Consider the following 121,896-nt stretch of genomic DNA (forward strand, 5'->3'; position numbering starts at 1 on the left):
TACCTTCTATATTTATCGGAGCTCAAGATGCTATTTTGGTTTCGAGACTCTTGTCACTGATATCGGGAGGCTACATTATTCAGAGTGAGAGCACTGGGGGCCATCAGACAGAGCAAGAGCACTGCTGTTAACCCTATGGAGAAGGATGTGTCGCACGATGTGTGTGTTTGCGTGTTTGTTCCCTTTTGCTCATAACATAAGGTGTGGTCTGTGTTTCTCCTGTCTCCATTTTGTGACTACTTCATCTCAGATCTCTGCTTCAACCAGAGCATCGAGAGAAAGAAGACGACTGTTTCGCACGGGACGCACTAACACTGTCACCGACGAGTTACCACAGACAAAAACAAAGAGCCGCGTCCATCCTTGTGCACACGCGTGCACACAGGCAGGCACGCAGCGACAAACTCAGTAGGTATAGATCGCTGTCCTCCATATTTGGTTGTGATTTATGATTGCTCTTCAGCAGAGGCCACAGTCATCTGGGAGATGATGGCCATATTGATCTGATAAACAGTTTCATTTACTGCCAAAGCCTGCCATTTATACTCACACACACACACACACACCGAGCAAAGACACATAGGTTCACAGCAGGAATAACCCAGCTTTCTGCTTCATCAATTCCTCACCTCCTCCTCCACGTCTGCTTTTCTGTTTCTCTGCTCTTCTTCTTCTTCTCCTCCCCCCCCAGGCCACCTCGCCCTCTCCTCTGCTCTCAGCACGCTTTAACCCGTTCCACTTCGGCCCTCGCTCTTTCTATCAGCACCGACTGTCGTTCACCTGGCAGCAGATGCCACGCTCCATGGCCTCTTTGTTTCTCCTATAAATTCCACAAGGCTTCACGTTAAGCTTACGTTATGGTTTGCCGATGTTTATCAGCAAACACAAGAAGACCAGACGGTTAAGGTTGGGTTAAGTTTACCATTACACGAAACAATGCACAGAATATGATCACAAATCAAGGAATAGATTTTAAGTCTATTCTACTGCAAAAAAGAGGCAGTGTAACTGTAACCCTTTGCACAGGTCACACAAACACCATAAACCTGAAGATTTTCAAGATACTATATCCAATGCAGATGCATGTAAAGGCACCAATGTCCTTTAATTTGCCACTTTTCCGGTACAGCGTCTGCTGATGATGTCTGATTGCTCCAATTTTTGCAGCGCTGATACTAGTACAGTGTACTGACAGCTAATGAGCAGCCGTCCTGTCTCCTGCACACTCTACCCAGGCAATACCCTCACCTAAACCAAACTAAGTATTCTCGGCATTTCTCTGCATCCACAAAAGCACAACTTCACACAATGTGCTAATCTGACTTTCTGACTCTTTGGTTTGTGTGTCAAAACAATTCTAGTCGCACAGACCAGCAGTGCTATTTAATACAACATGAAATTTATCCTCTAAGTTATGGTCACCATCAGTGTCCAGATCCAGAACATCTGGAACTCAAAATACTCAAAAGCCAACACACCAAGATCAGAATCTTGAACACCAATTGTGAAATCTGTGTTGCTCTATGATGCTGAATTAATAAGATACCGATGTTGATCAACAGCTGGCTGAGGAAAGTTTTAAAGGTCTACTGGCTCAACAAGATCTGCAATTACGACCTGTGGGGAAAAAAGTGAAGCAAGTACCTGTAGAGGGAGAGATGGGAAGAAGATGATGAAGATGGACAGGAAGAAACCAACCAACAACATCACCACCAGACAAGCCCTGATGTGGAAGCTCCAAGGGAGGAGAAAAAGAGGAAGGCCAAAGAATGCAATGCATCGCAACAAGACCTTCGAAAGAATACAAGAAATTGATACACACCTGACATCAGATTAAGACTAGAACTCAAAACTGAACACCTTGGAGGATCCCTTGTTGATGGCCTACATCCCAGGAGGAATGCTGGGCATAAGTAAACTGATTGGTTTACTTATGTCAAAGTGCCGAGTACGGTACGACAAAAGTACAACTTTAGTGTGTAACATTACTCTAAAAAAATAACAAGGCACTTTGTGAAGTCTCCAAGTGGCATCCTAACTAGTTAACCTTTATACAGTAAGAAGCTCTGAGAAGAAAGCACACCACGGCCTCCCATCATTACCCACTGAAGCGAAGCGGAGACTCTGCTATGCCTCGGCGTTTTGTAGTCTCTGTTGTTGTGCTAGCTGTTACATTTGGTGCAGAATCACCTGCGTCAGATTTACCTGATTTACATGCCCACGCCTCACCAGCAGCACAGAACCAAGACTCCTTTTTATGTAGGCCTGCCACAACATCCCCAGTTATAACTCCCCGGTGTTTGAGCTGCTGTTTTATGATATTCACTTCATCTTAACCAACTTGACTCGTCTTCATGAATGCATTTCATTTTATAGTACTTTTGCATTAACATAACAGGTTTTGCTGTCTCTGTGACGACTTGCTCTTCTACCTGCTTTCTGAGTGGTGTTTGGAACTGCTATTCACACTTTTTATGCACATTAAAGTCTAAAAAGTTGGGGTTTTTTTTTAAATTGCATTTGCATTTGTATGCAGCTGTTATCAGCAACTGATGTTAAAAACTGCACATGTTCAGTCTGCGTCGCTTTGAACTGAGGCCCGCTGTGAAATGAAATAGGGACTGATCTATCTAATTTAATTTTTTTAAAACTGATGTCAGGAATTAATCCAACATTAGAAGGACTAATGTTTTCCTGAGATTCACCACCATTTAATTGGTGTGAGGGGTCAGGCTGCCTTAATTAGACCTTCTGTTATGGCTAAAATTAGTAGGAGAGTTTAAGTGTCTGATGACAGCCAAAACATTTGTGCTGAGGCTTTGACGCTCTGAAAAGAATAAAACTGTGGCATGAAACTCTGCATATATGTAAACATTATACATCATCACTGAACAGCCTTCATTAAAACTGGTAAAACTCCTTCATTTTTTTTATAAATAATGCCAAAACGAGTGGAACTGAAGAAAAAACACCACTGAGTGTACAATATATTCCCCCCACAAGCACATATACACAAGCACTAACCCATACACACACTAGAAGGCTTTCAGTTTCTAAATCAATCCCACATCCGTAGCTAATGCAGTGCTGGGCCCTCTTCAGGAAGCATTAGGCCTATTAGTCAAAGTGTGTACGCATTCCTGTGTGTGTGTGTGTGTGTGTGTGTGTGTGTGTGTGTGTGTGTGTGTGTGTGTGTGTGTGTGTGTGTGTATATACAAGCCGCACATTCAGCAGTAGCAGATCTCGGTGGATCCTGTGGGGTCAGCAGGTGCAACAGGGAATGAGGGACCATCTTGTTGTGTGTGCGTGTGCGCGTTCCCTCCCCTCGATATCCTCCGGGCTCTTTATCGCTCTAAAATTATCCTCCATTTACTGGAAGACAGTGGACGGACGGAGAGAGAGAGAGAAAGAGAGATGTGGACACTCTAGTTTGAATGTCTTCCTGCATCACTTATGGGCGCAGAATGAAGAGAATAACAGGCTAGCTGCTTTATCGAATAAACTTATTTCATAAGTGCAGATGAGTTAAGAAGCCAGACTGGAAGGGTGGTAATGCCACAGCTAACCGGGTGAGACATTTCAGCTTTACAGAATAACTCATTTGTCAGATCAGACACAGCAGGGAAGCATGAACCTACTGTAGCTACACTGAAACGTCGTAGCTGCTACAGCTAAGCATACTCCCCACGGAACAACTCTGGCTCTCTTTTCACCAACACGTTGCTAACCCCAGTGGGATTGTTACGATTGAATTGTTTTAAATACCTAAAAATGAGAGTGACAGTACACTCTGCAAAGTGACTTGTGTCGTTGTTCTTCCACTGTAACGCCACAGTGAACAGAAGGAGTGAAGTGAAAAGACTGTCAGTAACAGAGATACCACCTTGACCTGCGTAACAAAGCGTGTATATTTGCACAGAATGATGACCGTGGATTTTGTTCCCTGGTCTGTTATTGCTTTAGGGAGGGATCTCCTCACAGTCAGTATGGACAGGAGGAATGATTACAGTGACCTGAAACTGTCACTGTGTATAGGCGTGTGAGCACTGTTAGACAGGCTTGAAAAATGTGAAACCATCCTTTAAGGAAGTGAAACTAAAACTAAGAAGACTTCTAAGTAACAAATTTAAAGGACATTTATTTGATGCTCTGCAAATAATAATCCTATAAACTAATCCTTAATAGTCTCACAAGCAAAAACCACCTATGACTTTTGCTAGTAAGACTAGTAAAAACTGTCTGTAGTAAATTGATCTTTATCTTATTTCTATTTGTTGTATCACTGTATATAACAACAGAATGATCAGAATTATACACACATACACACAAAACCTAAACTGTAAACCTCAGGTCGCACATAACCTGTAGTTTTAGGAGACATGTAATAAACTATATCTATATATCTTGTTTGTAAGTCTAAATTTACACAGACTGATCGTTTAACCTCAAACTGCTGCCGTTATACCAGTGTTAACTTTGTTGCCCAATAATTTTCATCATTTATTTTTCATCATTTTTCTTCTTACAAATACAAGATGGAAGCTAAATAAAAACTATGATTAGGTGTATCGGTGCTTTCGTCATTAAATAAAAATGAGATGAAAAAATTCCTGAGAGATGAGATCCAGTCAGAACTGATTAAGTTGTGTAGAAAGGTGGATGATCCAATCAGAAGTAATCTTTTTGTGCAGTAAGGTTAGACACGCACGTTTAATTTGCCCCCCTGGCTTTTTTTGGTTTTTTGGTTGTTGGTTTTATTTTCTGAGGCGGTACGACGAGCTCCGTGTTTCTCATGAAAATGCAACGAATTGTGAAAGCTTGGGAGGAAGGGAAGAGCAGACGTACGGACACATTTCACACTTGATGTCAAAGAAAATAAGATGCACTGCAAACTGCGTGAAGCAACTCTCACCGGTAAAAACACGACGAGCCTTTACACTTTGTATTTTAACTGAACCCACTCCAGATTTAGTCTGTTATAAAAAACATATTAAACATTACATTTAAAAACAGTTTTACATTAAATTTTGCAAAACATGCCGTAGGGTTCATGAAACAAACACAAATGGAGCATAGAACATAATGCAGCATTCATGGGAGAGTGGGATGAAATTAAGATGATAAAACAAAAAATCAAAAGAATTGGGATTTTGTTTTTAAAAGAAAATATATAGATGCTAATAATCAACGTATGTGTGACGATGTTAGTGCAAAGTCTCGTTCAGATCAGCCCACCCATGAAGGAGGAGCTAGGGCACAGACAGACATATATACTGACGTATGCTGTGGTCGTTACAGTAAGATACTGGGCCTCGTCTCAAGCCCTCAGGTCATCCTGTCTGAAACCAGCTGCTTTAGCTGCGATCCACTCTACTTTAATCACCTCCATCTCTGTGCACACGCACACACACACACACATATGGCAAAAATAAAGAAAACAGTATAACAGGTGCCTTATAAACAAGCCATGGCCTGCAGTTGAGATGCCGTGCAATCTGTTGAAATAAAGGACCGACAGCCGCAGTATCTCAAAATAAAACTCATCTAAAGCGAGCTCCAGTTACGCTCGTGTGCAGCTAAATGTTGATTTATATAAGAAATAAAGCAGAAGAATAAACACATGCTTACTGCGAGGATCTTAATTAAAGTGTAACATAATCTGGTTATGTAGAAAACGTGTGTCTAGCCTGGGTGCTCTTTAGGGTTCACAGGAACTACAGCTACCTGCAGCAGGCCTCCCATTAACCCCAGTTCAGATGGTTTGGATGCTCTCGAAGGCTTCATGTTGAATTAATAGAAATTCTGAAAAAAAAAAAAAATAAAATAAAATAGTGGTCTCTCTCGTAGGGATGCACGGATATATGCGCCTATAGCCCAGCACTGAGCTGAGTACAATTTTGATTGCGGTGCCCCGACCTTTTGAAAAATTCAAGGACAACATGTCTCTGCTGGACTGTTCCTAATGGAATGGGAAGCCGTTTCTGGAGAACCACACTGTTGTTGACTTTTTTAATTTTTTTCTTTTCGCTGTGAAGTTTTTGTAATTTGATTGAGGTGCTGTGAGAAATCTGAAAACTTCAGCAGATGAGACGTGCATGAAAATCAAACAGAAATCAGTGTCATCTGCCCCTGATTTAAAAATAAACATCAAAGTCTGTCTGTAAAAACCTGTGTCACTCCACTTGGAGGAGTCACTAAGCAAAGAGTAATCATGTTAGTCTGTGTTTTAGTGGAAACTTGCAGAGCCTGGTGATATGGCTGAATGCTGCTCTGAGGCAAATCCCAAACCAAATGCCTTTTTTTCCTGAGAAATACGATTTTTTAACAACAAAAATATCTTTCAAGAGCGCTAATTAGACTCAACGTCACAATCGAACACTCAAGATCCATCCTTATGTGCTTTCATCTTACATGCAGACCTCCATTTCCCCTTGTGACCCTCCATCAAGTGTCCTTGTACACCCTCTTCCTCTCTGTATTTGTCCCTGAGGGTTCTACCATCCTGAGCTGGATCAAGTCTCAGTAAAATCAATAGTATCCATGCATGCAGCTTTTGCATGACCACTTGAACATGCACAGACACTGGCGTTGCTTCACCTTCATATACAGTGGGGCAAAAAAGTATTTAGTCAGCTACCGATTGTGCAAGTTCCCCCACCTAAAATGATGACAGAGGTCAGTAATTTGCACCAGAGGTACACTTCAACTGTGAGAGACAGAATGTGAAAAAAAAAATCCATGAATCCACATGGTAGGATTTGTAAAGAATTTATTCGTAAATCAGGGTGGAAAATAAGTATTTGGTCAATAACAAAAATACAACCCAATACTTTGTAACATAACCTTTGTTGGCAATAACAGAGGTCAAACGTTGACTATAGGTCTTTACCAGGTTTGCACACACAGTAGCTGGTATTTTGGCCCATTCCTCCATGCAGATCTTCTCGAGAGCAGTGATGTTTTGGGGCTGTCGCCGAGCAACACGGACTTTCAACTCCCGCCACAGATTTTCTATGGGGTTGAGGTCTGGAGACTGGCTAGGCCACTCCAGGACTTTCAAATGCTTCTTACGGAGCCACTCCTTTGTTGCCCGGGCGGTGTGTTTTGGATCATTGTCATGTTGGAAGACCCAGCCTCGTTTCATCTTCAAAGTTCTCACTGATGGAAGGAGGTTTTGGCTCAAAATCTCACGATACATGGCCCCATTCATTCTGTCCTTAACACGGATCAGTCGTCCTGTCCCCTTGGCAGAAAAACAGCCCCATAGCATGATGTTTCCACCCCCATGCTTCACAGTAGGTATGGTGTTCTTGGGATGCAACTCAGTATTCTTCTTCCTCCAAACACGACGAGTTGAGTTTATACCAAAAAGTTCTACTTTGGTTTCATCTGACCACATGACATTCTCCCAATCCTCTGCTGTATCATCCATGTGCTCTCTGGCAAACTTCAGACGGGCCTGGACATGCACTGGCTTCAGCAGCGGAACACGTCTGGCACTGCGGGATTTGATTCCCTGCCGTTGTAGTGTGTTACTGATGGTGACCTTTGTTACTTTGGTCCCAGCTCTCTGCAGGTCATTCACCAGGTCCCCCCGTGTGGTTCTGGGATCTTTGCTCACCGTTCTCATGATCATTTTGACCCCACGGGATGAGATCTTGCGTGAAGCCCCAGATCGAGGGAGATTATCAGTGGTCTTGTATGTCTTCCATTTTCTGATGATTGCTCCCACAGTTGATTTTTTCACACCAAGCTGCTTGCCTATTGTAGATTCACTCTTCCCAGTCTGGTGCAGGTCTACAATACTTTTCCTGGTGTCCTTCGAAAGCTCTTTGGTCTTGGCCATGGCGGAGTTTGGAGTCTGACTGTTTGAGGCTGTGGACAGGTGTCTTTTATACAGATGATGAGTTCAAACAGGTGCCATTCATACAGGTAACGAGTGGGGGACAGAAAAGCTTCTTACAGAAGACGTTACAGGTCTGTGAGAGCCAGAGATTTTCCTTGTTTGAGGTGACCAAATACTTATTTTCCACCCTGATTTACGAATAAATTCTTTACAAATCCTACCATGTGAATTCATGGATTTTTTTTTCACATTCTGTCTCTCACAGTTGAAGTGTACTTCTGGTGCAAATTACTGACCTCTGTCATCATTTTAAGTGGGGGAACTTGCACAATCGGTGGCTGACTAAATACTTTTTTGCCCCACTGTATATATAATTAGAAAAGTCTCTACATGATTATTGTCATTATCCCCAGACAAATTAAAGTTTCTTTACATTATCTCATGATGGACACAGGTGTTAATATCAGGAACATCCATAGTAACCCCTGTGGTGGCTGACGGGGCCAGCACAGAGTTTTTTGATAGTCTGAGGATAGAAATGAGGATGGAAGACGGAGAGTGTCAGTGGAAAAGTGAGCGAGAGGAGAGGAAGAAGGAAACAAGTGCAGAAAGCGAGACAGTCAGACTGGCCATTATAAATCATATCCGCTGTTGGCGCCGGCCACGTATCCTAGCAACCAGACAGACCCTCCGCCTCTCCTCCATCCCCATCTCTTTCTTCTGCTAACAGCCTGGTCACTGTTATTACCCATACTGCACTGGGCTATGGCCCATAAACTCATGGCAGAGTTTGGTTTGTGCTTACAGTTTGCAGACTGATGTAAGGAGGGCTTGTACTGAGCAAAGCTGCACACAGTGCTCTCTCACTCTAACGCACACACAACATGTGACTGAAAATATTACGGTACCTTCAATCACTGTATGCTGTATGGTTTTATTCATTCATTGATTTGCAATATAATCCACAAAAGAGCACAAAACTATGGACAGGTTTAAGAAATAGATGAGAAATGACTCGTAACAAATTACATTAAGAAAAGCATACAATGTCACACACAAGCCTGTGTGGACAATAGCTATGCTGAACGTCAACTCTTTGGCTACATTTATATAAATACAATGTTGCTAACTCTGCCGTCTGTAAAACATGGAGGAGGCTCTGTCGTGGTTTTGGGGGCTACATTTGAACCAGTGGTGAAAATCAAAATTTATGGAATTATGAACACAGGAAAGTACAATCAGATCACTGATCCACCATGCAATGCAATGTGGTCGCATCTGATCAGCAACAGCTTCATGTTTCTGCATAACAATAACCTCAAACACAAAGCCACTGCAGTAAAAGCATACCTGGAAAAACACACAACAGTCATGGATTTTTTCATACCTCAACATTTTTGAAGCGGTGTGGGATCATCCTGACATAGAACGGAGCAAAACGCACCCAACATCCAAACAAGAGCTTTGAATGTCCTTCAAGAAGCCTGGAGAACTATTCCTGAAGACGACTTAAAGAAATACGAGTAAGCTTGCTTAAAAGAGTTCAGGCTGTGTTAAAGAATAAAGGCGATCCATAACAAATACTTCAAGCTCATCAGAATTGTGCCTTAGATGTTGTATTTCCATGTATGTTTACATATATTTATATGAACTACTGAAATTTCTAAGCACTATATAAAGAAATGGTGGGTGGCTTGAGAGTTTTGCAAAGGTCTGTAATTAATAAATCAACATTTAAATTATCCTGCAATAAAAAAAAGCTGTAAAAGAGCAGAATAGTGCTCCTTTTGTATGTAACCTGGTAGTGTATCTTACTGGGACATAATTTAGCCTTTGTGCTCTTTTGTGTGAAAATTCAATAGCCTTTCTAACAGGAAACGATGCCACACATGTAAAGATGGACTTTAACCTGACACGTCATTAAGTCAACTGCAACTGAACAAAAATAATAATCAGAATTGTTCCTTTTATGTTGCTTTTAAAGATTTTTTCACACGTGTCTCAGCACTAAATATTTTACAGTAGTTAGCAACGCTTTGGTGTTTCTCCTGTTTTTGTACATTCTATTTTGGGACAATAGCGCACCTCTACAGCACAGGCTTCTTTATGCTTTAAGTACTCTGTTTTGGGGAAGTACACTTAATTGTATGCCCTTTCCAGTATAAACACATAACATACTCAAAACCTGCTTAGCATTACAATGTCGTATTGATTGGGGACTCAGCTTCAGCTTACCTGACTCCTGTGGTTACTTGACATCTAAATGCAGTGTTTTGGGATTTTTTAGCAGTATTTTTGTCAGGTAATTTAGATAATGGGTGGAAACTGGAGGAATTTTTTTGCTAAACCTTAACATACAGAATAAAACTTGACTTAAAGACGCATCTAAATATCAGTGTAAAGATCTCTGGGAAACTGTCTAAATCTGATGCATCCACTCTGATGTCACAATAAAGCCGCACACCTGCAGCGATTTTACACTGAATTGTAAAGGTTTTGCCATATTTTCTGAAATTTCCTCTTGATTGTCCCAGGACTGGTGAGACTGAACAGACTCTTTGTTTAAGTCAGTCTGGTGCCAGACCACGGGTTACTGATTTTGATCCTCAGATAAAACAAAAGGCTCGAGCTAGCATGACTAGCACTTGGCTGTGATGCTCGACGAGCAGGCCGGCTCTCTGCTGCAGCTTTATGCAGTCTCCTCACTAAAAGCTTCACCCAGTTACTGGTCTCCAGACAGTTACGGGCTTACCTCTTCTCTTTGGGCTTGGCTACTGCCTCATTGTCTACTGGCTTATGAAATTCTGAGTACTCAGCAGAGTGAACGGACAGTAACACACAGGGAGAATGAGTGTGCGCATCTATGGGAGCAAAGGAAATGAAGCACTCAGGAACCACTCAGTCAACCCATAGTCTGAGAGCAATCACAAGTGGGTGGTATGAGAGGAAAATTGTGTTTGAGGAATGAAGGACAAAGTTGCCAGAGAGTGTGTGTCTAACTGTGCATGTGTGTGTGCTCGGACGTATGTGTGTGTAAAGGAAGTACGCCACCTTGTGGACCAGGATTGACAGGAACCTCCTGCTATTGTCCATCTGTGAGAGAGAAAATCAAAGCACAGGTAGTCAAATGTTGGTTCTTCCTTATATAATGTACTGTATTTAACATGGGCAATTTGCTGGTGGGGGATCAGGGGTGGGTTTCCATTCTTTGGTCTACATATCTTTGCCTCAGGCTGCTTAAACAACAGCTAAACCTAAACTAAAATTACTTTAGCACTGCAATGCTATACTGCAAACAAGGCTAAAATAAGAATTCAGCTTGCACCGAAAATAAAGACAATACTGTCTGGGGACCAAATACACTTCGATCCATGAGAGAAAAGAAATGAAAACAATCCAGAGCAGAGGACAGCAGTCGACCAGCAAACCAAACTGTTTTCTTACTCTGACACGTAGGAAAATACTGTAACGACCAACTTATTTATTCATTTTACTGGTGATGGCATGTTGCACTGTTGCATTTTAAGATGTATGTTAAATGTTGAAGTGGTATGCGTGGACAAATGGCGCTACAGTAAATAAAGATTTGACATGTTAAAATAGCATTTAGCCCTTTTCATTGTGCTTGACTGTGTGTACGAAAAGCCAGTCACACAGGCATAGAGACCACTCCATGACCGTGTGGCAACTGCTGCCTGTGAGGGAAAAATCTCCATTTTTCAACTGGTTGGTGACTGGTTCCTGGAGGTTGCTGGCTGTTGTTAAAACTGCACTCACAGGCCTAGAGACCAGTCAGTGACCCTCCTGGCAGCCATTGTCGGTAGATGAAATCAGACACAAAGAAGGTGCTGCACCAAAAAAACCTTTTGGAATTGCTTTGGTCACTAGCAGATTGATGGAGTTACCTGTAGGTTGCATGTTTGTATGTGAACACTCACAAACTACTCTTGGAGCTGTAGTGAAACTATGAAAACGGGAAACAGAGATCGTTTGCTTTCAAAGTAAAAGTTGTGCCTTTTGAAAAGTGTTGGGTGCTGAGCTGAGGCACAACTTTTACTTGAAAGGTAAACCTTTTCAGTCTCGTTTGCACTTTTCACAGCTTGACTAAAGCTCGGAAAGTAGTTTGCAAGTTTTTGCAGAGAAGTTGGCGTCTTCCATGTAAACTACAGGTAACTGTGGTAACCTTACAGTGACCAAAGCATTTACAAGGAGGTTTTAGGTGCAGCACCCTTTTTGCAAGTGATTTCACACAGTGACACCCACCTACCTCCAGGAACCATTCACCAATGTTTTAGGGAATCTACAGTTTTTCTCTAGTGACCAGTGGCTATGTAACATCTGATATAGTGGATAACTCTTGAGCGACGTCGACATGACATTCTGCGTGAAAACTGAGATACCTGAACTATTTTCATTTTTAAAAACTGGTTTTGTATCATTCAGTATTAATGGTGCCCTCGCACATGTGCAAGTTACCCATGCCATGTGCACCAATGCTGCTTCCAAACCATCATGTTGATATCTGTTTGATCATTTTTTTAATCTCTTTTTTTTAAGGTATTCTAGTCTTAACCTTCATTTATGACTGTATTCACAAATTGTGCTTTAGAGGTGTTCCTGAGCCTTTGCAGTGATTTCACATGTAGAATAATGGTGCTACCTGAGGGGCTGAAGATAACAGTCATTCAGTATGCATTTTATGGCTTATCTTTTGCTTGCATGGACCACTCCTGAATCCTTGAATGATATAATGTACTGTAAATAATTAAATCCTTTGTCATTTTACATCCAGAAACTTTGCACTTTAAATACATGCCCACACATGCTTTCACAGAGTGTTGTCCCTCAGTTATCTTTACACGTGAAAGAGTCAGCCTGCCTAGGACACTCTTTTTAAAACCAATTATGTTACTGACTTGCTTCTAATCAAGCTAATTAGTTGAGATGGTATCACACATATATTTCAGTCTTTTTGTTGTCCCTTTAGAACTTTTTACTTACATTTTACTCAACATCGGATAACATTTTGCTGAATTCATTAGCAGACTGTTACTCGATGAGGCTTTGCAAAACACACAAATAACCTTTAAATGTGCAGCTAGAACACACTAACTGCGGGATAATTTCTTGAAGGACACTCATGAGCTTTTCAAGGCTAGCACGCCTATAAATCTATAACGCCCTCCCTTTAAGAATTAATGAGAATCACAGTAAGAGTAGAAAAGATAGTGAAGGGACTATTCCTGCAAAAACATAATCATACTTTACAGTCACATCCTTGAAGATAATGAACTTTTCATGTAATCTGCCTTATCTTAAATTATACTAAGAAAAAAGGATTAGAAAAAAGTTCGATAGGGATCCAACGTGACTGATTTTCTCTGTCCATTTTAGCCTGCATGTAAGCTTGAAAGGGGAAAGAATATCCTTGGGTTTGTCACTACAATACCTAAAAAACAGATGTATTTAAATTTTATATACAGACAAAAAAAGGCCTCTGGCTAAAAGGGGGCCTGCTGTTTGATGTAATTTAAATAAACTACTTTTTACAGGATTACTTTTGTCATAGTAGCGATAATGCAGATAATAGTTTAATATTTAAAACAGGCTTTAAACAGTTGTTTCTAGAATTTTTTTACAACCTAATATAATATTATATAATATTATAATATTATGCAAGTGGCATTAGTATAAACTTTTAAGGGAACAATACATATTTTTGGAAATGTATGTAATTAAGGTAAACAGTTCAAACACTCTCGTGCAGGCATCTCATTATTTGCAACTTATGCTAATTAGCATGCTAATTAGCATGCCAAAGCTAGCTCTAACAAAATCCGAGTGTCGCTGGCAATTCTTTAAAAACGTTTCTTCCTTGGATTAAGCGTTTTATAGCCTTCATTAGTTCGGTTGTATTAAACTATATGAGATGCTGTGCGAAAGAAGCACATTAACAATATAAGTTACACAAAGCCAAGAAGGTGACGTAGCCAACCTGAGTACAGAGGTTAAAATCATGATGTTACCTTCAATACAGTTGGAAAAAACAAATACGAAGCGCTGAAAATGCCAACTCCAAAGAATTAAATAACCCCAAGAATTAAATGAGCGGAGGGATAGCTGAACTCTAACTTATTATGAAATGTACAGCATTCTAATTAAGCAGCATGTCGTTATTATGTTAGGCAGCTATTTTTATTTTCCGTCCGAATGTACTTGAACGCAGCACCACAGACCGTAGTTTTTCAACAGGTTCGTAAGCTCGGGAGGAGACCCTCACTGCAGGCTACACAATGCGAAGGATGGCGGAGGAGCTACAACCTGCCAAGGAGCAGAGGTGAGTTGTTTTCGTTTCTTTCTTTCTTCCTTTCTTCTTCACGTTGGACATGCTAGTTGTTTTTGTCGTTTTGTTTCTTCTCAGCGTGAATGCTGTTCATTTGTGTGACAACAAACACAACTTTGTTCTCTTCGTGTGAACCCGCATTAGTGTATTCACAGGTAGATTAAAAAAATAGATCCACCCACACTAAACCTATAGGAAAACGGTGTCGTGTAAATATACAGGCCACCCGCTTGCTGGCAAACGTCCAAAGTGAAAAGTTTTCGAGCCCGAATCTTCCTGTTAATTCTGGCTGCTGTGTGAGTGACTTCCTATACAAAACTTTATTGTAGAAAAAATACTTTAAATCTTAGGGTGACCAAACGTTTTGCACTTGTTGAGTTGTAAAACCCTATATGACTTATTTTTTTATTTTTTTATTTCACCATTCATTAACCGCACAGAGAAGGCATCGTTAAATATGTCAAAGTTTTCTTTAAGCAAACAGTATTATTAAAGTTCTTCATGACTCGGCCAAGTGTCCTCTGTTTTTGAAATCAAAATATGGTCACCCTATCTTATCGGCGTCTGCCTTTGTCCTCCAAATGTTAAAATCGTGCTGATTTACAGTGCATTTGACCGTAAGTGACCCAAAATACACAGAACAAAGACATGTTTGGGCTTCTTTCTGGACATTGATTGCATGTTGTTGTCAAGTACTGCATACCAGCAGCACTGATTACAAAAATATCATATAGCCAAAGGTCAGTTTATTGTTGGGTTTGCACGTGCTTTATGTGTCTTTCATGCATGTTTTTGTGTATCCTTTCTGTCTGAGTCACAGTTCCTGGATATCAAGTTGGCTTCCCTCCTGGTGTCCCACCTCTCCTTCTCAACTAAAAGATGCCGAGGAAAAAATCCTCAAGAGTGAGTGTGTCTGATGTAGCTGTTTCCGATCTGTAGTTTATGTGTTTCATAAAGTCAGAGTTAAAACAGTTTCTCTATCCCTGCCCTATAATCTTTTCTGTCTGCCGCAGCTGTGAAGCGGCCTTTCTCCAGGCAGCATGTTCGGATATCGAGTGGCAACTACCTGTGGACCTTAGCTTTCTCCACGCAGCAGCAGCAGTCAGCAGCCCCGTGTGTCCCACAGCCCCCAACCCCGCCCACCACTCCTTTGGTTCTGCTGCACGGCTTCGGAGGTGGTGTCGCCCTCTGGGCTCTTAACCTGGATTCTCTCTCCAGCAGTGGACCGGTCTACGCTCTAGACCTGCTGGGCTTTGGCAGGAGCAGCCGTCCCCAGTTCAGCACCGACCCCAGGGAGGCCGAGGATCAGTTTGTGGCATCCCTGGAGGAGTGGAGGGAGAAGGTGGGGCTTCAGGAGATGGTGCTGCTGGGACACAACCTCGGAGGATACCTGTCTGCAGCCTACACGCTGAAATACCCACACAGGTGCTTTGTGTCTGTGTGAGAGTGTGTGTGAGAGGACACAGTTCCAGGTGGTTTTCTAGTTTAGCCATCTCTTTTTTTTTTCTTTTTTTTTTTTGCACCACTTGCCAAATAAACTACAAGCCCATATATAAAAAAAGAAGTAAATGTGTGGAGTTTTAATTGAATTTCTACATTTTAGTTTGTACATTTGATCAGGTAACTGCATGTGTGTGTATGCAGGGTAAAGCATCTGCTGCTGGTGGAGCCGTGGGGATTCCCAGCACGCCCAGAGAACCCCAACCACAACTCCATCCCAATGTGGATCAGAGCAATTGGCGCCGTCATGAGCCCCTTCAACCCTCTGGCCGGTCTCAGACTGGCTGGACCTCTAGGTTAGCACACACAAACACACATTGAACACACACTGAACAAACACATATTTGTTTCTCTTACGCATCTGTGTATTTTGAATGTTTTCAACTTCTAAGTGACAAATTATTATCAGCAGCGATGGGGGTTGGCTTAAAATGTCCCAGTTATCTAAACCATGCCATACCACTGTTCTTGCATCATTTCAAAATTAATCCCCCAGGAAAGAAAATAATTCCTATAAAAACGATACGCTTTTAAAAAAATACAGTAAGTATTTTAAATACTTCCATCCACCATGCACTTCCATCTTTATGCTTACATAAGCTCAGGTCTATTGGTAGAAGGCTACGGAGGTATTGCCAGATGTTCATTTTGCTAGCAGTGTTTTCCAATTCTCGCAGGGAATTCTGAGACGGTTCCAGGCCAGATGAGATGTATAGTCTTAACTTTCGAGTTCTGGGTCTATCCCAGTGTCTTCTGGCTGGGAACGACCCGAAAAAAAGGAATTTGCACAGGAGGCATCGTAATTTAAATACACATATACCTTCTTTTACAAGAAGCCCCACCCACCTGCTGTTATATATTGGTAAATATTCTGTCTGTGTGGGGCAGCCAATCAGAAGATAGCTGGGCTAAAGAGAGAGGATGGATGAACTCTGATCAAAATGACATAAATATAGATTACTTTGAACTGTGAATAATGCAGTAATTACTCTGGAAAAGTCAAAGAGCAAAAAGTATGAGGATAAAATTGGCAGTAACGCCACCTTAAATGCCTTTAATTAATTCTATGGCAACACCCCACCCCAGCTTCTTCTGAGTCGGGGGAGCACCAAACATCAAACGTCTGCTTGAGGTGCCATTGTTCTATTCAAAGGTCTGAACTGTAACTAAATCTCCTTCTTTTCTTGTGCGTCTCTTAGGCCCGATGCTCGTCCAGACCATCAGGTCAGACTTCAAGCAGAAATACTCCTCTGTGTTCAGTGACTACACTGTGTGTGACTACATCTATCATCTGAATGCCCAGACTCCGAGGTGACGAACATTTTAAACCATCCGTGCACAAATATGTCCATTCTCAGAAGATCTTAGGAGCTTGTGCATTTTTCTTTTCTATTTTTTCATTTCAGTGGCGAGACAGCCTTTAAGAACATGACCGTTCCCTACGGCTGGGCTAAGAGGCCCATGCTAGACAGGATCGGCCAGATCCAGGTTGAAATTCCTATTTCTTTCATTTATGGATCCCGGTCCAGTATTGACAGCCACTCTGGATATGCATTCAAGAAAACCAGGCCAGATGTGGAAATCCGAGTAGGTTCTCTATTTTACATTTTGCACCTTTAATAACTTTGTCAGTACAAGGTTCAAAATACATTTTAAGCAAGATTTTAAGCATTTTTTTTGTGCCTAAATCTGCCTGAATGTATGTCAAGTTACTTTTATTTGCCTTGTGGAACGGTGGCACCTTTATCTCAAAACTATTTCGCATCCACTGTGTGTGCGCTTGTCAGGTGATCAGAGGAGCGGGCCATTATGTTTTCGCAGACCAGCCTGAGGACTTCAACCAGACGGTGCTTCAGATTCTCGCCAGGACGGAGGAGAAAGGGGAAGGAACAGAGCAGTGAGAAAACACACAGGAGAGCCAGGGAAGTGTTATACTGTAAGACTCTTCATCAGTGCTGGATTGAGGATTCCTCATTATCTGTCTAATACTCCATGAGGCCCGGCGTCTGAAGTCAGACGGTGCCACAGGTTTATTTATCCTGCCTCAAGCACATACAACAATTTTGTAAATAATTGTGAAATGCAGCCAGTGTTGCATTTGTTGCTAAATGTTTTTGAGATTGTGGGAAGAGGAGCTGGGTCTAACATTTTTCCTAGAACTTGTTGGGAAACTCTTATCAAAAAAATGAAGAAATGTCATCTCAAGGGAATTAGTTGTTTTCTGTATGGATCTAGACAAAGTAAACAGACTGTTCCTTTTCTGACCCCTCACCCGCTCTGTGAGAGATATGAGGGAGAAGTAAGTGGGGCAAAGGGCTGGATGGGATTTTTAGGAAACCTTTTCACTTCTAAGAAGAGCCGCTGTGACTGTGTGGGAAGTGACCAGCAGGTGGCAGCACAGTAACAGCGTGCGTGCATCAGCGCCTCTCTGTTTTGCACACTCGTGCCAGCGAATCCCACACAAAGTAACCTCACATGCATATTGAGTTGAGCGACCTACTCAGGAGACCTGGACAGTGATGCTCTAAGAGCAGTACGTCGCTCGGCTTGCTGCTAAGTCACAACTGCAGTGACAGAATAGGGTCAGAGATGAGTGCTGGACTAAAAATAGGACTTCTGTTCAAAGACCCATCAGCATGAAGGAAACATGTTACTGTGAGACATTAAATTTGTGAATGTGTGAGTGTGCAAAAATACTATTATCTGTCCTTTTGTTTGCTCTTTTTCCGGTCGTATTGTACACTCCATTTAAATCCATTTTTAACCCTGTTTATTGTATAACTCAGTAAATTGGAGAAATTCAAGCTTCATCTTCTTTTGTAATTTTCTGCATCAAAATACACACTACACAATTCAAAACACACACATCAGCCGCAACATTAAAACCACTGACAGGCGCAGTGAACAGCACTGATTATTTCAGTTTGCCTGGAAACCTTAGGTCCTGGCATATATTTGGATGTTACATGCACAACCTGCCAAAACACGGCTACAGACCCAGCTATGGCAAAGAGATATTCTCCCCAGCAGGAAAATACACCCTGCTGCACCTTAAGAAGTATTCAGGAAATGCACTGAGAAACAGCACAAAGTAAAATAAAATTGCACTGAGCTAAATTGAGGGATTTTATTTATCAACTTGCTTTATATTGAAACATACAGATCCTACAGTGTAAGGAAGGGAAGAAGATTTCCATTTTAAGATGGGAGAGTGAAAGAAGAGAAGAAAAAAAGAGCACAGCGATCAGAAAAAAATACAAATTATGAGAGAGAAAAGTCATCATTTTGATAGGCAGACGATGGGATACCATATAAATGCACCGAGAGTGGAGTTCAAGTGCTTAGTGCATCATGGGAAGTCCCCAGGAAGCCTGAGTCTACAGGGAGTGCAGAATTATTAGGCAAATGAGTATTTTGTCCACATCATCCTCTTCATGCATGTTGTCCTACTCCAAGCTGTATAGGCTCGAAAGCCTACTACCAATTAAGCATATTAGGTGATGTGCATCTCTGTAATGAGAAGGGGTGTGGTCTAATGACATCAACACCCTATATCAGGTGTGCATAATTATTAGGCAACGTCCTTTCCTTTGGCAAAATGGGTCAAAAGAAGAACTTGACAGGCTCAGAAAAGTCAAAAATAGTGAGATATCTTGCAGAGGGATGCAGCAGTCTCAAAATTGCAAAGCTTCTGAAGCGTGATCATCGAACAATCAAGCGTTTCATTCAAAATAGTCAACAGGGTCGCAAGAAGCGTGTGGAAAAACCAAGGCGCAAAATAACTGCCCATGAACTGAGAAAAGTCAAGCGTGCAGCTGCCAAGATGCCACTTGCCACCAGTTTGGCCATATTTCAGAGCTGCAACATCACTGGAGTGCCCAAAAGCACAAGGTGTGCAATACTCAGAGACATGGCCAAGGTAAGAAAGGCTGAAAGATGACCACCACTGAACAAGACACACAAGCTGAAACGTCAAGACTGGGCCAAGAAATATCTCAAGACTGGTTTTTCTAAGGTTTTATGGACTGATGAAATGAGAGTGAGTCTTGATGGGCCAGATGGATGGGCCCGTGGCTGGATTGGTAAAGGGCAGAGAGCTCCAGTCCGACTCAGACGTCAGCAAGGTGGAGGTGGAGTACTGGTTTGGGCTGGTAGCATCAAAGATGAGCTTGTGGGGCCTTTTCGGGTTGAGGATGGAGTCAAGCTCAACTCCCAGTCCTACTGCCAGTTTCTGGAAGACACCTTCTTCAAGCAGTGGTACAGGAAGAAGTCTGCATCCTTCAAGAAAAACATGATTTTCATGCAGGACAATGCTCCATCACACGCGTCCAAGTACTCCACAGCGTGGCTGGCAAGAAAGGGTATAAAAGAAGAAAAACTAATGACATGGCCTCCTTGTTCACCTGATCTGAACCCCATTGAGAACCTGTGGTCCATCATCAAATGTGAGATTTACAAGGAGGGAAAACAGTACACCTCTCTGAACAGTGTCTGGGAGGCTGTGGTTGCTGCTGCACGCAATGTTGATGGTGAACAGATCAAAACACTGACAGAATCCATGGATGGCAGGCTTTTGAGTGTCCTTGCAAAGAAAGGTGGCTATATTGGTCGCTGATTTGTTTTTGTTTTGTTTTTGAATGTCAGAAATGTATATTTGTGAATGTGGAGATGTTATATTGGTTTCACTGGTAAAAATAAATAATTGAAATGGGTATATATTTGTTTTTTGTTAAGTTGCCTAATAATTATGCACAGTAATAGTCACCTGCACACACAGATATCCCCCTAAAATAGCTAAAACTAAAAACAAACTAAAAACTACTTCCAAAAACATTCAGCTTTGATATTAATGAGTTTTTTGGGTTCATTGAGAACATGGTTGTTGTTCAATAATAAAATTATTCCTCAAAAATACAACTTGCCTAATAATTCTGCACTCCCTGTATACAAGCATGATTAATCATTCAGTTTTATTTATATAGCTATAAGTCACAACAGCAGTCACCTCAGGCTGCTTTATATTGTAAGGTAAAGACCCTACAATAATACAGAGAAAGCCCTATGAGTAAGCACTTGGCAACAGTGGAAAGGAAAAACTCCCTTTTAACAGGAAGAAACCAGCAGCAGAACCAGGCTCAAGGAGGAGCAGCCACCTGCCACCACCAGTTATTTTCAATTAATATGGTTCTGTGAGATCTTTAAGATATAATGATGTCTGGTTATTCAAGACTTTTTATAGAAGGAGAAAGTCCTTGTTAGGACTCATCACTCTTCAGGGAGCTTTTTGGACGACCTGATAACAAGGAAGTACACATCGAATTTAGAAGTAAGAAATGCATTGACTAGTTTTCCGCATCACTAATTTGGGTGATATTTTATCAGATGGAAAAGGCGGCTTCATAAAGGCTTGTTTAACACTGAAATTAAAGGACAAAGAATCAAGATGTCCCCCAAACTCCACAGATCTTATTAAGCATAAGCAACGTTGTGCAAAGATGATTCACGGAGGCGCCATCTACCACCCCACAGAGGTCTGGTGTCCGTGCCCTGATGAGTCAGGGTTGTTTTGGTGACCCCGTATCTTTGATTAGAAGCTAAATATAAAGTATAGCCTGAGTTTTGTTTACAAGAAAACTTTAATGCTGTAGCGGCATGCTGAAGGTGAAAGTTTGCACTTTCACCTTCAGCATGGGAAAGGGAAGAAGATTTCCCTGCTCAGTAACTTCACTAGACTGAGCAGGAGATTATTTGAATGTTATTTCTGAGCTTTGAGCACCGTGGCCTTTACCGATGTAACCCCTCTGTTAGCTCTGCCCGTCTCCATCATTACTAAGACATCAACCCGGCCCACCCGAACTGTCTCCTGGCAACAGGGTAGCCACAGAGACGGAGTCGTTTAGATTGTGGACCTGCAGGAAGCGATGCTGTGGTTGGACGGGGTGATTATGGGTTGTTTGTTTTTCTTGAAGACGTCGGATGGCTCATCATCAAAGAAGCGAGGACCGTTCAGCAGGGGCTCCACGTGCACTGCTTTTTTTTTGAGGACACACACACACACACACACACACACACACACACACACACACACACACACACACACACACACCATGAGCACAGACCACTGTCCTCACTTGCTTAATAGACCTGGAGGCTTACTCATCGTGTCTCTGTCTCTCTCTGTCACCCACTCAGTCACATGGACATGAAATCATTTCATTACAAAAAAGGGAAACAAGTGAGAGAAGTGACAGGAGCTTTCATACTGGGTTTGGATATAATTGAAAGCCTGAGGGCCTGAAATAACTGCACATAAAAGGTGTGCGCCTACAGAAGTGCACACTGTGCCACTGCTGCCGCCAGCCATCGGCTCTCGGTGTCGCTTTAATCAGCAGAAACACACACAGGCTGGAGCTGCCAAAGCATCAGGAAAATTGGTGTTTCATTTATTTACAAGACTGCAGTAATGTTGCATATTATTCTGACTATTTCCGGGTCGCACAGCTGTAAGTTTGCTCAATGCTCGAACACTTTTCTGCATACATTTCTTTTTTTTTATGTGCAGTTAATCCATCAGACAGTTTTCCAGGAGTCCAAAACATCTGCTTAGCTAAATGCATCAATCACCACTTTGACAGACAATTAAGTTAATTTTTCATGTGGCAATCAAACAATGTAATTAGATGCATGCATCATTCACAGGCAGCTCCACTCCCCTCCGAACAATCCGAACAATAATAGTTAGCTCATCGGTGACTGATGATATTTACAGTCCGGGCGTTTATTTTTAGCCACAGAAGTAGCAGCCAGACAGACATTTGCACAACAGAAAAGATTGTGCGGAGTGAAATCAGTGTAGAATAAAAAAAGGTAATATCTTCCTTCCTTTCTTTCTATCTGGCTGTCTAGGGAGTTGAAATATCAAAGATCTGAAGAGTGCTCTGATTTTTTCCCCAGAACTCCATAATGTTCTCAGCCTTTATGCAGCGAGAGCACTTCACAGCACATCGCGGCTCTCACGTTACATGGAAAGCGCCAGAGCTTAATGATCTCAGCACTTAAATTCTGACTGAGCGCTTCAGGGAAGACTAACAGAGCCAGAGCCCCGAGTTTGCCATCTGGATGGTTGTTCTCTGCACGCGTGTGGCACAAAAGCTGGTGATGTGATGACTTCTCTTCATCTCGCAGAAGGACTGAATAGAATCCAAAGAGGCATTAAAACTTTTTATATTAAGGATCATCAGCAGTGACATCACTGGGACTGCTGCTGAAGTAGCAGTGCTACTGATTCATAAAATCCTGTAGAGGTGGTAATTTATCTCTCTTCACCGAAACTATTGATCCTGCAGAACTAAATTTGGACTCAGAGCTACTTCCTGTCACCAAGCAGATTTCCACACCCGTCCCAGCTGCTGGTTTACTTTGATTTTAAAGCACAGCTAAGCTTTCTTTACCCACCCTGATAAATAACAGCAAATCACATACTTCAGAGGGATATATACTGGTCACCGTTTGCTTTCTTGGGTACATCTTGCTACAGTTAACAGGTTGGACTCTCCTTTTAGCTCAAGAACAGATTCAACAAGGTGCTGGAAACATTTCTTAAATATTTAGGTCCATGTTGAAATGGTAGCATCAAGTCAAAGGTAATGTGTCTAAGGATTGAGATCTGGTGACTGTGGAGGCCTTTAAGTACAGTGAAGTCACTGTCATGTTCACAACTCCAAATTAGCTCCTCTTAAATACGGCGTTCCTCAAGGCTCTATTTTGGGTCCTCTTCGCACTCTATTTGCTGCCATTGGGCTCCATCTTCTCGCGGTACAGCATTTCATTTCATTGCTTTGCGGATGATCTACAGATTTATCTACCTTTAAAATCAGGATCAGATCAACCGCAGCTCTTATTACGCTGCCTTGACGACGTTAAACAGTGGTTATCATTAAATTTTTTACAGCTAAACGAAAACAAAACTGAGGTTGTCATTTTTGGCAATTTCAATCATATCGACAGCACGTTGGGTACCCTCTCCTCGTATTGTAAAACACATGTAAAAAACCTCGGAGTTTACATTGATGGTTCTTTTAAATTGAATAAGCAGGTGAGTGCAGTAGTTCAGTCCTGTTTTTTTCAGCTAAGACAGCTAGCCAGGATAAAGCCATACCTTCCGGCTGACGTCTTCGAGCGTATCATCCACCTTTTTCTTACTTGCAGATTGGACTACTGCAATTCATTGTATTATGGCCTAGATCATGCCACCATCCATCGCCTCCAGATGGTTCAAAATGCTGCTGCTCGCCTGCTAACCGGTACCAAACGGAGAGAGCATATAACCCCAATTTTAGCCTCTTTACACTGGCTCCCTGTCCCCTACAGGATCCAATTTAAACTCTTACTTTTTGTTTTTAAGTCACTCAACGCCCAAGCCCCCCCCTACTTGTCAGAGCTCCTCTCTGCCTATGCTCCAGGAAAACCCACGAGATCTAGTTCAAAACTATTGTTGTCCATTCCACGGACTAACCTCAAATCTCGTGGTGATAGATCCTTCTCTGTGGCAGGTCCCAGACTTTGGAATAGTCTCCCCTTTAATATTAGATCTGCTCAAACTCTTGAGCAATTTAAATCTTTACTAAAGACACACTTTTACGCTCTGGCTTTTAACACATTATGACCCAAGCATTTTGGATTTATCTGAATTAGTTAGTATTGTTTCAATTCTTCTATTTTATTGTTTCTATTGTTATTATTGTATTACACTGTAGTTTTTAATTTTATTGTTATTGTTAAGCACTTTGTGCAGCATTGGCTGTTGGAAATGTGCTATATAAATAAATCTGACCTTGACCTTGACCCTTGACCTTCAGTAAACCAGTGTGAGATGATCTGAGCTTTCAGACATGGTGTGTTATCCTGCTGGAAACAGCCATTAGAACATGGTCAGCCACAATACTTGGGTAGGCTGTGGTTTATAAACGATGCTTAGCTGATACTAAAGGGCCCACAGTGTGCCAATAAAATATCCCCCACACCATTACACCACCATTAACAGCCTGAACCTTTGATGTGGGGTGGGATGGCTTCATGATTTCAAGTGATTTACTTCAAATGCTGACCCTACTTTTTAAATGTGGCCGCAGAACTCGAGACTCGTCAGACCAGTCAGTGCTTTTCCAATCTTCTGTTGTCCAATTTTGGTGAACCAGTGCGAAATGTGGCCTCAGATTCCTGTTCTTAGCTGACAGGAGAGGAAGGCTGCACACCTTGAAGTTATTTGAGTTACTGCTGCTTTCCAATCAGCTTGAAGCAGTCTGTCCATTCTCCTCACCTCTGACATCCACAAGGTATTTTCACTGCTGCTCACTGGATATTTTCTGCAGTAGATCAGCAGTTATTGAAATACTCAGACCGACCCATCAGCCATCAACAACAAAACTATGTTCAAAGTCTTCTTTCTTTCCCTTTCTGATGTTCAGTTTGATGTTTAGCAATGACAATGTCAGTTTTATTTATATACATTTCATCAAACTCAATGTGTTTAACACAGAAGATAAAAACCTATGCAGGTGTACAGTGTCCTTAGGCAGTGAAAAGGGCAAAATAAAACTTTGAAAAGTAGTAAAATAGAAGTTAACATAAACACTCATAATATTGAGTGTAAGCCTGTGAAATCAAAACTGGTTTTTGGAGTCATCTTGACCATGTCTACATGTCTAAATTGCTGGCATGCTGACATTGGCTTTAGATATTAGATAACAGGTATGGCTAACACAGTGGGAAGTAAACGTATATACACTTTAAAATGCCCTTGACTTGCATAAGGGGACTGATCATGCCCAATTCCAGTTCCATATTTTTATACTTTGACTCTAGTGGAGTATTTTTTCCCGATACCTGGTTCAAACAAGCTTTCTTCTGATTGGCAGTAGGTGGGTGGGGCCTCTGGGCTCAGGTTTAATCCATGTTTATTATGAACATCGACCATTGCAACTGCAAAGCCATTTAACCTTTACATACTGTTTGGGTCAAATGTGTCCATTTATGACATTGGATTGCTGTAACAATAACAAATCTTTTTGCTGTTCCAGCTCTTCCAGGTCAAATTTCATCCATGTCAGTGTGTGATTCATTTGTCCTGGATTTTATTCACAATTACAGGTCAAAACGAGAAAAACTGTGATTTTAGTAAAACTTGAAACTGTGAAACTGCATGTGTCATGTCTGTGATATGCTCTATTGGACAGTAGTGACACAGTTCAGGGGAACTTTTGACACTGTCGTGTGAACTGCCTGTGTTCCCGCCCCATGTGCCCAGGTTCCCATGGAGACAGGCACTTGATGGTCTTTGAAGGATCATGGAGAAATCTCAAAACACAGGAAGAGTAAAACAGCACACTAGCGATCATGTATGGTGAACATGAGGAAAAGCAGTTCTGTGGAGGTCAGAAGATGCCACGGTCGAGAGGCAGATGAACTGTTTAAACCTTGACTTGTAAAAAGCTATTTGAGAGGCCACTAAGACTAAAAAACACTATATGAATGCAAATATATTTAAAAACGTAATCTATTTACGCTGAGCCAACTGAGATTAAAACACATATTTAAAGAGGAGTCGGGAAAGTCATGAGATTATAATCAGGGTGGAAAACACATGTGAAAATCCCACACATGCTAGGGTTCCTACCACTGCTCAGAAAGCAGACTATTTAAACATTGTAAATCAACCTATAGTTCAAACTTTGGCATAGATTTTGACCGGAGCTACACTGTGAAGGCATGAATAGTATAGTATGTAAGGGTTTATAGTGCACTTGTCAACTGATGCAAGAAAAGTTTCAATCTCTTTAATGCAATTTTACTTTAAATTAATGCTTTGATGAAGAAACAGTTTTGAACTCTTCTATATTTTTTTAGTTTTAGCGATCATTTCACCATCTTTCAGTCACACTGCTCTCGTTTGTCTCTTCACTGTCCACAGACACTCTGTCTTCAATAAAGATCTAAAAGCAAGTCAACAACTACAACAAATGGCAGGGTTATCATTTATCATTTAGGGCATGCCTTGGAGTTGGTAATTTTTCAATTACCAGTTGCATGCAGCGTCCTCCGGTGTTTCTCAATCAGATCAGCCTTTAAATGGCACATCCACTTGCAAAGCAGCAATGGTCAAAATGCAGAACTTGAGGCCTCAAATGAGTCCACAACAAACAGGTAACCCTGAGTGGCTACAGCCGTCACAGTCTATGAATTTGCCTCCAAACATCATACCTAAAAATAAAGTTTTATATTTTTAAAAATAGCTTGATTCTTAGCACGAGCTGCACTCTCTGGTGCACATGAGACTTTATATATCTGTTTTATGCACAGCTTAGTTCTCACCATGACTAATAAATTGGCCTGGGTTTGTAAAATGAGTGGAGTTCTACTTTAAAACTGAACAATGAGTGTTTATCATTCCCCTGCAGGTTCTTTATACCATGTGTGAAAACAGACCACAGGCTACTATTGTTAATTATGTTCAGACACAAAGGGCTTTCTTGCCAGAATTTCTGCCTTCGGGTTGAGAATTCTCTGTGGGTTTGGGTAACATCCAACAGGCCTTTGTCATAGTTAAGATCAATTAAAACAGCTTTCATAACCAACAGGATGTGGCTCTAGTGGAGGTCTGCCATCCCCACTGATGTCCTTGCAAACAGTAACATCTGCATCGTCAACCCAACTCTAAGCATCTTTGGACTGCTCTTCCAACACTTAGAGCCTTATCTCTGCTTCCAATGTAGCTTCCCCCACATAAATTTCCTGGATCCTGTTAGCGCCTCTGTTTCTTGCTCATAAAATTTGAGTTTCACAGGTTTATTTGTTGTTAAATTGCGAGAATGCCTGTGGCACCTTCTGTGTAATATCTGTGATAGGTTTTCTTTCTCAGTAGCGATTTCCTCCTGTTTCCCCTTTTCCATGCTGTCACGGCTAATGAAATTTGCCTTTAATTGATTCAGATTGAATTTTCCCCTCTCGCTCTCCCTCCTGCCTGTCCTGCCTGGCAGTCCTTGAATTTGCATGGTTGACATGAGCAAACAAAACTGCTAAACTATGAATACACTTATCAAATGAACACACACAAACACGATTGCGTGGTTAGTTTTGTGACGACATTAACTGTATAAGACTGTAAAATTATGTCATGTAAGACATTCTCTAGCCCAAACCTTTGGCTTAACTCTAACCTAAATCCCACTGCTCAGTGCTGTGGAAAACTGAAACTGGTCCCCACAAAGATAGCTGAGCAAGTATACACACACACATATACACAGACACAAACACATCACTCTCAATGTCAGATAAAAAAAGATGGCAAAACAGCGTGTGTGTACTCAGAGATTAACTGCTATGTGTGTGTGTGTGTGTGTGTGTGTGTGTGTGTGTGTGTGTGTGTGTGTGTGTGTGTGTGTGTGTGTGTGTGTGTGTGTGTGTGTGTGTGTGCTGCTGGTTGGGAATAGTCACAAAGAAATTAAGTTTCAAAATAACAGAGGAGTGCAGTGTCTCAGCAGGCTGCACTTAGCCTAAGAGGTGTCCGTCTGGCTCACAGAAATTGTGTGCTGCGTTGTGCGTCTGTGCATGTGTGTGTACTGAGGGACTTTGTTTCTTGCAGCAGTTTTATCAGCCGCTCCGCTGACAGCTCGGTGGCAGGAGTTCAGCCTCACCATTCAGCTCCTCTGACAGTCAGATTAAATGTTGCGCTGACAGATACAGCTTTCAGTCTGCAGCTTAAGCCGCACAGAGACCGTACATCGTAAAAACACACGGCCACACCCATACCGAACGACTCGTTTAGTAATCAATTGACTGCTGTGTTTTGTTGTTGCTTTGAATCAAGACTTTACACACTTAGCTCCATAATTGTTTTGTTCAAAATCACATTCAACAAAGGGCAGACTTTCAGCTTAAATTCAATGTGTTTAACAAAACATTTACATTATGATGGACATACTGTTTAGCCATTTTCATACACAGTCCTCCAGAGACACAAAATAATTTGATAAGCTAACATACGTAAGGATTTTTAAAATAATATTTAGATGAAAACCCTTTGCTGGCAATGACTCCCTGAAGTGTAGATCTAACAGACGTCACCAAATGTCTGGGTTTTACTCTTTGAGATGCTCTTCCAGGCCTTTATTCGACCCCTCTTTATTTGCTGCTTGTTTGGGGGTCTCTCTGCTTTCGGGTTTGTATTTAATAACTGAAAAGGATGTGCTGTTGGATTGAGATTGACTTGGCCATTGAAGAACATCCCAATTCTTTGCCTTGAGAATCTCTTTAGTTGTTTTTGCAGTGCAGGCTTCTTGCTGGAAGCGCCTCGATGTATTGCACCCCAGATGTGGAGGCAGTTATAACTCCCCAGCAGTTATAGACCCACATCTGATGGTTATAAATTCAATAATTACTCCCTTTTAGCTCTGTATTGTTGAGAAATATCTGTCTCTTTAGTAGCTGCATGCTCCACTAAGTTAACACTGTTCACAAGCTGGTGGCTAACTGAGTTTGACTGCTGTTTAGTGCTGGGCAGGTAAAGTACAGTTGGCGCTTAGAGTGCTTGCTGCAGCCAAGAAATGACACTGTGAGCTGTGAAAGAAATGTGCTACAAAAAAGGGGGGGGGGGGGGGGGGTGTATTCTGGCAATGCTGTTCATCATTAGGAGCAGACCCTTTCAGTCTTTTTTCCATTCTAAATGTTTAGCATTTCAGCTTCAAGGATGGGGAATACTCTCATTACAAAGAGTCACAGGTTATCACCAGATAATCTATCTGCTGCTGTTAGTGTAGATAGTTCCTCTCAGCAAGTCAGCCTGGCTGATCCCCGATATACTCTTGAAAAACTCATTCAAGTTTGGCCTCTACATCATGATTATCATATTCTAGATGTTTAGTGATTTCAGTATATTAAAACAAACTAGTGAAGGAACTAATAGAGTTTGAATATACAGAAAGATATTGAGAGAAATCAGATGGCAGTGACGTCTCTCACTGCTGAGAACGATGTGGGTGGATGATAGGAATGAATCCGGCACGTGCCTCGGTGCACACGTGACATCCTCACTCTGGCACACTCTCCTCGTCGATCCATTCACTCTTTTAAAAAAAAAACCCGTATGACATTTTTGTCACCTGCTCATTTGCGTGTACGTTGTCCTACATGGCTGCTGTGGCAGCTTGTTCGTGTGTCACTGTTGCTGTGCTTGGCATCACTGCGTGAGTGTATGAGTGTCTGTGTGTCTGAGCCTGTGGGTCGCACGGGTTCACGCATCGACCCGAAAGCTCATCTGGTCTGATCTGATTTCCTCACAGCTGGCTGATGTGGAACAGTAGCCCAGATGTTGCAGAGATTACAACTCCCTGCTGTGTTTGTGGAGGGGTTGTGGCCGTTCAGGAAAATAAACACAATGGGACAATTTTTAGCGCACACAGGCCTACTCTGATGAATCAAGCCTCTTCCACAGAGACAGAACTCCCTGTTCTTTCTGTTTCTAGACATCAGATAACAAGCACAAAACATGTCGCATCAATTGTGCACGTCCTATGGTGTGGCACTTTAGGCTATATCACCTACCTTGGAGAAATTATGTGTGAAAAGTGGAACACGTGCTAAAACTGAACGATTAAACCACAGTCGACTTGGTTTGGCAGCTTTGGAGGCAAAAGTCATAAAAATAAGTACTACGTGAAGCACAGCGCTGGCCAAACAGTGCATTCACCATTGATTTTTATCGCATCTTTTGACCTTAATTAGCAAACAACATGGCTGCATAGTAGTTATTTAATACTTACTGTATTGTAAAAGATGAGCACAAAGCCGAAATGGAAGTGTCTAAAATCTCCAAAAGTTGATTCTGTTCATCTGGACGTAGCGCTTTGTGGGAGAAACGTTTCGTCACTCATCCAAGTGACTTCTTCAGTCTCAGCTCAGGGAGGTCAGCTCCTTAATCGTAATTATTCAAATTCTCATGACCATTGATCAACAACCACTGACCAAAACCCACTGATCAAAGACGACTGATCAACGGCCACGAGTACCATTCACAGAGAGTTGGGGAATGGCTGCAATCACAGCATTGTAAGATGGCGAAAGATGTACCCTTAGGCCCCCTCCTCAATTCAGAGATGGTCTTTCCCTTTTCACGTAAATGGCCTCCTTGACTCCGCGCTCAAACCAGCGTTCCTCCCTGTCCAGGATGTGTACATCCTCATCCTTGAAAGAGTGTCCACTGGCCTGTAGGTGTAAATAGACTGCAGAGTCCTGGCCTGACGAGGTAGCTCTTCTGTGTTGTGCCATCCGCTTTGCCAGAGGTTGTTTGGTTTCCCCGATGTATAAATCCTGGCAATCCTCCTGGCACTTAACAGCGTACACTATGTTACTCTGTTTGTGTCGGGGACCCGATCCTTGGGGTGGACCAATTTTTGGCGCAGCGTGTTTTGGGGTTTAAAAGCCGCAGAGACCCGGTGTTTAGAAAAAATGCGTCTCAACTGCTCCGATACTCCTGACACATACGGGATCACTACAGGTTTTCGCTTAGGCAGCAGTTGTCCTTCTCTGCTGGATCGGCTGGAGCTTTCTTTAGGTGCCTTTCCCGCTTTGACAAAAGTCCAGCTGGGAAACCACATTTACTCAGGGCTTTCTTGATGTGATGTTCTTCTGCTTCTATGTCTGTGGGGATGGTGTTCGCTCTGTGTTGTAGCATCCTGATGACACCCAGTTTGTGCTCCAGTGGATGATGAGAGTCAAACCTTAGATACTGATGTGTATGTGTAGGTTTACGGTACATGTCAGCTTTTAGATGTCCCCCATTCCTGATGGAAATCTCACAGTCTAAGAAGGCCAACTTGCCATTTTTCATATCCTCCCTGGTGAACGTGATGTGTTGGTCCACCGAGTTAATGTGATCCGTGAAATGTGGAACGTCCTGAGACCTGATTTTCACCCAGGTGACATCCACAATGGCTTGGTGGTGTTCCAGGGTAGGATAGCAAAGCCCTCTTTTCTACTTCTTCCATGTACAAATTGGCCACAATGGGTGAAACTGGGGAGCCCATGGCACACCCATGTTTCTGCCTGTAGAACTGACCCTTGTATGTGAAGTAGGTGGAATGAAGACAATGTTATAGGTGACAGAGTTGATCAACTCTGTCACCTATAACATCTCCAAGTTTCTGGCTTCAATCCTCAACCTGCTGGTGGGCAGCTCTGAAAACCACATCCAGAACACCCTGGATTTTGTTGAGAAGGTGAGAGATGTCATTATGGAGGCAGATGTAACCATGGTCTCGTACGACGTTACATCTCTCTTCACTTGCATCCCAGTCACGGAAGCGTTGGAGGTAGTCCATAAGAGATTACAGGATGACACCAACCTCAGCAACAGGACCACTCTCAGCATCGACCAAGTGTGTTTGCTTTTGGAACTGTGTCTTCATTCCACCTACTTCACATAGGGAGTGTTCGCCCAGGGCGGCAAACAGGCTAGGACCGCCTCTGCTCCCAGCCCATTGTTCCTTCAGTGGGCTGGTTTCAGTCATTATGCAAATGTACTGTTTATAAGATTGGGGAAACCTGCAGTCAGCTGAGACTGAAGAAGTCACTTGGATGAGTGATGAAACGTTTCTCCCACAAAACGCTACGTCCAGATGAACAGAATCAACTTTTGGAGATTTACTTTCCTGGATGATTGAGAATGCATCAAGAAGTGTCTAAAATATTCATTCTTCTGATGACCAGCAGAGGTCGCCAATTCTTATAATAAAAAAAAGAAGCAACGCTGTACAGAAGCATGAACTGTATCTAAAAGATGGAGATCAGTCATTGGCTTTTTCAGTCTGCATTTTTGAAGCATCAGTCTTATCATTCTGGCTGGGGGCATGTTTATTTCTGGGACCCAGAAATGACCATATTTGGACAAAGGGTGGCCGAGATAAGTTATCACCTAGGGCTAGTGAGCTTTCCTAAAAAACAAAATATTCATAAAAAATATGCAATAATTTGACTGACTGAAACCCAGACTTCCTGGACGGGCTATACCACCTATACCACAAAGCTAGCCATGTAATTTGTCAGATAATTTCGTTTAAAATGCCCCATGGCAGAGAGATCCAAGTGAGTGACTGAAATAAAACAAATAAATAAAATGTCATATTTAATCCATGTAACTTTATGGCTCATCAGTAGCCAAGCCTTTATACCAGGCAGTAAACACAAGCTTTCAAGCTTTATTTGGTCATTTTTAACACAGGTTGTCTCCCTTTTGGAGTGAGACTCAAGTGGTCATTAGAAGAACTGCAGTTTTGCCACAACCTTGTTGGCTTCATTGTTCAGCATTGGAGGCTGATGCTTGTACAGAGGCCAAGTGGAAAATTTCCCTATTGTTCGCATGATTTATTGCACGTATACACACTTTGCTCAAGACTTTGTCAAATTTTTGTTTCAAGTCCTGCTTCACACAAGTGTTTATTTTTACTGGCCCACTGGGAGTACATTTGATAGGGATTATGCTTGAGAAAATGCAGGAGGCTATATATACAATGGATGAGTAGTATTCTTTTAATATTTAAAATTAAAGCCGGATAGTCAGCCTGAAAGAGTCTGCAGTCATTTGGAGGGCACAAGAAATCTCCGCAGAGAGCCCTGTGTTCACTGTGAGGAGAAAATGTCTGCCACATGGACCCAAGTGGATCCTCACATATATTATATGAAAAGAAACAATGTTTCACAGGACTTTATGCAGTCTGCTGAAAAACTAAGTCCGTCCTTACTAGCCAGGTGCTGCTAATCAAATTTACTTGACTAACAGATCATCGGCAAGTGTGAGCATAATCATAAAAGAGGTTTTAGCAGTTTGCATGTCTGGAGCATTCAGGTGTGTTAACACAATGTCACAGTCTTCCCACGAGTGGATGTCCCAGCAAATTCAGCCCAAGATCACACAGTGTAATGCTCAGAGTCTGCAGGCTTCAGTTAGCATGTTAAATGTTAAAGTCGATGACAATAAAATTAGAAAAAGACTGAAAATCATGGCTTGTTTGGCTGTGCATAGACAACTTATTTTAAAAACTTTACTTCAGAAACTACATTCAACCACACTTGCTGAATCAGGTTTATAGTAACTGCCATTAGGCAATAAAGACAATATCTTTTAGACCTCATTAACCAACGGGTGACATCACCATGGCTATTATATATAGAACCTGTGCTTTAAACCTCTGATACACTGATGGCAAAAGAGAAAACATTTACAACATTCGAGAAACAGACATGAGACTCCATTCACATCATTTTATTTTAATAGATCTCTATCATATACATACAGTACAATATGCTCAAGACAGATCTTATGGCACATATATTATTGTTGTACATTTTGCAGTCGCTGGTATTGCTGTGAGGTTACAGTAAAGTGACCATTTGAATCTGTTACTTAGGTAGATACAATAGGTGGCTTGACCTCAGTGGGTTAAGAGTAAGGTTGCTACAGCAAAAACACATGCACTGTCAAGTTATATATTCCGCTAGGGGTGGGTCACACATCCAGTTACACAGGCTGACACTTTAAGGGGCGGTGTTGTTGTTTTCCATTTAAACCCCTCGGTTGTTGTTGTTGTTGTCTTGGAATACGCTACAACAGTGGCTACTGTGATCCTGGACAGCTACGGGATGAACATGGTTTGGGTTTGCCCCAGTTTTAAATTTTTCTTCCTTCCACTGGACATAGAAACAGGGCCACTTCACTTTAAAAAGCTGCCATTGCACATTTAATAATTTGATTATGTGGCGGTGGAGATTTCTGATCTCTTTAAACAGCTTTAGAGCTCTGGGTTCAACCAAAACCTTGGATATCCAGTAGGAATGACGAACAATGGTGCGTTAGGATCTAGTATTCAGGTTTCTACCGCAATACAACATTACCGTTAATACTACAGGTACAGAGTACTGCTAGGTATATTCACATATGTACAAACTCTGCCGTTCACCTGCAGAGACTTGACGAGCGAGTGTGCATTTCCTTTTCTATAGAGCATGTTCGAGATAGAAAAATAAAACAGTGATAAGACTACAAAATATTGTGTGCCACCGTCATCATTTTCACCCTGTATTGGTCCTTGTTTCAGTGAAAACACTTAACTCTTTCAGTCAAAGCATTAAAATAAAAAAAAGATAAAATGTCCAAAATATAATTTAAAAATTATATTAAAAAACAGCATCAAAACACAACAAAAAGATGATATGTAACATGATACTTTAAAAAAAATCTACAGCTTTCCCTTCGGCTTACCAGAGTGCTGACGGTGTGAATGTTGTGCGCATACAGTATTTAAGAGTGTGAAAGTGTGAGCACCTTCGGTATCATCATTTAAACACACCTGCCGGTTAGGACCTCCCCCCCTTCCGTGTTTTGTTGAATCTGCTGAAAGTGCTTCACATACTTGGCATTGCACCCAGTGTCCTCCGTGGAGACTTATTGTCTCTAAATGTGCAATTTTTGGCATTTGGACCTCCCAGTTATTCACCAATGCGTGTCAAAACAAAAGGGAAGAAATAGAAATGCAAAAACAATGCGCATTCATGTGGTGACATCACTGAAATGAAAGCAGAATAATAATGGTCGCAGGAATATGAGCGGAGGAACATGGGAGGTGTGCTCTAGATGACCTGGCAGCAGCTGTGTGGGGTTGGCGTGCAGAGCAGACCCTCCTTGGGGCTCCGGTGAATGTTGACGGACAGAGTCTTGTCGCTCAGAGGCATCTGCAGCACACGGTTCTTCATGTTTCTGTGGTTTTCCCGGGCCAGGTCCAGCTCTCCCAGCCTCAATCGGCCTGAGCAGGGTCCCTCCAGCAGTGGATCTGCCAGTGCGTCTCCCAGCGGGGGCTGGTGGTACAGGTTGCCCCTGGGCGAGGGGCCACCCAGGAGCGAGACCTTATCTAAACTACCAGTGGATCCGCCCATGCACATTCTCCACATGGGACGGTCCTGGGCATCTCCACCAGCACTGCCGGCACTGCCAGCAGCAACACCTCCGCCACCTCCCCCTCCTCCCCCCGTTAAGTTGTGGAACTGAGAGCTTAGGCACAGGCTCATCAGCTTTAGGCTTTCCACCAGACCGCTGGCAGCCTTGGCTGTGCCTTTACCTTGGCCTGACCCTGATCCAGGACTGGCACAGTTGGAAGGACTGTCCTGTCCTGCCCCCGTTTTCTCTCCATCCTCTTTCCTCCCTCCTCTCTCAACCCCATGTTCATCTAGACTTGCTGTGTCAGGTTTATAGTGACTTTCTGTATCATCATCGCTAGTCTCTGAGCTAGGAGTGAACGTGGCAACTGGTGCCAGTGCACCAACAGTTTTAGGTGAGGACATGAGTGTTGAAGGTGAAGGTATCCTAGAGTTCAGATTGAGGCTGAGGCTGGGTTTGGGCGGGCCAAGTCCCTGCAACTCCCTGCTCTCTTCCTCTTCCTCCTCGTCCTCCTTATCCTCCTCGTGGATCTGGTTGAGAATTGGAGCACTCATACGAGATGTCAGCCGATTACCGGACAAAGACGACGATGAGGAGGAAGCTTTACAACGAAGCACCACTTGAGAAGGCAGTGTACAGGGGGGCAAACATTTGTCTTCTGCCCCATCTTCTTCCTCATCCTCTTCCACGCTGAAAAGGCTGGGACTCCGAGGTTTTCCAGGACCCACTGAAGAAAGAGAGCCCAACCTAAGGGGGTTGGAGTGGGGCTTTGCCAGAGGTCTGAGCCCTCTCTCCTGGTTTTGTTGTGGCGCCTGCTGCTGCTGGCTGGATGCTAGAGTGTGATTTTCCTGCCGCTGGCTGACATCTAGAAGAGCTGTTTTAGGCCTGGGGCCTTTGTGGAGGCTCTCAGCACTACGGGCAGGGGACTGCGGCCCTCCAGGGTGGGAGATAGCTGGACCCCCTAAACCATCGCTGACATCCTGGTGAACATCCACTCTGGTGGGCCAAGACTGCCTGCAAAGGGCCAAATACAATGTTGAGAATTAATAAATTACATACGATTCTTAAGTTATTTCAATGGTGGCAAAAAAATGACATTTACTTTTTTTTTTCAAGAGACAAAAAAACTGATAAATAAATAGAGTAAATACCTAGCTGTAATCAGCTAGAAAGGTTAGCATAAAAACTTATAGCAGCTAGCCTGGTTCTGTATAACATAACTAAAAAAATAAAGCTAAATAAAACACTGAAGATTCCTAATAAACCCCCTTATAGCATATATAAGATATATGAAGTACACAAATATACCGTAAGCTACCAATTTATCAAAAGTTAGCAATTTTCTATATTTATAATCTCAAACCAAAGCTATCTGCTAACTGGCTCCAGGCTCTGTGCATTAATTAAAACCTGTGCATGCATTAAAACCATATAAATGTAAAAAAGTGATACCATGTATAAAATGTTGATCTTCAGGTGTTTGTTAATGACTCTCTTCCACCTCGTGTTACTCACTATTTTACGTATTTTAACAGTTTACACCAAGCTAAGCTAACAAGCCGCTAGCTATGCTTCACTGATTTGTTCTGAGACTCAAAGAAAATTTCTCAAAATGCTGAATTATTTACTTCTCTAATGGTAACAGCCACATTATTTTCTCCATTTATCCTACATTAGAATAAGAGTGGTAAATGGCCATGCTGTTAATATTTAATTCTGTTGGAGTGGTTGAATTTAAGTTCAGTGCTATATTGCTAGGAATTTATGAGAGATGGTTGAAGGCACTTTGGGAAATATGATGCTCCTCTCCAACTCTGACTGGCCTTAAAATTGTGATGCAAGACAATAGAGCTAAATATGTCGAATCCACAAAACAAGCAGTGAGATTATTCTTTAATCTATATTACTTTTTTCTTCTAATCTCATTTACTTAATATTTTCATAGAATTATATAAAATTATCTTTATTTTAGAGGTTTAGTGTAACTTCATAGTTAAATCTTCAATGTTAGATTCAGTCTCTCAGAAGAGAAAATAAAAAGACGCTGCTTTTGTTCTGTTGCAGGATATTTCTGGTAGCACATCCCTCACAGTGTTGCTGATCTGCAGCCTCTCTTCTATTCTCAGTGTGTCCTTCAATCCCTGCTGAAAAAAAAAGGGCTCCGTCTGTCCATCCTCTGTCAGACTTGTTTTGCGTAAACTGACAGTACGCAGCACTGCAGAGGCAGCATTCTGTCTGTCTCAGGAAATGTTTGTGTATGTGCGCTGGGGTGTGTGTGTACCTGAATTGGGCCTTGCTGGGGCTGGGTGATCGTGTCTGGCTGTGTTGCTCCTTCTCTTGTCTCTCCCTCAGCATCCTCTCGGCCAGCAGGAAGTAGGTAGCTGTGATGTGATTGTACTGGTTAGACTCCAGAGCCCTGTGACGGAGGAGACAGAAATCAAATTGAGGTCCAAAATGCACAAAAGTATGCACGCGCACACACATATATGGAACACAGATCAATGCCTCACCCCACCCGTGAGTGGAAAAGGGAAGTGACGGGAGTGGAGATTTAATTTGACAGCTCAGGATTGACTGCCAGCTGCTTGTTAATGCCAATTAAACTGCTGAAGACACTCAATTACACTTCAGTGGGACGAGTGAACCATGACGAATTTTCGGAGATTACACAAGATAGAACAGCTTTGCATTGATTTTTACTTATGTGTGATTGTACGAGAGAGGGACACATACTCAGTTATGGCGTCTCTGTCTGCGATGCCCCCGAGCACCATGCGTTGGATGATGGAGCCATGCTCCTCCTCCGACAAGCTGCGATGGGACACCAGAGGAGTAGACAGCTTTGTGGCTGGGGAGGGGTCGACACCTTGAAGCCACTGATGGCTCTCAATCTGCTCTAGGGTCGCTCTCTTCTTGGGGTCTCTCTGCAGCATGTGGCCTATAAGACTGGAGGGAATCACAGTGGAGGTAAGTACTCCTGACACACCAGAGAAACAGCTGGTCGTTGATGTAGGAATGTTTAAAAGGCAGAAACTGGTGTTACGAATGAAATAAGAATGGATGGTAATAGAAAATTTTAATTTATTACAGTTGCAGGGTTTTGTCCAAACCTGGCCATGTTACCGAACAGACTTACAGATGGGACAGAACTAAGGTATCTCATTTGTCTGGTTCTTTATTCTTTTTCTAAGTACTTATTGTTTTTATATGTGTAAAATAGCTCATAGCAACAGTAGGCTATTAATCTTTATCAGCTAACCTAACAGCTAACCTCCTGGCACGAGTTCAAGCCTCCAGGCCTGTAATACAAGTAGGTGTACAGCATGCAGAGCTTCCAACAAACTGTGCATGCTGTACACCTACACACGAGTGGAACAGGGTGTTGCCTATTCAGCTGCTAGCCGCACAGCTAACAAACGAGCCAGGATTATGAAGCGATGCGTTTTCTCTTGCAAATTATCAATGCACCTAATCTAGACTGATTAGAAGTTAGCGCTTATGATATCTGACTGCACGTGTTTCTCCTCCAAACAGTAGCAGTACTGAAAGAACCCTGTTTGGGTCTGCATACAAGCTATTTATTTTTTGCACTCTGGCTTAGCAAGATATACTAAATCCACTGGCTAAATCCCCCAAACAAATAGGTAGAAGTGCTGTTTTATCAGGCCCACGTTGGCAATAGATTTGGATGAGGGTTCAAATAAACATCACAAAAACTGGGCTATGTGCCAATATTTGGGGTGCTTTGTGAAAGTCAACCTGACCCAATGAAGCCATGTTCACTAACAGTATGTGTCTGCAAAGCTTCAGCCGTTCAAAATGTATTCTGCAACTATTTCGCCCAGCTCTGCTTTGACTCATCGTTAAACCCTCACAATGTTAAAAATAGAAGTCCAATTTTAAAGGGTGCATTAGATACACTTAACGCAGCACTGCATCTCTGGTGGAGCAGCTGACTGCAGCACTGAGTGAAAGCAGGACAACGAAGGGAGACCGCACCTCTCTCTTTGCTCTCTTTTCTTCACACATCTACAAACATGAAATATGCAGCACCTGCAGAGTACTCTGTCCATCTTTGCAGCTATGTGCGTGCGCTTGTTACTTACTCTCTGCATGCATGGGAGATGTGCGACGGCACCGTGTATTTGCAGTCCATGATCATAGTGAGCGTTTCGCTGTCATTAGCCTCCTGAAAGGGGGGCTGACCACAGACCAGCATGAAGAGGATCACGCCCAGACTCCAGATATCTGCAGAGACACAGAGAGAGAATGTGGTCAGTTTATAATGAACAAGTCATTACGGTCAGAAAAAAGCTGTTGTTTTTGTAAGAAGACCAGAAAATAAAGATGACTGATCAACTAAGTGAAGCCCGCATGTTCTGTCTGCTTAGCGACCTAGATAAAGAAGAACCCCCCCCCCCCAAAAAAAAACAAAAAACAAGAGCTGTCTCTTCCCCAAGTTCAAATGAAGCATGAATCATATTCGATCAGAGCCATTTCCATGAATGTGTGCCAGCTTAGGACACATCTGTCTAACCGAGGATGAAGCTCAGTGCTGCTGCCTGCCGCCAGCGTCATGCTCACACTTACACTGGTGCACGCGCTTCCACACAAACGCGCCGTCCAGGGAAAGTGGGTTAACGTGTTCATCCCTCAAAGCTTCATACAAATGCTAATTTTATGGAACGCTTCTCTTGGTCTGATTCAAAAGAGCAACTTTATTGCTCAGGGCTTCCACTGCTGCTCGGGTCAGCAGGATGGTCCACTGACACACATTCTGCTGTCATATACAGACTGCGAGCAGAGGCTGTGACATAAAAGCAAGCAGACTCGGTCTTAGTCACGGTTTTGACCCATTTTCAGCAAATTTCATAGTAAGCTTTGTCTGCTCTTAAGATTGACTTAAGTAAAAAACACAAAATCCATGTTTAATTTAGCACCTGTATCATTTCTTAACCATAAAATGATTTAATCACACATCTATAAAATGCATTTGACCATTAAACTAGTTGTGTGCGACACTTCAAATTTTGACATTAATCCGATACCCACAAAATACAGGGCCAGTATTGCCAACACCAAAACTGATACTGATATTTTTAACTTATAAAGTCAGCTTATGTAGGTGAGACCATTGTGTCATGATTAGATGAATCATCATCAATTTGCAATTTTACTGAGGTTTTTACTTTTTACAATAATTCGTTTAAACAACAAAATACACATTTCTGCTTTTCATGCATTTTGAAACTGTGTTTTTTTGGACCTGAAATGTAAATGTGCTGTCTTTAAAGCACTTCGGGTCGACATGTGTTGTTTAAATGTGCAATCAATAGGTTGTAAGTAAAATAGATGTGACAGTCAACACAAAAAGGCATCTTCTCATTTCCAGAAAAAACAAATTTATTTGGTAAACCAAATACTGAACTTGGAGGATAGGATATCAATATGATATCAGTACAATATCGACAGTATTGATACTGTGGATATTTGGATCGATCTGCCCACATCTACATTAAACCCCACAAACATGTTCCATTTTACTTTGAAATAAGTCACATTATGAAAGCTAAAGAGATGCTAGTTAGCATCTGGTTTTCAAACTGAAATAAATTATTTTATGTCACTAGCAACTGTGGAACAAGCTGCAAGCTGTTCGCTCCTTTTAGATTACTTTTTAGACTTTCCTGAGATAAATTTGGGCCCTTGTCAGCTATGAGATACTCTTTATTCATAAGCTAGTTCATTGTGTTTGTTAGCTAGCTAGGTGCTAATTTTCACTATTAGTGTTTAGGCATTACATCAGTGTTTAGAAGAGTGGTGACCTAAGGAACTTGGAAAGAAAGCAGCTAGGCTTCTTTAAGTTTTGAAGACATTTCACTGCTCAGCCAAGAGACCTCTTCGGTTCTAAAACCAAAAGGTGGAGAGTCTCAGGTATTTAAATCCTAGCAGAGGTCGAAGATGCTATGCAATGTTTCCATTTTTGACCGAGAAGACAAATGGTTTGAAAGAGGAGTAAAGGAGGCTATTTATGACCACTGTGAACAACCATCATTCATCAGTGGGCATGGCTTACAACACCAACTGTCTCCCACCTACAATGGAGTCTTAAAATTCCTTCTCAGGTGCCTCAACCCCCACTCACATCTTGCATTAGCTGATCTAGCTGATCTGTGGTAAAGACCCACAGCTTTTTTCACACCTTGGTTAATGTGATGGCACACATGACTAATAGCGGGACAACCACCACCTAAGGGACAGCCCCCACTAGGGTTTTAATACCTGGGACTCTCCACCATTTGGTTTTAGAACTGAAGAAGCTTCTTGGACAAAACTTAAAGAAGTCCAGTCGTTTTCTTCCCAAGTTCCTTAGACTATCATGACCTGCATGACTGAGAACTTAGACAAGAGTGGTGATGATAAATGTAATAAAACCAGCTTTTGCAGTGCAGTCATTTTGTGAGTTCCTGTGTGACTATATAGCAGGTAGCTAGGTCCTAAACGAGCTTGCTAGCACTCAATCCTCGCGCCCAAATATGCCAATTTCTAGCTAAAAAAAAAAGACAAAAAAGCAAACCGTAAAAAGATAATAATTTAAAAAAATTAAAATGGGAGTGCAAAAGCAATGGGTGATGTCGCTGTAGCTATGTCCACCTTTTATATACAGTCCATGGTTTTCTCAAAGGAACAGCACATGGTACAGCATGCTACAATTACTATCTGAACAAAACCTGTGCTCTTCTAACTCGGAAGTTTGAGAAGACCCAAAAAAAGGAGGTAAACAGATTGGAAGTGGGTTTACAGTGCTCGGGACCCCTGGTGATACGTCTTCATATCACTCCAGTTTGCCAGGATACGCAGGAGAGTTCAATCTGGTGGAGTAAATGTGGCAGTTTACTGTGGGTGGTGAGGATTTATTGCTTTGAGGCAGTGAAAGAGTGCTCCATACTGCTGATGGAGGGAGCAAATGCTGCTGCAGCCCCCACTGCCACCTTACCCCCAACCAACGTATCCTAGCAACCGCGACCCTGCTCCCTCATTACTTGCGTCAGCGGTCGGCCAAACTTCCTTCCTCGATAACTTTATTTATAAACCAGATGGCTCACACATCTCTGGATAACACTGTTCGCGTCAGCGCACATCAGCATCTCTCTCGCTAACAACGCCGACTCTTTATTGGTGACAGCTGGCAGTGTAAACATCCTTTCTGCTGCCCTGAACACCGTTTTAACAATGATAACCAACAGGATAACCAGTCCTGTCTTCACCGGGTTAACCCTGAACACTGAGTGGGCCAACTCAAGCATCCTGTCCTACTCATCTTTATACAACATCTTCTTCTAAATCAATCAATCAATCAATCAATAAACATTTCCATTTATGTATGGTCATTAAGCATAGATATGCTTTGAAGTATGCATGTACCCAGAATAATCACTATTAGGTAAGTTATTTCTTTTTTAGGTGTAGGTTGTGCTTCATGAAGAGGAAGAGGAAATCTACAGTGGGGCAAAAAAGTATTTAGTCAGCCACCGATTGTGTAAGTTCCCCCACCTAAAATGATGACAGAGGTCAGTAATTTGCACCAGAGGTACACTTCAACTGTGAGAGACAGAATGTGAAAAACAAATCCATGAATCCACATGGTAGGATTTGTAAAGAATTTATTCGTAAATCAGGGTGGAAAATAAGTATTTGGTCAATAACAAAAATACAACTCAATACTTTGTAACATAACCTTTGTTGGCAATAACAGAGGTCAAACGTTTACTATAGGTCTTTACCAGGTTTGCACACACAGTAGCTGGTATTTTGGCCCACTCCTCCATGCAGATCTTCTCGAGAGCAGTGATGTTTTGGGGCTGTCGCCGAGCAACACGGACTTTCAACTCCCGCCACAGATTTTCTATGGGGTTGAGGTCTGGAGACTGGCTAGGCCACTCCAGTACTTTCAAATGCTTCTTACGGAGCCACTCCTTTGTTGCCCGGGCGGTGTGTTTTGGATCATTGTCATGTTGGAAGACCCAGCCTCGTTTCATCTTCAAAGTTCTCACTGATGGAAGGAGGTTTTGGCTCAAAATCTCACGATACATGGCCCCATTCATTCTGTCCTTAACACGGATCAGTCGTCCTGTCCCCTTGGCAGAAAAACAGCCCCATAGCATGATGTTTCCACCCCCATGCTTCACAGTAGGTATGGTGTTCTTGGGATGCAACTCAGTATTCTTCTTCCTCCAAACACGACGAGTTGAGTTTATACCAAAAAGTTCTACTTTGGTTTCATCTGACCACATGACATTCTCCCAATCCTCTGCTGTATCATCCATGTGCTCTCTGGCAAACTTCAGACGGGCCTGGACATGCACTGGCTTCAGCAGCGGAACACGTCTGGCACTGCGGGATTTGATTCCCTGCCGTTGTAGTGTGTTACTGATGGTGACCTTTGTTACTTTGGTCCCAGCTCTCTGCAGGTCATTCACCAGGTCCCCCCGTGTGGTTCTGGGATCTTTGCTCACCGTTCTCATGATCATTTTGACCCCATGGGATGAGATCTTGTGTGGAGCCCCAGATCGAGGGAGATTATCAGTGGTCTTGTATGTCTTCCATTTTCTGATGATTGCTCCCACAGTTGATTTTTTCACACCAAGCTGCTTGCCTATTGTAGATTCACTCTTCCCAGTCTGGTGCAGGTCTACAATACTTTTCCTGGTGTCCTTCGAAAGCTCTTTGGTCTTGGCCATGGCGGAGTTTGGAGTCTGACTGTTTGAGGCTGTGGACAGGTGTCTTTTATACAGATGATGAGTTCAAACAGGTGCCATTCATACAGGTAACGAGTGGGGGACAGAAAAGCTTCTTACAGAAGACGTTACAGGTCTGTGAGAGCCAGAGATTTTCCTTGTTTGAGGTGACCAAATACTTATTTTCCACCCTAATTTACGAATAAATTCTTTACAAATCCTACCATGTGAATTCATGGATTTTTTTTTCACATTCTGTCTCTCACAGTTGAAGTGTACCTCTGGTGCAAATTACTGACCTCTGTCATCATTTTAGGTGGGGGAACTTGCACAATCGGTGGCTGACTAAATACTTTTTTGCCCCACTGTATATTTAACTTTCCATTTACTGAAGACAAAAAGGAGGGAGCCCACACACCGAAGAATATTTACAGAGAGGACTCATTTGTCCAACAAAATCATTTTAAGTTTTTCATAGAAGAATATAGTTTCGCGCACATATCTGGGTCTCAATTTTCCTTTTAATTTCACTTCTAGTCTGCCATGACCCATTCATTTTTCAACTTAAGGCTGAAATCGCTACACTGAGTGACAAAAACAAGTATTTTAAATACAGAGTGATTGTTAGTTACATTTATACAGCAGTAAGGTTTGATGGGCATTTTCACTATGTTCTGATATTTCATTAAGTGACAAGCAACAATAAACAGCATACTAACCTCTAATGAAAAACTGTGAGAGCTAAGAGATGAAGAAGTTAAATTTGAAGCAATGTGACACCATTTATAAATAATTATAGTTTTTGTGTGGTTTGCTTGAAGCTTGGAGTGTTTGCCTCCTGCAAATTGGCTCCTTCTGCACAATCTGCAGGACTGACTCATGTTTAATCTCAAAATATTTTCAGCACTTCCTGAAAAAAAACAAAAACCAATGCCAAGCAGGCCCGAAGTGAGAAAGCCAGGCGAGGACAGCTTCTTATCTCTGCAACAAACTGGGGCGACCGCCACATGGCAAGTCACCGGAAAAGCTCAGTTGCCCTACAGACTGTCAGCAGGTAGCCTGGCAGCAGTGTAATCCCAGCCCAGGTTTCCTCAAAGACCTGAACGTCAGGACTGCTGGCCTCCATTTAGCCTGTTCGCCCATCAGACAGCACTGCTGATACAATCACACAATATTACATCCCGGCTGGGTGGATAATCCCTGCAATCAAAACATCATCATCTCAGCTGAATGAGCAATAGTGCACAGGCAGTATGCACGGTCCAGAGAACAAACACACACACGCCGCAAAATGTCCACTAACAAGTGCTCAGACAGGCCCCACACATTCAGCAACTCACACATCATCCATACGAAAACACACACGCGCAGTCAAATAAGACTATTATTGCTTTCAAAATATGGACGCCGCTTGGCACAAAAGAGAGTGAGAGGCAGTGAAGGCAGAGAGAAGAAAATAGCCACTGCAAATCCACTCAGTCAGAAAAACAGAAAATGCTTTTCTCCTGCTCCTGACAGAGAGGCATCTGTAGACAGAGGGACTCCTGATGCCTTTTTCTCGCTCTGTCAGTTTCCCTCTTACTTCCCTTTCTTTCTCTTGCCCTCTTTTCCCTCACTCTGCACAATTATGTTTGATTTGTTTTCCGTTACAATATAATTCAATATCTTAACTGCACCTCAGCAGCAAGAACTGGAAGCACCATTGATGGGAGAGACGATGTTGGGGTGGGGTGTTGGGGGGTGGTGGTGGTGACACTGAGGTGAGTGCGCGCTCCAATTACAGAAGAAGAGAGTGCTGAGAAACCAATTTCAGCCCGATCTGATATCAGATTTTGTTATTCACAGAGAGGCAAATGAAAGCAAACTGCAGACAGAAATAAACTGCAGGTGCAGGACTGCAGGGCTGTGGATCATCTCATTTCCAGGCTTCAAGGTATGCTATCATGCTCTGAACTTTGAACAGCTCCTCTCCTTCTATCAGCTGCCTGATAATACCGGCAGTGTGCCAAGCAGGTCTACAGGTTCCTTACAAACCATTGCAGGCCATATAGCTTGGTCAGAGCTATCACAGCTGAGACAGTGATTGAATGTGAATGTGAGCTGCTGCTTGATACAACACTGCACTAACAACTCAGATGGTGTCCTGTTTTAGTAAAGCTAAAGCTGTAGGAACTAAAATAAATCACCACAGATGTACCCCAGCAGCTACTCTCTGTCACTTCTTCAGACTTACCCACAGCAGGAGCGTCGTATTCATCCCCCAGCAGTATTTCAGGCGCTGAGTAGGCCAGTGAGCCGCAGGAGGTGTTTAGTTTTTTCCCAGGTTGAAACCGGTTGCTGAACCCGAAGTCAGTGAGCTTGACGACACCCTGCTTCTCGAAGAACACCACGTTTTCAGGCTTCAGGTCCCTGTGCACCACATGTAGCCGGTGGCAGTAGGAGATGGCATGGACGATTTGGGCAAAGTAACACTTGGCCACCTTAAAGAGGAGAGACAAATGTAAAAAAAATACAATAAAAATGCTCCAAAACCCAGAAAACAAACAGCAAACTAAAAAGAAGTTAGCAAGAGTTAGCTTGAGAAAAGTTTGGAATAGATAAAGAGTCAGGATCTGCAGAATTAGAGCGGGAAAATTTGACTCGAACTTGAATATTTAACTCCAACAGAATGCTAATGTTAGTGTGGTGTTTGCAACTTGTTCCTGTTTTTCTGAAGTGGCCAGAAAGTACATGTAGCTAGCTAGCTTAGCAAGAAGACCGGAATAGCTAATCAACGATCGCAGAAACATGGCAAATACTTTGTTTTTCCACTTTTGTTTTCTGATAAAACAGACAACATAACTATTATGCAGTTAGTGAGTTTTAGAGGTGCTTGTATGAAGAATTTTTATTTCCTTTAGGCACGACCCCATCTCTTCTTAAACACGTAAGAAAATATGAAGGGAACTTTGAACAACCAGTGTCAAACATACAGTGATTATTAACAACTATATGTTTTTATAAAAGATTTATTACAAATGTGATTATCATCTTTCTTTCACATGTCACATTGAACATATGTTGCCTGTATGCAATGTTGTGATAAACAAAATTTGCATCTGCAAAGGAATTTTGTTCAACTCGCCGCTAAATATGGAATAACGACCCCTTTTGCCCTCCTTTAGTTACAGTGTTATTGCTTTCAGCATCACTGTTGCTTACTTATGTCTAGAATTTATTAACTTCCAAGTATCTGCATATATAATGCTTCTGGCTACCATTGAACTGTTCTTCACTATATTTCCTCACATTTTTATACTAGCTAGAAATAAACCAAACCAATGCAACCAAATTCTGTTCTTTTAAAAAATGCTTCCCTTCCCATCTCCAGATAAACTAAATTAATGTGTTAAGGTTCTTTCTTCAAGTACCCAAGATCAAGTACAGAAACAAAGAAGTAACTCAAGGTTTGGTAGACTGCATGAAGGACACCTCTGCATGTTCATTAGCCCCACTAACCTCCTCGCTGAGGCCTCCTTCATGTTTCATGATGCAGTCATACATGTCTCCTCCGTCGCCCAGCTCCAAGATGAGGTAGAGCTTTGTGGCTGTATCGATGACCTCGTAGAGGCGTACCACGTTGGGGTGTTGCACCATCTTCATGCATCGCACCTCCTGAAAAAGGTGACCCCGTGCAACCGGGTCCAGCTTCGTCTTATCGATCACCTTCACCGCAACCTGAAAGACAGAAGTTAGAACTGATCAGAACAATAGCAGCGCTGGTAACGTCAGCAGCTGTTGAAGCACTTGCACAGAAACAGTGAGACTGTATTATCTTCACTTAGAGGTGCTTAGTAGAGCTAGTACAGATGTTCTGATGTCCACCAAGAACAGAATCACACTATCAGAAATATTTAGTCTCATCAGTGCTCCCAGTCACCCTTCTTTGGTATGCCTGTTTCTAAGAACAAGGGTGACGTCTTTAAAAGTATTTTTAAACTTTTTTTTCAAAGTGAAGAAATCTAGTAACTGCCAACAAATGATTGAACTTGCATATACGGACTTGGATGAGCATACCTTTTCTCCAGTGAATACATGGCGGGCCAGTTTGACCACAGCAAAGTGTCCACGACCCAACGTCTTGTCCAGGTCGTACAGCCCTGCAATCTTCCCATCATGATGGCGCTTCAGCCCCGCCATGGCGGTTGGCGGATGGGGAGGTCGGAGCTGCCTTCTGTCACCTGCCGGTCTTCGGCTGTCAGTCCTTCATCTTCTCCTGATTAGGCTGAACGTACGTGAGGTTGGTGGTGGTGGTGTTTGAGCTAATTCTGGGCTAACTGTTGATCTCCTTGTGGTAGATTTGATAGCAAGATACTCAACTGGTTGTGGCAAATATTTTGGGTTTTGAGTGCTCCACTCAGTTCAGTCCCACTTCGCTATGATCTGAGGGTGAGAACGGGGAAAACAGTAAGAGATACAAGAAACCAAAACACAGCCACTCATGATAATAGTCACTTACTCTGCTAAACAATGGATCATGAACCTGTCTGATGAACTAATATTTGCTCACCATTACTGCTCATTACTTTGGCATTAGCTGGACCAAGGCACAGTATCATAATAATAATAGCTCGAATTGCAGAGAGTGAGCCAAGAGTCTAAAGTCCAGTTGTTATGTAAGGTTATCTTTAACAGTGCTTGGAGAAAACTTGAAGAGTCGTGGTTTGTCATGCTCAGCATCTCATTGTGCAAAAAAAACAAAACAAAGCATAACTAAAACCAATATCATTAGCTTTGTAGGTATTTGTTCATAAACTAGTGTTGGATAAATTATAACTCTGAACTAAGAGTAACATCAGGGAACAGCAAGCAGAGACCATGAGTGTTCAACAGCCCATCCTATCCAAAACTCTATATTCTATTATAGACTATGGGATTGCTGTCTGCCAGAGTCAGAAAAAAAACTAACAGACTGACATATTTTAAGGTATAACTAAACAGCAAAATCAACTACATTTATAATATCAATTTTTTTTAAAGTGTCTTTATTTGCTATGAAATTTTTAAAAATGAAAACAGAAAATAGCAATAAAATATGGAGAATCCAACACAGTACATTAGGAAATATAGTGACAAGTTTATATTCAGAGAGGATATTTGGAGATTGACTTTTGATCATGTTTTGACTCACATTTGTATGTTACATTCATACATGTAGTTTTTGGCCAACAGACAAACACTACACCTACTCTGAGTTGCATTTACTGTCTCAGTGCTGTGCAGGATAAAAGGCTAGGACATATGCACTGTTATTTTAAGGGCTCAAAAAACTTGTATTATTTTTTATAATTAGGTTATTTCTTTGTTTTGTTTTTCCTTTTACATATTGTAAGAAATTGTGCCTAAAAAGCCAACAAGGAAGTGCCTTAAAGTGGCATTTAATAACCACCAGGGGGGAAACCCAGTGGTTGCAAAAAGACTTCTGGTCCTACAGCAGTCAATGGGGGAAAACTCCCTGAGCCCTGACTTGTGGAAACACTTTTCCTGATTAGTTTAGAGTCTCATTCAAATCCAAATGATCATTAAAATGATCTCATTTTGGTTTTTATCGAGCAACTCCAATGAGAGACTGGACTACAGTAAGTTCATTTTGGAAATCATGATCACAACGGAGGATTGCACATATGTTCTGGGCTGGGTTTCCCAGTCAGATCTTCCAATCCCTAAATTAAAAAACCCAACATGGTTATAGCAAAAATGCTTATTTTGAGACTTTCATTATTTTTCAAACAATATGTTAATTGAGTTTTATATTACAGAACAAGCAAAGAAGAGACTTTAAATTTTAATGGGTTACCTCACGGTAGCGGTGTCCATCTGTTATACTAACCACCAAATTTTTTTTTTTTACAATTTTACAAACTTCATTAAAGATTAAAGCATCTGCCACATCATTTTCCATCACTCTAGCAAGCCACTCAATTATTTCTCCTGATTCACATTAGCTCAGGAATGATACTGTACAGGCTACATTTTGATTTTCTATCTGTCACCTTTTGCCTGCCCAAGATGACAAACTAAACTAGTTCATCTCAAATTCTGATACGCTTATGTCAGACGCCCCTGCTCCGATTGCCACAAGCTTCTCTCGTCATGCAGTGTGTTGCTTCACGGCCCTGGGTTACGAAACAATGCCTGCAGGGGAGGCATGCCATTCCGCTTCCAAGAACCTGCATACCAGGAGCATGGCGACGACACAAAACACACAATTTGCAGGCCAAGAACATTCCTGTGTACTGATCCTTGCCTAGGTGTGTCCAACTCACCTGAATTTAAAAGACAACACATTTCCAAACAGTTGTTGTCAGGGGACACACCTATCAACTAAATACAGTAAGAAAAGCTAAATAAAAGCCGCTCTAACCTAGTAGCAGTCTGCGGTTGCTTAAATCAGACTATGAAAGCCTAAAACGCTCTTTGGGCTTTTTGGGAGAAATGTACCTGTGAGAAAAGAGTGAGTCATGTTTCTTATAATAGGAGGCTGACATCTTCATCTTTCTGATTTTTCTTTCACTCACACACACAGACGCAAAGTAATATCAACAGAGCTGAACTCTTTGCCTCTTTGACAACGACAACATGTAGGTGTTAATGCTTCAAGACACTGAAGAAAAGAAAGGAGACACACAGACACACACACAGTCCTCTCAAGAGCGCACACACTGATGCACTCGTCTGATGATAGGGCAAGTTAGGTGAGGTCAATGTGCGTTGCTGTGTGCTGATAAGCAAACCTGGGCGTTGACATTAGCCCATCTAAATCTAGACCTCATGTTTATCTCAGCAGACTGAGACCAGTCTAACGCCTGGTGATGGAAACAACAACAAGGTACAAAAATGCACTTTTGGTGAAGTTTGCTCTCTTTTTTTTATTTTGTTTGTTTTTTAACAACAAAGCCAGCCATCCCTCTAGTCTCTGCGACATGTGAACATACTGTACAACTGTATACCAGTCATGCATGCAAAGACATTGGTTGTGTAACCGGTCCAAGGTGATGGTGGAGTATTGATTTACAAGGTTTGCGTGCGCATGTGTACTTGCGTGCACAAAAGTACACATACGCAGATTATGAGGCCAAGGACCTGTTATAATTGCTGCTCCAGACTCCCAGCCTGTGAGACTTGAGATAAACTGGAAGAGGGTGTGGGGTCATCAAATCTATGGTTAATAGTAAAATCAGTTTCCTGGTACATTTGATTAAAGTATAGACTATATAGGCTAAATATAAGCACCATTGTTCACATGCAAACTCTTTGATAGTAAAGAGTTCCTGCTTCAGGGTCAAAGACACGCAATTTAACCTCCAACGCGGCTCAGATAAATCCCTGACCCTGATGCTCTACTTTATCTCCATTAATTTTCGTTTTTATGTTCCTGCTGTGCCAGTAAATGACAGTGGTTTTATAACAAACTAATACAGAAATAACAGGAACATTAGAGTGCCAGCAATCCCTCATGCATATAAGAAGTACACTACAACACCATGAGCCTCCTTCAGCTCTGTAACCCGCACTTCCATGTCTGTATGTTATTGAAGGTGTATAATAAAGTTCCATCCCTGTAAACTAGCTTCCCTATACCACGGGAAACACTTCATGCGCCCCTCACACCGGATTCATCAATCTCAGCGGTTTTCTGTGTTAAAGCTGTTAGATGACCACCCTGCCTTTTATCTCTCACATTTTTATTTTTTTCCTACACCCGCATAGGTGCTACTGCCCATATGGGACCAGCCAACTGTCAACATGCCTGCTGGCTGCATCCACAACAACATGACAGTGCGGAGAAGAGCAGCCTGCGCAAACGGCGCACATACGAGAGGCGAGCGGACACGGGCAGCATGCTAAAATGATACCCGAAAGATGCGCAGTGAGGGGAAAGTGCCCCCCAGCTCAAACCCAAAGGAGGCCCAGCTGACTTAACACACCTTTACTACACAAGACCCCCCCCCCCCCCCTCCTCAAAACACCACCAGCATGCATGCACGCAACTACAGCAGTCCTACTCACCACAGAGGAATCTGAAGCAGCGTCCATTCTGGCACATTTACACCTGCGGGAGCGCGCGGGGCTCCGGACGGTGAGCCGCAAGGTTTTAACGAGACCGCAGTTCAGTGAAAATCCCGGTACCGAAGACAGCACACCGGCCACGGATCATTCCAGCGAGTCCCCGTGTTAATGTGTCACACTGTGAACTCAGGATCTCTCTCCCTCCCCGAGCTTTCAGCTGCGTGAAGTAAACACAGAGGGCAGGCCGATCGAGGGCGTGTGGCTTTCAAAATAAAAGCGTAAAGGAACTAGTGTGGGAAATGTGCGAAAATAGATAAACAAATAATACAGAATTTAAAAAACATATTCAAAAACTGCGGGAAAATAATAATCACTCGGATACATGTATTTAAAATACATTTAATAGTTTCATTAGTTCATTCTCTGACTCTCCCCAGAGATTAATGTGTTTTTTTTAATCCCGTCTCATCTTCCCTGAGTCTGGTTCTGCCTGAGGTTTCTTCCTGTTAAACACTGTCCCTTCCCAAGTCCCCTCTGCAAGGGGGTCGTTTGATTTTAGGGGTTTCTCACTATTATTGTACCTTACAGTATAAAATACCTCGAGGTGTGTGTTGTTGTGGTTTGGCGCCATATAAGTCAATCTGATTTGAATTGAACTTTCTGGATTTGGCACAGTTTGGGGCTCGAGTGTTTGCAGGTTTTTCTCGCTATTTTTTTTTAATTTAAATTTTTTCAAAATCTTACAAAGTTTGATAATATTTTGAGGAAGAAATCTGTATCAGGGCAACTAAACTAGTATATTCACACGGACAAGTCAGCAAACGTGCTTAATCCTTTTGCATTATAGATATGTGACGTACTAAAATGCATGACAACAAAAAATATGTTTTTTTCTTTAAAATTTCACAAAGTATTAAAGAAAAAAAATACCATTAACAGAAATCTTTCTTTTTTATTGTCTCCCTTCAGATGTTGAACATTGCCTCCGATTTTTGTTGTTCTAATGGAAATAAAGAGGAAACCTGACGTAAAATGGAGCTTTACTTTGGTTTTATTTTGAAAGACATTAGAGAGCGTTTCCGGTCTTGTTACGGGTAAATGACGGCTCCATGAACACTGCGCATTGGTACCATTCATCTCTGACGTCAGAGCTACGCTCAGAGAAAAGCGTGTTTATCGGGCCCACGATAACAACACTAAATATACTTTATCTCATTTCTCATTAACTGACCTGTGCTCCTGCTCTACAGCCCGGCATTAGTCATTTAACGCTTTCAGGGTGAAATATATCCCGGGATGTTTAATGCGGCTCGGCCCCAAAACAGAACAAAGGCTCGTTATCATCGTTATTTGTGTTTTAATGATACTGTAAAAACCAGAGCAGCTGTGAATCGGACCTCCGATTGCAGGCCCCCTCCAGTCCTCGGGCGCATTATCTCCGTGTCCCTGCTCTGTGCACCCAACCAGCTGGGAGACGTTCAAGCGCGCTGTTATGTAATATTTACAAGCTCCTCTCTGAGGTTTGAAGAGGAACCTGTTTGGCTGATGACAGCATCTCCCAAAATGGTGGCTTATTTCAGCCAGGACTGGGGAGCGCTATAAAAAAGCTCTTTAAAAATAAAAGTAGGGAATCTGTTTCAAAGAATTGGTGCAAAGCTGCTCTGTGCTTTACCACATAATTACCATACTAAACATCTCACAGCTAACAGTTATTTAAACAAATGATTTACTGAGCAAAATGACGCACGTCAGCTTTGCATTTAGTGGCTCAGATTTAAACATCTGAAAAACTATCACTTGTTTTTAAGTAAATATGAAGAGACAAAGAGGCTATGCTCCACTACATCAGCCAAGATTAACCAAGACTGCCATCTAGTGGCCAAGTGACAAAATGGTTCTTGGCGCTCGGTTTTTATGTTTGTTTGGTTTTTTTTGCCTTACACTCCAACGATCACTTTAGCGACACGTTGAGGCTAAATTAGGAAGCACAGAGTAATTAAAAACGGAAGTATTTACGTTAAATGATTAGTTGACTGTCAGTTGTCATATTAAGTGTGGTTGGATAGGTTAACCTTGATCCCAGGTATAATAGATAGCCTATAAGTAAGACATATACAGATTAAAGTACACTGGGCAGAAATGACCTTTTGTACATTTATTACTCTTATAGTGATTACACCAGTGTCGCTGGAATGTTTATAGTTTGTAATACATTGACAGGGATTGTGATGGGCTCCTTATGAGTTATTACACAAACACTTCATTTCCTGCTTTCTGCTTCATTTTTATGCACCACTGTGTATTACAAGTATGTTCCTGCATCAGCTTAATGTAAAACAAACTTAGGCATTGCTCACAGGTCCATATATATTTGACTGTAACAGTTATAGTCCTGCACATCCTGCATTTTGCTCATGTTAACAGTGTTATGACTCCAGCTTGGTTACAGACACAAGCCTGGATATTATGGATCTTTGATCTTTAAAAAAAACATTTTATTTTGAATTCTTAAGTTTAAAGTTTGGTTGTTCATTTCAGTACTTTAAGCATTACTGTAAAGGAGGCCATATGCCCAGATGAAATATTTAATTTAAGGTGGTCAGCACAGATATTAGAATGACAAAAAAAATAACTTTATGAAAGCAGCCAACTCTGTGTTGTAGACATCCCGTCTCAAAGCTTCAAATAAGCTGTGATTACAAATTTTACCCAATACTTTAAGAACATTTACTCTATTACTTTGCTCTATGTTTTTACATCAGTTACTTTTCTGAGTTCACAGAAGCTTTGGAAACTTTAGGGATAATGTCCTCATATCAAAATTTGGGTTTTGGTATTTCTATGTACCAGCAGCTCAGGTTTAAAGGTCTAAAGCAGTTTCAATCTGATGATAAAAGAAGAGAAGACAACAGGAGAACAATTGAACAGGACATTTATTTTGTAGAAACTGTTCACTTCTTTGCAGCCTCCTTCTGCAGCTTCTTCACCTCATGCTTGATGATCTTGTTCCTCTGCAAAGGAAAAAACAAAACAGAATGCATTAAAAAATATTCAGTGACTGCTGGAGGATAAACACTACTGACCTGCACCCTGCTTACTGGCACAATCACTAACTAAATCACTATCCACTAACCTCAGAAGCTCTAACCATGTGTGTATATAGTGACAGTGCAGCCTCAAAGAGCATGTTTAACAGGCAGGAAATATCAGAGCTGAGGGTTCCAGTGTTTGAACCTCAGGAATAATCTGAAGCCACTCTGCTTGCTTACTTGGCTCACATATTTGAGGCATTTTGTGTTTTTGCCACACTTACCATTCTCTTGGCCTTCATCACCTTGTAGCGGTCGAAGTCAGACATCTTGGCCTTCTGCAAAGAAATCCAAGAGGCAAGGGTCAGAGAGCGCCTGGGGGTGGTTTGCTTTTTTGTGTGACTGACTAGAATCCATTCAGCTGTGGCAGACGGCCAAACAGGTGAAAGTAAAACACAAGTACCAACACTGAATCTCCATCACAACAACTTCCACCAGGCTCGAAACCTTTCCCATCACAGGCTCCGGGGTCTAAGAAAGTAAGGGCAGATACTTTCCACAACCCTTCTCAGGCTCACCGAGACATCCTTGTTCTGGATCTGAGACTTCATGAACTTTGGTTAAGGTGTGAATACTCTGCTCGCCACATTTGATTCATCGTACTGTCGATTATTTTAAGCATTTGAAGTAATTCCAATCTGCACTGAAGGTATTTGTCCTAGTAATGAACCCATTTTATATATGTCGCCATATATATATTCTTCTGCATTGCTGTGACCAACTAGACTAGAACAATCTGTTACACAGTCACGCAAAAATGAAGTGTACACAGCAATTTTGTTTAACTTTTGTTTAGTAATGACAGATCCGACCTTAACCTCTAAGGTGCACACTAAGTGAGCTACAAGGTAGGGCTGGGCTATATCATACCGTTCACGGTAATACCAGTGTAATTTTGGGCAACGATAGGAAAATGAAATATCGCGATAGAACATGGGTAAAACGCGCATGCGCAGTTCCTATGTTTACATGGCGGCGACGGAGAATAAGAAGGGCGAAAGCGGATCGTTGAATGAAACCGATGAACCAGAATTTGTTTGTAAAAATTCTGCAGCTTCAGTGGTGTGGAACTGGTTTAGCTTTCGTCCGTCAGATACACAACAAAGCACTATTTTTGGTACAGCATGCTAGCGGGCCGTCGTTATTACCGTGTTGTTTGGAAAATACGGCACACTTAAAATCAATCCTTTGATTTTTCTGAAAATCGACAGTGCCCCTTATAATCCCGTGTGCCTTATGTTTGAATTCTGGTTGTGTTTACTGACCTCGAAACGATTTCATGTCGTACACACGGCGCTCGAAAATCTGTCAAATGTTTCAGTACGACTTTGCTAAGCTACGAACCCGCACCGCTTGATGGAATGTCGGAGCATTACAGCTATATTAGGCAGGCGCCTCGCGGAGTGATACGTACTGTGCTTCAACATAATATTACCGTATTGTGTGTGTATAACCTCTTTTTAAGTTTTGTGGATATTATACATGGTTATGCTGAGGATATGTCGGCCAGTTTCCACTCGAAATGCATTTTGGTTAAACTGTCAGCAAGGAATTTGCACTGTTACGTTTTTATATAACTTTAATGCACATAAAAAACAGCTGCTTGTTTAAGTGAAAATACATTGATGGGGTTTTTTGCACTAATAAAGTTGTGGAGTTGTAAAGTATTTTGTCTGGTGTCAATTATATCGTCAGTTATATCGTTATCGCAAATTTTCAAATGTATATCGTGATAAATATTTTTGGTCATATCGCCCTGCTCTACTACAAGGTATCACAACATTGCTGTTAAACCCTCAGAGGCATTTGTGTAATCTTATGTCTTCAGACGTGAACCTTTTGGAAACAGTTCTGTAAGTACCACCCAAAATACTGTGATAGTTTTTCTTTGTGTATTGTATGTGGTATAGCTTCATTTGACTGAAAAAAAGTTTTGTATGAAACTGGTGCTGGCAGACTGGTCTATGTGAACTATGTGGTAACCAGTTCAGTATTTTCTACAGCTATTGATAAGGTGGTGAGCTTCCACCACCAACTGAAGTCATTACCACTGCAAACATCAGAACAGACAAGTACAACAAACAACTGGAATCATATTGCAAGAAAGCAGCATCTTAGACCACACTGGTCACACGTTTAATGAGATTATGTCTTCACCATCAATAAATCACAAATAATGAAATCACATCTATCAACCCAGCAGACAGACGTGAGATGTTTAATGATGGGTTTTCACATCCGCGTCCTCCTTTCCCCCCCCTCCAAAACTATTTTGGATTTGCCATTAAAACAATATTAAAGACTATTTAATTCAGTGTTTAAGTGTCCCCCTTTCTCCCATAACACTAATTTAAAAACTTTAGAAAGTGAAACACGGCCTTACCTTCTGTCTTGCTTCGATCTTCTTGGCCCAGCTGCTCTCCGTCCACTTCTCGTTGACTTGGGCCTTCTCCCAGGCTTTCCTCACAAACTTCTGGCGAGCACTGTGGACCACCACAAATGTTAAGTACTGATAACATGGGTGATCATTACTGTTTCACATTATATACACCTAAAGCAGCACCAAAACACAACCAGATTCTTGCTCCCATCGGCGCTCTACAGCCCTGTTCATAGCTGGAATATCCATTACTAAATATGATCACTATCCACACTCACCTGTGGGGAATTTTGATGACATAGTCTGTGAGGTGCATGCACTTGAAGGGCATGGACTGCCTCCTCACCCCTGTGCAGGGACCATCAACAAGAGCCTAGAAACCACAAAAGACAGTTCACATCAATAAGTCAAATGTAGGGGCCCACACTGACCTACCAGCTATAATCCAGAGCACTCACTCTGTTTTGGTCAATGACATCCACGATGGCCACCAGCTTGCCAGCATGGGGTCCGAACGAGACGTAGGCCACACGGCCGATCTCAACGAAGCGCTTGAACACCTGGAGCAGAAAAAGAGAGCAGAGCACTGCTCACCAGAGTGCCGAGAGGCTGAGGAGGAAGCTGGGCACCTTTTGTTTGGTTAGATAGGTGCTTTACAAGCTTTGTTAAATAAATTTAACGTTAAAAACAGAACATACGAAAACCTTATATATATATATATATATATATATATATATATATATATATATATATAAAAATAAGGGGCATTTAAGGAGACTGTGTGACTACCCGGCGATGCATTGTACCAATTAGCTAACGTCAGCTAGCCACTGTTTCTGCTAACTACGATAGGCACCGAACACAAGGGTGCGTTTAACAGTTTTTTTATAAGTTACCTAAAAATCACACTACGCCCAACCAGCGAGATTTATGTTACGCGATTTAAGTCTACGAACTGAGCGTGCTTCCCCTCTCAGCTCTCAGGCCCACTCAGCCTGATAGACCACGTTGTGTTGCGGGGAACTGCCGACATCTTACAAATACCTCATTAAAAACGCAAAACTGACACAGTACTGTACAAAAACCTCATAGATGTGTGTATTAGTGCCTTAAAAGTACACACGGCCCCATTTTTCCCCACAGCAATTACATATTTACATTAAAAAAAAGATATTAAATCTCTGACACTTTCATGGCGAACTCACCATGATGGCAGTCCGGGAGCAGAAAGGACGTTAGAGCTTCCGCCTGGCGCACATACGGCTTCCGGTTCATTCTGGCACATGCGCAGTGACGGAGTCACTTGGAAGTGACAGAGAAACTTTCATGCGTTTTCCGAAATGCAGACATAGACTACAATGTTATAAAAAGCGTAACAGAAGAGCATCAGATTAAGGAGCTTCATCCCTTTGAAGATTTTCGGAATTGTTACGGTGTTTGCTTTACCCGCGTATCATTCTCCTACTTAGAAAAGAATAGAACAGAATAGAATATAATAAAATAGACCTTTATTGTCATTGTACATGTACAACCAAATGTTGGGTGCTCCACACCACCTCTGCCGGATTAAAATATAAATACTAGGTGCAAGAATAAATAGCACACAGGAGAAATTTATTCAAAACAAAACAAAAAAATATACATAAATACAAAATCAATCGAAAGGCACACATTAGACAACAAGTTGTAAAGTGCTTGGAAGTAGTAGAATAGTGTTTATTGACATCTGCCTATGGACCACCATGACACACACCTGTCCTAGATATCAGAGGCGGCTCTACTGTGTTGGCATGGGGTGGCATGTGCCACCCCTAGTGCCACTCTACTTTGTTATATGACAGCTGTGTTTATTAAAATAAGCTAGCATTAACACACTGATTTTGACATTTTTTTTTGTAAATTTAAACATGTAACAATTTGATTATTTATAATAAAAGGAGTGTGAAACGTAACTGATCCCCTTCATGTTGTGTGGCATTCTCGGCCTGTAGATGGATAAAGTCCTATTTAATAAAATGTTTAGAGTTAAAAATAAAAGAAGAGCATGTTTACTTTGTGACTGACAAGACACACAAATTCTTTTAATTCATTAAACCCCCATTCTTGAAAAGCAGGGAACTGAGGCCTACTCATAATGACATGAGTAGAGAAAACAATTTTTTTGAGGCAATGAGTTTCCTTTTTTTTTTTTAAGTTCAGGGAATTAGATTTTACTTTTTTATGCTGTGACCTGCATAATTTCTCTCTACTACATTAACGTATTTGTGATGTAAAAATTATTAAGAAATTGTTTTACTCTCGCTTTTAACATATGCCTAAGAAATGCCACAATCCAGTAATGCAGCTATTTAAATGATGTAATTTACATCCAACATTTTTCTGGTCAGGTACTGAAAACCCAGCTGGGTAATCTGCAGTTACCCAGCTGGGTTTTCCTTTTCGCACTTAAAAGAGCTTGATTGTGAAAGCTTAAATTGCTTTTGTCCACTGAAGCTTTAACTTTGGCTGAAGTAATAAATTAGAAATAAATAAACCAAATTATCTGGGACTCTATTTCACATATGCATGAGCAACCATTAATGAAAATTTAAAGTTATGTTTTATCTAAATAACTATTTTTGTAATGCAGCCATTTATGCTGATATTTTTTTCATGTTGGATCAGTACAACTCTATTCCTAAATAGGCCTCTGAGGATTTGAGCACTTGGAAAACATCATGCAAACTTCCTCTTAATTGTAAAACACAGATCTGTGGATGTTGGAAGACATGTGTGGTTCTGATCAGCTTTGTGGCGTGAAGATGCTCCTTTTGTTAATATTCTTAAGTCCTGAAGAATACTCAAACACTAAAATCCTGCTATCTGGAAACTTATATGTGGACTCTTAAAAACAAAGATGTGGAGCATTGTTATTGTTATTGGAAACTTTTTTATTTCATTTACCTTTTTCAGTTACTGTTGTTGATATGTTAGCTGTAAGAACAAGTTCAGATTCTCTTAAAAATAATAATGCCAATATGTCCTGTTAACAACACCATGCCCTCCCATGTTTTAAATGCACTTTAGAACAGCGGTCCCCAACCTTTTTTGCGCCATGGACCGGTTTATGCCCGACAATATTTTCACGGACCGGCCTTTAAGGTGTCGCGGATAAATACAACAAAATAAAACTAATACCGGTACTGAAAAAAAGAAGATTTATTCATAACACACGTGAAAAGACCCAGGAAAACCGAGTTAACGATCAAAACGATAACAAAATAACGCTGAAAACCGATAAAAACCCTGAAAACCATACATTTCACACCTGAGCCTCAACTCTCGTGGCCCGGTACCAAACGACTCACGGACCAGTACTGGTCCGAGGCCCGGGGGTTGGGGACCGCTGCTTTAGAACAGCGTGCAGCAACACTGCGCTAGACGGAGGGAGTTATGGGGTCTTCACACACCCCTGTTCTCAGTTAGCTATTGGGGTGGGTCGGGCCCCTTCTGCGGGCTCTGGGGCTGGGGCTCGGTCTACTCTGGCACAGCTGACTTCCGGCAGAGCCCGCGGGCACATCACTGCACACCGCGGGCACATCACTGCAGCCCCCTCTGGCTTCTGCTCCGTGGCTGCTGGGTGACCCCTTGATTGGGGCTCTCATCAGCTCTTCCCAGGAGGGTGGCACAGATGCCCGTCTGATAGTCTGATTGTAGTGAGCAGAACTGGTGCAAAGTTTGCAATGTTGTTGAGGAGAGTTTCTTGTGGATATTTCTCTCAGATTTTTGTCAGGATGGTCTGGACTGTGTCGTTTCTGATGGAGCGGGAGAAGACGGCCTTTTCTCCATTGCTGTGAGAGTTTTGAAGACTCGATCCAAAAGGGTCTTTGTGACACTGGTGGAGAGTCTGCTCAGACTCTGAGAGGACATGTTCAAGAGGGCGTGAGGAGGAAATTCCCAGAAGCCCTGCAAGACATGTGGAACACCTTTCACCACTTCCTGTTTGGAGGTTTGTGCTTCTTGCTTCTTCTCTTTAAAGCAGGGGCAGGGAACTCCAGGCCTCGAGAGCCAGTGTAGGACACCGGCTCAGTAGAGTGAGTACTCAGTACTGGTTTTTTGAGGCAACAAGTTTCCAAACATTATTCTGATGACAGTACAAAACTTGACTTTTACCTCGAGGTTGAGGAAAATTCTAGTTGTTTCTTTCTTGCGTTGTCACATTTACAAGAATTACAGAAATCTAAAAAGTGTTCCAGTAAATATGTTGTTATACTGCAAGAGCATCACAAGCATTCAACATGAAACCTTCCCAGCTTGGGGAAAAAACACAGGTGATCCTGAGATTTAATGAAGAAACAGCAGCTTCAGATAAGACTTTCTGGTAGCTGAGATCAGCACCGTGTTAAGCACGAACACTTTGACCAGACTTTGTGCGTGTACATTTTTATCCACAAAGTTGTTGAAAGGATGCAAAACCCATCAGAGTATGGATGACATGTAACAGTAAAAGACACTGAATTAAAACAAATGTGATTGAACAGAAGATTTCCAACAAAGACATAACACAGCCACAAAAATAAAAGGGTTAAAGTATTTTAAAAAATTCAAAATTAAGATAAAAACAACTATTTGTATCAAGTTATGTCACATTTTCTCAAAAACAATAAAAGTAATAAAGTAAAATAGTTATTCAAATAAAAAAATTAAGTATAAAATATAAGAAAATGTTTGGTTTGTAGTGCCACCTTTTGTGTAGGAACACATGAGTAAAAATGTCATTGATCCAGCGTTGATGAGTCATATCAAGAAGTCAAAGCCTTTATGCCTTAGACTTTATGGACGCAGCTTTTTGTCGTTAATTTCTGAACTCTTGTGCTGCTTTTCCCTAACTCAGTAAGCCGTTGTAGAAATGACAAAATAAAGTAAATAGTGCACAGCGTGCGGTTGCTTTTTGTTACCCACTGATCACCGGTTACAAGTTGACTTCTTAAATTAATCTGTTTTTATTATTATATCAAACGTCATGTATCTGTTTTTGTCTCATCTCTCGTGCAAATTTCAGACAGGTGCTTTAAAAGCTTCACCTCAATGCCATGACCCGGATTCGAACCGGGGTTGCTGCGGCCACAACGCAGAGTACTAACCACTATACGACCGTAAATACATTTTGGTGCTCTTCTGCACATCGTGCAGGTCAGCTGTTACACGCAGATTCCAGTTTTTACGGTGAAATAAGAAAAAAAAAGCAAGATCCAGACTGTAACTGGCAGTGAAAAGCACGAAATGTTTGTAGTTCTAATGTTGATACGACCTAAAAGTGTCAAACTTAAAATGTACAGTCCTGCTTAGTGGGTTTAAAATGGACTCCTGTGGATTGGAGGTGACTGACTACATGGACTTTCAGTCTGCAGCTGACCAGCCGTGATCGTATAGTGGTTAGTACTCTGCGTTGTGGCCGCAGCAACCCCGGTTCGAATCCGGGTCATGGCATTGAGGTGAAGCTTTTAAAGCACCTGTCTGAAATTTGCACGAGAGATGAGACAAAAACAGATACATGACGTTTGATATAATAATAAAAACAGATTAATTTAAGAAGTCAACTTGTAACCGGTGATCAGTGGGTAACAAAAAGCAACCGCACGCTGTGCACTATTTACTTTATTTTGTCATTTCTACAACGGCTTACTGAGTTAGGGAAAAGCAGCACAAGAGTTCAGAAATTAACGACAAAAAGCTGCGTCCATAAAGTCTAAGGCATAAAGGCTTTGACTTCTTGATATGACTCATCAACGCTGGATCAATGACATTTTTACTCATGTGTTCCTACACAAAAGGTGGCACTACAAACCAAACATTTTCTTATATTTTATACTTAATTTTTTTATTTGAATAACTATTTTACTTTATTACTTTTATTGTTTTTGAGAAAATGTGACATAACTTGATACAAATAGTTGTTTTTATCTTAATTTTGAATTTTTTAAAATACTTTAACCCTTTTATTTTTGTGGCTGTGTTATGTCTTTGTTGGAAATCTTCTGTTCAATCACATTTGTTTTAATTCAGTGTCTTTTACTGTTACATGTCATCCATACTCTGATGGGTTTTGCATCCTTTCAACAACTTTGTGGATAAAAATGTACACGCACAAAGTCTGGTCAAAGTGTTCGTGCTTAACACGGTGCTGATCTCAGCTACCAGAAAGTCTTATCTGAAGCTGCTGTTTCTTCATTAAATCTCAGGATCACCTGTGTTTTTTCCCCAAGCTGGGAAGGTTTCATGTTGAATGCTTGTGATGCTCTTGCAGTATAACAACACATTTACTGGAACACTTTTTAGATTTCTGTAATTCTTGTAAATGTGACAACGCAAGAAAGAAACAACTAGAATTTTCCTCAACCTCGAGGTAAAAGTCAAGTTTTGTACTGTCATCAGAATAATGATTAGAGTTTCAATCATTATTCAATTACACACGTGTTTCATAAGGAGTTGGAGCAGGTGGACAATCAGTCAATCGGTGCAGCCTAAAGGCATTAAGTGACAAATAATTCAGCAAAGGAAACACATGATCACATCTTGCCACAAGAGGGCGGTAAAGGCATAAAATAAGATAAGATAAGATAAGATAAGATAAGATAGAACTTTATTAATCCCTCGGGTGGGTTCCTCTGGGAAATTCGACTTCCAAAAAAAGCACAGCAACGACCGAAGTTACAGTTACAGAATTGTTATATATATATATATATATATATATATATATACACACACACACACACATATATAAATACAGAGACAAATATAAATAAAATATACAAAGGGGATAAATAGAATAAATAGGAATAAAAAATAAAAATACAAGTGAATTGCACATTTCAAGTATTGAGTCTATTGCACTGTTGACTATTTACAACAAGTATTGCACAAAAGGTATTGTACAGTGAGGTGAAGAGGCACTACAGCTTAGTTGTTCCCCCCTCCTTTGTCCTCCTGTTTCTCCTCCCTCTCCCCTCCAGAGAGGAGTTAAACAGTTTGATGGCGTGTGGGACAAAGGAGTTTTTAAGTCTGTTAGTTCTTGTCTTGGGGAGAAGCAACCTGTCACTGAACAGACTCCTCTGGTTGTTTATGACTGTGTGCAGAGGATGCCCAGCATTGTTCATAATGTCCAGCAGTTTCTTTAATGTCCTTTTCTCTGCCACTGTCACCAGAGTGTCCAGCTTCATGCCGACCACAGCGCTGATGTTACAGTCTAAGATAAGATAGAACTTTATTAATCCCTCGGGTGGGTTCCTCTGGGAAATTCAATTTCCAAAAAGCACAGCACCGACAGAAGTTACAGTTACAGAATATTATATATATATATATATATATATATATACACATATATATATATACACACACACACACACATACACACACATATATATAAATACAGAGACAAATATAAATAAAATATACAAAGGGGGTAAATAGAATAAATAGGAATAAAAATAAAAATACAAGTGAATTGCACATTTCAAGTATTGAGTCTATTGCACTGTTGACTATTTACAAAAGTATTGCACAAGGTATTGCACAGTGAGGTGAAGAGGCACTACAGCTTAGTTGTTCCCCCCTCCTTTGTCCTCCTGTTTCCCCTCCCTCTCCCCTCCAGAGAGGAGTTAAACAGTCTGATGGCGTGTGGGACAAAGGAGTTTTTAAGTCTGTTAGTTCTTGTCTTGGGGAGAAGCAACCTGTCACTGAACAGACTCTTCTGGTTGTTAATGGCCGTGTGCAGAGGATGCCCAGCAGTTTCTTTAATGTCCTTTTCTCTGCCACTGTCACCAGAGTGTCCAGCTTCATGCCGACCACAGAGCCAGCCTTCCTGATCAGTTTCTCCAGCCTGCATGAGTCCTTCTTTGCTGTGCTGCTCCCCCAGCACACCACAGCATAGAAAAGGACTCCAGCAACCACCGACTGGTAAAACATCCTCAGGAGCTTCCTGCAGATGTTAAAAGACCTCAGCCTCCTGAGGAAGTACAGTCGGCTTTGGGCTTTTTTATACAGGTGCTCTGTGTTGCATGACCAGTCCAGTTTATTGTCCACCCACAGCCCGAGGTACTTGTACTTGTTGACCACCTCCACCTCCTCCCCCTCTACCTGAACCGGCAGTGGACCTTCTCTAGACCTCCCGAAGTCCACAACCAGTTCCTTAGTCTTTGAGGTGTTGAGTTGCAGGTGGTTTGTGTGACTCCATGCGACAAAGTTCCTCACCAGACTTCTGTACTCCTCTTCCTGATCATCCCAGATACACCCCATGATGGCCGTGTCATCTGCAAACTTCTGAATATGGCATAATTCAGAGTTGTAGCAGAAGTCAGAGGTGTACAGGGTGAAGAGAAGAGGGGACAGCACAGTTCCCTGTGGTGCTCCTGTGCTGCTGACCACAGTGTCAGACGTGATGTCCTTCAGCCTGACGTACTGTGGCCTGTCGGTGAGGTAGTCGCAGTGTTGGGAAGGTTACTTTTAAAATGTATTCCATTACAGAATACAGAATACATGCCCCAAAATGTATTCTGTAACGTATTCCGTTACGTTACTCAATGACAGTAACGTATTCTGAATACTTTGGATTACTTAATATATTATCATACTTTTTACAACAACGTGAATGTACTATTGCTGTGTGATTTATTACTATTACTGAAGGTCCGCGACTCCGAACTGTAGTAAAGGGACCTCTGACTAATACGGCGGGGTCCCTGTCGGCTGGTAGCCGAAAAATAGCTTTACTTTGTTGTGTGGGTCAACTTTTCTTGCGACAGACAGAGAGAGGCGTTGAAAGACTGCTCCAACGGAACTTATTGTTTTCGGAGGAAAACACGAACACGGTGTACAGTCGAGTCTTAATAGCTTACTTACAACTGGGCTCGTCAGGCACTCTTCTTGGCTGCAGTGGTTATTATTATATTTACATGCTTCCAGCTCCCGTTTTTCCTCGATGACAACTCGTACCTTTCCATTATCCTTTTTTCTCCCTCCTCGCGCTCACAGACCCATAATGTGTATGGCAGTCCATTCTCTCTGCAACACGGACTACACTGCCCATGATGCTACATTCTTTAGAGCTATGCTTGTAGCATTCTGCCTGTTAGCTTAGCACAACAACGAAAAGGCGCTCTCTCACCCAGGAAACACACAGTCGCAGAGAGAGAGAGAGAGAGAGCGTCGCCCTGTAACCATGGCAACCGTAACGCTGCCGCCTGGAACAACAGAACGTAGCTGTCAAACAAAACCCAAACAGTCCTGACCCGCGACAATATGAAACAGGAAAGTACCGCAGTGTAATCCATTTATTTCAACAAAGTAACTGTATTCTGAATACCACCCTTTTAAACGGTAACTGTAACGGAATACAGTTACTCATATTTTGTATTTTAAATACGTAACGGCGGTACATGTATTCCGTTACTCCCCAACACTGGGTAGTCGGATATCCAAGCCACCAGGCAGGGGTCCACCTCCATCCTGTTCAGTTTTTCCTGAAGCATACAGGGCCGGATGGTATTAAAGGCACTGGAAAAGTCAAGAAACAGGATCCTGACCGTGCCTTTTCCCCCATCCAGGTGTGAGTGGGCTCTGTGTAGGAGGTACAGGATGGCATCCTCCACTCCGACACCCGCCTTGTATGCAAACTGTAGTGGGTCCTGGGCATGTTGCACCTGTGGTCGGAGGAGGTTGAGGAAGAGCCGCTCTAGAGTCTTCATAAGATGTGACGTCAGTGCCACCGGTCGGAAGTCATTCAGCTCATTGGGCCGGTTCCTTTTGGGGACCGGGACGATGCAGGATGTCTTCCATAGGGCGGGCACTCTCCCCAGTCGCAGACTGAGATTGAAGACTCGTTGTAGAGGCTCCCCAAGTTCAGCAGCACACGCCTTTAGCATCCTAGGACACACCTCGTCTGGGCCTGCTGCCTTCCTGGGGCGAAGCTTCCTCAGTTGTCTCCTGACCTGATCCACTGTGACACTGGGAGATGTTTGGGAGGAGGGGAGGGGGGGAGATGTCTTGCTGCTGAGAGAGGGATTGGAGGAGGGGGGTGTCATGGTGTCAGGAAGGGGGGGAAGCGAGGGAGGTAGGAGAGTGGGGAGAGGACTCTGTAGTAAAGGTGAGGGTGAGGGTGGGGGGGTTGTGGGCTGGTCAAACCTGTTGAAGAAGTTGTTGAGTTCGTTTGCCTTCTCCACAGTCCCCCCCACTGTGCTTTTCTTGGTGTTGTGGCCTGTGATGGTTTTCACACCATTCCAGACCTCCCTCATATTGTTCCTCTCCAACTTCTGCTCCACCTTCCTCCTGTAGGTGTCCTTTGCTTCCCTCAGGCAGCGTTTCACCTCCCGCTGTGCTGCTTTCATCTCCTCCTTCACTTGCTCCTGAAAGCCTTCTTCTTCATATTGAGGACAGCTTTGACTTCCTGTGTTACCCACGGTTTGTCTAATCAGTTCCCAGAACTTAAAAAATGTTTGGAAACTCGTTGCCTCAAAACACCTGTACTGAGTGCTCACTCTACATCCTGACTCAGTACTCAGGACGTAGAGTGAGAAGAGAACAAAAGACAAAAAATGGAAACGCACACAAACAACTAGTCACCACTTAAAGTGTGAAGCTCCCCAAAATGAAATCATATCCACTCTGCCGTGACCCAGATTCGAACCGGGGTTGCTGCGGCCACAACGCAGAGTACTAACCACTATACGATCACGGCTGGTCAGAAAATGATCATCTGCAATCTTTATTGTGTTTTTTCCTTCATATCGATCTCAAACTCTGTGTCTACGGTGCGCACATTTACGCACGTGGCACAGTAACAGTATCTGCATTAACACAGGGACCTCGCGTGGTCTGACCGTAAATACATTTTGGTGCTCTTCTGCACATCGTGCAGGTCAGCTGTTACACGCAGATTCCAGTTTTTACGGTGAAATAAGAAAAAAAAAGCAAGATCCAGACTGTAACTGGCAGTGAAAAGCACGAAATGTTTGTAGTTCTAATGTTGATACGACCTAAGCGTGTCAAACTTAAAATGTACAGTCCTGCTTAGTGGGTTTAAAATGGACTCCTGTGGATTGGAGGTGACTGACTACATGGACTTTCAGTCTGCAGCTGACCAGCCGTGATCGTATAGTGGTTAGTACTCTGCGTTGTGGCCGCAGCAACCCCGGTTCGAATCCGGGTCACGGCATTGAGGTGAAGCTTTTAAAGCACCTGTCTGAAATTTGCACGAGAGATGAGACAAAAACAGATACATGACGTTTGATATAATAATAAAAACAGGTTAATTTAAGAAGTCAACTTGTAACCGGTGATCAGTGGGTAACAAAAAGCAACCGCACGCTGTGCACTATTTACTTTATTTTGTCATTTCTACAACGGCTTACTGAGTTAGGGAAAAGCAGCACACGAGTTCAGAAATTAACGACAAAAAGCTGCGTCCATAAAGTCTAAGGCATAAAGGCTTTGACTTCTTGATATGACTCATCAACGCTGGATCAATGACATTTTTACTCATGTGTTCCTACACAAAAGGTGGCACTACAAACCAAACATTTTCTTATATTTTATACTTAATTTTTTATTTGAATTAATGTCTATTTTACTTTATTATATTAATTTTATTTGAGAAAATGTGACATAACTTGATACAAACAGCTGTTTTTAAAGATCATTTCGATTTTTTTGTTAAATACTTTAACCCTTTTATTTTTGTGGCTGTGTTATGTCTTTGTTGGAAATCTTAAATCTAACCTAAAATTCAGTGTCTTTTACTGTTACATGTCATCCATACTCTGATGGGTTTTGCACCCTTTTAAGAACTTTGTGGATAAAAATGTACACGCACAAAAGTCTGGTCAAAGTGTTTGTCCTTAACACGGTGCTGATCTCAGCTACCAGAAAGTCTTATCTGAAGCTGCTGTTTGTTCCTTAAATCTCAGGATCACCCTGTGTTTTTTCCCCAAGCTGGCAATGTTTCACGTTAAATAAAGAATCAAAGAAATCCTGACTGTGTGTCATTTCCTCGAGCGAGTTGTTCAAAGATTCAAGATTCAGAGTGTTTATTGTCATGTATACAGAAGAAATAGCATTTCTCTGTGCAATGAAATTCTTCCTTTCCTGTCCATACGCAAATGCCAAGTTAGGGTAAGGGTTAAAGGAACAAGATAAGTATAAAAATAAGAAAAAATATGAAGATAAATAAAGATAAAAATAAGGATAAAAATAACGAAAGATAAAAACACAAGTACAAAAATAAGTGTAGACAAGTGAGGTATGCAGATGTCAATGTAGATGGATGTACAAAGGAGCTTAATGTGCAAAATGAACTTAGTGTGCAACGTCCCCTGTTGTGCAAATTGCAGTTGAGTTACGTCAGCTGTTCAGGAGTCTGATAGCAGTGGGGCTGAAGGAGTTGTTGAGTCGGGACATTCTGGATTTCACACTTCTAAACCTTCGTCTCGAGGGCAGAAGTGTGAACAGTTCGTGTTGAGGGTGTGTGGGGTCTTTGTGGGTGGAGGCAGGTCTCCTCTGGAGTCTGCGATGGTAGATGCTCTGCAGAGAGGGCAGCAGAGTCCTGATGATCTTCTCCGCAGTTGTTATCACTCTCTGCAGGCGTTTGCGATCCATAGCAGTAGTTCTGCCATACCATGCAGTGATGCGGCTGGTCAATGTGCTCTCCACAGTGCAGCTGTAGAAGCTGCTGAGGATCTTGGCCAACATACCAAATTTCCTCAGCCTCCTCAGGAAATACAGCCGCTGCTGAGCCTTCTTGACCAGCTGTGTGGTGTTCAGTGTCCAAGTGAGGTCCTCACTGATGTGAAAGCTGAGGTGCCAAAAGCTGCTCACCCTCTCCACTTCATTCTCCTGGATAAACAGCGGCTGGCGAGGCCTCTTCTTCTTGTTCATGTCCACTATCATCTCCTTTCTGTGTGCTCATACTCACATTCACAATTTGACATGTTTTTCTCAAAAACTTAAATGCTTGTGATGCTCCTGCACAATAACAATATATTTACTGAAGCACTTTTTAGGTTTCTGTAAATCTTGTGAATGTGATAACTCAAGAAAGAAGTAATTATGATTTTTCTCAACCTCAAGGTAAAAGTCAGAGGTCAAGTTTTCTGAAAATGTTCTTATGCGATAACTGAAGGACGGGGCAATGTATACCTTTTAAACTGATACCTTTATCAGTGGTTTTCTCAGTTTCTGTAATCCGATTACTTTTTTCAGGTAACGAGTAAAGTAAGGGATTACTATTGCAAAAACGGTAATTAGATTACCGTTACTTTCCCGTAGGAACGCTGCGTTACTAAAACCGTGATTTTTTGCGAGAATGTCTCATGACAGTGACGTAAGCAAGTGCGACGTTTGTGACAACAGCTGTGTGCAGAGCAACAATGGATAATATATCGAGTGCGGGAGAGAATGTGAGCGTGCAGCGTTTAAAGCGTGGAAGTACTGACCTTACTTTGAGTTTGATTCCATAAAAAGTGACAAAAACATTAGCATCCGTTGTGCGTGGGAAGAAAACTTCTTTTTACAGCGAAAAAACTCCTAAACTTCCAAGCAAGCACTGAGTGCGCTACCACGTAATGGGAAACTCACAGAGAAACTCGCGGATTCTTCCACTGACCGCTGCGGCACACCTGCACCAGGGTAAACCTCCACCTGCCCTACTCCTGCTTTACAGGTGAAAATAGAGCAACAGGACCGCTGAGTCTTTGATGTTATTTATTTTCTGCTGTGCTTTACTTGCATCTCAAAGAGTGAGTGTAAACACAAATATATATATATATATATATATATATATATATATATATATATATATATATATATATATATATATATATTTATATATATATATATATATATATATATATATTTATATATATATATATATATATATATATATATATATATATAAATAAATAAATATATATATATATATATTTATTTATTTTATGTGCTGGAATGTGCAGAAAATAGGTTTGAATATTAAACAAATTTCTTCCAGTCAGAGAATGTTGCATATAATTACATTTTTTGCTCAATGCATAAAGTTAAAAGATTAAAACTAATAAAACAAGTTTTAAAAAGAGACTTTTCCATTTGATTACATTTTGTATGATGGATTATGTAGAATAAGTAGAATTGGGCTGAAAGATCTATCACTTTATCACCTATTCAGGTTGTAAATCGTGTTTTTAAAAAGTAACTAAGTAACTAAGCAATTAATTACTTTTGAAAATAAGTAATCAGTAAAATAACGGGATTACTTTTTTGGGGAAGTAATCAGTAATTAATTACTGATTACTTTTTTCAAGTAACTTGACCAACACTGGTCACTAATAGGGATGGGTATCGAAACCCAGTTCCTGTTGAGAACCGGTTCCCACTGTTTCAATTCCTTGGAATTGTTTGCCATTTTTGCAAACGATTCCCTTATCGATTCCAGTCGCCCCGAATGACGTGGCAGGAAACACGGTGCCTAAGCGCAGGGCTGGACTGGGACAAAAAATCAGCCCGGGCATTTTGACTAGAGACCAGCCCACCAGGTATTACAGGAAAAACCATAAAGCCTTTGAATGAAAACAAACGTTGTTGTGACAGTGATGTACACTGTCTTGTTGGTACATATGTATCAATCTAATAAACTTAAACCTACACCATCCTCCCCATTCTGGTATTCTAAACAGTACTTAGCCGAAACCCAAAGACTGCTTGGTTGAGTTAACTTCCTGAACTATCTACAACATATGGTGGAAACCTGACATTAAGACAGAAAAGACTAGATGTAAGACATGACCATTACTGAATATTAAAAATAATAATTGACAGATTTAGTGCTATTTTCATAAACTATTTATTTACCATATCAATAAACAGCATGGCAGGGCAAAATATTTTTTCTAACATGGCAACCTTTAAAAAGTGAATGGAGACAGAAAGACAGGTGAGAAAGAATAAAACTTAACTGACTTTTTGATGGCATTTTACACAAAGTACTAGTACAGTATCTAGAAAATGTGGGAAAATACTGGCATCATGTACAGTACTTTCTTCTGAAGTAATTATGTTGGGACCCTGAAAAAAACTTACTATGTACAATAATGAATTTCTATAAATTTGACATCAGATGAAAACTTTGGTTGTAAGATTCGGATAATTATTTGTTAAAAGCTTGAAATTTTAAATGAGAATAAGAAAGAAAAGTATTTCTTTGTGCCCCCCTCTCCCTGTTAATGCCCTACCTGGCCCCCCTGGCAAAACTTTGCTAGACCCGCCATTGCACAGTTACCAGCTGTCAGTTTAAAGGTGCTTCTGCTGTTTAACGCGACCTCCGCTAGTTTCCTCTTTCTGGCACAAAGCGGGAGATAAACAAGCAAGAGAGACGGGACTTGCGGCAGAAACGCTGATCATTGATCAGTTTCATGATTGAAGTAGCAGCAGGAGAGGGAGGGGGGAGAATGAGAGAAGAGGCAGCTGACAGCATAAAGACAGAATAAATCCAGCTTTTTGTCTTTTTTTTTATTGTAGCTGAAGTACAGAACAAATCGCGTTTATTTTCAGCTCAATACAAAACACGTAATATTAACTCTGAATACCAGAGGTATAGGCAACTCGACTAACTAACCTTATGAATAAAATAAAGTTCACCAGTAACATCATAGCACCCGCCCAACTGTATCGAAACTCCATCATGCTAGCTAGTACGCAGTACGAGTTATTGTAACTGACTGTAAAAAGTTAGCACAACGAAAATAAACTCCACCTAAACTTGGTTTATATCTGACCCAGATAGCCTGCAGGTCATAACTTCTTACCTGAAGCTCATTTCACCTGACAGTCGGACCGGCGGCCGCCTTGGGTCTCTCCTCCTCCTCCTCCGCCTCCCCTTTCCCCCATCCACCTGCTGGCCTCCACCACTTGCTAATTTTACTGAATCTGTGAAAGCTCCACCATAGCCACTACCAAACAATTGAGTTATTTTTACACGTTTGCCAGCATCTGTCCAATCTGCCACCTTTCACTGTTTACACGGTTACGGAAAAGAAAGACAACAACAACAAAACATCGGCCCATTTAAAACGAAAAATTACCATCGGCCCACCGGGCAAATGCCCGGTATGCCCGATGGCCAGTCCAGCTATGTTTGCGCCCCTCCCGTCTCTGCTCAGCAGAAACACAAGAGTGACGTGCAGCGTGAAGCGAAAAAAAGTGAGAGAGAGGGTAAGAGAAAGAAAAAAAAAACCCACGGCTTGCATCGTTCACTTCAAAGAGTCAGCTCTAAGAGCCATTTCGTTTGCGACCGACCCATCACTACAAAAAAAGCTACACAGGAGAGAAACCACTCAGTTGCCCTGTGTGGCAAGACATTTGGCCTCTTTGGAAATTTGAAACAACTCCTGAGTATTCACACATGGTAGAAATCCTTTGGCTGCTCAGAATGTGGAAAAACATTCAGCTCTAAGTCTGACCTGAGGGTTAACATGCGAATCCACACAGAATAGAAAAGATTCATCTGTAGCCTCAACATTAATTAAACAAACTTTCACTACCTCATATAATAATCACCAGTCTCCTGATTTGATGGTGGATGGTGCTTGGTGGGTAGAGTAGCTTTAAAGAGGAAGTGATGGAGAAGATGGAATTGGCCTTCAGAGTGTGAGAACTGCTTTTCTTCTCATGTTACTCTGTGAAGCCAGAAGATCCAGAGCACAATAGTAACACCATGTGCAAGTAATTAATGGATCAATTAATGGGTTTCTTGTCGTGTTTTTTTTTTTTTTTCATCTCTAATCAGGGGCGGTTCTAGGATCAGAACTTTGGGGGTGCTGAGCACCCAGAGAGCTGCCCAGCCAGGCAAGATAAACCTGTCTCTGTCAGTCCCTGCATCCTTAAATATTGTCCCGAGTTCTCTCTGACTGTCTCCTTGGTGCACTTAAACCCCTGTTCCTCCCTGTCCTCATCGTCTGTTATCTTCGTCTCCGTTATCAGTCATCATAATTTTACCATCTCTGTGCAAGTCTGCAAATTTCTTTATTAAATCATAAGATTCTTAAATTCATCAAGTCTCTCTGTCCCTGGGTCCTCATCACAAAACATGACATCACTGTTTTGTACATTTTAACACAATTTAATCCCCACATTTGTGAAAGAAAAGCAAAACACTTTTTTGAAAAGTCTGTAACAAAACCATCAAATCTGATAAGGGTTATTTAAATGCTGCAAAAGAAGAATGGATTGGGATAGAAAAAAATACATATCCTAACCTTAATTACTGGGGGAGAATAATGAATGATGCTCATTGTGAGTAAAAAGTAAACTGAGTGCATTTTTTGGACAGATATTCACTTTTAATGTGTATGTATAATATAATACAAATACATAAAAAACACTCCCAAAACAGAATAAATTATTACAAATAAATTATTACAAAATATTAATAAAAACTATAAAAATGGAGGCAACTTTGCCTGTGGTAGAATGTATACAATGTATGAAAAAAATCTTTATTGCAGAAACTAATTTAATAATACTAATTTTGTGTTGTAAGATTTATGACTTTCATGCTTTCATAGCAGTACTTAGGAGAGCTTGACATTTTTCTCAGGTGGTACACACTGTAAAATGTTTGAGAAACACTGATAAGTTAAGTGTATGTGTGCTTTTGGAAAACATTTAAAGCTGCTGTACAGAATCTTTGAAACAAGCTTAAAACATTTTTAGAATATAAACAGAGCATCTGCTTCTCTTTAAAGCTCCTCACTCCACCAGGGCTGTTTGGCACTTTCTGATAGAGTGCAAATGTAATGTATGTACTGCGGCTGAGGTTTTAGTAGAGTTGTGGCTGAACCACATAAAAATATATCATTAATTTTAATCTCCCCAATCAATGATAATGTTATGTTGGAATGTTGTTAAAGAGGGTCAAAAATGTTTCAACCCAGTTTGTTTTGCAGATTCTGTATAGCAGCTTTAATATAGGGAGGACACAACTTCCAGATTGTGTGAGTAAAATCAGGTTTTTTCTCTTTGTCAGTTTAACAGTTTCTGTTGTGCCTGTCACTGTTCCCTGTCTGTTTTCTTACCTGGTTCTTCCTGACCTTGTACTTTCTCCTCATGTTCCCTCTTTCCTCTCTCCCTCTTTGGACTGACAATCATACACAGATTGTATTCAATTAGATGAAAAATTACATTAATATGAAAAAAATTCTAATAAGATCACTAACAAAAAGTCTTCTCTCAGTCTACTTTCAACAAAAAGGCAAATAACCACATGAACATCTAATAAAAGATATAAACATTGAAACACTGATCCAACATTATTCTTGAATGACGGATCATTTGATTTTACACTTTTACCTGAATGTGGCTCCTTTTTTTGGAAAAACTTCCTTATATCCATTATGAACCTGGCTGTCTCTCTGTACACACACACACACACACACACACACACCAGGAGTTTATAAGGTTAATGGGCATTCAGTCAGTTAGCTAGTTAGTATCCATTTCAAACAGGACAGTGGTAACCAAAAGTAGGCTGCGGACAATTTTAAGTTTTAGATTTTAAATAGGCTGTATACATTTCAATGGGAGCAACAGGACGGTCAAATGTCGCTGATTTTACTACAGAGCAGGACGGATTGTAGGGTAGCTAACATTGTCGGAAAACACGTTTTCAACACTGCAGGTTACCTGGTGTAATGCTTTTCAGCTAAAAAGAAACATGGTCTGACTCCTACCTAACTATATAAAGAGTAACTGAAGGTTAAATGCAGCTAATATGTCCTGTTTTAAGCCAGGCACTTAAACCTCCACTCCGCTGCGTCTCAGCCACCATCTCTGGCAGCAACGGCGCTAGAGCCAGAGTAGGGGAGAGCTGGAACAAACCATTTTGGGAGGGGGGGGGGGGGGGTTATCTATACTTTTGTTGTTAAAATGTTACGTCTCAAACAAGTACAGTACTGTATGCTTTTTATATTTTTAGTAATGTGTCACACAAAGAGCAAATATTGTCAAAAAAAGTAAGAAATCTTTGGGGGTGCTTTGATTCCTTTTGGGGGTGCTTAAGCACCCCTAAAAATGGGCTAAAATCGCCCCTGTCTCTAATGCTGAAAGTTATTTAAGACCCCACCCCCTACTGCAGAGAGTAAGTTTTAGTTAAGGAGGAATCAATAAACCTGATAAGAAATATATTAGTGAACAAGCCAGAGTGCAATGATAAAAACATTCTGACTGATACTATGTAATACATAATTCAGTGTAAATCTGTAAGACTGTATGTGTTCAGCTGATCAGTCTGCTCTGTGTCACCAATAAATCATAGTTTTAAATACTTGATGACACTTTGCCTTGTGTGTAAATAGGTGTGAACACTGCAACATTATTATTATGGTACATGAAATTTCTAAATGTTAGGTGTATTCTGAGTTTGTGGGACAGTTAGTCCCTTCATTCTTGGAGATTAACTTCAAAGCTGCTCTGAGTCCTGTAACATTCTTGGTTTAAGAGCAGAACTGAAGTGAAGTCCAGTCATTGAGATAAATTTCATAGCAGACGGTAGGAGTGGTCCGAGTCCAAAATAGATCTAAGTGTGCAGAGTCACTGCTGCCTTCAGTGACCATTCACCATTCACTCCCTGAGACAGCAGTGGGCCAAATCTATTATGTCAGATAATTTGAAACTCCTTCAGGGGCTGATACAACGAGTTCACTGTTACAGCCGATAGGAACTCCTGCTCAACACAAAAACTACAACCCTGGATTCTTGAAAAGGTCTAAGTAAGACTAAAAATGTTTTAGTTTAAAATAAGTTTACACACTTTTTTTCAGCAACAGAAGTGGGCTGCAGCAAGTAATGAAAATGCAGTTAATTAAACTGCTTTTCATTATGCAGTGAAGCAAAGAGCAAATAAAGATAAACACCAATAAGAAAGAAAACATACACCTAGGTACACACAGGTGTATGGTTCTGTGTAGAAAAAGACCTGTACATCTTTCTTGGAAAAAAGGAGCCTCATATAAAGCCTCTTTCTAAAATAAAGCTTTATTTAAACAGATGTTCTGTAGGCAACTGATTAATAAGGGGGTCAGAGGTCCATCAGTGACTGTGATGCAGTAACAGTGAAATGTCCATCAGTGATTGGCGCGTCAGTGTGATGTCATCCTCTAGTCATGTGACTCTTAAAGCAGGCTAAGAGGATTACTGAATCTCTCTTCAGTTATTGTCTGCTTCAGTCTTTTGTTTTCACAGAAGAAGACAAGGCATTTGTGGGTTGTCAAGATTTATTAATCACCTGATGAAATTGTAGATGAAGCTTAGTGAATTCTCTGTGTTTCTGCTGCTGGTCTGCATCTCTCTGCAGAGAGCTGACAGCCATTTACCTAACTTCAGTCCTGGAACTCCCCCTCTGCAGGTAGGACAAATGCAAGCTGGGAAGAAAACCAGTAACCCTGACACTGAGCTAATCAGCTGCAACCAAAGTCAGCTCTGATTTTGACTTAAATCAGAAGTGTATTATTCAGATTAATACCACAGGTGGCAAATTTACAGGCAATATTTACTTCAGTAGAAGTACAGATACTTGTGTTAAAATAAAGCTTCAGTAAAAGTTGAAGTACGGATTGAACTTCTTTACTGACATAAAACTGAAAAAGTACAGCTCCAGAGTAACCAGACAGGATAATGTATATTTAAATATATAACTTTCTACAGGACTGAATATAATATTTTTATGTAAAAGTCCAGAGCCTCTGAAGATTATCTGAGTACTTCTAACATTACACAAAGCAAAGGTGTCCATCACGCTTGTTCATGAAACTTGGTTTATCCATTTTCTGGAGCGAGCCAACAGTGAAGCTCTGAAGATTTCCCTCTGAGGGAGCTGTAGAGATCAATGGTGAAGATCATTGATCTATGCAATGAGCTTTAGTCTTTCTGATGTTTCTGAAATTATGCCTCTCTCAGTGGGTCAACAGAACATCTGGCACAGGACAGCTGTGATAAAAGAAAGGGAGGAAGTTTCTCCAAACCTCTGGACCCAGGAAACCCAGCTTGGTCCTGATGGTCTCCCTCATTAGGTTTACTTAACTGTGAATCTAGCTGTTGATCATAATGTGAACGATGTTATTACATGAAAAGAACAAATTACACTAGTTTTTATTTAAAGTTTATGTGTTACCAGGCTGTAGAGTGCTCAGTGAGTGTAATGGATCTAAAACTGTTTAAATCTTTAGTCTTATATCATCCTCAGTCTTATGTTAAAATCTCAAAGGACAATGTTTGATGTTTAGTAAAGACGCTGGATTTGTGATTCCTTGCAAGCTTTGTTTAATGGGTAACTGAGCAGGCATTACATGCAAGCAGCTTGACTCCAGCGTCTTCTTACTGCATGCATGCGCAGTGCACTATTCTGAACAGGTAATAATAATAATAATAATGGATTGCATTTATATAGCGCTTTTCGGGACCCTATTCAACCCCCATTATTAAACAATACCAGTCAGATGTTCTATGTCCCCTTTCTTTAGGTTAAGACTGTATAAACAACAGATTCTAATCCACAACATTATAGCCTGGACATTAACCATTCACTTCAAACCTGGAACTGTCATTGGTAAGAATATAGTAAACATTTAACATTTGACCTTGTCAACATCACGTTACATGTAGTTTCCATGGATTTCGTTTTCTTTGTGCTCTGGGGAACAGGCGGTTGATGGTTGGACCACGGTAGAGTCATCGTGGGAATCTCTGTGTTGTGGTGGTGCTTCAGGGACTGGGAGGACATGCCTGCGGTTCCGCCTATACTCTCCGCCTCCTGACTGGACAATGTATGATCTGGATTTCTTATTAGTCCCTAAGGAGTCATGTCCATGATGCGTTTGCATCCTCACAACCTCACTTAGCACGAGGGGACGGAGTGGTCTGCTGGAGTTGTCATAGCATTTCTTTTGTGCATGGCGCTTATGAACTAGGCTTGTCTTAACAGCTGTGTTGCTTTTGGGCCTGGGAACCAGCAGATGTTGCATGATAGTGCATGTTTGCCTTGACATGAGCCTTTCAGCTGGAGAACCTAGTGTGTGAGCTTGAGTGGCTCTTTTTGTTTATGTGGCCTGGTACTGTTGCACACCGGACACGCAATTGTTTCTTGCCCTATATCTTCAGTTATTGTGGGCCAAAACATGATAGCATGGGCCCTGCGTTTAGTAGCTTCTGTGTCTGGGTGCCCTCTGTGGAGGACAGTGATTTAATCCTTTTGTAAAGACTTTGGGATCACTGTCTTCAGGCCTTTCTTGACAATGTCATCTTCAAGGGGGAGTTTATTTGATATGGGTAGTATTCACGAATTTCTGTGAGCAGCTGAGTTTGTCTGCAAGGCCAGGCCTTCATTGTGACAGTGCTCAGTTTCTGTAGCTCTGGATCGGAGGCAGTGTGCTCCCACAGTTCAGTCAGCCTAAGGAAGAGATGTGTTGGATCAACATGATCTTGTTGTTGGGTTCGGGAGCAAACAAAAGCATTCTAGCTTTTTAAATGGCAATGTGTAGCTTTTTAAATAGGTTTAATGTATGTGTTGTAGGTTGCTAACATTATTCCCTCCTGTTTGACATTTTAAAAGCTTGTGTTTTCAATTATCAGTACAGCATCACTTTCAGGTGCATTTTCAATGCTTACTTCATTTAAATGCAATCTTCCATGTCCTTCTTTGGGTCCTCCTGGGCAAATGTGTAGTAAATAAAGGTATTAGTCACCATCCTTTGTATCATGCTTTTTATGCAGGGGAGAATACAGGTCACAGCAATAAACATAAGAACTAAAACAACAAATACTGGGGTCACAATCTACAGTAGCATGTGCTACCAAGGTCCAGAAGTCAGCCATGCGAGCCAATCCTGTGTTGAGGCTCATGGTGTGTGGTCTGCCACATGCCTTTGCAGCACGGTTAAGTTCTGTAGGTCCTCATAGATGTCGCTGCCAGTGGAGTATTCGTCTGGAATGAATGTGCAACATGTCTCACCAATTAGCTTACACACCCCACCTTGGGATGCGGTTAGCAAGAATGTTATACGGCCATAATCCAGAGCTGTGAGTGGATAGTGGCATGTGGGCACATACGTAGCAGTCCATCTTGTTGTTAAGGTGCGCCGTGGTGTTCATCATCTGCCACCAAAAGTTCGTAGAATAGCCATGAGGTTATTGAGTGTGGCTTCCTCGGTCCCATAGTGCTTCAGCTGTCGTCACGAACAGGAATACTTTCAGCCACGCTGTCATCCTTGTTGCTGACTAAAGGTAAGGGAGTCATTGGTTTCTTCACCGGGTTTGAGATGGAAGGTCCTAGAGGCTTTCTTCCCCCTTTGTAGTTGGACTCGGGCTCAGCGTCAAGGTGCGTGATCTTCTTGCAGTGACTCTGGTGAATCCATGTTGATCTTTCAGCAATGTTATTTTTAAAAGGAAATTGGATCCAGTTGTTTTACTGCTGTTATGCTGCTCCCTCCTGTTGAGTCATGACCACGTCCATGGCTCAAAATTTCAGCAGCAGTCTTGTAGAAGTGTTCATAATGCAAATGACAACAACAATGACACAAAGGAAGACCCTCTGTAGAGTGTCAACCTCTGTATGGCACAGCGAAAAAACATTAGGTGATAATCTTTGAGAAATTGCCGTCAGTCAGTTCCTGTCACCGCCATAGCATCTGTTTTCTGTGTTGTTTACAGAATCATGATGCCATCCCTGAACTTCCTCTGTGCTTTCGGTTGGAGCTTGGCATGCTCCCCTTATCCTTCAGATAACCATTCTGTTGTCCACCATCTCCTGTTGATGCTCTCTAGGAAGCCCAGTGGTACAGCTCTCTGCGGGTCGTCAGCTGGAGGTGGTCTCCACCCCTCACTGATCCTCTTGTCGCCTCTCTCATAGCCTCAGTCTGCATCTGCATCTCATTTTCTTCTTCCATCACTTTACCTTTTTCCACCTGTAATTTAAGCCTCCCCAGAAAATCCTCATTTGCCACATGGCCCTTGCCATGTGTCAACTTCACACAATTAGACATACATAAGAAAGTTAGTTGCACATTCTCTCTTAAAGATTCCCAGGGCTTGTCTGTTAGGCTGAACGAATGGACTCTATGGCAGAACAAACGCAGGGAATGCAGAAAGTGCTCTTTATTTACAGTGTCTGGATTATTTACACAGGGTGGGAGATTATGTACAGTGATAAATAAACGGAGGGAAACCAGGAAAGGGGGCTGACACGCACTCGGAGGGAAAGGTATAATCGGCACACACAGGGTTGATCTACGAGAAAAAGGAAAACGAAATTTTAGGGGAAGATACCAAACATCCATCCATCCATCCATTCGCTTCCGCTTATCCTTTTCAGGGTCGCGGGGGGCGCTGGAGCCTATCCCAGCTGTCATAGGGCGAAAGGCGGGGTACACCCTGGACAGGTCGCCAGTCTGTCGCAGGGCTAACACATAGGGACAGACAACCATTCACACTCACATTCACTCGCACATTCACACCTAGTGGCAATTTGGATTGTCCAATTAACCTATCCCCACAAGCTGCATGTCTTTGGACGGTTTGGAGATACCAAACAATCAGTAAAAAGCGGCAATAAACATGGGGAGAGTTGGAGAGCTCACTTCTCACACTGGCAGTACAGGTTTGGGCGAGAATCTCCAGGATGCGAAGGTAAAGATGCGATTGATGTTTGAAGTGATCCCGGAAATACGGCTTTACCAGCAGCTGACAGGCAAGCGGGTGATGGATCCGGCTAAGGATACAGGACAACAGGTAAGCAGACAAAATCCAAAACATGGGTTGGCTGTAGTGCACACCGCAGAGATTAACAAACACGTTACCACTCAGGGAGGCAACAATACTCCGACACCAGATGTCTGTCGCGCTGCTCCTAAATAACGCTCCATCAAATGACGTCTGATGTACCACCGGTGTGACAGCATCCTGTGAGACACCGTCCCACCTACCTGTGCTGAAAAAGGAAGCAAACCCATGACACCACACCAGAGAAACCCTACCAACTCCTAATAGTCCCCCCCCCCCTCAACGGGCGGCCCCCGGAAGGGCTTACCAGGATGTCTCTTGTAAAAGTCAGCAATGAGATCAGGGTCCTCAATAAACGAACTCGGAATCTAGTACTGATCCTCAGGCCCGTACCCCTCCCAGTCCACCAAAAACTGAAAGCCCTGGCCCCAGCGGCGCATGTCCAGTAGCTGCCGGACTGAATAGATAGAAATGCCATCCACTACTCCGGCGGGCGGGGGAGGGGGGGGGAATCGGACGGGGGGCACAACGGGCTGCGAGAAACAGGTTTGAGCTGGGAAACATGGAAAGTAGGATGAATCCTCATGGAAGCGGGCAGTTGCAGTCTGACACATACAGGATTAATGAAGCATTGAATAGTGAAAGGACCCAGAAAACGGGGCACCAGCTTTCTAGACATACATTTCAAAGGAACAGTTGCAGACGACAGCCACACCTTCTGTCCCATGGATTATAGAGGAGCAGGGGATCTCCTCCGATCCACCGTACAGTGAGCTCGTGTCACAGTCTAAAGCAACACCGCCTTGGTCTGACGCCAAATCCTCCTGCTGCGGCGCAGGTGGTCCTGCACCACTGGGACCACAACCTCCGCCTCCTTAGAAGGAAACAGTGGGTGCTGATAACCCAAACAAACCTCAAACGGAGAGAAACTGGGGACAGAACAGGTGAGAGAGTTATGCGCATATTCTATCCAGGAGAGATGAGAGCTCCAGGAAGCAGGATTAGCCAAAACCACACAACGGAGCGCGGATTCCAGTTGTTGGTTCGTCCTTTAAGTTTGTCGATTAGACTGTGGGTGATAGCCCGAGGAGAGGCTCGCCCCCACCCCCAAGGCAGCACAAAACCCCTTCCACACACGTGACACAAACTGAGGTCCCCTGTCAGACACAATGTCCTGGGGAATCCCATGCAACCGAAAAACATGAACACCGAGTAAGCGAGCAGTCTCAAGGGCGGAAGGGAGTTTAGGCAAGGGAACAAAATGGGCAGCCTTGGAGAATCTATCCACGATGGTAAGGACGACCGAGTGACCAGAGGAACGCGGCAGCCCTGTGACGAAGTCCACAGCGATGTGCGACCACGGGTGACTGGGGACGGGCAGGGGATGCAAAAGCCCAGAAGGCGCCTGGTGACGGCTTTTAGAACGCGCACAAACTTCGCAAGCCACAACATACTCGCGCGCATCCCTCTCCAACCAAGGCCACGAAAAGGACCGTTTCGACAAAGACACCATACGATAAATGCCGGGATGACAGGCAAAGCGCACAGTGTGCAGCCAATGCAGGATGCGCGCGGACATGGCGGACATACATAATTCTGAGGTCAATCAAATGGACCAATATGGCAAGGCCATGATGATCCAATTGGTAAAGTAAAGCCGATTGGCATCTTTCTTGGCCTTCAGACAACAATTCTGATGGCTAAAGATCCAAGCGGAACAGGCAAAAAAACAAAAAATTAAAAAAAAAGCGCCCAGGTGGAGATGCCCATCGTCCGGCGAAATCTGAGACAGCACGGCTCCCACGCCGGTATCGGAAGCATCAACCTTAACATCAAACTGTCTGAACACGTCGGGGTGGGCGAGGACGGGAGCGGAGCAAAACAGCTCCTTAAGCCGTGAAAAAGCCCGTTCGGCTTCCGCCGTCCACTGAAAAACACGAGCAGGAGATGTCAAACTAGTAAGCGGAAGCACAACTCGACTGAAATTCTTAATGAACCGCCGATAAAAATTAGCGAATCCCAGAAACCTCTGCAATTGCTATTGTGTGGAAGGGGTCGGCCAACTCACAATGGCTTCAAGCTTACAGGGGTCGGCTCTGAGCTGTCCCTTTTCCAGTACGTAACCCAAAAAGGACACTGACCCCGCATTTGAAGACACATTTCTCAGCTTTCACTAACAGTTTATTTTCCAGAAGCCACTGTAATACACAGCGCACCTGCTGTACGTGGTCATCCAGTGATCGGGAAAAAATGAGAATGTCATCCAGATAGACAAAGACAAAATGGTTCAAAAAGTCCCGCAACACATCATTGATCAGAGTCAGTCCAAATGGCATTACCATATACTCATAATGTCCCAGCGGAGTGTTGAACGTCTTCCACTCATCCCACTGACGTATGCATACCAAGTGATACGCATTACGTAGGTCCAAATTAGTGAAGACAACCGCTTCCTGTAACGGAACAAAGGTGGAAGAAAGCAGTGGAAGGGGATATTTATTCCTCACAGTGATGGAAATAAGTCCACAATAGTCAACATAAGGTCTGAGAGATCCATCCTTTTTCCCTACAAAAAAGAACCCTGCAGCCACGGGTGAAGAGAACGGCCGAATCAAGCCTGCCTCCAGAGACTCCGTAATATAGGCTTCCATGGCAGCCCTCTCCGGCCTGAAGAGGTTGTACAGCCGATTAGTAGGCAGCAAAGCTCCAGGCAACAATTCAATAGAACAGTCATATGGCCGGTGGGGAGGCAGAGACAGAGCGCGACGTTTGAAAACTGACCTCAGATCATGATAGACCTCCAGCACAGACGACAGGTCCAAATCTTTTTGTGTCGATTCGGGAGCACCGGCCGCAGAGGGAGGTAAAGCAGACCGCAGACAGTGTGACAAACAGTGGCTACTCCAACTCTCTATACGACGGGTGGCCCAGTTGATATGGGGATTGTGGCGCTCGAACCAAGGATAGCCCAAGACTACAGGGGAATCAGGGGACGCGAAAACAAAAAAACTGAGAAATTTGCGATGATTGCCCCAGAGAATTGATGAGACAGGTTCCGTTTCATGGGTGACTGAGGGCAAAGCCTGACCATTGAGGGCAAAAACCGAAACAGGGACCTCTAGAAGTCGCATTTTAATACCGAGAAGACGTACCAGACCGCTGTCAATCAAATTCTGTTCACCCCCTGAGTCTAAAAGAGCTAAACGGACTTTACAAAACAAGTTTCCCTGACAGCAGAGTGCTCATCTTAGCTAGGTAGTGATGGTAAATTCGATTCTTTTTACTGAATCGAGTTTTAATGAGTCACTCACCAAAGTGAATCAGATTTCTTGAGTCATTTGAGTCACTGAGTCAGTTAACCAGAGAGTGCAAAAATGTATATTTTCACTCAAACTTGTTTGTTTCTCTTTTAATGTAAATCCTACTGCTAAGATGAATGATTGTAAAAGAAAACAACTATTTTATAGAGCAAAAAAAATTCTAAAGGGAACATTTATTTATTTTTTATTTTATTTTATTAATATTTTCCTTAAATGTGTCAAATATATATTTTCTCATCTAAATGTGCACTGAGCTGTGAGCCAGGGGGCGGTAATGCGCCTTAACATTGGTTGCCAACAGTGTTGCCAACTCCTCAGTAAGGAAAATCGCTATTGGTTGTCCTAAAAGTCGCTAGAAGTTGCTAAATGACGTCATCGCCTAATTTGCATAATTGGTCATGCTAATCTAATTGTAACCTATGTTGTTGGAGAGAGAAATAACATCGTGGAAGAGACATAAAGTGAGTAAAAAATGTCCTAAATGCATTTAGAGTTTATTTAGAACTACAAATTAAATTTCTTTTAGCAATTATTGTTTTTTTTTTAATGTCACAATTCCAACCCTGCTCCTTTACCTGGGCTTGGACCGGCAAAAGTGACCCGAAATAGGCACTCTGGTGGAGTTACTTTGTGTGTGTGTGTTTATAAGTAGTTTTAAACCTTGTGATCCACAAAACAGCATAAGAGTATGTGATGGACCGAGTTGAAAAACAGGAGTCGTCCCAGGAATTATTAGAAAAATATAGTTTCCATTTATTTAACCCCCAAAAATTATATTCACAAGAGTAATAAATGTTGAGCTCATAAAAGAGGTCAAAGAAACAAAACTGAACTCAGGCAACGACTGCAAACTTAACAAACCAAATGACTGCTACAAACATACATAATTGACCTAACATGAAATGACATACAAGGGTATATATAATGGCTGATCAGACCATTGTGACACATGAGGGGTAGCAAACAAACACAATCATAAATCACAAACGATGCAGTATTAATAAACTAAACACCAAAGAAGAAAATCAAAAACCCCATTAAACCCTAAACTCAAATATTTAATTAAATACAAATACTTTGTTTTTAAAGTAAACAAAACACACATTCCCCCCTTCAGCAGGAAGTGGTGGTGTGGTCCAATTATCTTCCTTCATATTTAATGGTTTCAAACCCTGGCTACCAGCTTTTGTCCAGCAACTCCCAGGGATGATGGCAGGTAAGAAATAAAAAGACAAAAGTTAGTCAGAAAGCAAAGAAATGAAGTAGTATGAATACATAAGTAAACTAAATGTGCGCGCTTACAAATAGAACAAATGTATCCAAACCAATCAATAAAGTTATTGGCAACTAAAATATATTACTATGTTCAAATGAAGAATGAAAATACAAAAGTTACCGACTTTAGAGTGTGGCCACAGGTTTGGCCATCACAGAGTAAAAGAGTAAAAGAAGAACTGACTGCGTTACAGCACCTGCTGCTTGTTGAGAGTAAAAGCAATACGCGCTTTCACTCTGAAAACTCGCTAAATATAGCGACAAAGTCGCTAAGTTGGCAACACTGGTTGCCAACCAAGAAGAAGAAGAATCTGTAAGCCAGGAGGGAGGGGTGAGTGAGTGATTCGTCTATGCTACGATTCAGCACAGGAAGGGAGGGGGTGAGTGAGTCAGTGATTCGTTCAACTCGTTTGAGCTGTGAGCCAGGAGGGAGGGGGTGAGTGAGTCCTGAGTGATTCGCTTATGCTACGATTCAGCACAGCAAGGGAGGGGTAACTCAAATGTGCTGTTAGCATGTTTGCTGAGAGATGCTACTGTGAACCGAGGAGCTATTGTCTTGATGTGAGCTTCTACTCAGGGTTTTTTCTTCCAGTTCAGAGCAGAGATGTTTTTGTTAAGAAACTGGCTGTTGTTTTTTCTCCCCACAATTTTAATTATAAGCTAGATATATTTCTACTAATGGAATTAGTTTGCTAACAGCAACAGAGATGAGTCATTGAGTCAGTTGCGCTTGTGAATCATGATTCACGAGTCAGTAAAGTAATTATCGAGTATTGAATGATTCGTTCACGAATCGAACATCACTATAGCTAGGTCTCAGGACCTAGCTAAGAACGGTGGTTACGGATAAGCTTACAAACACGTTTAACTTACCGAAAAAGTGCAGCGGGGTGCCGGGTCCTTCTGTCGGGTAGTCCAGTATACTGAAGAACACCTCAGGCTGTTAGATTAAAACAGTCGTCATGGTTTTGTAACGTAAACGCTGGAGCTCCTGTCTGCACCCCCGCTCTATCTCCCATTCCCGAACAGAGATACGTAAGTTTGTGCGTGACTGCAGCTTCCAGTCAATGCTGTTACAATTACATCACACCCCAATTTCACAGCATTATGTAATGTAATTAGAATCAAACGTATGAGAAAGGAGACCCCTTGAACATAAAACAGCATCGTATGAACTACTGACGCTGTCACGTCGTCCATGTTTGTTACAGTCATTGGCTGGGACCTGACAACAGCGCCACCTGAAGGAGGCTTCTCTCTGTCTGATAGCTTGTGTTCTGACACCTGAGACCTGAGAACTGACAACTGAGAGCTGACACCTGAGACCTGACACCTGAGTCCTGACAATTGAGGCCCTGACATCTGAGACCTGACACCTCAGACCTGACACCTGACGAGTTTTTGTCTGAGACCTGACACTTGACAGCTTTTTGTCTGAGACCTGACGGATGTCCTAAAATGTACACCATACTGCCATTTCTTTTTGTGAGAGCTGAGTTTCAGTACCAGCTAAAAAGGACTGTTTAAGTTTAGTTTCAAAACCACCAAATAACAAGCTGAGTTTTGTGTTTCTAAGACTGTAGGAGATAAGGCTCGGGACTGGACGACGCTAACGCGTTGACGCCGTGCAGTAACAACATTTCTGCCTCTTTCATGGCTCTGTACTTTATTCTTGTTAGTGCCACATGGTCTAACAATCCAGCTTTAGGTGGCTTCCAGGTGGCTACCAGGTGTGCAGAATACAGTTTAATCAAAAAGTTTGAAAGCTGTGGCTACAACTGTAGCTTACCTCCACCAGTGTGTGAATGTGAGAGTGAATGAATAGTGGAACTGTAAAGCGCTTTGAGGGTCTTGAAAAGCGCTATATAAATGCAATCCATTATTATGATGATGTTTCACAATATTAAAAAAATCCTAACTTCACAGACACAGTTCACAATAAACAGCTTGTGTGCTTGCTGTGATTTCTTGAGCTCATAGTAACTTTAAAATTATTTTCCAGTGTTATTCCCTTTTATCCTCTTTTGAACCTTGAATGCTGTTAGAGGCCGTTCAAGTCCACTTTGTTCTGGGGTTGTTTTTTTTTCTCTTTTAGCCGTCGGGTGCCAGCCTGTGGAGGGGGGGGGGGGGTACTGTCAGGGTTCCTGGGTCGGTGATCCAGTGTTTTCGGTTTTGTTCATGTTCAGTTTATTTTGCCACTTCCATGTGCTCACTTCCTGCTTTTCCTGTGTTGCTCGTCTTGTGTCATTAGCCAGATTATGTTCAGCTGTGTACTCACCGGTCTCTCATTATCATCCTCATCGGTCTGTGTATTTAAGCCCTCTGTTTCTACTCGTTTACTGTCGTGTCATTGATGTTAATGTCGTCTGTATGTTCAGTTCGTCAGTCGGTCGTTCGTTCGTTCGTTCGTTCGTTCGTTCGTTCAGTCAGTCAGCCAGCCAGCCAGCCAGCCATTTCCTACCTCTGTACTGTTTGTTCACTCCATCGGCAATAAACATCCACCTTCACCTACCTGCCTGTGAGTCCAGTGTTTGGGTCCTCCTTCTCTCATCCACGACACTACTCCTGACACAGTAAATAAAAGCCTGTTTAGAAAATGTCAGAAGCAGAAAGTTAAAATATTTGTGTTAAACTGAAGAGAGAAAAGGTAAAAAGTTATCAGAAAAAATAATACTCAAGTAAATTACAGACACCTGAAAGAATTTTAGTCAAGTACAGCAAGAAAACTATTTGTACTTTGTTACTTTCCACCGCTGATTAAGCACAGTTTCAAATAAGATAAAGAAATCAATAAGTAATAGATTTGATCCAAACACTTTTCTACTTTAATTGCACACTGAAATCAATGTGTAACAGATTTCCTTTTATGGTCAACGTCGTCTCCATAATTGGTTTTAGCACCAATTGGCTGCCCCTCTGCTGGCTATCTGAAGCTCACCAACCAGGAAAAAAATTGTCTCTAGTTTTACTCTTTTAGCACAGTGTGAAAGATGAATACTTAATTTGATTGTTTCTGCTTGTATTTACAGTCATGTGTTGGTGTTTGTTATGTAGGTGTGTCAACTTTTTTACATTTTGTATTTTTATTATATTCTCATTGTGTGACCTCCCTATATTTATGTACAGCACTTTTGCGAACTTTATAGTTTTTAAATGTGGTTTATAACTGGATTAGATTGAAGAGGCAGAGCTAAAACTTGTTATTTAGACAGAGTATGAACTGAGGGGCTGCACCAAGTCCTAGAATAAGATAAAGAATCATTACTTTGTCCTGTGAATCATGCCAAGATACACTAACAGAGTCTCTGATTAAAAAACATGGAATATGAAGCAGAATAAGACACCTTTAATATGTGTCATCTCTCAGGTAAATGCTTCAAACATCGCCTCAGCTGTCAAGGAAAACATCTTCAGACGACTTCCTGGACTTTGTCGGCGTTTGAAGAGACGCAGAGTCACTGTCCTGGTAAAAATAAACTGACACCTCAGGGAAGAACCACTCAAGTCCTTTCAAAATAAAGCATGCCACCTGAGTGTCCACTGTGATTCATTTTCAGTGTAACTTGGAGAAGTTCTGTTGGGGGCGGAGTCAGACAAGTCATTCAGGTCAGCTGTGTCAGTGCCCGCGGGGTTCCAGGTGTTCACATTTCTTTCTCCACAGCCTCTGAGTGATAATGCTTTTTAATAAATATGAGAAAACTTTTTGTAAAGAGTTTTTTTTTTGTTTAGATTAAAATATTTCACATAGCACACACAGTATGATACAGACTGAAGCTTTAACACATTGTGAAAGTTAAATATCAAGGAATGTTTGAATAAAAAAAATGCCTACTTTCTGATGTGAATGAGAATTTATAAAGAAGAAAGAAGTGTGGTGAATAATATATGATAATGCAGATGTTAATCATACAAAGTAAACTGGAGCGGACCCTAAACACACTTTGATCCGTGTAATAGATCTTATAATTTGGATTCAGAGAGTTTATAAATGTTGTTGTTCATGCAAAGTCACACACAAATCCGATTTCATTCCATCAGCATGATGTTCAAAATTGAAAGCATATCAGCACTTCACTGAAATGAAAAACAGGAATAATGATAATCAACACTGATATGATGTGAATCACTTTTGTCGATGGTTTTCATTAATGGTTTGATAATGCATCGCTATGAATTATGGAATGTAATTACTTCCTCTCATAAAGGATGCTTTAGTGTCTCCTCTACAAAAAGAGGTAATAAAGGTAGCACTGAAGCACATTTCCTTTTGAGAGAACTTAACTAGCTCTGACTGTGGCCACAGAGACTTCAGGTTCAGTGTTCAGACGGATCAGGCCTGTTCAGTTTCCACCTGCTGCTGACACAACTCCACGATTCCCTCAGGGATTTGAATTCCAGGTGCAGAATTTTAACCAGGGACAACCTTGGATCAAAGCTGGACAACTGCTCAGCCATTGAGTCCACTTCTCTTGGAGGACGGTGTCTTGTTCTTGGCTGGGAAAGATGAACTCTGAACACTTACACATGTGAGTGAGAAGCGGGGAGAGAAGCTGCTGCCTGCGAGTTTGCTGTAGGAGAAGTGCACTGGCAGAGAGAAGAGAGCTTGAGTTTGACCAGGTACCAAAGCAAATTTTTCATACTGGACAAATAATGTAAATATGACGGTGTATCACAAAAGATTGATATCAAACTGATCACTTGACCTATATTATGTTACTTGCTCTTCAAGTGAATGAACAAATGGCGAAATGAAAAGCCGAACAACAATGCTGTTTTTTTTAGAGAGTCTTAGCTTACATGTGTGTTTATTTCATATTTTCAGTTATTACCTTACACAGCTAAATAAAGCACTCTAAATCGGTTTTAGTTATGCAAGAAAGTGCAATAAACTACAAAAAAATTGAAAATCGTTTTTGTTTTTTTAACATATATTTCTAGTTAGAGAAATTTAAGAGGCTTATCCCTCAAAACTGTAAATACAAAAAAGTTGCATAAAATAGTTTCCCACCACAGGAAATTTATTTTGAGTGTCTTCATAGTTTTATTTTTGAAATACACCAATTTTTATATACTGCAGGAAAAACGAAAACAAATATTATAGTCCTAATTTGCAAAAAAGCAGCATATGCATCTAAATAAATTATTTCCAGCAGTGCAATTTGAGTTCTAAGCATCCCAGACACGACACAGAAAGTCATAAAGTCAAACATAACTTTTAAAAACACCAGTATATGCTCATGAGGCCCTGATGGTAAAAAACTACATTTCCGCGAAAATGACGCCACTTCCGGTTTCGGGACAGGTAATGCGATAGTTCACGCTGTCGTCTATTGTAACTAGGAAGTGGTATGAACAGCTGATCGGATCGGCAAAGCGTGTTTCTGGAATATTATGTTTTTGTTGCTGCAAGTGCTTTTTATGCAGTTTCTGCAAAGCTATATGTGGAAGGAAACTGTGACCTAGGACAAGCTGATGGCATAAGATGTAAGTACAACTCCTCCGGTTTCATATGCAAAAAAAATTATTGCTAGCTTACATGGCTGCAGTGCTACTGGGATTTAAAAGTAGTTGCGCAAAACGGAGCGTGCCCGCTCTGACCGGTTTTAAAGGGTTAAAGCGTGGAAGTACTGACCTTACTTTGAGTTTGATTCTGTAAAAAGTGACAAAAACATTAGCTGTTCACTGCATGGGAAGAAAACATTCTTTTTACAGCGAAACTCCCCCCCCCCCCCTCCCCTAAACTTCCGAGCAAGCACTGAGTACGCTGCCACGGTAATGTGAAATTCACAGAGAAACTCCCAGATCCTTCCACTGACTGCTGCGACACACCTGCACCAGGGCAAACCTCCGCCTGCCCCACTCCTGCTATACAGGTGAAATAGAGCAAATAGAGAAATAGAGCAACAGGATTGCTGAGTCTTTGATTTTATTTATTTTCTGCTGTGTTTTACTTGCATCTATTTAAAAGAGTGAGTGTAAATGGCCTGCATTTGTATAGCGCTTTTCTAGTCCTTAACATATTTGACATAAGATAAAAAACAACAACAACATGAAATCCAACATACCTGATAAAAAAGGTAAAAGAAAGAAAGGCCTCCAAGTAAATAATTTGCCCACTCCAGCTTCTACGACCAAATACAAACAGTGGGGAAGAGGGTTAGCTCAACCCACCACAACTTCCAAGCTAGCAAGGAGTATATATTCATGCTAGCATTTAGGGCACCTAAAACACATTTATGATACACACATACTACACACTTATAACATTAACCAGCCAGCCCACCAAGATCAGGAGCACCTATCATAGGAGGGGTCTCATGAACGCCATCTTCGACTGGGTCAGCGGCGGATTGCTGATGGATCCATGATAGTGTGCGGTCATCACACTCGCCAATGCTGGAGACGGAATCCACAGTACGGGTGGCAGGAGGTACGCTCCTGTGTCCCCAAAAGATGTCACAGACCCATCCAGGTCAGACTCAGGGGGGCCACTGACAACGCTCACAGCAGGATGTGCAGGATCGTCGTTCAATGTTGTATCCAAGGGCAAAAATTTAACTTGAAGGAGCAGGTTGCGATGCACCACACGCTCATGACCTTCTTTGTCTCTGATACGGCAGATGTGAAGAGCAGGATCCAAGTCGACTACCGTGTACACAACAGGTCCCCATTTGTCAGAGAGCTTCCTTTTTCCTCTGACTCCCTTGTTTGCCAACAACACCTGGTCCCCTAGTGATAGAGGCAGACCCTTCACCTTTCTGTTGTACTGGTCAGACTGGTGTCTCTGCTCTATCGTGATGTGCTCCTTGGCTTGGAGCATAGCAGAGCACAGGTCATCCATCAGTGACTTGACATAGATATCATAGTCACAAATGGTGTCATCATGAAGGACATCCCGAAACATGAGGTCAATTGGCAACCTTGGGACCCTCCCAAACATCAGGTAGAATGGCGCAAAGCCGGAGGTCTCGTGTGCTGTACAGTTATACACAAACGCTATGGACTGTATCATCTGCGGCCATTTCTGCTTACATCTGGGGGGGGAGGGACCATAACATGTTTCCAAGGGTGCGATTAAATCTCTCTGTGGTACCATTACCCATGGGGTGGTATGGTGAAGTGTGGGATTTGGCAACACCACCCAAAACCAGAAGCTCTGCAAGCAGCTCACTCTCAAAACTAGCTCCCTGGTCAGAGTGAATGCGCTGAGGGAAGCCATACACACAGAAAAATCCATCCCAGAGCTTTTTAGCAACTCTCTTAGCTGTCTGATCCGGGCAGTGGAATGCATGTGCTAATTTTGTGAAGTGGTCAGTAATCACAAGGACATCCACAGACTTGTTGTTGCTGTCCTCAGCTGACCAGAAGTCAATGCACACAGGTTCCAGTGGAGCACAGGTCTTAATGCTTTCTAACGGGGCCCTAGCTGCTGGCTCTGGGGTCTTGCTGAGAACACACCTGCGGCAATTTCTCACATGATCGCGCACATCCTTCTCTATATCATACCAGAAGAAACGCTGACAAGCCAAGGAGAGTGTGAGTGTGCGAGGTTGACCTTGATGACCAGCATTGTCGTGTATGCCAGACAGCACCACTTGTTTTAGGGAGTCAGGTACCACAAACTGGAATCTCTTGTGTTTGGCCAGTGGGTCCCTCACAACTCTGTAGAGGACACCATTGAGGAATGTGAGCTTATCCCATTGTTTCAGGAGCAGCAACGTATGTTGGTGCTCTGACAAATGGGGACCTGTTGGGTCTGCGCTTACGCTCAACATAGCGGGCTACTCTGGAGATCCCCTGTTTGATGAGACAGGAGATCAGCATGGGACAGCGCATGAAAGACATCACAGTCAGGTGGACTAATGGAGGTCAGGTGACCAGCGAGGGATGTTGCACGCTGGCGAGAAGCAGACTCCCACTCACAGAGGGAAGGCATGTCATCAGTTGACAGAGACACATCAAGCACAGCAGAGGGTGGAGCACTGCGTATCGATTGAGGTTGACAGGTCAAACGGAAGGCATCTTGGACACTGGCATCTTTCACATCACTGATTTGCTCTAGCAGCTCAAAGTACGGCTCCGACAGGAGGCGCTGGGCCAAAGGCCTCACAAATGGTTCCCTGCTCAGGGTGTCTGCCACGATGTTCAGCTTTCCAGGAGCATATTTGATCTCAAAGCAGTATGGTGCAAGCTTAGAGACCCAACGCTGTTCACAGGCATCCAGCTTTGGCTTAGTCAGAATGTATGTGAGAGGATTGTTATCAGTCCAGACAGTGAACCGGTGACCCTTGAGCCAGTGGCTGAATTTATCGCACACAGCCCATTTCAGAGCCAAAAATTCAAGCCGGTGTGCTGGGTATTTGGCCTGACTGCGGCTGAGAGACTTACTAGCAAAGGCTATAGGTCTTGCTCTCTCCTCACCAGTTGGCACCTGGGATAATACAGCACCCAGCCCATCCATGGAAGCATCAGTTGAAAGGATGAATGGCCTCTCAAAATCAGGATGTGCCAGCACCGCACAGCTGAGGAGTGCACCTTTGAGTCCCTCAAATGCCTTCTCGCAAGCAGGAGTCCAGTCTTGAGGGGTGAGCTTACGAAAGGTTCCAGGTTTCTGACTCCCATGGCAGCCTTTAGTCCTCTTCTGACCGGCAGTTAGAGCAAAGAGTGGCTTTGCAATATGAGAGCACCCTGGAATGAAATGCTGGTAAAACATCACCATGCCAAGGAAGGATCTCACTTTCCTCTGAAAAGGGGTGCGACCGTCACCATCCATAAGGTCAGTCTTCTGAAAACTGGCGATAACCCTCACTTTATCCCGATCAACCGAGACACCACCAGCATCCACGACATGACCCAAAAACCTCACATAGCGTCTGAGAAAGTGACATTTTTTCTGCGTCAGCTTCAGATTGCTAGTCCTCAGGCGAGAGAAAACAATCTCGAGACATTTTAGGGCCTCCTCTTCTGAAGGTGCAAACACCAGCAGGTCATCAAGATAACACAGGAGGCTGGAAAAGTTCAAGTCACCAAAGATGCTGAGCATCATCCGCATAAAAGATGCTGGGCTGTTGCATAGACCCTGGGGAAGTCTGTTGTACTCATACAGGCCAAGAGGTGCAGTGAAAGCCATGTACCATCTGTCAGACTCATGGAGGGGAATGTTGTAGAACCTGGATGTGAGGTCCATGGTGCTGAAGAAAGCATTCCCACCAAGGGCAGCAAGGCAGTCAGCCTGATGGGGCAGTGGGTGAGCATCCTTAACGGTTTTGGCATTGAGCCAGCGGAAGTCAGTGCATATCCTCAAGTCACCTGACTTCTTCCAAACCATTACCAGTGGTGCGGCGTATTTGCTGGTGGACTTACTGATGATGCCTTTCATCTCCATGTCTGACAGCACCTCTCGCAACTTATGATAGTGAGCCGGGGGTACTCTGTGATAGGGAAGCCTGAAAGGGTGGTCGTCAGTGAGGTGGATATGATGGACAAAGTCTTTCACCTCACCACAGTCCAGTTTGTCTCTAGAGAACACATCTTGGTAAGTCAACACAAGCCCCACCAATTTCCTCTTCCACCCATCTGACACTTCACAGCCCTCAATGTCAATATCAGCCAACCCAGCGTCTTTGAGTAGCTGTGCAGAGTCAGGCACAGAGTCTGATGAGGGAGGATTGCAAAATGCATGTAAGAAGAAAAATACCTTATACAGAGAATTTATAATGAACAGAAGTACAGAAGCTGAAAATAAATACAAGAAATATAAAAATAAATTAACGAGTATTTTAAGGTCATGTAAAAAGGAATACTATGAAAAATTACTGATTATGAATAAAAATAATATTAAAGGGATCTGGAAAACATTAAATACCATCATCAAAAAGGGCTCGGGGCAGGCAGACTATCCTTCGTATTTCGCAAATAATGATAGAAATATTACTAATATGAGAGATGTGGTAAATGAATTCAATAAATTCTTTGTAAGTGTTGGGCCAGACTTGGCTGAAACAATTCCTGATATAACAGATTCTGTAGAGAAAGAAACTAGACTCATTGACCGCAATCCTCATTCAATGTTCTTAACGGTGGTGGAAGAAATGGAAATCATTGATATTGTTGGGAAATCACAAACAAAAAACTCTACAGACTCTGACGACATTGATATGGAAATCGTTAAGAGAGTGATAGAGGGCATTTCCAAACCCTTAACACACATTTGCAATTTGTCCTTACAAACTGGTACATTCCCAAAACAAATGAAAACAGCTAAAGTAACACCACTGTTTAAAAATGGTGACAGACACCAATTCACAAATTATAGGCCTGTCTCTCTACTTTCTCAATTTTCAAAAATACTGGAAAAAGTCTTTAGTAATAGACTTGACAAATTTATAGATAAACACAAAATAATAATGGATAGTCAGTATGGTTTCAGATCAAATAGATCAACATCATTGGCATTAATGGAACTGATCGAAAATATCACCAACAATATAGATAAAAGACAATGTATAGTTAGTGTTTTCATTGACCTAAAAAAAGCTTTTGACACAATTAATCATGACATATTACTTGATAAACTGGAGTATTATGGCATTAGAGGAGTGGTGTTAGAATGGGTAAAGAGTTATTTGAGAGACAGGCAGCAATTTGTGAAAATTGGGGAATATGAATCAGAGTGTATGGACATTGTTTGTGGAGTTCCGCAGGGGTCAGTATTGGGACCAAAGCTGTTTATCCTCTATATCAATGATATATGTAGAACATCAGATATACTACAGTTTATTCTATTTGCAGATGATACAAATATTTTTTGTGCTGGAGAGAATTTACAGCAGCTTTTGGAAATTGTCACACAAGAAATGATTAAACTGAAAACATGGTTTGATAGAAATAAGCTATCATTAAATTTGGAATTTATGTTATTCGGAAATTGTAAAAAAGATGCAGGAGCAAAATTATTAGTAAACAATGTTGAAATAGAGCAAGTTTCGGATACAAAATTTCTGGGTGTGATAATAGATAACAAAATCTGCTGGAAACCTCACATAAAGCATATACAAGCCAAACTGTCAAGAAGCATCTCTGTACTGAGTAAAGTTAAATATTTTTTGCCTTCCAAATCACTTCGGGTACTTTATTGTTCACTTATATTGCCATATTTGGAATACTGTGTGGAAATTTGGGGAAACACATATAAAACTGCACTTCAACCAATATGTAAAATAAAAAAAAAAAGCAATCAGGATGATTACTAAAGCAGGATTTAGAGACCATACTAACATCATGTTTTTGAAATTAAAAATACTGAAGTTTATGGATCTTATAAAATATAAAACTGCAAAAATTATGTACAAGGCCAGATACAATATGTTACCAGGAAATATACAGAGGATGTTCTATGACAGAGAAGGAGACTATGAATTGAGGGGGAAATTGAATCTAAGGATTCTTAAAGCACGGTCAAAGGTCAAAACCTTTTGTGTCACTATTTATGGGGTAAAACTGTGGAATAGTTTTACTATAGATCTACAGCAATGCTCAGGAATTAGTAAGTTCATGAAAATACTCCGAAAACTGATTTTGGAAGAATATGATACCAATAAAGATGATCACCCATTGTATGTATAAAAATATCAAATTATATCCAAATTATATCAATCACGGTAGCCATGTTTATATAGGTTCTCCTCGTGTATTGTGTGGAGTATGTGATGATGGGAATTAGGTGAATTATGTGGGATCAATAAGATGTTGAGCAGGGGTAGGAATTAATAAGTATGTTCATACTTCTTCCTACTCCTTTTCAGACCAAACATTGTTACATTATGTCAGACGATTTTGTTTTATTTCATTATTTTTATTTTTTTGTTTATCTGAACACATACGTGTGTGTGTGTATATCTACATATATATTCGTATCTGTAAATGAAAATATATGTAGTGTGTATATATTGTTTTTTTGTTTTATATGTCTGAAACAAATAAAGATACAACAATACAATACAAAAAAAACTGGTATGCTGGTCAGTCAGAGTCTCGCAGAGACCTTGAGTGATGGGCAGGTCCTCTACAGCAATACAAGGAAAGACATCCGCAGTCTTAGCATTGCGACGAAGTGTCACAGGGCTCTCTGTTGGGTTAAGGACTTTCATAGGGACCCAACGATCTCCCCACATGGGTGTTATAATGTTCCCCACCATTATATTCTTTGGAGTGGAACGGGTTGACGTGGGTTCCACAATGGCAGTACTTTCTGGAGACACAAGGGCAGAAGCTGGCAGCTTTCCCCAAACTACATATTATTTTTGTGGCAGGAGAGTGACACTCTTCCGCAACCTGACTGTACCTACTTTATCTGGCATCACAGGAGCAGACCACCGTGAGATACAACTCAGCAACTGCAGGAAGTCTTCACAATCAGTGCCAGTGTAATTGGAGTTAATAAGCTCCCAGTAATTTGTATCAGCCTTCATCTTCTGAATGATGGGCCGGATCACATTGCTCCCCACAATGAGTTCATCTTTTTGCCCAGGAACCACAAACGTTGGCACAAACAACCTAGACCCATATATTTCCAAATCACAGATGCATTTGGGTTGTGTGAGAAGGCCACCGCAACCAACCAGCACCACATTTTCAGAGACCTGCTGCGGAATCAGAGCAACACCAGCAGCTCTTAGCTTGTAATCAGCCTCTTCACTTAGTGTGCATGACATAATTCCTGAATCAAGCATGCCTGTTAAGGACCACCGGCCACTGACGGACACTGGGGTGTAAAACAACTCACTAGCCCTGCCAACTCTTTGTGAACCCATAATAACAGTCTTCTCATCAGAGAGGCCACTACAGCAGTTAACATATATGGTTTCTGGATCTGTTACATTTGTGAGGGTTTCATTAACACTGCCCATGCTACCCCTCTCGTTACATGGGCTGGCTAGTTTAAAGCAGCATTGGTGGGAGGAGGGACTGAAATGCTTTGTTTCTGGCGCAACTGTGGGCATTCACGCCTCATGTGTCCAGGGTCAAAGCGGCTGTGGCATAGCTTGTACAGCCTACAATGCAAATGGGTTGTGTGTTCATGTGAGCCACACACTCTGCAAGAAGCACGATAAGCACTGCGGTGCCCATGGGAATGACCCGTGGGTTGTGGGCACCTAGGACCAGTGATGCAGTGCACATGGACAGAACCTTGTCAAACAGTGCTACCATCTGTTGAACATCTGGCTCAGCTGGAGGAGGGCCGGAAACTGGCAAAGATTGGAGCATGACATGAGGAGTCGAGGGAGGACAAGCCGAGGGCTGCTGCACACTTACCATGTCACCAGAAGAGAGAGGCTGACATGTGTCTGCAGAGGGAACAGAGGGCATAGGGTACGAGGCTGGCTCATGTGTTACTGGGACTGCTTGAGCACTACTGGAGTGGGGCTGGCTGTTAACAGTAACAGGGCTCAGATGTGGGATGGACAGACATGCTGTATTATGAGACAAAACACTAGACTGTCTTACTTTCCTCACATAGTTGTCCAGACGGTTCTGAACCTCAGCCGCAGTCCATTCCTCAGGAGCCTTCAGTTGAAAAGACAAGGCAAGACTGTGATCAGGACAGTGATTAATGAACATCGAAACAACCTCACCACTGGGGTCCTCTACCAGTTTGCCACGCCTGCGGAGACACTCATCAGCAGCGTCAATGGACTTGTTCAACTGGATCCAGTAATCCATGGCATTCTCACCTGGTCGTGGCACAGTACTGTAGAAATCTTTCATGGGCAGGCTGGAATATGTCAAGTCGCTGAAGTTAGATCTCAGTATGTCAAACACAGGAGTGATAAGATCATTCCCATTCAACTCAAGGCGGCAACGAAGTGACACCTTGACCACATATCTGGCATTATAAACTAGTTTTAAAAAGAGACTTTTTCATTTGATTACATTTTATATGATGGATTATGCAGAAAAAGTAGAATTGGGCTGAAAGATCTATCGCTTTATTACCTATTCAGGTTGTAAATCATGTTTTTAAAACGTAACTTAGTAACTAATTACTTTTGAAAATAAGTAATCAGTAAAGTAAAGTAAATTACTGGTTTGAGACCGGATGTAGGGTTGTACATTTCCGATAGTTTTACTTTGCGGTCAATCGCTACTACGAAGATTTACTCCAAAATCATGTCCAAAACTCGAAAACGGAAAGATCGCGTTAAGTTACAAAGAGCAGAAGGTGGGAACACTCACTGCTGTTGTGTCATAAAAAATCTAATGATCAATTTAAAGAGTTTAGATCGATCAGTTGTTTACGTCACTCAACACAAGCAGAACTGCATCACTGCAGCAGAAGACACATCGTCCACATTCAGAAGCACATCTCTGTATAGTGACTGGTCTTGTGATTTAAACAGGCAAATGTTCAGCATTCAAACTACAGGTGAAGAATAGTCAAACCAGATGTTTCCCCCGTTATGTTAATATCAGCTAGTCAAGTACACACCTACACAACATGTTAACAAACCGTGAAAAAAAGCCACACAAAAAATGAACGATTGCTGGTAAGGGTTTCTATACATTAGTATTTACGAAGGGTATGTTGTGACTTACCTTCCAAATTACAGTGGTCCCTCGCTATAACGTGGTTCACCTTTCACCTCGCTGTTTCGCAGATTTTTTAGCGCAAGTTTGCATGCTTTTTTTTTTTACGTCACCTTGTGTCCTGATCGCTGCAGACGATCTCCTCCGTGACGTCTCTCCTGTACAGTACAGAATCGCTGCATCGATCACTAGCAGTGTGACTCTGAAGTGCAGTGGATGTCGACGAAACGTTTTGCACTGTCAAAAAATAAAATTGGCGACTTGATTTCACCTATCGCTGCTTATTTTTAGAACATAACACCCACGATAAACGAGGGACAACTGTTTACAGATACTGAGAAATATAACATTTGAATCCCTTTTCTCTTTTGCTCTGAGGCGCGGGGGAAAAAATCAACAAGTCGATGAAGATCATTTACAGATATATTGGGTAAATGCCCAAGACATCTATAGAAATGTAAATCGCGGCTTGATTCATTCATTTGCTAAACTTGTTTTGGACCGTAAACAAAGCGCGACTAGGACACCGGAAACAAAGCTCCCCACAGGAGTTTCCGCACTGGAAGTAGCATATGCTAACGTGCACATAGTTTTTTTTTGTTTTTTTTTAACGTGCTCATAGTCTATCACCTGATTTCAACAGCAGCTGACGTAGGCCGTGTCCCAATTAACAGCGGCCTCCCATGGACGAACATGATAGAGCCTGCCTGAAACTAGGAGAAAAATTGAAACGGGAGTGGCATCCAGGGAGGGAAACGTGGGTGTACGGGGCGCGGGAGCCAACCCTGATGCGCGGCCTGTGAAATGCGACCCAGGGGTACTCTGGGACCCCCGGGGTCCGGAGCTGCCCCGAAGGGGAGCACAAGGGTTAAGCCCATGTTGGCAGCTTCAGTGCTAGCATAGCCATGGTCACTGACTTTAGCATGCGACGACGTCTTAACATTGGGGTTTGACGGCACAAATTGCAGCTTTGCATTCTTAATAACCTTTTAGACAAATTGCATCAATATGATTGTATTTGGTCCCCCTTTACAAGCTGGCTTTCTGTAACTTGAAGAACAGAGGAGTAATGACAGAGTGGTGGTGTGGGAATTGGTGTGCGAAGAAAGAATAGGATAACTTCCCTTTGTTTTGTTTTTTGTTGTTGTTGTGTTGTTTTTGTTTGTTTGTTTTTAAACTATTTATTTATGTAGTTATCCTTAAGCTCTGTTATTGAAGTTTAAAATGAAATAAATAAAAATTGTTGATGATAAAAAAAGTTTAAACTTCAAAGCTCATGCATGCATGCACATCCAGTGCTCAGTGTCTAATTGTGTGTTTGTGTTTTTACCTTTTTGCAGTAGCGCAGTGAAACATTTGGGCGGTGGATAAATAATGGAAAATAAAATTCAGACTACAGACAGCTTCAGGTGAGTACACGTGGTGCACAAGGACCAAAGCTCACCTTCTCAACCTGGACAAAATGAATTATTTTACACTGATACTGTAAACTTTTGTTTGTGTGTCAGGTTTCCATACATCGGAAACAGCTGCTGCATCTGTAATTCTGTCCGTCCCGAGGAGAGTCCACACTCTACATCAGATCCTTGGCTCACCTATAATGACGCACAGGTGCTGCACACAACTGGATCTGCAGCTTGTGAGGAACAGCAGCACTCAGCCTACATCCTGTTTTACAAGATTAACGTAAGAAGACACAGCATCTCATCCTGAAGTGAGAGAATGGCACGCCAGCTGCAGCCTAATCCAATCTCTCTTCTTTTCTTTTTTCGGTGCCCAGACACCCTTCAGTTTCATCATGTCATCCCTAACAATACAATGTAGAGTTGGATGGAGGATGAAGACAGCAGAGAGCAAAAGAAACAGGTAAGAGCAGACAGGTAGTCAGAGTTAACAAAAACTTTTAAAGCCAGTGTAGCTTCTGTTTTGAACACATTTATTGATGACAATTTTACATAAATAAGCAGTGTGTTATACTGTTATCAGATGTGGAGTCTCACGAACCACTTTAATAGTGACTTGTGTCTCAAATACTGTTTATTTGTCTTAGTTACAGATAGTGAAATAAAAATGGAACGAGAAGCGTAGGATTTTGAATTGATACCATTGGTGCATCTACTAAAGTTCTGGGGTCAGTTTGAATATCAGTGACCTTGACCTTGAGTTCAAGTTTTCTGAAAATCTTGTGAATGCTACAACTCTGTGACGAGAAGTAAGTCTCCTAGGTCTTTAAATTTGTATATAGGTGAATCTAGTAGGAAGCTGAAGGGTTGCACTGCGGGCCATCTGTAGAGGTGTAGAGTCAACAACCTGTCTGTGAACGTGGACAAAACAAAAGAGATTGTTGACTTCAGGAGAGCACAGTGGGATCACTGCCCACTTAACATGAATGGATCCTCTGTGGAGGTCGTCAAGAGCACCAGATTTCTTGGTGTCCACCTGGCGGAGAACCTCTCCTGCTCCCTCAACACCAGCTCCATAACCAAGAAGGCCCAGCAGCGTCTCTACTTCAAGCAGAAGCTGAGGAAAGCCCATCTCCCACCATCCATTCTCACCACCTTTTACAGTGGGACTAACAAGAGCATCCTAAGTAGCTGCATCACTGTCTGGTATGGTAACTGCAGCGTATTAGATCGCAGTACCCTACAACGGATTGTGAGAGCAGCTGAGAAGATCATTGGAGTCCCTCTCCCCTCCTTATAACACCCGCTTGCTGGAGGACCCCACACAGCCTTCAAACACACTCTTCACCCTGCTGCCTTCTGGAAAGAGGTCCCAGAACATCCGGGCCCTCGCTACCAAACTACGGAAAAGTTTCTTCCCACAAGCCGTCAGACCCCTGAACACTCAGTGACTGCACTGGCACACGCACACCTTCACACATGTCACTACCAAGCACTTATCTGCAGTATCTCACACTCATACACATACATACAGACACCAAGTTACTTTTGCACAATACTCAGCATTTTGCACATTTCCATTGTCTTGTGTCTGTATCGTCCTGTTCTGTCTAGTTTTGCACTGTTTTGTCTTGTTTATTTTTGCAATTTATGCACACTGCACTTTATGTAGTCCTGGGTTTGTCCGTATATGTCATATATAGCACCAGGGTCTCGGAGGAACGCGGTCTCATTTCACTCTGTACAGTACCTCTGCACGTGGTTAAAATGACAATAAAAGCCACTTGACTTGACCTGTTTTTGTAGCAGTTGCTTGGAGACGAGCACCATACAGTTCAAATGAGCATACATTCCAAAATATGCAAATGAGCCCCATACATCATAATGCTGATGTTTGCTGTTCAGGGTATGAACGTTCTATGCTGAAAGTTTATAAATATACAACCTTTGACTGCTTGTTTTCAGTTGAACTTTTGCAAAGCTGAGGAGATTTTGGCTGCGATCACATCAAGTCCAAAGATGTTTAAACTTCTTTTTCACAGAAAGGTAAGTTTGAAGAGACTCGCAGCACATTTCTCTGAATGTTTTCTTATGGTAAATAAGCATTTTTGAAACTTTTAAGGAAGCTTCTTGGATGATTTCTGTAAAAACTGAATTTTGAATCCAAATGAAGGATATTGTATTTTCTTACCATATACTTTGTTTTATGCCATTACTGATGTTGCTTTTCTTGTTTCTAAACAGAAATCACACAAACAAAACGTGGCAGAGAAGGAAATTCCTTCTACGTCTCATCAGAGGTAAAGAAATGCGCCGCTCTTTAATGCTGCTGGAGATATTTATAGCAGTGGTTTAGTTGGAGCTGTTTTATTTCCCTTTTATTGGTGTTTCGTATTTACATCTTTTTTACTACTTCTAGTCTTGTCTATAATTTCTATTGATTCAGAGATTAGCGTTTGAAAATGTAGAGTGTAAATGTACAAAATACATGATTTTGTTCCATTACAGTTATTAATTTTTATCTGCAATCTCCAGCATGTACTCCTTGTTAAAAATTTCCACTTTGAAAAATAACATTTACACTTTTGTCCTCGTCAGCATCCCGGATGCTTGTGTTGCTGAAAATGGTCAAAAGAAGAAGAGAAAATGGAGACACCTCTGCTGTTCCTCGGTTTGCTTTTACACGAAACATATGAAATGCACATTCTCTTTAAATTGCACTTGTTAATTTAAAGTGACTTTACTTTTTTAATAAACTTATGTTTGTTCGTCCTCTGCAGCAAACTGACAGCGATGCAGAGGCAGAGAGCAGCACTGTGAAGACACAAAAAAAGTGTCGCTGGTTTCTTTTTAAATTCTGGAAGGTATGTTTTATGGAAAGAGTCACTGTCATCAAGCATTTACTCATCACAGTTAAATGCGAAGAATTAAGAGCAATTTAGCACATCCATGTCCTCAAATTAGGTTCAAAGATGTTTAAAGTTTTTTTTTTCACAGAAAGGTAAGTTTGAAGAGACTTGCAGGATGTTTCTCTAAATATTTTTTATGGTAAATAAGCATTTTTGAATCTTTTAATGAAGTTTGATGGATGATTTCTGTAAAAACTGAATTTTGATCAGAACCAAATGAAGGATTTTGTATTTCATAGGACAAACTTTAAAACTCATTTTAAAGCATGAATAAATTGTTTTTAATTTATTTAAAGATATTCCTATATATCTGCTTCATGAGCTGACAGCTCACTGAAGTGATAAATAATATGAAATAATACCAAATTTTCTAACTGGACACTTTTCATGGAGAGACTCCCTTGGTATGTTTGTTTTATGCCATTACTGATGTTGGTTTTCTTGTTTCTAAACAGAAATTACACAAACAAAACGTGGCAGAGAAGGAAATTCCTTCTACGTCTCATCAGAGGTAAAGAAATGCGCCGCTCTTTAATGCTGCTGGAGATATTTATAGCAGTGGTTTAGTTGGAGCTGTTTTATTTCCCTTTTATTGGCATTTTTCTTCCACCTTGTGTATTTACATCTTTTTTACTACTTTTGGACGTCCTCCAAAATGTTTCAACTTCAAAGCTCATGCATACATGCGCATACACTGCTCAGAATCTTGACATCTTTCCTAATTTTGTGTTTGTGTTTTTACCTTTTTGGAGCAGTGTAGCATGCGGTGGGAAAAAAATAGAAAGTCAAACTGGGACTATAGACTGCTTCGGGTGAGTACACGTGGTGCACAAAGACTCACTTTGTCAAAGTGGAGAAAATGAATTATTTTACACTGATACTGTAAACGTTGCGCGTGTGTGTCAGGTTTCCAAACATCGGAAACACCTGCTACATGAACTCCTGCCTGCAGAGCCTCCTCAACATTGAGGAGTTCATAAGAGACATCAGGCGTCAGGGGGTTTTGTGGAGCACAGATCCAGAAGCTCAGCTCTTAAGGTGCGCTACGTCAACCTTCTACTTTCTTCAAAAACCTGAAGAACAAAGAGATCTAACAGCAGAAATGTCTGTTTACCCTTCCTTTCTACAGAAGGCTTATTGATGTCAGGGACTGTCACGAGTCAACAGATTATGGCCTTAAAGATCACCACCTAAGAGCTTTTAAGAAGGCATTCAGCAGTCAAGCTCCTGAATACACCGGCAGTGCACAGAAAGTGCGTCAGCTATTTGGACATTTCGTTTTTTGCTTTACCTTCTGATTTTGATGTACTGTTTTAAATCTCTCTGCTTTTCTTTCAGGACGCTCATGAATTCCTAACATTATTCCTCGATGAGGTCAAAAGGCTCGCACCTCACCTGGAGAGGAACGCAGCTCTCCTGGGCCAAAGTTATAGCTGCCCAGTAGAAGACCATCACATTTTTAAAATGGAAAACATGAGGACATGCAAGAGGTAAGCCTGTCTTTCAGAAACGCAGAGCTGGTTGCAATATTTTCATATACCTCTTTTCCACGTACCTGATCTTTACTTTAACTACGTTACTCCTGAAATGTGTAGCTGCGGTCACCAATCATCACAGCAAGAGGAATTCACCAGCTTGTCTCTAGACCTTGTTCCAGAGGGGTCTATTATAAACATGTTAGAGACATACTTGAAGGTAAGATCACAAATTCCAATAGAGTTGTCGTATCAGCGATCTTAACACACCTTTTTTGTTAGTGTTTGTGTGCATGTGTGTGTGCATATGTTGAGATTTCTTTCTACCATAAAGCCTGTTTTCTCTGTGCTGTTGCTCAGGAACAAGAAATAGAATTTCGCTGTGATTGTGGAGGGACGGCCTCAGAACTGAAGTCGTCTTTTGATACACTGCCAAGGTGAGTAAGGTCACATCAGAATTGATCGACTGACCAGGTTTCCAAACTGTGGCGCATCAAATATCAGAGTTCTTCGAGACAATACTTGAGCAGTCGTTTTCTCCCATCTTCTGTTTGTGTTTGACACTCATTCTTCTTATTTTCTACCTTGTTTGTGTTTTTTTTCTTTTCTGCCAGAGTTCTGATCTTGCATCTGAAGAGGTTTGGCTTTACACAAACCTACAAGATTAAGAAGGTGGATGACCCCGTCAGGCTGCAGAGGGACTTGGTGGTGCCATCCAATCAGGTAAAAACAGACTGCAGAACGTCTCAGGCTACGTCCACACTAGCCCGGATAGATTTGAAAACTCCGTGTCCACACTGGCGTTTTCAGTCATTTTCAAATAGTTGTGCGTCTGCATTGAAACGGCCGAAAACGCTTACGTTCCAGTCCTGCGCATGCGCAAAAGTGAGTGAGAATTACAGAATTTGAAGAAAAGCTATCCGGAGCATGTACAAACTGATATTAATCTTTTTTAGGGCTGTCAAAGTTGAGAGCAATCAAAACAACTGCTGTCTAATGCACTCGGCTTATCTTTGTTTAATTGCTCACATGACTGCATCACATGACCAAAATGCGTCATCGTTTTAGAAAGTCTGCGTTTTCGAGTGTCCACACTGCGATGGGACAACTCCGTTTTGAAATGTATGCGTTTTCGAGAGCGTTTTCAAGATGCTGTGTTTTTCCTTGAGGAAAACGCCGTCTCGGTGTGGACGGGAGGTCAAAGCGGAGAGAAAACGATGCGTTTTCAAACGAAAACGCATTAGTGTGGACGTAGCCTCAGCAAATCAGCTTAATTATGGCACTGATGTGAGACTTTATGAAACTAACACTCTTTGGATTTGTTCCTTCTCAGGGTGGTGGCTGTTATAGTCTTTGCAGCATCATCAGTCATTATGGAGGCACAGAGTCAGGTAAAACAACAGACTTGTGACAAACAGAAAATGAAACTTGCTACTTTTCAGTGAAGGACTCACACACAAAAGCTTTTGATGTTCTAAGAAGCACTAAGTCAAAATCACTGTTTGCTTGAATCAGTTGACTTCCAGAAGTTGGATTCATTTGTCTTAATGTGATTTCAGGACACTACATCTGTAGTTCTGTCCATCCTGAGGAGAGTCAGCACTCTACATCAGATCGCTGGCTCACCTATAATGACGCACAGGTGCTCCACACAACTGGATCTGCAGTTTGTCAGGAACAGCAGCAGTCGGCCTACATCCTGTTTTACAAGAGAAACGTAAGAAGACACAGCATCTCATCCTGAAGTGAGAGAATTTTTAAATGTCCTGTTACCTTGTTAACCAGTTTTGTCTTCATTCTCAGTTCTGAAACAGGAAATGGAAGGAAGGAAGGAAGTTAAGGTCATCATCATGCTGAGAAGGAAAAGCAGTCGTCCCAGCCCACCATCGCACACTGGAGGACAAGTATAGGTAAGTATTGCCCTCAGGAGGGAGGGTCCTGCCAGAGAGCCTGGTCCTCCCAAGATTTCTTCCTCCAGGAGGGAGTTTTTTCTTGCCACCGTCGCCCCACATTCACTGGTCTCATCAGCAGGGACATTTTTAACCTCCTAAGACCTGAACTTTCATGGCATGCATTTTTAATTCCTCTGTGCCATTTAGGTTGATTGGGACCCGATGAAGGTAAAAACCAAGACATCAGATTCGGACTATCTTTTTTTTGTTTCTCAAAAGAATGAGATCCACATATGAGGACATTCATTTTAAATTTCGATTGAACAGTGGCAGTGTCATGTCCTCCCTCATAAGTGGATATCAGGTTTTTGAAGAGCAAAATTTTGTATTTTGGTCTAGACAACCCAAAATGTTATGTCTACATATGTGGACACCAGGTCCTAGGAGGTTAAAACAAAATCTACTAGAGATCGTCCTTTTCTGGACCAGTGTTTGGCTTGCTCTCTGGGAACAACAAATTAGTGCTGTCAGCGTTAACGTCATTAGGTAAAATGACGTTAACGCTGACAGCACTAATTTGTTGTTATTATTATTAATATTATTATTAATTTATTTGTAAAATAAATTAAATAAAAAAAACCAAAGAAATGATTTAATTCTTTATTTTATTTTGTTTTATTAAAATCAAAATAACAACAAAAACAAAAATAACTAATAAAAAAATATTAAAAGTATTCAGCAGTGTTTTGTGAAATTTGTAATGAGCCTTAGTTAAGTTGATGTCACAGAAGTTTCTGAATCATTTAGATTGTTCAACAAACTGATTCACTCAGGTAAAGATGGTGAGCTGGAGCAATGGTACCCTTGGAGTTCAGTTTAAGTTTTCAGACAAATATTCCCTCGATCAGTTGCAGCTTCTGCTTTTAAATAAATGATTTAGCTGCAAATGTTTAGCTACAGGTAGCAAAGTCCAAAAGTGACACCAGCCAAACATGCAAAAAATGCAAGATGGTGGTGCGCACAGATACAGCGGCTCTATGCTCTCCACTTACCCAATTTCACTGTGCAAGAAACTGCACAATGACAATAAAAAGCTCTAAGTCTAAAACAGTTTCCTGTCCAGTAAAATCGGGCAATTATTCGCTCCAGAGTTTTATCCTACTCCAGGTGAGCAGCCATCGACTTGTAATGAGCCAGCTAAAACAATAATTTCTCAGTGGCTCTTCTGGCACCAACAAGTGGGTGTGTTCTTCCATCGTGCAAGTGTCACGACACACTGAACATGGTCTGAACATGGATTTTCCCTCAATATGTCTTTTCCACCAGTACTATGGGGTATTTGTGAATATCCATGACTGACCCGGCCAGGTGGCCAGCTGGTCTTTGGACAGGGTCACGGCAGTTTCAAGGTTCAACAAAATCCCTTTCACTGACAGACTGAAGGAAAGCTCCTCAAAAATGGAGGGTCTTCAAGCTCCTCAGTGGCAGGAAAAGGTTTCCCGGACCCAGTGTTGTATATTTGTTTCCCAAAAGATTGAACTAGTGGAGAGAAATCAGGTTCTGAAACCATCCAGAGGACAAAGTCTCCAACTGGTTTGTGGAAGTCCAGTTTCTCCAAATTAATCAGCGGGTGAAATGTCTCTTCATGGATGGTTTTGATTCTGTTGTTATTCACGAACAAAGCCGTCAAAGCAGCATATGAAAGAAAGTCATCTTTCATTGTTGTCTCCAGCGTGTTAAAAGAGAGATCGAGCTCAGTGATGAGTTTTGAAGCGGCTGCAGGGACTTCTCCAAGGTTTTGGCTCGAACAGTCGAAGGATGTTGTTCACAGTGGTGACACTGTTGACTGGTGATTGACAAGCACTGAGATACTAACATGACAAACACAAGAAACATCATGACTTATTCTCCTGAGTGCCTGCAAAACACAAACACAAAATCAAACTCAAAGCTTTTCTCTCAGATGCTGGTGTGGCACAATCTAATGATAAAAAAGGTCATGCTAACAGCTTTTGGAGCACAGCTGCACAAAATAACAGCTTTTGGAGCACAAAATGCATTACAGGTAAACCCAGTACCCAAACATGTTAACAAGGATAAAGAAAAAATCTGAAACAAAAGCAGGTAGTGTGGTGATTTATGTTGTGAGGATGCTTTCACTCCCATCAAAGTCACCCAGTGTTGAGAACCCAAATGAGCCCAAAAACCTCAAGTGGCTGCAACCAACAGCGAACGTCAAGAAGTGGATACTTGCATGTTGAGCCAGAAACATGCAGAAAACCCAAAAGAGGCAAGACAGCACATCTTGGTCCCACTCAGGCAGTACGAACACCTGGAAAGAGGAGCCCACAGTTCAGACCCAAGGTCACTGGTAAGGACACCAGCCAGTTATAAGTCTAGTTTTAATTTTCATTTTAGTTAGTGTTATGGCCTTTCTAAGGGTGGCCAGACCATAATATAAGGGTGATCCACCCCTGTCTGACCCCAAGCAGCACATCACACAACCAGTACAATTTTGATGGTGATTTTTTTTCACAGTGATTGAATTCTAACAAAGGAAAGGAGCGAACTATAGCTTCGGGGTGGACCCCAAAACAACAAACAAAAGGGACCGTATCTAAAGGATGTACAAAACTTATTTATGAAAAGAATAAAACCAAATGACAATGTCTTATCTCCCTAACTAAGAAAAACATGAGAAAAGGGTAATCAAATAAAAAGGCAGTCCACCCCTACATGCTCCTGTATAAAGAGACGGGTAACACAAAGCCTGCAGGTTGAGGTCCATGGCGGTGTCATCTTATATGTTGTCTCCAGGTCATTAGCCAATCTGTATGGGCTGTCCCATGGATGCACCAATCACGGAAAGGCACCTGCACACTCAGATTTACATATGAGACAACATTACGACAACAGTCGTAACATTAACTAAAAATGTTTTTCACCATCTCGTTTTAACTTCTGGTTTAGCTTCAGCTAACTAAAACTAAATGGACCTTGGAAATAATCACATCTTAATAGAGTGAACCATAGACTGTATAAAAGATAGGACCATTGCAACTTGACTGCAGCACTTCACCCTTTCACATAGTCCCAGCTCTTCTCTGTCATGTTTTATGGTGCTGCAAATGTCTTCAGTTGGTGAAAGGTCTGGGCTGCTGGTGTCTTGTTGTGCTTGCTATGCATCCCTGACTCGTTTCTTCTTTCTGCATCAAGTAAGGAATGTAGTGAAAGTTCCCAAGAGGTTAAAAACACAACTGAAAAAAGGCCATCAGACCTGAGTTGGGACACTTGGATTATGGAGCTTCTGGACCAAGAGAGTGGATGGGAGCATGTGTTTAACAAGTAAGAGTATAACGTCCCCCAAAATGTCCCTAACTAAGAAAAACATGAGAAAAGGGTAATCAAATAAAAAGGCAGTCCACCCCTACATGCTCCTGTATAAAGAAACAGGTAACACAAAGCCTGCAGGTTGAGGTCCATGGCGGTGTCATCTTATATGTTGTCTCCAGGTCAAGGAGACAACATATAACATGGATAGACAGACAGATTTCAAAATAGCCAGCTGGAATGTTAAGGGGTTGAATAACGGGATTAAGAGGAAGAAAATATTAACATATCTAAAGTTATTGTAACCCACCTAAAATTTGCCTCATGAAAATGAACTGCTGTTCCCAAAGAAGGTCAGTAGGTGGCACTATGAGATTGTTTAGTGCTTGTGAACTTGAGTTGAGAACTGTAGAGAAGGAGAATAGCGCTAAGGCTACATATGCTGGTCGGAGCTACTCACCGAGTTTTTCTTTAATCCTTGTTCAAGAAAAAGGTTGTGTGTGAAGACACAAATTGGATTTTACTTTTCCGCTTGTTGATGCTGATGTACCTCTGTTTTTGTGTTTTTTGTTCATTTCCGGTGAGTTGACTAACTGCGCTAGCATAGCAAGCTAATCGTCAGCTAATCATTAGCTTAGTATAATGTAAATTTCATGTGTTCCTTTTAAGTGCTGTATTATCTTTTTATTTCTTCACTTGTAAATGTTTTAAACCAATCGGAAATATTTCTTTGGAAGCTAGTAGGTAAGTTTTATTTATTGTAATGAGATGATAAATATGAGCAGTCTTTGGCTAAATAGTACTGCGACCACGTTTTGTACTTTCCTCGTGCATCAGTAATGTACATTCTCTCAATTCATTGGATTGATGTGACTGCTGTTCACAAAATATGAGATTTGAGTTAAATTTGTATGATGTGGAAATTGTTTTAAGGTTCTTTGATTAATTTTATTATTGATTGCATTAAGTCGTTATATACAAAGAGTGAGAGACATTTGGTCACTAGTGTTGATTAAGTTGTTATATGATATTCATGTAAAATATGTTCACTGCCCTGTGCAGGTTGGTTTTTTTGTTGGAGTCTAAAGTTGCGAGCCAGGATTCCGGATCCCCAGCTGCGATGCAGGAAAGATTTCCAGCCTACTTAAAGTGACAACTGCGTGACTTCTTGACAGATAAGCTTATGAGATCTCAGAACAATACGCTACCCGGGTAGTACTACTAACATTAACACTATACTCACACACCTGAACTGAAAAGACTGAAAAGAACTCTGAACACTGAACTCTGAACTCTAAAACTGAATACACAGACTGACAAATATGGACAATTGGAACTGTTGTGAACTGTTGAATGACTGTTTTTGGTTTGTTTTGAATAAATGTTGACTGTTCTTTGAGCTGTGTGTCATTCGCGCCTTAGTCGATTCCTAGACACCATAAGCCTAAGATCCTAACTTTCTCTACATTCAGTAGTGGTAAAGTATCGTGTGTTACATTATCAAGAGTTGATATAGCCTTTATTCAAGAAATGCACACGTGTAAGTCAGAAGCCTTAAAACTTAAATGTTCCTGGGTAGGTAAAGTCTTTTCCAGTCCTGGAACTGGTAAAAGTAGGGGAGTGTCGGTTCTGATTCATAAAGCAGTTAGCTTTACTGAAACAAAAGTAATAACAGATAAGGAAGGTAGATTTATATTGGTTTATGGACAACTACTGGACACACCAATAATTTTATGTAATATCTATGCACCTAATGCGGACATACTCACCTTTTTTCATAACCTGTCACAGTATCTTTTGGAATTAGAAGGTGCACAAATAGTGGTAGGAGGAGATTTTAATCAAATACTGGATCAAGACCTAGATAGATCGCTTCCTAGGACAGGCACAGAGAGTAAATCTGTAGTTGCCATAAGGCAGATGACCTCAGGTTTAGGTCTGAATGATATTTGGCGGACAATGCATCCAGAAGGCAGGGAATATTCCTTTTACTCTCCGCCTCATAATGTTTATACTAGAATCGACTACTTTCTTATTTCTGAAGCCTTAGTGAATAACTCTATAGATTCAAGTATTGGTAACTAAGCTGTAGTGCCTCTTCACCTCACTGTGCAATACCTTTTGTGCAATACTTTTGTAAATAGTCAACGGTGCAATAGACTCAATACTTGAAATGTGCAATTCTTGAAATGTGCAATTCACTTGTATTTTTATTTTTATTCCTATTTATTCTATTTATCCCCTTCGTATATTTTATTTATATTGTCTCTGTATTTATATATATATATATGTGTGTGTGTGTGTGTGTGTGTGTGTGTGTATTATATATATATATATATATATATAAAATATTCTGTAACTCTGTAACTTCTGTCGGTGCTGTGCTTTTTTGGAAATCGAATTTCCCAGAGGAACCCACCCGAGGGATTAATAAAGTTCTATCTAATCTAATCTAATCTAATATAGTATTCTCGGACCATGTGCCAATTTTTCTATGTCTTGAAAATATTTTACAGATTCCTCAAAGCCGCAGATAGGAATGAACTGGTCTGCATTGGTGCATCATATCTTTATTCTCTTCCCCCTCCTGCCCCCCCCCCCCCCCTCTTTCTTAAATAGATAACTATCATATCTGATATCATATCTCACAGTACAATAATATTGAATGGGTTGCATTGTTGTATTTTGTCATGTTTCTCAGGTCTTTGTCTGAATTTCTACGAACATTATTGCTAAGGATTGTCTTATTGCATTGGAGTCACACTGGGTTAAATATGTACACTTGGGTTTTAAGGGGTATTTATTATTTTCTTCTTTTTTTTGGGTTGTATGGAAGCCCCAAACGCAATTTCATTGTTCTTGACAATGACAATAAATAAATAAATACTAATACTAAATACTAAATGTGTCCTTAATTAAAGACTCTGGGTTTATTAAATTGATAAGCGATGAAATACAATTTTACAAACAGACAAATAATCGAGAGGACACTACATTGGCTACTTGGTGGGATGCTGTTAGGGAAAATATTCTAAAACACTTCTTCAGTAAAGACTCAGAGAAGAGAAACACACAGAACTTCTTGCTAGCAAGGGCAGCCTCCAGACTGAGACTCGCGCTGAGCTTTGCCCTTGTCTTTATTTTATACTTCAGTGTGTGTGTGTGTGTTACTGCTTGTCAAAGGGTCATATACATAAAAGAACAAAAGGTACATCCTTGGTCACAAAGAGGGTAGTCTCCCCCACCCTAGATGGTTCACCCTAGATAACACGGTGGGGAAGTCCAGCAGTTCATCTAAACAAAAGGCACTTAGACTAAAACAGACAGCTATGTTAAAACAATAAAACAAGGTGCAACCTCTCATGCTCCCAGGACGTGGGGGTGCATTCCTGGGGTGCACACCAAGCCTGCAGCCTGTTAGAGATCACACATCCTGTCACTACACAATTAATTATATGCCTCTAAGCATACATGGTTAAATATTTCCTAATACAAATAACTACAAGCAGTATTCTACCATATGCAAACTTATATCACTAAAAGATTATACTGACTACTAAATACAATTTTCCATTGACAGATGCTATGAAGGCATACTTAAGGCGGAGGACAATTTCTTACGCTTCCTTTAAAAAGAAGGCAGCTAACAAGAATATCATTACGTTAGAAGCCAAATTAAAGGCACTTGAGGCAGTACATTCCCATACAAAAGACAGAGTTACGTTGAATAAAATTGTTAAAGTTAAATATAAGTTGAATGTACTGTACAACAGAAAGGCAGAATACGCTTTATTTCGCATTAATCAAGCATATTGGGAAATGGGAGAAAAGCCGAGTCGTTTATTAGCATACCGTCTTAAACAGAAAGACAGTATGAACCATATCCCAGGCATACGACAATCAGATGGGGTTATTTTAACTTCTTTTAGACATATAAATGATGGATTCAGGGCCTTTTACAATAATCTTTATTCTACACAAGGGAGTTTAGATGAACAGAAATTCGAAGCATTCTTTACTGATTTAAACCTGCCACAGCTTTCTACTACTGACCAGCAGATTATAGATGCTCCAATTACAGTGGAGGAGATTACCCGTGCAATTAACAGTATGCCACTTAATAAAGCTCCAGGATTAGATGGGTTACCATTGGATTTCTATAGAGCATTTGAGGATATGTTAAGTCCCCTGTTGCTCGATGTTTATAATGAGGCGTTCAAAGTAGGCTCATTACCTCAGTCAATGCACTCTGGACTTATAACATTTATTCTTAAAACTGGGAAAGACCCTTTAGACCCAAGTGGTTACCGCCCCATATCTTTGCTGAATTCTGACCAAAAAATCTTGGCAAAGGTCTTAGCGGGTCGATTAAAAGTAGTAATGGCGAAAATAATTCATGCAGACCAATCTGGTTTTGTTCCAAACCGCTATGGTTCAGATAATATTAGGCGGTTGGTTAATTTGCAAAATTATGTATATGATTCAGTATATCCAACAGTGGCCCTATCGCTGGATGCTGCACAAGCTTTTGATTGTGTTGAGTGGGATTATCTGTTTAAGACATTAGAAAAGTTTGGTTTTGGTGACAATTTTATTAGGTGGATAAAGATATTATATGATTCGCCTTCAGCGCGAGTATTGACGAATGGGCTCATATCAGACCTATTCCTTTTACTGAGATCCACAAAAATGGGTTGTCCCCTTAGCCCCGGTCTTTTTGTAATTGCTATAGAGCCTTTGGCACAAAAACTGAGAAATAATGTAAATATATTTGAAATTTCGATGGGTAATAGTCAACATAAGCTTCTATTATATACAGATGATGTGTTGTTACTTATGACCCAGCCTGGGAAGTCAATTCCAGCCCTATTAGAATGTATAGAAAGCTTTACGCTGCTTTCAGGGTATCGCGTCAACTGGGATAAATCAGAGGCAATGCCTATGTCAGGACACTGCCCCCATACTTTATTTAAACAGTTGGGAGTGTCATGGTTCTGGGTCAGTTTCGACCCAGTATTTTGAGTTTTGATTGATTAGTTTATTTTTGAATGTTTGTTGTGGTTTTGGGCGCTATGAGTATTATTATTATTATTATTATTATTAGAATTCTATGTTTCTGTTTATTCATGTTTAAGGATTTGTTCTCGGTTGTATCTCACGTTTAGTTTAGTTCAGGTTCCATGTGTCATTCTGTCTGTCTCTCAGTGTCAGGTCTGCGTCTTGGTGTAGTGTTCTCGTTTCCTGTTTTATTGTGAAGGTCTGCGTCCCATGTGAGTGTGTTCAGTTTTACCTCTGTTTCGTCTTGTTGATTATTCCCAGATGTGTCCACCACCTGTGTGTAATTCCCCTGTGTTTCTCTGTGTGTATTTAAGTCGTGTCCTCTGTCATTGTAGTTGCTGGTCCGTCTGTGTTTTCCACCATGTTTCATCCGTGTGTTCCCTGCCGTCACCATCTTGTACCGTCGTCCACCTTGCTTCATGTTTGAGTTCCGGTTCGTATTCAGTAGTTTAGTTGTCTCCAGTCTAGTTTAGTTTGTGCTCCATTTGCTGTTTGTCTATATTTATTTCGTGTCCAATAAACCACCTTCACTCCTCCACTACTGCCTGCGATTGATCCTCATTTATTATTTTTATACGGCTTATCTCACTCGCCGTGACAGTACGCACCAGCCAGCTATGGATCCAGCGGCATTCAGTCCACCCAGGGAGCTTCGGGAGGCCGTTATCGACTCTGCTTCTAGATTAATTAACCAGTGGTTAGACCATGAGGGAGACGCCTCTCTTTACACTGTGGAAGCCAACCTACAACACCTTATTTCCGGTTATCCCTGGCTATTGGACTCTCTGCATCCGCTCGTGCAGAGTTTCGTTCTCCACGAGCTTCACCTACACCCCCCCGCCGCTACCGCAATTTTTTGTGTTTCTACTGAGGATAACAATGATTTCTCACCCATGGCCATAGCTTCTAAGACTGCCTGTTCTGAACCCTCGTTCCATGTTTATGACCGTGTCCGCTCCATTGTCCCATCCTCACTTCCATCCCAGTCAAATGCCAGGCCTGTAATGCTGCCCTCAGTTCAGTCAGCAGCCGCGCTGCCCTCAGTTCAGTCAGCAGCCGCGCTGCCCTCAGTTCAGTCACCCACTCCACCACTTATTACAACTCCACTACAGTCGTCTCCGCTACCTGTAGGTCACTCTGTAGCCGCTTCGCTGCCTATTGCTCTGTCGCCACCAGTTCAGCTGTCTGTCCGCTCGTTTACTCAGCCACCATCCTCACTATCTCATTCAAAGCAGGGAACACACTTCACCACAATATCTGCTGGTTCTCTTAAGCTGGCCATGTCAGAGACAGTTGCTCCCTCTAGGGCCTCCCCAGAGGCTGGGTGTCAGTCACCAGCCAACTCTGGACCCCTAGAGGTCAAGACGCCAGCGCCAGCAGCCTCACCGGAGAACTCACCAGAACAGTCTCAGCTCTCAGCACCCCCTGAGAGTTCAAGTGAGTTCACCCGTCCGCCTCCGTCCTCTGCTGAGTGTATTGGGGAACACTTTCAGCCCTCTGAGGACTGCATCCCACTGTTGCTGCCTGAGTCTAGCCACTGTGCTGCTCAGTCCCAGCCAGTGTCCACACTGGCAGAGGTCTCCGTGCCTGCTGCTTCAGTGTCTGTTTCCACTGGAGGGCCAGAGGGGCCCGTCCAGTCTCAAGCCATGTTAGCTGGGGGTTCAGGTGAACCCAGCCAGCATCCTGCCTCGTCGGCTGGAGGGCCTGAGGAGCCCAGCCAGCCTCAAGTGTCGTCAGCTGGGGGTTCGGGAGAACCCAGCCAGCCTCAACTGTCGTCAGCTGGGGGGCCCGAGTTGCCCGTCCAGCCTCAAGCCAAGTCAGATGGTGGGTCTGAGGAGCCCACCCAGCACCATGCCTCGTCTGCTGGGGGTCCTGGAGGACCCAGCAAGCACATCCTCACGTCTGCTGACGGTCCGGGGAAGTTTGTTTAGCCACCACCTGCTGAATCATCCCCTGTGGCTTCTACACCGTTGCCTGCATCCACATCACCTCCTGCAGCATCACTGCCTGCAGCATCACCACTGTCTGGTTCCGCAGCCGTCCCGCTGCCGTGCCTTCATCCACGCCTGGTCCAGCCTCCGTGCCTTCATCTGGTCCGGCTCCGCCTTCGTCTGGCCCTGCCTCGTCTTCGTTTGGTCCGGCTTCAGCTCCGCCTTCATCTGGTCCGGCTTCAGCTCCGCCTTCGTCTGGTCCTGCCTCGTCTTCGTCTGGTCCTGCCTCGTCTGGTCCTGCGGTTGCCACACCGCCATCAGAGCCAGCTCGACCCGTTCTGCCTCGCCTCTGCCGGCCGTTTTCCGGGCCTCTAAGTTGGCATCATGGCCTTCGGGGACGGCCTCCGGAAAGAGTTCGTCGCCGCCGCTGGCATCGCGGCCGACCTCCGGACCTGCTCAGTGGCCGCCACTGCCTTCCAAGTGGTCGGCCTCCAGAACTGTTTGCCCATCACCGCCGTTGCCGTGTGCACGGTCGGCCTCCAGAACTGTTTGCCCGTCGCCGCCGTTGCCGTGTGCACGGCCGGCCTCCAGAACTGTCTTGGTCCTTGTGTTGTCGACCCCCTGAACTTTTCTTAGACTCTTGTTGAGCTCTAGTTTGGTTTTATTTTTGATCTGTTTTCGTGGACTGTTTTCTTGTGTTTTTGGACTGGTTTTGGCCTTCATCTGGTCCGGCTCCGCCTTCGTCTGGCCCTGCCTCGTCTTCGTTTGGTCCGGCTTCACCTCCGCCTTCATCTGGTTGGGCTTCAGCCCCTTGTTTTTGGTTTCGTACCCTCCTTCCTTGACCCCCTCCACCCACCCTGGTCTGGTGCTCTGTTTTGTTGCTGTCTTTTTGTTTGGGGCTGTCGGGGGCCAGCCCTTGGAGGTGGGGGGGGGGGGTACTGTCATGGTTCTGGGTCAGTTTCGACCCAGTATTTTGAGTTTTGATTGATTAGTTTATTTTTGAATGTTTGTTGTGGTTTTGGGCGTTATGATTATTATTATTATTATTATTATTATTATTATTCCATCCATCCATCCATCCATTCGCTTCCGCTTGTCCTTTTCAGGGTCGCGGGGGGCGCTGGAGCCTATCCCAGCTGTCATAGGGCGAGAGGCGGGGTACACCCTGGACAGGTCGCCAGTCTGTCGCAGGGCCAACACACAGGGACAGACAACCATTCGCACTCACATTCATACCTAGTGACAATTTGGATTATCCAATTAACCTATCCCCACAAGCTGCATGTCTTTGGACGGTGGGAGGAAGCCGGAGTACCCGGAGAGAACCCACGCAAACACGGGGAGAACATGCAAACTCCACACAGAAAGACCCCGGCCTGATGTTGGAATTGAACTCAGGACCTTCTTGCTGTGCGGCAACAGTGCTAACCACCGTGCCACCGTGCTGCCCTATTATTATTATTATTATTATTATTATTATTAGAATTCTATGTTTCTGTTTATTCATGTTTAAGGATTTGTTCTCGGTTGTATCTCACGTTTAGTTTAGTTCAGGTTCCATGTGTCATTCTGTCTGTCTCTCAGTGTCAGGTCTGCGTCTTGGTGTAGTGTTCTCGTTTCCTGTTTTATTGTGAAGGTCTGCGTCCCATGTGAGTGTGTTCAGTTTTACCTCTGTCTAGTCTTGTTGATTATTCCCAGCTTTGTCCACCACCTGTGTGTAATTCCCCTGTGTTTCTCTGTGTGTATTTAAGTCGTGTCCTCTGTCATTGTAGTTGCTGGTCTGTCTGTGTTTTCCACCATGTTTCATCCGTGTGTTCCCTGCCGTCACCATCTTGTACCGTCGTCCACCTTGCTTCATGTTTGAGTTCCGGTTCGTATTCAGTAGTTTAGTTGTCTCCAGTCTAGTTTAGTTTGTGCTCCATTTGCTGTTTGTCTATATTTATTTCGTGTCCAATAAACCACCTTCACTCCTCCACTACTGCCTGCGATTGGATCCTCATTTATT

General features: G+C 42.0%; 5 protein-coding genes, 2 long non-coding RNA genes and 2 other non-coding genes across 10 annotated transcripts; 6 read left to right on the top strand and 3 right to left on the bottom strand.

Annotated features, from left to right (window-relative positions):
* Window positions 1-14,035: 14,035 nt before the first annotated feature.
* abhd5b (abhydrolase domain containing 5, lysophosphatidic acid acyltransferase b) lies at window positions 14,036-18,493 on the top strand. The gene is made up of 7 exons (XM_026156246.2): window positions 14,036-14,183; window positions 15,010-15,092; window positions 15,203-15,614; window positions 15,834-15,985; window positions 16,889-17,000; window positions 17,096-17,276; window positions 17,477-18,493. Exons 1-7 carry the CDS (start codon window positions 14,140-14,142, stop codon window positions 17,588-17,590), a joined length of 1,098 nt encoding a protein of 365 aa, XP_026012031.2. The 5' UTR covers window positions 14,036-14,139; the 3' UTR covers window positions 17,591-18,493.
* Window positions 18,494-33,987: 15,494 nt separating this feature from the next.
* LOC113014585 (SNF-related serine/threonine-protein kinase-like) lies at window positions 33,988-52,666 on the bottom strand. The gene is made up of 8 exons (XM_026156228.2): window positions 52,458-52,666; window positions 48,465-48,830; window positions 47,907-48,125; window positions 46,642-46,888; window positions 39,777-39,918; window positions 38,404-38,616; window positions 37,952-38,086; window positions 33,988-36,684 (listed from the first exon to the last, which is right to left on the bottom strand). Exons 2-8 carry the CDS (start codon window positions 48,585-48,587, stop codon window positions 35,367-35,369), a joined length of 2,397 nt encoding a protein of 798 aa, XP_026012013.1. The 5' UTR covers window positions 48,588-48,830; window positions 52,458-52,666; the 3' UTR covers window positions 33,988-35,366.
* Window positions 52,667-55,372: 2,706 nt separating this feature from the next.
* On the bottom strand, window positions 55,373-59,216 carry rpl14 (ribosomal protein L14). Its single transcript, XM_026156253.2, has 6 exons — window positions 59,132-59,216; window positions 58,385-58,486; window positions 58,205-58,299; window positions 57,930-58,029; window positions 55,771-55,824; window positions 55,373-55,468 (listed from the first exon to the last, which is right to left on the bottom strand). Exons 1-6 carry the CDS (start codon window positions 59,132-59,134, stop codon window positions 55,409-55,411), a joined length of 414 nt encoding a protein of 137 aa, XP_026012038.1. The 5' UTR covers window positions 59,135-59,216; the 3' UTR covers window positions 55,373-55,408.
* A 4,107-nt stretch (window positions 59,217-63,323) lies between these two features.
* Window positions 63,324-63,395, top strand: trnah-gug (transfer RNA histidin (anticodon GUG)). The gene has a single exon. It is a non-coding gene; the product is annotated as a tRNA-His (tRNA).
* A 5,647-nt stretch (window positions 63,396-69,042) lies between these two features.
* Window positions 69,043-69,114, top strand: trnah-gug (transfer RNA histidin (anticodon GUG)). The gene has a single exon. It is a non-coding gene; the product is annotated as a tRNA-His (tRNA).
* A 6,646-nt stretch (window positions 69,115-75,760) lies between these two features.
* Window positions 75,761-76,761, bottom strand: LOC145423748 (uncharacterized). Its single transcript, XR_013904791.1, has 3 exons — window positions 76,626-76,761; window positions 76,293-76,354; window positions 75,761-76,080 (listed from the first exon to the last, which is right to left on the bottom strand). It is a non-coding gene; the product is annotated as an uncharacterized LOC145423748 (long non-coding RNA).
* Window positions 76,762-90,630: 13,869 nt separating this feature from the next.
* Window positions 90,631-106,007, top strand: LOC145423749 (uncharacterized). Of its 2 annotated transcripts, XM_080296497.1 has the most exons (7): window positions 90,631-91,924; window positions 103,234-103,302; window positions 103,402-103,579; window positions 103,674-103,759; window positions 105,262-105,342; window positions 105,541-105,596; window positions 105,895-106,007. In XM_080296497.1, the coding sequence occupies exons 2-5, from the start codon at window positions 103,268-103,270 to the stop codon at window positions 105,263-105,265; spliced, it is 303 nt and encodes a 100-aa protein (XP_080152623.1). In that variant the 5' UTR covers window positions 90,631-91,924; window positions 103,234-103,267; the 3' UTR covers window positions 105,266-105,342; window positions 105,541-105,596; window positions 105,895-106,007. The 2 variants fall into 2 exon arrangements, with proteins under 2 accessions (XP_080152623.1, XP_080152624.1); XM_080296498.1 differs by lacking the exon at window positions 90,631-91,924 and having other exon boundaries at window positions 101,459-103,302.
* Window positions 106,008-106,604: 597 nt separating this feature from the next.
* On the top strand, window positions 106,605-110,296 carry LOC113014589 (ubiquitin carboxyl-terminal hydrolase 37-like). Its single transcript, XM_026156238.2, has 11 exons — window positions 106,605-106,716; window positions 106,961-107,017; window positions 107,112-107,243; window positions 107,335-107,458; window positions 107,544-107,695; window positions 107,801-107,900; window positions 108,041-108,117; window positions 108,295-108,403; window positions 109,014-109,071; window positions 109,240-109,397; window positions 109,484-110,296. Exons 3-11 carry the CDS (start codon window positions 107,140-107,142, stop codon window positions 109,487-109,489), a joined length of 888 nt encoding a protein of 295 aa, XP_026012023.2. The 5' UTR covers window positions 106,605-106,716; window positions 106,961-107,017; window positions 107,112-107,139; the 3' UTR covers window positions 109,490-110,296.
* Window positions 110,297-110,957: 661 nt separating this feature from the next.
* Window positions 110,958-114,301, top strand: LOC145423751 (uncharacterized). The gene is made up of 2 exons (XR_013904792.1): window positions 110,958-113,482; window positions 113,965-114,301. It is a non-coding gene; the product is annotated as an uncharacterized LOC145423751 (long non-coding RNA).
* Window positions 114,302-121,896: the final 7,595 nt, after the last annotated feature.

This window comes from Astatotilapia calliptera, chromosome 22 (assembly GCF_964374335.1).
Source record: "Astatotilapia calliptera chromosome 22, fAstCal68.1, whole genome shotgun sequence".
NCBI lineage: Eukaryota > Metazoa > Chordata > Actinopteri > Cichliformes > Cichlidae > Astatotilapia > Astatotilapia calliptera.

Excerpts from the sequence above, each read along its gene's own strand:
- abhd5b (XM_026156246.2), top strand. The coding sequence starts at position 14,140 with ATGCGAAGGATGGCGGAGGAGCTACAACCTGCCAAGGAGCAGAG. Across the intron at positions 15,093-15,202 it reads CGAGGAAAAAATCCTCAAGA|CTGTGAAGCGGCCTTTCTCC; the intron begins GTGAGTGTGTCT and ends TGTCTGCCGCAG. Across the intron at positions 17,001-17,095 it reads CTGAATGCCCAGACTCCGAG|TGGCGAGACAGCCTTTAAGA; the intron begins GTGACGAACATT and ends TTTTCATTTCAG.
- LOC113014585 (XM_026156228.2), bottom strand. The coding sequence starts at position 48,587 with ATGGCGGGGCTGAAGCGCCATCATGATGGGAAGATTGCAGGGCTGTAC. Across the intron at positions 48,126-48,464 it reads ATGTATTCACTGGAGAAAAG|GTTGCGGTGAAGGTGATCGA; the intron begins GTATGCTCATCC and ends TCTGTCTTTCAG. Across the intron at positions 38,087-38,403 it reads GACAGAGACGCCATAACTGA|GGCTCTGGAGTCTAACCAGT; the intron begins GTATGTGTCCCT and ends CCTCCGTCACAG.
- rpl14 (XM_026156253.2), bottom strand. Across the intron at positions 58,300-58,384 it reads ATGTCATTGACCAAAACAGA|GCTCTTGTTGATGGTCCCTG; the intron begins GTGAGTGCTCTG and ends TGTGGTTTCTAG. Across the intron at positions 58,030-58,204 it reads GTCATCAAAATTCCCCACAG|TGCTCGCCAGAAGTTTGTGA; the intron begins GTGAGTGTGGAT and ends GGTGGTCCACAG.
- LOC145423749 (XM_080296497.1), top strand. The coding sequence starts at position 103,268 with ATGGAAAATAAAATTCAGACTACAGACAGCTTCAG. Across the intron at positions 103,303-103,401 it reads CAGACTACAGACAGCTTCAG|GTTTCCATACATCGGAAACA; the intron begins GTGAGTACACGT and ends TTTGTGTGTCAG. Across the intron at positions 103,580-103,673 it reads TCCTGTTTTACAAGATTAAC|ACACCCTTCAGTTTCATCAT; the intron begins GTAAGAAGACAC and ends TTCGGTGCCCAG.
- LOC113014589 (XM_026156238.2), top strand. The coding sequence starts at position 107,140 with ATGAACTCCTGCCTGCAGAGCCTCCTCAACATTGAGGAGTTCATAAGA. Across the intron at positions 108,404-109,013 it reads TGGTGGTGCCATCCAATCAG|GGTGGTGGCTGTTATAGTCT; the intron begins GTAAAAACAGAC and ends GTTCCTTCTCAG. Across the intron at positions 109,072-109,239 it reads TTATGGAGGCACAGAGTCAG|GACACTACATCTGTAGTTCT; the intron begins GTAAAACAACAG and ends ATGTGATTTCAG.